Consider the following 144,179-nt stretch of genomic DNA (forward strand, 5'->3'; position numbering starts at 1 on the left):
TTTTATGCATCACCCCACCTCACCTTTCCCGTTAAGCAGCCATAGTGTGTTTTCTAAACGTGTGACTCTGTTCTGTTTTGTAATTCAGTTCAAGTGTAGCGGTTTTTACATTCCCTCTATAAGTGATATCTTATGATAAGTGTCTTTTTCTGTGTGACTTATTTCACTTAGAATCGTCGTACCTAAATCCACTCATCATGCTGCTACTAGCCTCATGACATTGATTTCATGGCTGAGGGATATTCCATTGTACATAAGGACCACAACTTCTTTATCCGTTTTTCTCTTTCCTGGGATATTTAAGGTGTAATGAAGTGGAGCTTCTTGTCAACAGAGCAGCCCTAAACCTTGGGGTGCCTGTGTCTTGCTGATTTTTAGTTTTCCCAATTTATACACCCATGAGCGGAAGTGCCCTATGCTCTCTAAGCTGTGTTTTTTAGATGTTTCAGGACACACCGTACACTTCTCCAGATTGGCTGTTGGCCATTTACAACCCGCCCATCAGCGTAGCAAGGCTCCCATTTCTCCATGGCCTGTCCTGCATTTCTGGTTTTTACACTTTTTTCAGCATGGCCCTTTTGACCGACGGGAAGCGAGCCTTCTTTGTAGCGCTGATTTGCCTTTCCAGCTTGCTTGGTTGGCCAAAAAGGGCGTATGCGTTTTTTCCTGAATATATTCAGGAAAAAACGCATACGCCCTTTTTGGCCAAGGGCATCATTGTCGACGTTTTGCCGCTTTTCATGTGCTTTCAAGGCGGTTCGAATCTACCTCCTGAAATCTGTTTCCTGCAATTCTGCCTTGCTTTCAAATCCTCTTCGTTGCCTTCCCTCAATATATTTGTGGACGAGAGTTACCATTTATAACTCTGCAGGTTTGTGAATTGCAGTGCCCCTGAGCTCCATTTGTCAACTCGCTTTTGTGGGAGCTGGCCGCAAAAGCACAGGATTGCTTCAGGCCCTATTCTGGTTCCGGGGGGCAGGCTGAGCCTGTGGTTATTTCTTCTTCCTGATGGGAAAATAGAGTGACCTGTGCCTGTCCCAACACCTAGAGCTAGGCTCTCATTGGTTCCCCCTCTTCCCGTTCATCCTCAGGACAAATTGCAACCTTTTCGGAACCGGAGGTTAAAGGTGCTGATCCTTCAAGTAGGGAGATTGCTGGTAAAGCGGCTGGAATGGCGAACCCGAGCACAAGGAGATGAGAAATGAGGTGCGTTTTAGAAACCTTTTCCGATCGCATGGTGTACCATCTTCTGGGTTTCTCATACAAGTTTTCGATGTAGGAAGGTGCCCTTGAACCTGGAGATTTGGGACCCATGGGATGGGTACCACGCAGTATTACTTGAAAGGGTCTGCGTTTGCTCACCCAACCTCACCAAACCTCTCAGCCCCAAGAGTGTCCACCCTTATGTCTCATCCAGCTGTCGGTCTAGGTATGGTCAATCCAGGTTGCATCACAGCCCCTGAACGAATTTTGTAAGCATTTCTCTCTCTTTCACTGTCTTTGTTTCACGGGTTGTTAAAAGTAATTGATTTTTATAATGGGGTTTAGCTGCTTTTCACTGCTGTGTTTATGCCGCTTTACACCCACTTGACTCACTTCCAGAGAGATATCAATACATAGGTTTTAAGATTCTTACTAGTCAGATATATTCTTGTGCGGTGAATAGGGGGTGTTGAGTCCAGTTCACTGAGCAAGGAGTAGGTCTTGTCTATTACATATTGGGTTTATGGAACGGTATCTGAGCTAATTTGAAACTCTTGTTTTATGCATCACCCCACCTCACCTTTCCCGTTAAGCAGCCATAGTGTGTTTTCTAAACGTGTGACTCTGTTCTGTTTTGTAATTCAGTTCAAGTGTAGCGGTTTTTACATTCCCTCTATAAGTGATATCTTATGATAAGTGTCTTTTTCTGTGTGACTTATTTCACTTAGAATCGTCGTACCTAAATCCACTCATCATGCTGCTACTAGCCTCATGACATTGATTTCATGGCTGAGTGATATTCCATTGTACATAAGGACCACAACTTCTTTATCCGTTTTTCTCTTTCCTGGGATATTTAAGGTGTAATGAAGTGGAGCTTCTTGTCAACAGAGCAGCCCTAAACCTTGGGGTGCCTGTGTCTTGCTGATTTTTAGTTTTCCCAATTTATACGCCCATGAGCGGAAGTGCCCTATGCTCTCTAAGCTGTGTTTTTTAGATGTTTCAGGACACACCGTACACTTCTCCAGAGTGGCTGTTGGCCATTTACAACCCGCCCATCAGCGTAGCAAGGCTCCCATTTCTCCATGGCCTGTCCTGCATTTCTGGTTTTTACACTTTTTTCAGCATGGCCCTTTTGACCGACGGGAAGCGAGCCTTCTTTGTAGCGCTGATTTGCCTTTCCAGCTTGCTTGGTTGGCCAAAAAGGGCGTATGCGTTTTTTCCTGAATATATTCAGGAAAAAACGCATACGCCCTTTTTGGCCAAGGGCATCATTGTCGACGTTTTGCCGCTTTTCATGTGCTTTCAAGGCGATTCGAATCTACCTCCTGAAATCTGTTTCCTGCAATTCTGCCTTGCTTTCAAATCCTCTTCGTTGCCTTCCCTCAATATATTTGTGGACGAGAGTTACCATTTATAACTCTGCAGGTTTGTGAATTGCAGTGCCCCTGAGCTCCATTTGTCAACTCGCTTTTGTGGGAGCTGGCCGCAAAAGCACAGGATTGCTTCAGGCCCTATTCTGGTTCCGGGGGGCAGGCTGAGCCTGTGGTTATTTCTTCTTCCTGATGGGAAAATAGAGTGACCTGTGCCTGTCCCAACACCTAGAGCTAGGCTCTCATTGGTTCCCCCTCTTCCCGTTCATCCTCAGGACAAATTGCAACCTTTTCGGAACCGGAGGTTAAAGGTGCTGATCCTTCAAGTAGGGAGATTGCTGGTAAAGCGGCTGGAATGGCGAACCCGAGCACAAGGAGATGAGAAATGAGGTGCGTTTTAGAAACCTTTTCCGATCGCATGGTGTACCATCTTCTGGGTTTCTCATACAAGTTTTCGATGTAGGAAGGTGCCCTTGAACCTGGAGATTTGGGACCCATGGGATGGGTACCACGCAGTATTACTTGAAAGGGTCTGCGTTTGCTCACCCAACCTCACCAAACCTCTCAGCCCCAAGAGTGTCCACCCTTATGTCTCATCCAGCTGTGGGTCTAGGTATGGTCAATCCAGGTTGCATCACAGCCCCTGAACGAATTTTGTAAGCATTTCTCTCTCTTTCACTGTCTTTGTTTCACGGGTTTTTAAAAGTAATTGATTTTTATAATGGGGTTTAGCTGCTTTTCACTGCTGTGTTTATGCCGCTTTACACCCACTTGACTCACTTCCAGAGAGATATCAATACATAGGTTTTAAGATTCTTACTAGTCAGATATATTCTTGTGCGGTGAATAGGGGGTGTTGAGTCCAGTTCACTGAGCAAGGAGTAGGTCTTGTCTATTACATATTGGGTTTATGGAACGGTATCTGAGCTAATTTGAAACTCTTGTTTTATGCATCACCCCACCTCACCTTTCCCGTTAAGCAGCCATAGTGTGTTTTCTAAACGTGTGACTCTGTTCTGTTTTGTAATTCAGTTCAAGTGTAGCGGTTTTTACATTCCCTCTATAAGTGATATCTTATGATAAGTGTCTTTTTCTGTGTGACTTATTTCACTTAGAATCGTCGTACCTAAATCCACTCATCATGCTGCTACTAGCCTCATGACATTGATTTCATGGCTGAGTGATATTCCATTGTACATAAGGACCACAACTTCTTTATCCGTTTTTCTCTTTCCTGGGATATTTAAGGTGTAATGAAGTGGAGCTTCTTGTCAACAGAGCAGCCCTAAACCTTGGGGTGCCTGTGTCTTGCTGATTTTTAGTTTTCCCAATTTATACGCCCATGAGCGGAAGTGCCCTATGCTCTCTAAGCTGTGTTTTTTAGATGTTTCAGGACACACCGTACACTTCTCCAGAGTGGCTGTTGGCCATTTACAACCCGCCCATCAGCGTAGCAAGGCTCCCATTTCTCCATGGCCTGTCCTGCATTTCTGGTTTTTACACTTTTTTCAGCATGGCCCTTTTGACCGACGGGAAGCGAGCCTTCTTTGTAGCGCTGATTTGCCTTTCCAGCTTGCTTGGTTGGCCAAAAAGGGCGTATGCGTTTTTTCCTGAATATATTCAGGAAAAAACGCATACGCCCTTTTTGGCCAAGGGCATCATTGTCGACGTTTTGCCGCTTTTCATGTGCTTTCAAGGCGATTCGAATCTACCTCCTGAAATCTGTTTCCTGCAATTCTGCCTTGCTTTCAAATCCTCTTCGTTGCCTTCCCTCAATATATTTGTGGACGAGAGTTACCATTTATAACTCTGCAGGTTTGTGAATTGCAGTGCCCCTGAGCTCCATTTGTCAACTCGCTTTTGTGGGAGCTGGCCGCAAAAGCACAGGATTGCTTCAGGCCCTATTCTGGTTCCGGGGGGCAGGCTGAGCCTGTGGTTATTTCTTCTTCCTGATGGGAAAATAGAGTGACCTGTGCCTGTCCCAACACCTAGAGCTAGGCTCTCATTGGTTCCCCCTCTTCCCGTTCATCCTCAGGACAAATTGCAACCTTTTCGGAACCGGAGGTTAAAGGTGCTGATCCTTCAAGTAGGGAGATTGCTGGTAAAGCGGCTGGAATGGCGAACCCGAGCACAAGGAGATGAGAAATGAGGTGCGTTTTAGAAACCTTTTCCGATCGCATGGTGTACCATCTTCTGGGTTTCTCATACAAGTTTTCGATGTAGGAAGGTGCCCTTGAACCTGGAGATTTGGGACCCATGGGATGGGTACCACGCAGTATTACTTGAAAGGGTCTGCGTTTGCTCACCCAACCTCACCAAACCTCTCAGCCCCAAGAGTGTCCACCCTTATGTCTCATCCAGCTGTGGGTCTAGGTATGGTCAATCCAGGTTGCATCACAGCCCCTGAACGAATTTTGTAAGCATTTCTCTCTCTTTCACTGTCTTTGTTTCACGGGTTGTTAAAAGTAATTGATTTTTATAATGGGGTTTAGCTGCTTTTCACTGCTGTGTTTATGCCGCTTTACACCCACTTGACTCACTTCCAGAGAGATATCAATACATAGGTTTTAAGATTCTTACTAGTCAGATATATTCTTGTGCGGTGAATAGGGGGTGTTGAGTCCAGTTCACTGAGCAAGGAGTAGGTCTTGTCTATTACATATTGGGTTTATGGAACGGTATCTGAGCTAATTTGAAACTCTTGTTTTATGCATCACCCCACCTCACCTTTCCCGTTAAGCAGCCATAGTGTGTTTTCTAAACGTGTGACTCTGTTCTGTTTTGTAATTCAGTTCAAGTGTAGCGGTTTTTACATTCCCTCTATAAGTGATATCTTATGATAAGTGTCTTTTTCTGTGTGACTTATTTCACTTAGAATCGTCGTACCTAAATCCACTCATCATGCTGCTACTAGCCTCATGACATTGATTTCATGGCTGAGGGATATTCCATTGTACATAAGGACCACAACTTCTTTATCCGTTTTTCTCTTTCCTGGGATATTTAAGGTGTAATGAAGTGGAGCTTCTTGTCAACAGAGCAGCCCTAAACCTTGGGGTGCCTGTGTCTTGCTGATTTTTAGTTTTCCCAATTTATACACCCATGAGCGGAAGTGCCCTATGCTCTCTAAGCTGTGTTTTTTAGATGTTTCAGGACACACCGTACACTTCTCCAGAGTGGCTGTTGGCCATTTACAACCCGCCCATCAGCGTAGCAAGGCTCCCATTTCTCCATGGCCTGTCCTGCATTTCTGGTTTTTACACTTTTTTCAGCATGGCCCTTTTGACCGACGGGAAGCGAGCCTTCTTTGTAGCGCTGATTTGCCTTTCCAGCTTGCTTGGTTGGCCAAAAAGGGCGTATGCGTTTTTTCCTGAATATATTCAGGAAAAAACGCATACGCCCTTTTTGGCCAAGGGCATCATTGTCGACGTTTTGCCGCTTTTCATGTGCTTTCAAGGCGGTTCGAATCTACCTCCTGAAATCTGTTTCCTGCAATTCTGCCTTGCTTTCAAATCCTCTTCGTTGCCTTCCCTCAATATATTTGTGGACGAGAGTTACCATTTATAACTCTGCAGGTTTGTGAATTGCAGTGCCCCTGAGCTCCAGTTTTCAACTCGCTTTAGTGGGAGCTGGCCGCAAAAGCGCAGGATTGCTTCAGGCGCTATTCTGATTCCGGGCGGCAGGCTGAGCCTGTGGTTATTTCTTCTTCCTGATGGGAAAATAGAGTGACCTGTGCCTGTCCCAACACCTAGAGCTAGGCTCTCATTGGTTCCCCCTCTTCCCGTTCATCCTCAGGACAAATTGCAACCTTTTCGGAACCGGAGGTTAAAGGTGCTGATCCTTCAAGTAGGGAGATTGCTGGTAAAGCGGCTGGAATGGCGAACCCGAGCACAAGGACATGAGAAACGAGGTGCGTTTTAGAAACCTTTTCCGATCGCATGGTGTACCATCTTCTGGGTTTCTCATACAAGTTTTCGATGTAGGAAGGTGCCCTTGAACCTGGAGATTTGGGACCCTTGGGATGGGTACCACGCAGTATTACTTGAAAGGGTCTGCGTTTGCTCACCCAACCTCACCAAACCTCTCAGCCCCAAGAGTGTCCACCCTTATGTCTCATCCAGCTGTGGGTCTAGGTATGGTCAATCCAGGTTGCATCACAGCCCCTGAACGAATTTTGTAAGCATTTCTCTCTCTTTCACTGTCTTTGTTTCACGGGTTTTTAAAAGTAATTGATTTTTATAATGGGGTTTAGCTGCTTTTCACTGCTGTGTTTATGCCGCTTTACACCCACTTGACTCACTTCCAGAGAGATATCAATACATAGGTTTTAAGATTCTTACTAGTCAGATATATTCTTGTGCGGTGAATAGGGGGTGTTGAGTCCAGTTCACTGAGCAAGGAGTAGGTCTTGTCTATTACATATTGGGTTTATGGAACGGTATCTGAGCTAATTTGAAACTCTTGTTTTATGCATCACCCCACCTCACCTTTCCCGTTAAGCAGCCATAGTGTGTTTTCTAAACGTGTGACTCTGTTCTGTTTTGTAATTCAGTTCAAGTGTAGCGGTTTTTACATTCCCTCTATAAGTGATATCTTATGATAAGTGTCTTTTTCTGTGTGACTTATTTCACTTAGAATCGTCGTACCTAAATCCACTCATCATGCTGCTAATAGCCTCATGACATTGATTTCATGGCTGAGTGATATTCCATTGTACATAAGGACCACAACTTCTTTATCCGTTTTTCTCTTTCCTGGGATATTTAAGGTGTAATGAAGTGGAGCTTCTTGTCAACAGAGCAGCCCTAAACCTTGGGGTGCCTGTGTCTTGCTGATTTTTAGTTTTCCCAATTTATACGCCCATGAGCGGAAGTGCCCTATGCTCTCTAAGCTGTGTTTTTTAGATGTTTCAGGACACACCGTACACTTCTCCAGAGTGGCTGTTGGCCATTTACAACCCGCCCATCAGCGTAGCAAGGCTCCCATTTCTCCATGGCCTGTCCTGCATTTCTGGTTTTTACACTTTTTTCAGCATGGCCCTTTTGACCGACGGGAAGCGAGCCTTCTTTGTAGCGCTGATTTGCCTTTCCAGCTTGCTTGGTTGGCCAAAAAGGGCGTATGCGTTTTTTCCTGAATATATTCAGGAAAAAACGCATACGCCCTTTTTGGCCAAGGGCATCATTGTCGACGTTTTGCCGCTTTTCATGTGCTTTCAAGGCGGTTCGAATCTACCTCCTGAAATCTGTTTCCTGCAATTCCGCCTTGCTTTCAAATCCTCTTCGTTGCCTTCCCTCAATATATTTGTGGACGAGAGTTACCATTTATAACTCTGCAGGTTTGTGAATTGCAGTGCCCCTGAGCTCCATTTTTCAACTCGCTTTAGTGGGAGCTGGCCGCAAAAGCGCAGGATTGCTTCAGGCGCTATTCTGGTTCCGGGCGGCAGGCTGAGCCTGTGGTTATTTCTTCTTCCTGATGGGAAAATAGAGTGACCTGTGCCTGTCCCAACACCTAGAGCTAGGCTCTCATTGGTTCCCCCTCTTCCCGTTCATCCTCAGGACAAATTGCAACCTTTTCGGAACCGGAGGTTAAAGGTGCTGATCCTTCAAGTAGGGAGATTGCTGGTAAAGCGGCTGGAATGGCGAACCCGAGCACAAGGACATGATAAACGAGGTGCGTTTTAGAAACCTTTTCCGATCGCATGGTGTACCATCTTCTGGGTTTCTCATACAAGTTTTCGATGTAGGAAGGTGCCCTTGAACCTGGAGATTTGGGACCCATGGGATGGGTACCACGCAGTATTACTTGAAAGGGTCTGCGTTTGCTCACCCAACCTCACCAAACCTCTCAGCCCCAAGAGTGTCCACCCTTATGTCTCATCCAGCTGTGGGTCTAGGTATGGTCAATCCAGGTTGCATCACAGCCCCTGAACGAATTTTGTAAGCATTTCTCTCTCTTTCACTGTCTTTGTTTCACGGGTTTTTAAAAGTAATTGATTTTTATAATGGGGTTTAGCTGCTTTTCACTGCTGTGTTTATGCCGCTTTACACCCACTTGACTCACTTCCAGAGAGATATCAATACATAGGTTTTAAGATTCTTACTAGTCAGATATATTCTTGTGCGGTGAATAGGGGGTGTTGAGTCCAGTTCACTGAGCAAGGAGTAGGTCTTGTCTATTACATATTGGGTTTATGGAACGGTATCTGAGCTAATTTGAAACTCTTGTTTTATGCATCACCCCACCTCACCTTTCCCGTTAAGCAGCCATAGTGTGTTTTCTAAACGTGTGACTCTGTTCTGTTTTGTAATTCAGTTCAAGTGTAGCGGTTTTTACATTCCCTCTATAAGTGATATCTTATGATAAGTGTCTTTTTCTGTGTGACTTATTTCACTTAGAATCGTCGTACCTAAATCCACTCATCATGCTGCTACTAGCCTCATGACATTGATTTCATGGCTGAGTGATATTCCATTGTACATAAGGACCACAACTTCTTTATCCGTTTTTCTCTTTCCTGGGATATTTAAGGTGTAATGAAGTGGAGCTTCTTGTCAACAGAGCAGCCCTAAACCTTGGGGTGCCTGTGTCTTGCTGATTTTTAGTTTTCCCAATTTATACGCCCATGAGCGGAAGTGCCCTATGCTCTCTAAGCTGTGTTTTTTAGATGTTTCAGGACACACCGTACACTTCTCCAGAGTGGCTGTTGGCCATTTACAACCCGCCCATCAGCGTAGCAAGGCTCCCATTTCTCCATGGCCTGTCCTGCATTTCTGCTTTTTACACTTTTTTCAGCATGGCCCTTTTGACCGACGGGAAGCGAGCCTTCTTTGTAGCGCTGATTTGCCTTTCCAGCTTGCTTGGTTGGCCAAAAAGGGCGTATGCGTTTTTTCCTGAATATATTCAGGAAAAAACGCATACGCCCTTTTTGGCCAAGGGCATCATTGTCGACGTTTTGCCGCTTTTCATGTGCTTTCAAGGCGATTCGAATCTACCTCCTGAAATCTGTTTCCTGCAATTCTGCCTTGCTTTCAAATCCTCTTCGTTGCCTTCCCTCAATATATTTGTGGACGAGAGTTACCATTTATAACTCTGCAGGTTTGTGAATTGCAGTGCCCCTGAGCTCCATTTGTCAACTCGCTTTTGTGGGAGCTGGCCGCAAAAGCACAGGATTGCTTCAGGCCCTATTCTGGTTCCGGGGGGCAGGCTGAGCCTGTGGTTATTTCTTCTTCCTGATGGGAAAATAGAGTGACCTGTGCCTGTCCCAACACCTAGAGCTAGGCTCTCATTGGTTCCCCCTCTTCCCGTTCATCCTCAGGACAAATTGCAACCTTTTCGGAACCGGAGGTTAAAGGTGCTGATCCTTCAAGTAGGGAGATTGCTGGTAAAGCGGCTGGAATGGCGAACCCGAGCACAAGGAGATGAGAAATGAGGTGCGTTTTAGAAACCTTTTCCGATCGCATGGTGTACCATCTTCTGGGTTTCTCATACAAGTTTTCGATGTAGGAAGGTGCCCTTGAACCTGGAGATTTGGGACCCATGGGATGGGTACCACGCAGTATTACTTGAAAGGGTCTGCGTTTGCTCACCCAACCTCACCAAACCTCTCAGCCCCAAGAGTGTCCACCCTTATGTCTCATCCAGCTGTGGGTCTAGGTATGGTCAATCCAGGTTGCATCACAGCCCCTGAACGAATTTTGTAAGCATTTCTCTCTCTTTCACTGTCTTTGTTTCACGGGTTGTTAAAAGTAATTGATTTTTATAATGGGGTTTAGCTGCTTTTCACTGCTGTGTTTATGCCGCTTTACACCCACTTGACTCACTTCCAGAGAGATATCAATACATAGGTTTTAAGATTCTTACTAGTCAGATATATTCTTGTGCGGTGAATAGGGGGTGTTGAGTCCAGTTCACTGAGCAAGGAGTAGGTCTTGTCTATTACATATTGGGTTTATGGAACGGTATCTGAGCTAATTTGAAACTCTTGTTTTATGCATCACCCCACCTCACCTTTCCCGTTAAGCAGCCATAGTGTGTTTTCTAAACGTGTGACTCTGTTCTGTTTTGTAATTCAGTTCAAGTGTAGCGGTTTTTACATTCCCTCTATAAGTGATATCTTATGATAAGTGTCTTTTTCTGTGTGACTTATTTCACTTAGAATCGTCGTACCTAAATCCACTCATCATGCTGCTACTAGCCTCATGACATTGATTTCATGGCTGAGTGATATTCCATTGTACATAAGGACCACAACTTCTTTATCCGTTTTTCTCTTTCCTGGGATATTTAAGGTGTAACGAAGTGGAGCTTCTTGTCAACAGAGCAGCCCTAAACCTTGGGGTGCCTGTGTCTTGCTGATTTTTAGTTTTCCCAATTTATACGCCCATGAGCGGAAGTGCCCTATGCTCTCTAAGCTGTGTTTTTTAGATGTTTCAGGACACACCGTACACTTCTCCAGAGTGGCTGTTGGCCATTTACAACCCGCCCATCAGCGTAGCAAGGCTCCCATTTCTCCATGGCCTGTCCTGCATTTCTGCTTTTTACACTTTTTTCAGCATGGCCCTTTTGACCGACGGGAAGCGAGCCTTCTTTGTAGCGCTGATTTGCCTTTCCAGCTTGCTTGGTTGGCCAAAAAGGGCGTATGCGTTTTTTCCTGAATATATTCAGGAAAAAACGCATACGCCCTTTTTGGCCAAGGGCATCATTGTCGACGTTTTGCCGCTTTTCATGTGCTTTCAAGGCGATTCGAATCTACCTCCTGAAATCTGTTTCCTGCAATTCTGCCTTGCTTTCAAATCCTCTTCGTTGCCTTCCCTCAATATATTTGTGGACGAGAGTTACCATTTATAACTCTGCAGGTTTGTGAATTGCAGTGCCCCTGAGCTCCATTTGTCAACTCGCTTTTGTGGGAGCTGGCCGCAAAAGCACAGGATTGCTTCAGGCCCTATTCTGGTTCCGGGGGGCAGGCTGAGCCTGTGGTTATTTCTTCTTCCTGATGGGAAAATAGAGTGACCTGTGCCTGTCCCAACACCTAGAGCTAGGCTCTCATTGGTTCCCCCTCTTCCCGTTCATCCTCAGGACAAATTGCAACCTTTTCGGAACCGGAGGTTAAAGGTGCTGATCCTTCAAGTAGGGAGATTGCTGGTAAAGCGGCTGGAATGGCGAACCCGAGCACAAGGAGATGAGAAATGAGGTGCGTTTTAGAAACCTTTTCCGATCGCATGGTGTACCATCTTCTGGGTTTCTCATACAAGTTTTCGATGTAGGAAGGTGCCCTTGAACCTGGAGATTTGGGACCCATGGGTTGGGTACCACGCAGTATTACTTGAAAGGGTCTGCGTTTGCTCACCCAACCTCACCAAACCTCTCAGCCCCAAGAGTGTCCACCCTTATGTCTCATCCAGCTGTGGGTCTAGGTATGGTCAATCCAGGTTGCATCACAGCCCCTGAACGAATTTTGTAAGCATTTCTCTCTCTTTCACTGTCTTTGTTTCACGGGTTGTTAAAAGTAATTGATTTTTATAATGGGGTTTAGCTGCTTTTCACTGCTGTGTTTATGCCGCTTTACACCCACTTGACTCACTTCCAGAGAGATATCAATACATAGGTTTTAAGATTCTTACTAGTCAGATATATTCTTGTGCGGTGAATAGGGGGTGTTGAGTCCAGTTCACTGAGCAAGGAGTAGGTCTTGTCTATTACATATTGGGTTTATGGAACGGTATCTGAGCTAATTTGAAACTCTTGTTTTATGCATCACCCCACCTCACCTTTCCCGTTAAGCAGCCATAGTGTGTTTTCTAAACGTGTGACTCTGTTCTGTTTTGTAATTCAGTTCAAGTGTAGCGGTTTTTACATTCCCTCTATAAGTGATATCTTATGATAAGTGTCTTTTTCTGTGTGACTTATTTCACTTAGAATCGTCGTACCTAAATCCACTCATCATGCTGCTACTAGCCTCATGACATTGATTTCATGGCTGAGGGATATTCCATTGTACATAAGGACCACAACTTCTTTATCCGTTTTTCTCTTTCCTGGGATATTTAAGGTGTAATGAAGTGGAGCTTCTTGTCAACAGAGCAGCCCTAAACCTTGGGGTGCCTGTGTCTTGCTGATTTTTAGTTTTCCCAATTTATACACCCATGAGCGGAAGTGCCCTATGCTCTCTAAGCTGTGTTTTTTAGATGTTTCAGGACACACCGTACACTTCTCCAGAGTGGCTGTTGGCCATTTACAACCCGCCCATCAGCGTAGCAAGGCTCCCATTTCTCCATGGCCTGTCCTGCATTTCTGGTTTTTACACTTTTTTCAGCATGGCCCTTTTGACCGACGGGAAGCGAGCCTTCTTTGTAGCGCTGATTTGCCTTTCCAGCTTGCTTGGTTGGCCAAAAAGGGCGTATGCGTTTTTTCCTGAATATATTCAGGAAAAAACGCATACGCCCTTTTTGGCCAAGGGCATCATTGTCGACGTTTTGCCGCTTTTCATGTGCTTTCAAGGCGGTTCGAATCTACCTCCTGAAATCTGTTTCCTGCAATTCTGCCTTGCTTTCAAATCCTCTTCGTTGCCTTCCCTCAATATATTTGTGGACGAGAGTTACCATTTATAACTCTGCAGGTTTGTGAATTGCAGTGCCCCTGAGCTCCAGTTTTCAACTCGCTTTAGTGGGAGCTGGCCGCAAAAGCGCAGGATTGCTTCAGGCGCTATTCTGATTCCGGGCGGCAGGCTGAGCCTGTGGTTATTTCTTCTTCCTGATGGGAAAATAGAGTGACCTGTGCCTGTCCCAACACCTAGAGCTAGGCTCTCATTGGTTCCCCCTCTTCCCGTTCATCCTCAGGACAAATTGCAACCTTTTCGGAACCGGAGGTTAAAGGTGCTGATCCTTCAAGTAGGGAGATTGCTGGTAAAGCGGCTGGAATGGCGAACCCGAGCACAAGGACATGAGAAACGAGGTGCGTTTTAGAAACCTTTTCCGATCGCATGGTGTACCATCTTCTGGGTTTCTCATACAAGTTTTCGATGTAGGAAGGTGCCCTTGAACCTGGAGATTTGGGACCCTTGGGATGGGTACCACGCAGTATTACTTGAAAGGGTCTGCGTTTGCTCACCCAACCTCACCAAACCTCTCAGCCCCAAGAGTGTCCACCCTTATGTCTCATCCAGCTGTGGGTCTAGGTATGGTCAATCCAGGTTGCATCACAGCCCCTGAACGAATTTTGTAAGCATTTCTCTCTCTTTCACTGTCTTTGTTTCACGGGTTTTTAAAAGTAATTGATTTTTATAATGGGGTTTAGCTGCTTTTCACTGCTGTGTTTATGCCGCTTTACACCCACTTGACTCACTTCCAGAGAGATATCAATACATAGGTTTTAAGATTCTTACTAGTCAGATATATTCTTGTGCGGTGAATAGGGGGTGTTGAGTCCAGTTCACTGAGCAAGGAGTAGGTCTTGTCTATTACATATTGGGTTTATGGAACGGTATCTGAGCTAATTTGAAACTCTTGTTTTATGCATCACCCCACCTCACCTTTCCCGTTAAGCAGCCATAGTGTGTTTTCTAAACGTGTGACTCTGTTCTGTTTTGTAATTCAGTTCAAGTGTAGCGGTTTTTACATTCCCTCTATAAGTGATATCTTATGATAAGTGTCTTTTTCTGTGTGACTTATTTCACTTAGAATCGTCGTACCTAAATCCACTCATCATGCTGCTACTAGCCTCATGACATTGATTTCATGGCTGAGTGATATTCCATTGTACATAAGGACCACAACTTCTTTATCCGTTTTTCTCTTTCCTGGGATATTTAAGGTGTAATGAAGTGGAGCTTCTTGTCAACAGAGCAGCCCTAAACCTTGGGGTGCCTGTGTCTTGCTGATTTTTAGTTTTCCCAATTTATACGCCCATGAGCGGAAGTGCCCTATGCTCTCTAAGCTGTGTTTTTTAGATGTTTCAGGACACACCGTACACTTCTCCAGAGTGGCTGTTGGCCATTTACAACCCGCCCATCAGCGTAGCAAGGCTCCCATTTCTCCATGGCCTGTCCTGCATTTCTGGTTTTTACACTTTTTTCAGCATGGCCCTTTTGACCGACGGGAAGCGAGCCTTCTTTGTAGCGCTGATTTGCCTTTCCAGCTTGCTTGGTTGGCCAAAAAGGGCGTATGCGTTTTTTCCTGAATATATTCAGGAAAAAACGCATACGCCCTTTTTGGCCAAGGGCATCATTGTCGACGTTTTGCCGCTTTTCATGTGCTTTCAAGGCGGTTCGAATCTACCTCCTGAAATCTGTTTCCTGCAATTCCGCCTTGCTTTCAAATCCTCTTCGTTGCCTTCCCTCAATATATTTGTGGACGAGAGTTACCATTTATAACTCTGCAGGTTTGTGAATTGCAGTGCCCCTGAGCTCCATTTTTCAACTCGCTTTAGTGGGAGCTGGCCGCAAAAGCGCAGGATTGCTTCAGGCGCTATTCTGGTTCCGGGCGGCAGGCTGAGCCTGTGGTTATTTCTTCTTCCTGATGGGAAAATAGAGTGACCTGTGCCTGTCCCAACACCTAGAGCTAGGCTCTCATTGGTTCCCCCTCTTCCCGTTCATCCTCAGGACAAATTGCAACCTTTTCGGAACCGGAGGTTAAAGGTGCTGATCCTTCAAGTAGGGAGATTGCTGGTAAAGCGGCTGGAATGGCGAACCCGAGCACAAGGACATGAGAAACGAGGTGCGTTTTAGAAACCTTTTCCGATCGCATGGTGTACCATCTTCTGGGTTTCTCATACAAGTTTTCGATGTAGGAAGGTGCCCTTGAACCTGGAGATTTGGGACCCTTGGGATGGGTACCACGCAGTATTACTTGAAAGGGTCTGCGTTTGCTCACCCAACCTCACCAAACCTCTCAGCCCCAAGAGTGTCCACCCTTATGTCTCATCCAGCTGTGGGTCTAGGTATGGTCAATCCAGGTTGCATCACAGCCCCTGAACGAATTTTGTAAGCATTTCTCTCTCTTTCACTGTCTTTGTTTCACGGGTTTTTAAAAGTAATTGATTTTTATAATGGGGTTTAGCTGCTTTTCACTGCTGTGTTTATGCCGCTTTACACCCACTTGACTCACTTCCAGAGAGATATCAATACATAGGTTTTAAGATTCTTACTAGTCAGATATATTCTTGTGCGGTGAATAGGGGGTGTTGAGTCCAGTTCACTGAGCAAGGAGTAGGTCTTGTCTATTACATATTGGGTTTATGGAACGGTATCTGAGCTAATTTGAAACTCTTGTTTTATGCATCACCCCACCTCACCTTTCCCGTTAAGCAGCCATAGTGTGTTTTCTAAACGTGTGACTCTGTTCTGTTTTGTAATTCAGTTCAAGTGTAGCGGTTTTTACATTCCCTCTATAAGTGATATCTTATGATAAGTGTCTTTTTCTGTGTGACTTATTTCACTTAGAATCGTCGTACCTAAATCCACTCATCATGCTGCTACTAGCCTCATGACATTGATTTCATGGCTGAGTGATATTCCATTGTACATAAGGACCACAACTTCTTTATCCGTTTTTCTCTTTCCTGGGATATTTAAGGTGTAATGAAGTGGAGCTTCTTGTCAACAGAGCAGCCCTAAACCTTGGGGTGCCTGTGTCTTGCTGATTTTTAGTTTTCCCAATTTATACGCCCATGAGCGGAAGTGCCCTATGCTCTCTAAGCTGTGTTTTTTAGATGTTTCAGGACACACCGTACACTTCTCCAGAGTGGCTGTTGGCCATTTACAACCCGCCCATCAGCGTAGCAAGGCTCCCATTTCTCCATGGCCTGTCCTGCATTTCTGGTTTTTACACTTTTTTCAGCATGGCCCTTTTGACCGACGGGAAGCGAGCCTTCTTTGTAGCGCTGATTTGCCTTTCCAGCTTGCTTGGTTGGCCAAAAAGGGCGTATGCGTTTTTTCCTGAATATATTCAGGAAAAAACGCATACGCCCTTTTTGGCCAAGGGCATCATTGTCGACGTTTTGCCGCTTTTCATGTGCTTTCAAGGCGGTTCGAATCTACCTCCTGAAATCTGTTTCCTGCAATTCCGCCTTGCTTTCAAATCCTCTTCGTTGCCTTCCCTCAATATATTTGTGGACGAGAGTTACCATTTATAACTCTGCAGGTTTGTGAATTGCAGTGCCCCTGAGCTCCATTTTTCAACTCGCTTTAGTGGGAGCTGGCCGCAAAAGCGCAGGATTGCTTCAGGCGCTATTCTGGTTCCGGGCGGCAGGCTGAGCCTGTGGTTATTTCTTCTTCCTGATGGGAAAATAGAGTGACCTGTGCCTGTCCCAACACCTAGAGCTAGGCTCTCATTGGTTCCCCCTCTTCCCGTTCATCCTCAGGACAAATTGCAACCTTTTCGGAACCGGAGGTTAAAGGTGCTGATCCTTCAAGTAGGGAGATTGCTGGTAAAGCGGCTGGAATGGCGAACCCGAGCACAAGGACATGATAAACGAGGTGCGTTTTAGAAACCTTTTCCGATCGCATGGTGTACCATCTTCTGGGTTTCTCATACAAGTTTTCGATGTAGGAAGGTGCCCTTGAACCTGGAGATTTGGGACCCATGGGATGGGTACCACGCAGTATTACTTGAAAGGGTCTGCGTTTGCTCACCCAACCTCACCAAACCTCTCAGCCCCAAGAGTGTCCACCCTTATGTCTCATCCAGCTGTGGGTCTAGGTATGGTCAATCCAGGTTGCATCACAGCCCCTGAACGAATTTTGTAAGCATTTCTCTCTCTTTCACTGTCTTTGTTTCACGGGTTTTTAAAAGTAATTGATTTTTATAATGGGGTTTAGCTGCTTTTCACTGCTGTGTTTATGCCGCTTTACACCCACTTGACTCACTTCCAGAGAGATATCAATACATAGGTTTTAAGATTCTTACTAGTCAGATATATTCTTGTGCGGTGAATAGGGGGTGTTGAGTCCAGTTCACTGAGCAAGGAGTAGGTCTTGTCTATTACATATTGGGTTTATGGAACGGTATCTGAGCTAATTTGAAACTCTTGTTTTATGCATCACCCCACCTCACCTTTCCCGTTAAGCAGCCATAGTGTGTTTTCTAAACGTGTGACTCTGTTCTGTTTTGTAATTCAGTTCAAGTGTAGCGGTTTTTACATTCCCTCTATAAGTGATATCTTATGATAAGTGTCTTTTTCTGTGTGACTTATTTCACTTAGAATCGTCGTACCTAAATCCACTCATCATGCTGCTACTAGCCTCATGACATTGATTTCATGGCTGAGTGATATTCCATTGTACATAAGGACCACAACTTCTTTATCCGTTTTTCTCTTTCCTGGGATATTTAAGGTGTAATGAAGTGGAGCTTCTTGTCAACAGAGCAGCCCTAAACCTTGGGGTGCCTGTGTCTTGCTGATTTTTAGTTTTCCCAATTTATACGCCCATGAGCGGAAGTGCCCTATGCTCTCTAAGCTGTGTTTTTTAGATGTTTCAGGACACACCGTACACTTCTCCAGAGTGGCTGTTGGCCATTTACAACCCGCCCATCAGCGTAGCAAGGCTCCCATTTCTCCATGGCCTGTCCTGCATTTCTGCTTTTTACACTTTTTTCAGCATGGCCCTTTTGACCGACGGGAAGCGAGCCTTCTTTGTAGCGCTGATTTGCCTTTCCAGCTTGCTTGGTTGGCCAAAAAGGGCGTATGCGTTTTTTCCTGAATATATTCAGGAAAAAACGCATACGCCCTTTTTGGCCAAGGGCATCATTGTCGACGTTTTGCCGCTTTTCATGTGCTTTCAAGGCGATTCGAATCTACCTCCTGAAATCTGTTTCCTGCAATTCTGCCTTGCTTTCAAATCCTCTTCGTTGCCTTCCCTCAATATATTTGTGGACGAGAGTTACCATTTATAACTCTGCAGGTTTGTGAATTGCAGTGCCCCTGAGCTCCATTTGTCAACTCGCTTTTGTGGGAGCTGGCCGCAAAAGCACAGGATTGCTTCAGGCCCTATTCTGGTTCCGGGGGGCAGGCTGAGCCTGTGGTTATTTCTTCTTCCTGATGGGAAAATAGAGTGACCTGTGCCTGTCCCAACACCTAGAGCTAGGCTCTCATTGGTTCCCCCTCTTCCCGTTCATCCTCAGGACAAATTGCAACCTTTTCGGAACCGGAGGTTAAAGGTGCTGATCCTTCAAGTAGGGAGATTGCTGGTAAAGCGGCTGGAATGGCGAACCCGAGCACAAGGAGATGAGAAATGAGGTGCGTTTTAGAAACCTTTTCCGATCGCATGGTGTACCATCTTCTGGGTTTCTCATACAAGTTTTCGATGTAGGAAGGTGCCCTTGAACCTGGAGATTTGGGACCCATGGGATGGGTACCACGCAGTATTACTTGAAAGGGTCTGCGTTTGCTCACCCAACCTCACCAAACCTCTCAGCCCCAAGAGTGTCCACCCTTATGTCTCATCCAGCTGTGGGTCTAGGTATGGTCAATCCAGGTTGCATCACAGCCCCTGAACGAATTTTGTAAGCATTTCTCTCTCTTTCACTGTCTTTGTTTCACGGGTTGTTAAAAGTAATTGATTTTTATAATGGGGTTTAGCTGCTTTTCACTGCTGTGTTTATGCCGCTTTACACCCACTTGACTCACTTCCAGAGAGATATCAATACATAGGTTTTAAGATTCTTACTAGTCAGATATATTCTTGTGCGGTGAATAGGGGGTGTTGAGTCCAGTTCACTGAGCAAGGAGTAGGTCTTGTCTATTACATATTGGGTTTATGGAACGGTATCTGAGCTAATTTGAAACTCTTGTTTTATGCATCACCCCACCTCACCTTTCCCGTTAAGCAGCCATAGTGTGTTTTCTAAACGTGTGACTCTGTTCTGTTTTGTAATTCAGTTCAAGTGTAGCGGTTTTTACATTCCCTCTATAAGTGATATCTTATGATAAGTGTCTTTTTCTGTGTGACTTATTTCACTTAGAATCGTCGTACCTAAATCCACTCATCATGCTGCTACTAGCCTCATGACATTGATTTCATGGCTGAGTGATATTCCATTGTACATAAGGACCACAACTTCTTTATCCGTTTTTCTCTTTCCTGGGATATTTAAGGTGTAATGAAGTGGAGCTTCTTGTCAACAGAGCAGCCCTAAACCTTGGGGTGCCTGTGTCTTGCTGATTTTTAGTTTTCCCAATTTATACGCCCATGAGCGGAAGTGCCCTATGCTCTCTAAGCTGTGTTTTTTAGATGTTTCAGGACACACCGTACACTTCTCCAGAGTGGCTGTTGGCAATTTACAACCCGCCCATCAGCGTAGCAAGGCTCCCATTTCTCCATGGCCTGTCCTGCATTTCTGCTTTTTACACTTTTTTCAGCATGGCCCTTTTGACCGACGGGAAGCGAGCCTTCTTTGTAGCGCTGATTTGCCTCTCCAGCTTGCTTGGTTGGCCAAAAAGGGCGTATGCGTTTTTTCCTGAATATATTCAGGAAAAAACGCATACGCCCTTTTTGGCCAAGGGCATCATTGTCGACGTTTTGCCGCTTTTCATGTGCTTTCAAGGCGATTCGAATCTACCTCCTGAAATCTGTTTCCTGCAATTCTGCCTTGCTTTCAAATCCTCTTCGTTGCCTTCCCTCAATATATTTGTGGACGAGAGTTACCATTTATAACTCTGCAGGTTTGTGAATTGCAGTGCCCCTGAGCTCCAGTTTTCAACTCGCTTTAGTGGGAGCTGGCCGCAAAAGCGCAGGATTGCTTCAGGCCCTATTCTGGTTCCGGGGGGCAGGCTGAGCCTGTGGTTATTTCTTCTTCCTGATGGGAAAATAGAGTGACCTGTGCCTGTCCCAACACCTAGAGCTAGTCTCTCATTGGTTCCCCCTCTTCCCGTTCATCCTCAGGACAAATTGCAACCTTTTCGGAACCGGAGGTTAAAGGTGCTGATCCTTCAAGTAGGGAGATTGCTGGTAAAGCGGCTGGAATGGCGAACCCGAGCCCAACGAGATGAGAAATGAGGTGCGTTTTAGAAACCTTTCCCGATCGCATGGTGTACCATCTTCTGGGTTTCTCATGCAAGTTTTCGATGTAGGAAGGTGCCCTTGAACCTGGCGATTTGGGACCCATGGGATGGGTACCACGCAGTATTACTTGAAAGGGTCTGCGTTTGCTCACCCAACCTCACCGAACCTCTCAGCCCTAAGAGTGTCCACCCTTATGTCTCACCCAGCTGTGGGTCTAGGTATGGTCAATCCAGGTTGCATCACAGCCCCTGAACGAATTTTGTAAGCATTTCTCTCTCTTTCACTGTCTTTGTTTCACGGGTTTCTAAAAGTAATTGATTTTTATAATGGGGTTTAGCTGCTTTTCACTGCTGTGTTTATGCCGCTTTACACCCACTTGACTCACTTCCAGAGAGATATCAATACATAGGTTTTAAGATTCTTACTAGTCAGATATATTCTTGTGCGGTGAATAGGGGGTGTTGAGTCCAGTTCACTGAGCAAGGAGTAGGTCTTGTCTATTACATATTGGGTTTATGGAACGGTATCTGAGCTAATTTGAAACCCTTGTTTTATGCATCACCCCACCTCTCCTTTCCCGTTAAGCAGCCATAGTGTGTTTTCTAAACCTGTGACCATGTTCTGTTTTGTAATTCAGTTCAAGTGTAGCGGTTTTTACATTCCCTCTATAAGTGATATCTTATGATAAGTGTCTTTTTCTGTGTGACTTATTTCACTTAGAATCGTCGTACCTAAATCCACTCATCATGCTGCTACTAGCCTCATGACATTGATTTCATGGCTGAGTGATATTCCATTGTACATAAGGACCACAACTTCTTTATCCGTTTTTCTCTTTCCTGGGATATTTAAGGTGTAATGAAGTGGAGCTTCTTGTCAACAGAGCAGCCCTAAACCTTGGGGTGCCTGTGTCTTGCTGATTTTTAGTTTTCCCAATTTATACGCCCATGAGCGGAAGTGCCCTATGCTCTCTAAGCTGTGTTTTTTAGATGTTTCAGGACACACCGTACACTTCTCCAGAGTGGCTGTTGGCCATTTACAACCCGCCCATCAGCGTAGCAAGGCTCCCATTTCTCCATGGCCTGTCCTGCATTTCTGGTTTTTACACTTTTTTCAGCATGGCCCTTTTGACCGACGGGAAGCGAGCCTTCTTTGTAGCGCTGATTTGCCTTTCCAGCTTGCTTGGTTGGCCAAAAAGGGCGTATGCGTTTTTTCATGAATATATTCAGGAAAAAACGCATACGCCCTTTTTGGCCAAGGGCATCATTGTCGACGTTTTGCCGCTTTTCATGTGCTTTCAAGGCGATTCGTATCTACCTCCTGAAATCTGTTTCCTGCAATTCTGCCTTGCTTTCAAATCCTCTTCGTTGCCTTCCCTCAATATATTTGTGGACGAGAGTTACCATTTATAACTCTGCAGGTTTGTGAATTGCAGTGCCCCTGAGCTCCATTTTTCAACTCGCTTTAGTGGGAGCTGGCCGCAAAAGCGCAGGATTGCTTCAGGCGCTATTCTGGTTCCGGGCGGCAGGCTGAGCCTGTGGTTATTTCTTCTTCCTGATGGGAAAATAGAGTGACCTGTGCCTGTCCCAACACCTAGAGCTAGGCTCTCATTGGTTCCCCCTCTTCCCGTTCATCCTCAGGACAAATTGCAACCTTTTCGGAACCGGAGGTTAAAGGTGCTGATCCTTCAAGTAGGGAGATTGCTGGTAAAGCGGCTGGAATGGCGAACCCGAGCACAAGGACATGATAAACGAGGTGCGTTTTAGAAACCTTTTCCGATCGCATGGTGTACCATCTTCTGGGTTTCTCATACAAGTTTTCGATGTAGGAAGGTGCCCTTGAACCTGGAGATTTGGGACCCATGGGATGGGTACCACGCAGTATTACTTGAAAGGGTCTGCGTTTGCTCACCCAACCTCACCAAACCTCTCAGCCCCAAGAGTGTCCACCCTTATGTCTCATCCAGCTGTGGGTCTAGGTATGGTCAATCCAGGTTGCATCACAGCCCCTGAACGAATTTTGTAAGCATTTCTCTCTCTTTCACTGTCTTTGTTTCACGGGTTGTTAAAAGTAATTGATTTTTATAATGGGGTTTAGCTGCTTTTCACTGCTGTGTTTATGCCGCTTTACACCCACTTGACTCACTTCCAGAGAGATATCAATACATAGGTTTTAAGATTCTTACTAGTCAGATATATTCTTGTGCGGTGAATAGGGGGTGTTGAGTCCAGTTCACTGAGCAAGGAGTAGGTCTTGTCTATTACATATTGGGTTTATGGAACGGTATCTGAGCTAATTTGAAACTCTTGTTTTATGCATCACCCCACCTCACCTTTCCCGTTAAGCAGCCATAGTGTGTTTTCTAAACGTGTGACTCTGTTCTGTTTTGTAATTCAGTTCAAGTGTAGCGGTTTTTACATTCCCTCTATAAGTGATATCTTATGATAAGTGTCTTTTTCTGTGTGACTTATTTCACTTAGAATCGTCGTACCTAAATCCACTCATCATGCTGCTACTAGCCTCATGACATTGATTTCATGGCTGAGTGATATTCCATTGTACATAAGGACCACAACTTCTTTATCCGTTTTTCTCTTTCCTGGGATATTTAAGGTGTAATGAAGTGGAGCTTCTTGTCAACAGAGCAGCCCTAAACCTTGGGGTGCCTGTGTCTTGCTGATTTTTAGTTTTCCCAATTTATACGCCCATGAGCGGAAGTGCCCTATGCTCTCTAAGCTGTGTTTTTTAGATGTTTCAGGACACACCGTACACTTCTCCAGAGTGGCTGTTGGCAATTTACAACCCGCCCATCAGCGTAGCAAGGCTCCCATTTCTCCATGGCCTGTCCTGCATTTCTGCTTTTTACACTTTTTTCAGCATGGCCCTTTTGACCGACGGGAAGCGAGCCTTCTTTGTAGCGCTGATTTGCCTCTCCAGCTTGCTTGGTTGGCCAAAAAGGGCGTATGCGTTTTTTCCTGAATATATTCAGGAAAAAACGCATACGCCCTTTTTGGCCAAGGGCATCATTGTCGACGTTTTGCCGCTTTTCATGTGCTTTCAAGGCGATTCGAATCTACCTCCTGAAATCTGTTTCCTGCAATTCTGCCTTGCTTTCAAATCCTCTTCGTTGCCTTCCCTCAATATATTTGTGGACGAGAGTTACCATTTATAACTCTGCAGGTTTGTGAATTGCAGTGCCCCTGAGCTCCAGTTTTCAACTCGCTTTAGTGGGAGCTGGCCGCAAAAGCGCAGGATTGCTTCAGGCCCTATTCTGGTTCCGGGGGGCAGGCTGAGCCTGTGGTTATTTCTTCTTCCTGATGGGAAAATAGAGTGACCTGTGCCTGTCCCAACACCTAGAGCTAGTCTCTCATTGGTTCCCCCTCTTCCCGTTCATCCTCAGGACAAATTGCAACCTTTTCGGAACCGGAGGTTAAAGGTGCTGATCCTTCAAGTAGGGAGATTGCTGGTAAAGCGGCTGGAATGGCGAACCCGAGCCCAACGAGATGAGAAATGAGGTGCGTTTTAGAAACCTTTCCCGATCGCATGGTGTACCATCTTCTGGGTTTCTCATGCAAGTTTTCGATGTAGGAAGGTGCCCTTGAACCTGGCGATTTGGGACCCATGGGATGGGTACCACGCAGTATTACTTGAAAGGGTCTGCGTTTGCTCACCCAACCTCACCGAACCTCTCAGCCCTAAGAGTGTCCACCCTTATGTCTCACCCAGCTGTGGGTCTAGGTATGGTCAATCCAGGTTGCATCACAGCCCCTGAACGAATTTTGTAAGCATTTCTCTCTCTTTCACTGTCTTTGTTTCACGGGTTTCTAAAAGTAATTGATTTTTATAATGGGGTTTAGCTGCTTTTCACTGCTGTGTTTATGCCGCTTTACACCCACTTGACTCACTTACAGAGAGATATCAATACATAGGTTTTAAGTTTCTTACTAGTCAGATATATTCTTGTGCGGTGAATAGGGGGTGTTGAGTCCAGTTCACTGAGCAAGGAGTAGGTCTTGTCTATTACATATTGGGTTTATGGAACGGTATCTGAGCTAATTTGAAACCCTTGTTTTATGCATCACCCCACCTCTCCTTTCCCGTTAAGCAGCCATAGTGTGTTTTCTAAACCTGTGACCATGTTCTGTTTTGTAATTGAGTTCAAGTGTAGCGGTTTTTACATTCCCTCTATAAGTGATATCTTATGATAAGTGTCTTTTTCTGTGTGACTTATTTCACTTAGAATCGTCGTACCTAAATCCACTCATCATGCTGCTACTAGCCTCATGACATTGATTTCATGGCTGAGTGATATTCCATTGTACATAAGGACCACAACTTCTTTATCCGTTTTTCTCTTTCCTGGGATATTTAAGGTGTAATGAAGTGGAGCTTCTTGTCAACAGAGCAGCCCTAAACCTTGGGGTGCCTGTGTCTTGCTGATTTTTAGTTTTCCCAATTTATACGCCCATGAGCGGAAGTGCCCTATGCTCTCTAAGCTGTGTTTTTTAGATGTTTCAGGACACACCGTACACTTCTCCAGAGTGGCTGTTGGCCATTTACAACCCGCCCATCAGCGTAGCAAGGCTCCCATTTCTCCATGGCCTGTCCTGCATTTCTGGTTTTTACACTTTTTTCAGCATGGCCCTTTTGACCGACGGGAAGCGAGCCTTCTTTGTAGCGCTGATTTGCCTTTCCAGCTTGCTTGGTTGGCCAAAAAGGGCGTATGCGTTTTTTCATGAATATATTCAGGAAAAAACACATACGCCCTTTTTGGCCAAGGGCATCATTGTCGACGTTTTGCCGCTTTTCATGTGCTTTCAAGGCGATTCGTATCTACCTCCTGAAATCTGTTTCCTGCAATTCTGCCTTGCTTTCAAATCCTCTTCGTTGCCTTCCCTCAATATATTTGTGGACGAGAGTTACCATTTATAACTCTGCAGGTTTGTGAATTGCAGTGCCCCTGAGCTCCAGTTTTCAACTCGCTTTTGTGGGAGCTGGCCGCAAAAGCGCAGGATTGCTTCAGGCCCTATTCTGGTTCCGGGGGGCAGGCTGAGCCTGTGGTTATTTCTTCTTCCTGATGGGAAAATAGAGTGACCTGTGCCTGTCCCAACACCTAGAGCTAGTCTCTCATTGGTTCCCCCTCTTCCCGTTCATCCTCAGGACAAATTGCAACCTTTTCGGAACCGGAGGTTAAAGGTGCTGATCCTTCAAGTAGGGAGATTGCTGGTAAAGCGGCTGGAATGGCGAACCCGAGCACAAGGAGATGAGAAATGAGGTGCGTTTTAGAAACCTTTTCCGATCGCATGGTGTACCATCTTCTGGGTTTCTCATACAAGTTTTCGATGTAGGAAGGTGCCCTTGAACCTGGAGATTTGGGACCCATGGGATGGGTACCACGCAGTATTACTTGAAAGGGTCTGCGTTTGCTCACCCAACCTCACCAAACCTCTCAGCCCCAAGAGTGTCCACCCTTATGTCTCATCCAGCTGTGGGTCTAGGTATGGTCAATCCAGGTTGCATCACAGCCCCTGAACGAATTTTGTAAGCATTTCTCTCTCTTTCACTGTCTTTGTTTCACGGGTTGTTAAAAGTAATTGATTTTTATAATGGGGTTTAGCTGCTTTTCACTGCTGTGTTTATGCCGCTTTACACCCACTTGACTCACTTCCAGAGAGATATCAATACATAGGTTTTAAGATTCTTACTAGTCAGATATATTCTTGTGCGGTGAATAGGGGGTGTTGAGTCCAGTTCACTGAGCAAGGAGTAGGTCTTGTCTATTACATATTGGGTTTATGGAACGGTATCTGAGCTAATTTGAAACTCTTGTTTTATGCATCACCCCACCTCACCTTTCCCGTTAAGCAGCCATAGTGTGTTTTCTAAACGTGTGACTCTGTTCTGTTTTGTAATTCAGTTCAAGTGTAGCGGTTTTTACATTCCCTCTATAAGTGATATCTTATGATAAGTGTCTTTTTCTGTGTGACTTATTTCACTTAGAATCGTCGTACCTAAATCCACTCATCATGCTGCTACTAGCCTCATGACATTGATTTCATGGCTGAGTGATATTCCATTGTACATAAGGACCACAACTTCTTTATCCGTTTTTCTCTTTCCTGGGATATTTAAGGTGTAATGAAGTGGAGCTTCTTGTCAACAGAGCAGCCCTAAACCTTGGGGTGCCTGTGTCTTGCTGATTTTTAGTTTTCCCAATTTATACGCCCATGAGCGGAAGTGCCCTATGCTCTCTAAGCTGTGTTTTTTAGATGTTTCAGGACACACCGTACACTTCTCCAGAGTGGCTGTTGGCCATTTACAACCCGCCCATCAGCGTAGCAAGGCTCCCATTTCTCCATGGCCTGTCCTGCATTTCTGGTTTTTACACTTTTTTCAGCATGGCCCTTTTGACCGACGGGAAGCGAGCCTTCTTTGTAGCGCTGATTTGCCTTTCCAGCTTGCTTGGTTGGCCAAAAAGGGCGTATGCGTTTTTTCCTGAATATATTCAGGAAAAAACGCATACGCCCTTTTTGGCCAAGGGCATCATTGTCGACGTTTTGCCGCTTTTCATGTGCTTTCAAGGCGATTCGAATCTACCTCCTGAAATCTGTTTCCTGCAATTCTGCCTTGCTTTCAAATCCTCTTCGTTGCCTTCCCTCAATATATTTGTGGACGAGAGTTACCATTTATAACTCTGCAGGTTTGTGAATTGCAGTGCCCCTGAGCTCCATTTGTCAACTCGCTTTTGTGGGAGCTGGCCGCAAAAGCACAGGATTGCTTCAGGCCCTATTCTGGTTCCGGGCGGCAGGCTGAGCCTGTGGTTATTTCTTCTTCCTGATGGGAAAATAGAGTGACCTGTGCCTGTCCCAACACCTAGAGCTAGGCTCTCATTGGTTCCCCCTCTTCCCGTTCATCCTCAGGACAAATTGCAACCTTTTCGGAACCGGAGGTTAAAGGTGCTGATCCTTCAAGTAGGGAGATTGCTGGTAAAGCGGCTGGAATGGCGAACCCGAGCACAAGGAGATGAGAAATGAGGTGCGTTTTAGAAACCTTTTCCGATCGCATGGTGTACCATCTTCTGGGTTTCTCATACAAGTTTTCGATGTAGGAAGGTGCCCTTGAACCTGGAGATTTGGGACCCATGGGATGGGTACCACGCAGTATTACTTGAAAGGGTCTGCGTTTGCTCACCCAACCTCACCAAACCTCTCAGCCCCAAGAGTGTCCACCCTTATGTCTCATCCAGCTGTGGGTCTAGGTATGGTCAATCCAGGTTGCATCACAGCCCCTGAACGAATTTTGTAAGCATTTCTCTCTCTTTCACTGTCTTTGTTTCACGGGTTGTTAAAAGTAATTGATTTTTATAATGGGGTTTAGCTGCTTTTCACTGCTGTGTTTATGCCGCTTTACACCCACTTGACTCACTTCCAGAGAGATATCAATACATAGGTTTTAAGATTCTTACTAGTCAGATATATTCTTGTGCGGTGAATAGGGGGTGTTGAGTCCAGTTCACTGAGCAAGGAGTAGGTCTTGTCTATTACATATTGGGTTTATGGAACGGTATCTGAGCTAATTTGAAACTCTTGTTTTATGCATCACCCCACCTCACCTTTCCCGTTAAGCAGCCATAGTGTGTTTTCTAAACGTGTGACTCTGTTCTGTTTTGTAATTCAGTTCAAGTGTAGCGGTTTTTACATTCCCTCTATAAGTGATATCTTATGATAAGTGTCTTTTTCTGTGTGACTTATTTCACTTAGAATCGTCGTACCTAAATCCACTCATCATGCTGCTACTAGCCTCATGACATTGATTTCATGGCTGAGTGATATTCCATTGTACATAAGGACCACAACTTCTTTATCCGTTTTTCTCTTTCCTGGGATATTTAAGGTGTAATGAAGTGGAGCTTCTTGTCAACAGAGCAGCCCTAAACCTTGGGGTGCCTGTGTCTTGCTGATTTTTAGTTTTCCCAATTTATACGCCCATGAGCGGAAGTGCCCTATGCTCTCTAAGCTGTGTTTTTTAGATGTTTCAGGACACACCGTACACTTCTCCAGAGTGGCTGTTGGCCATTTACAACCCGCCCATCAGCGTAGCAAGGCTCCCATTTCTCCATGGCCTGTCCTGCATTTCTGGTTTTTACACTTTTTTCAGCATGGCCCTTTTGACCGACGGGAAGCGAGCCTTCTTTGTAGCGCTGATTTGCCTTTCCAGCTTGCTTGGTTGGCCAAAAAGGGCGTATGCGTTTTTTCCTGAATATATTCAGGAAAAAACGCATACGCCCTTTTTGGCCAAGGGCATCATTGTCGACGTTTTGCCGCTTTTCATGTGCTTTCAAGGCGATTCGAATCTACCTCCTGAAATCTGTTTCCTGCAATTCTGCCTTGCTTTCAAATCCTCTTCGTTGCCTTCCCTCAATATATTTGTGGACGAGAGTTACCATTTATAACTCTGCAGGTTTGTGAATTGCAGTGCCCCTGAGCTCCATTTGTCAACTCGCTTTTGTGGGAGCTGGCCGCAAAAGCACAGGATTGCTTCAGGCCCTATTCTGGTTCCGGGGGGCAGGCTGAGCCTGTGGTTATTTCTTCTTCCTGATGGGAAAATAGAGTGACCTGTGCCTGTCCCAACACCTAGAGCTAGGCTCTCATTGGTTCCCCCTCTTCCCGTTCATCCTCAGGACAAATTGCAACCTTTTCGGAACCGGAGGTTAAAGGTGCTGATCCTTCAAGTAGGGAGATTGCTGGTAAAGCGGCTGGAATGGCGAACCCGAGCACAAGGAGATGAGAAATGAGGTGCGTTTTAGAAACCTTTTCCGATCGCATGGTGTACCATCTTCTGGGTTTCTCATACAAGTTTTCGATGTAGGAAGGTGCCCTTGAACCTGGAGATTTGGGACCCATGGGATGGGTACCACGCAGTATTACTTGAAAGGGTCTGCGTTTGCTCACCCAACCTCACCAAACCTCTCAGCCCCAAGAGTGTCCACCCTTATGTCTCATCCAGCTGTGGGTCTAGGTATGGTCAATCCAGGTTGCATCACAGCCCCTGAACGAATTTTGTAAGCATTTCTCTCTCTTTCACTGTCTTTGTTTCACGGGTTGTTAAAAGTAATTGATTTTTATAATGGGGTTTAGCTGCTTTTCACTGCTGTGTTTATGCCGCTTTACACCCACTTGACTCACTTCCAGAGAGATATCAATACATAGGTTTTAAGATTCTTACTAGTCAGATATATTCTTGTGCGGTGAATAGGGGGTGTTGAGTCCAGTTCACTGAGCAAGGAGTAGGTCTTGTCTATTACATATTGGGTTTATGGAACGGTATCTGAGCTAATTTGAAACTCTTGTTTTATGCATCACCCCACCTCACCTTTCCCGTTAAGCAGCCATAGTGTGTTTTCTAAACGTGTGACTCTGTTCTGTTTTGTAATTCAGTTCAAGTGTAGCGGTTTTTACATTCCCTCTATAAGTGATATCTTATGATAAGTGTCTTTTTCTGTGTGACTTATTTCACTTAGAATCGTCGTACCTAAATCCACTCATCATGCTGCTACTAGCCTCATGACATTGATTTCATGGCTGAGTGATATTCCATTGTACATAAGGACCACAACTTCTTTATCCGTTTTTCTCTTTCCTGGGATATTTAAGGTGTAATGAAGTGGAGCTTCTTGTCAACAGAGCAGCCCTAAACCTTGGGGTGCCTGTGTCTTGCTGATTTTTAGTTTTCCCAATTTATACGCCCATGAGCGGAAGTGCCCTATGCTCTCTAAGCTGTGTTTTTTAGATGTTTCAGGACACACCGTACACTTCTCCAGAGTGGCTGTTGGCCATTTACAACCCGCCCATCAGCGTAGCAAGGCTCCCATTTCTCCATGGCCTGTCCTGCATTTCTGGTTTTTACACTTTTTTCAGCATGGCCCTTTTGACTGACGGGAAGCGAGCCTTCTTTGTAGCGCTGATTTGCCTTTCCAGCTTGCTTGGTTGGCCAAAAAGGGCGTATGCGTTTTTTCCTGAATATATTCAGGAAAAAACGCATACGCCCTTTTTGGCCAAGGGCATCATTGTCGACGTTTTGCCGCTTTTCATGTGCTTTCAAGGCGGTTCGAATCTACCTCCTGAAATCTGTTTCCTGCAATTCTGCCTTGCTTTCAAATCCTCTTCGTTGCCTTCCCTCAATATATTTGTGGACGAGAGTTACCATTTATAACTCTGCAGGTTTGTGAATTGCAGTGCCCCTGAGCTCCAGTTTTCAACTCGCTTTAGTGGGAGCTGGCCGCAAAAGCGCAGGATTGCTTCAGGCGCTATTCTGATTCCGGGCGGCAGGCTGAGCCTGTGGTTATTTCTTCTTCCTGATGGGAAAATAGAGTGACCTGTGCCTGTCCCAACACCTAGTGCTAGGCTCTCATTGGTTCCCCCTCTTCCCGTTCATCCTCAGGACAAATTGCAACCTTTTCGGAACCGGAGGTTAAAGGTGCTGATCCTTCAAGTAGGGAGATTGCTGGTAAAGCGGCTGGAATGGCGAACCCGAGCACAAGGACATGAGAAACGAGGTGCGTTTTAGAAACCTTTTCCGATCGCATGGTGTACCATCTTCTGGGTTTCTCATACAAGTTTTCGATGTAGGAAGGTGCCCTTGAACCTGGAGATTTGGGACCCATGGGATGGGTACCACGCAGTATTACTTGAAAGGGTCTGCGTTTGCTCACCCAACCTCACCAAACCTCTCAGCCCCAAGAGTGTCCACCCTTATGTCTCATCCAGCTGTGGGTCTAGGTATGGTCAATCCAGGTTGCATCACAGCCCCTGAACGAATTTTGTAAGCATTTCTCTCTCTTTCACTGTCTTTGTTTCACGGGTTGTTAAAAGTAATTGATTTTTATAATGGGGTTTAGCTGCTTTTCACTGCTGTGTTTATGCCGCTTTACACCCACTTGACTCACTTCCAGAGAGATATCAATACATAGGTTTTAAGATTCTTACTAGTCAGATATATTCTTGTGCGGTGAATAGGGGGTGTTGAGTCCAGTTCACTGAGCAAGGAGTAGGTCTTGTCTATTACATATTGGGTTTATGGAACGGTATCTGAGCTAATTTGAAACTCTTGTTTTATGCATCACCCCACCTCACCTTTCCCGTTAAGCAGCCATAGTGTGTTTTCTAAACGTGTGACTCTGTTCTGTTTTGTAATTCAGTTCAAGTGTAGCGGTTTTTACATTCCCTCTATAAGTGATATCTTATGATAAGTGTCTTTTTCTGTGTGACTTATTTCACTTAGAATCGTCGTACCTAAATCCACTCATCATGCTGCTACTAGCCTCATGACATTGATTTCATGGCTGAGTGATATTCCATTGTACATAAGGACCACAACTTCTTTATCCGTTTTTCTCTTTCCTGGGATATTTAAGGTGTAATGAAGTGGAGCTTCTTGTCAACAGAGCAGCCCTAAACCTTGGGGTGCCTGTGTCTTGCTGATTTTTAGTTTTCCCAATTTATACGCCCATGAGCGGAAGTGCCCTATGCTCTCTAAGCTGTGTTTTTTAGATGTTTCAGGACACACCGTACACTTCTCCAGAGTGGCTGTTGGCCATTTACAACCCGCCCATCAGCGTAGCAAGGCTCCCATTTCTCCATGGCCTGTCCTGCATTTCTGGTTTTTACACTTTTTTCAGCATGGCCCTTTTGACCGACGGGAAGCGAGCCTTCTTTGTAGCGCTGATTTGCCTTTCCAGCTTGCTTGGTTGGCCAAAAAGGGCGTATGCGTTTTTTCCTGAATATATTCAGGAAAAAACGCATACGCCCTTTTTGGCCAAGGGCATCATTGTCGACGTTTTGCCGCTTTTCATGTGCTTTCAAGGCGGTTCGAATCTACCTCCTGAAATCTGTTTCCTGCAATTCCGCCTTGCTTTCAAATCCTCTTCGTTGCCTTCCCTCAATATATTTGTGGACGAGAGTTACCATTTATAACTCTGCAGGTTTGTGAATTGCAGTGCCCCTGAGCTCCATTTTTCAACTCGCTTTAGTGGGAGCTGGCCGCAAAAGCGCAGGATTGCTTCAGGCGCTATTCTGGTTCCGGGCGGCAGGCTGAGCCTGTGGTTATTTCTTCTTCCTGATGGGAAAATAGAGTGACCTGTGCCTGTCCCAACACCTAGAGCTAGGCTCTCATTGGTTCCCCCTCTTCCCGTTCATCCTCAGGACAAATTGCAACCTTTTCGGAACCGGAGGTTAAAGGTGCTGATCCTTCAAGTAGGGAGATTGCTGGTAAAGCGGCTGGAATGGCGAACCCGAGCACAAGGACATGATAAACGAGGTGCGTTTTAGAAACCTTTTCCGATCGCATGGTGTACCATCTTCTGGGTTTCTCATACAAGTTTTCGATGTAGGAAGGTGCCCTTGAACCTGGAGATTTGGGACCCATGGGATGGGTACCACGCAGTATTACTTGAAAGGGTCTGCGTTTGCTCACCCAACCTCACCAAACCTCTCAGCCCCAAGAGTGTCCACCCTTATGTCTCATCCAGCTGTGGGTCTAGGTATGGTCAATCCAGGTTGCATCACAGCCCCTGAACGAATTTTGTAAGCATTTCTCTCTCTTTCACTGTCTTTGTTTCACGGGTTTTTAAAAGTAATTGATTTTTATAATGGGGTTTAGCTGCTTTTCACTGCTGTGTTTATGCCGCTTTACACCCACTTGACTCACTTCCAGAGAGATATCAATACATAGGTTTTAAGATTCTTACTAGTCAGATATATTCTTGTGCGGTGAATAGGGGGTGTTGAGTCCAGTTCACTGAGCAAGGAGTAGGTCTTGTCTATTACATATTGGGTTTATGGAACGGTATCTGAGCTAATTTGAAACTCTTGTTTTATGCATCACCCCACCTCACCTTTCCCGTTAAGCAGCCATAGTGTGTTTTCTAAACGTGTGACTCTGTTCTGTTTTGTAATTCAGTTCAAGTGTAGCGGTTTTTACATTCCCTCTATAAGTGATATCTTATGATAAGTGTCTTTTTCTGTGTGACTTATTTCACTTAGAATCGTCGTACCTAAATCCACTCATCATGCTGCTACTAGCCTCATGACATTGATTTCATGGCTGAGTGATATTCCATTGTACATAAGGACCACAACTTCTTTATCCGTTTTTCTCTTTCCTGGGATATTTAAGGTGTAATGAAGTGGAGCTTCTTGTCAACAGAGCAGCCCTAAACCTTGGGGTGCCTGTGTCCTGCTGATTTTTAGTTTTCCCAATTTATACGCCCATGAGCGGAAGTGCCCTATGCTCTCTAAGCTGTGTTTTTTAGATGTTTCAGGACACACCGTACACTTCTCCAGAGTGGCTGTTGGCCATTTACAACCCGCCCATCAGCGTAGCAAGGCTCCCATTTCTCCATGGCCTGTCCTGCATTTCTGGTTTTTACACTTTTTTCAGCATGGCCCTTTTGACCGACGGGAAGCGAGCCTTCTTTGTAGCGCTGATTTGCCTTTCCAGCTTGCTTGGTTGGCCAAAAAGGGCGTATGCGTTTTTTCCTGAATATATTCAGGAAAAAACGCATACGCCCTTTTTGGCCAAGGGCATCATTGTCGACGTTTTGCCGCTTTTCATGTGCTTTCAAGGCGGTTCGAATCTACCTCCTGAAATCTGTTTCCTGCAATTCTGCCTTGCTTTCAAATCCTCTTCGTTGCCTTCCCTCAATATATTTGTGGACGAGAGTTACCATTTATAACTCTGCAGGTTTGTGAATTGCAGTGCCCCTGAGCTCCAGTTTTCAACTCGCTTTAGTGGGAGCTGGCCGCAAAAGCGCAGGATTGCTTCAGGCGCTATTCTGATTCCGGGCGGCAGGCTGAGCCTGTGGTTATTTCTTCTTCCTGATGGGAAAATAGAGTGACCTGTGCCTGTCCCAACACCTAGAGCTAGGCTCTCATTGGTTCCCCCTCTTCCCGTTCATCCTCAGGACAAATTGCAACCTTTTCGGAACCGGAGGTTAAAGGTGCTGATCCTTCAAGTAGGGAGATTGCTGGTAAAGCGGCTGGAATGGCGAACCCGAGCACAAGGACATGAGAAACGAGGTGCGTTTTAGAAACCTTTTCCGATCGCATGGTGTACCATCTTCTGGGTTTCTCATACAAGTTTTCGATGTAGGAAGGTGCCCTTGAACCTGGAGATTTGGGACCCATGGGATGGGTACCACGCAGTATTACTTGAAAGGGTCTGCGTTTGCTCACCCAACCTCACCAAACCTCTCAGCCCCAAGAGTGTCCACCCTTATGTCTCATCCAGCTGTGGGTCTAGGTATGGTCAATCCAGGTTGCATCACAGCCCCTGAACGAATTTTGTAAGCATTTCTCTCTCTTTCACTGTCTTTGTTTCACGGGTTGTTAAAAGTAATTGATTTTTATAATGGGGTTTAGCTGCTTTTCACTGCTGTGTTTATGCCGCTTTACACCCACTTGACTCACTTCCAGAGAGATATCAATACATAGGTTTTAAGATTCTTACTAGTCAGATATATTCTTGTGCGGTGAATAGGGGGTGTTGAGTCCAGTTCACTGAGCAAGGTGTAGGTCTTGTCTATTACATATTGGGTTTATGGAACGGTATCTGAGCTAATTTGAAACTCTTGTTTTATGCATCACCCCACCTCACCTTTCCCGTTAAGCAGCCATAGTGTGTTTTCTAAACGTGTGACTCTGTTCTGTTTTGTAATTCAGTTCAAGTGTAGCGGTTTTTACATTCCCTCTATAAGTGATATCTTATGATAAGTGTCTTTTTCTGTGTGACTTATTTCACTTAGAATCGTCGTACCTAAATCCACTCATCATGCTGCTACTAGCCTCATGACATTGATTTCATGGCTGAGTGATATTCCATTGTACATAAGGACCACAACTTCTTTATCCGTTTTTCTCTTTCCTGGGATATTTAAGGTGTAATGAAGTGGAGCTTCTTGTCAACAGAGCAGCCCTAAACCTTGGGGTGCCTGTGTCTTGCTGATTTTTAGTTTTCCCAATTTATACGCCCATGAGCGGAAGTGCCCTATGCTCTCTAAGCTGTGTTTTTTAGATGTTTCAGGACACACCGTACACTTCTCCAGAGTGGCTGTTGGCCATTTACAACCCGCCCATCAGCGTAGCAAGGCTCCCATTTCTCCATGGCCTGTCCTGCATTTCTGGTTTTTACACTTTTTTCAGCATGGCCCTTTTGACCGACGGGAAGCGAGCCTTCTTTGTAGCGCTGATTTGCCTTTCCAGCTTGCTTGGTTGGCCAAAAAGGGCGTATGCGTTTTTTCCTGAATATATTCAGGAAAAAACGCATACGCCCTTTTTGGCCAAGGGCATCATTGTCGACGTTTTGCCGCTTTTCATGTGCTTTCAAGGCGATTCGAATCTACCTCCTGAAATCTGTTTCCTGCAATTCTGCCTTGCTTTCAAATCCTCTTCGTTGCCTTCCCTCAATATATTTGTGGACGAGAGTTACCATTTATAACTCTGCAGGTTTGTGAATTGCAGTGCCCCTGAGCTCCATTTGTCAACTCGCTTTTGTGGGAGCTGGCCGCAAAAGCACAGGATTGCTTCAGGCCCTATTCTGGTTCCGGGGGGCAGGCTGAGCCTGTGGTTATTTCTTCTTCCTGATGGGAAAATAGAGTGACCTGTGCCTGTCCCAACACCTAGAGCTAGGCTCTCATTGGTTCCCCCTCTTCCCGTTCATCCTCAGGACAAATTGCAACCTTTTCGGAACCGGAGGTTAAAGGTGCTGATCCTTCAAGTAGGGAGATTGCTGGTAAAGCGGCTGGAATGGCGAACCCGAGCACAAGGAGATGAGAAATGAGGTGCGTTTTAGAAACCTTTTCCGATCGCATGGTGTACCATCTTCTGGGTTTCTCATACAAGTTTTCGATGTAGGAAGGTGCCCTTGAACCTGGAGATTTGGGACCCATGGGATGGGTACCACGCAGTATTACTTGAAAGGGTCTGCGTTTGCTCACCCAACCTCACCAAACCTCTCAGCCCCAAGAGTGTCCACCCTTATGTCTCATCCAGCTGTGGGTCTAGGTATGGTCAATCCAGGTTGCATCACAGCCCCTGAACGAATTTTGTAAGCATTTCTCTCTCTTTCACTGTCTTTGTTTCACGGGTTGTTAAAAGTAATTGATTTTTATAATGGGGTTTAGCTGCTTTTCACTGCTGTGTTTATGCCGCTTTACACCCACTTGACTCACTTCCAGAGAGATATCAATACATAGGTTTTAAGATTCTTACTAGTCAGATATATTCTTGTGCGGTGAATAGGGGGTGTTGAGTCCAGTTCACTGAGCAAGGAGTAGGTCTTGTCTATTACATATTGGGTTTATGGAACGGTATCTGAGCTAATTTGAAACTCTTGTTTTATGCATCACCCCACCTCACCTTTCCCGTTAAGCAGCCATAGTGTGTTTTCTAAACGTGTGACTCTGTTCTGTTTTGTAATTCAGTTCAAGTGTAGCGGTTTTTACATTCCCTCTATAAGTGATATCTTATGATAAGTGTCTTTTTCTGTGTGACTTATTTCACTTAGAATCGTCGTACCTAAATCCACTCATCATGCTGCTACTAGCCTCATGACATTGATTTCATGGCTGAGTGATATTCCATTGTACATAAGGACCACAACTTCTTTATCCGTTTTTCTCTTTCCTGGGATATTTAAGGTGTAATGAAGTGGAGCTTCTTGTCAACAGAGCAGCCCTAAACCTTGGGGTGCCTGTGTCTTGCTGATTTTTAGTTTTCCCAATTTATACGCCCATGAGCGGAAGTGCCCTATGCTCTCTAAGCTGTGTTTTTTAGATGTTTCAGGACACACCGTACACTTCTCCAGAGTGGCTGTTGGCCATTTACAACCCGCCCATCAGCGTAGCAAGGCTCCCATTTCTCCATGGCCTGTCCTGCATTTCTGGTTTTTACACTTTTTTCAGCATGGCCCTTTTGACCGACGGGAAGCGAGCCTTCTTTGTAGCGCTGATTTGCCTTTCCAGCTTGCTTGGTTGGCCAAAAAGGGCGTATGCGTTTTTTCCTGAATATATTCAGGAAAAAACGCATACGCCCTTTTTGGCCAAGGGCATCATTGTCGACGTTTTGCCGCTTTTCATGTGCTTTCAAGGCGATTCGAATCTACCTCCTGAAATCTGTTTCCTGCAATTCTGCCTTGCTTTCAAATCCTCTTCGTTGCCTTCCCTCAATATATTTGTGGACGAGAGTTACCATTTATAACTCTGCAGGTTTGTGAATTGCAGTGCCCCTGAGCTCCAGTTTTCAACTCGCTTTTGTGGGAGCTGGCCGCAAAAGCGCAGGATTGCTTCAGGCCCTATTCTGGTTCCGAGCGGCAGGCTGAGCCTGTGGTTATTTCTTCTTCCTGATGGGAAAATAGAGTGACCTGTGCCTGTCCCAACACCTAGAGCTAGTCTCTCATTGGTTCCCCCTCTTCCCGTTCATCCTCAGGACAAATTGCAACCTTTTCGGAACCGGAGGTTAAAGGTGCTGATCCTTCAAGTAGGGAGATTGCTGGTAAAGCGGCTGGAATGGCGAACCCGAGCCCAAGGAGATGAGAAATGAGGTGCGTTTTAGAAACCTTTCCCGATTGCATGGTGTACCATCTTCTGGGTTTCTCATGCAAGTTTTCGATGTAGGAAGGTGCCCTTGAACCTGGAGATTTGGGACCCTTGGGATGGGTACCACGCAGTATTACTTGAAAGGGTCTGCGTTTGCTCACCCAACCTCACCAAAACTCTCAGCCCCAAGAGTGTCCACCCTTATGTCTCACCCAGCTGTGGGTCTAGGTATGGTCAATCCAGGTTGCATCACAGCCCCTGAACGAATTTTGTAAGCATTTCTCTCTCTTTCACTGTCTTTGTTTCACGGGTTTTTAAAAGTCATTGATTTTTAAAATGGGGTTTAGCTGCTTTTCACTGCTGTGTTTATGCTGCTTTACACCCACTTGACTCACTTACAGAGAGATATCAATACATAGGTTTTAAATTTCTTACTAGTCAGATATATTCTTGTGCGGTGAATAGGGGGTGTTGAGTCCAGTTCACTGAGCAAGGAGTAGGTCTTGTCTATTACATATTGGGTTTATGGAACGGTATCTGAGCTAATTTGAAACCCTTGTTTTATGCATCACCCCACCTCTCCTTTCCCGTTAAGCAGCCATAGTGTGTTTTCTAAACGTGTGACCATGTTCTGTTTTGTAATTCAGTTCAAGTGTAGCGGTTTTTACATTCCCTCTATAAGTGATATCTTATGATAAGTGTCTTTTTCTGTGTGACTTATTTCACTTAGAATCGTCGTACCTAAATCCACTCATCATGCTGCTACTAGCCTCATGACATTGATTTCATGGCTGAGTGATATTCCATTGTACATAAGGACCACAACTTCTTTATCCGTTTTTCTCTTTCCTGGGATATTTAAGGTGTAATGAAGTGGAGCTTCTTGTCAACAGAGCAGCCCTAAACCTTGGGGTGCCTGTGTCTTGCTGATTTTTAGTTTTCCCAATTTATACGCCCATGAGCGGAAGTGCCCTATGCTCTCTAAGCTGTGTTTTTTAGATGTTTCAGGACACACCGTACACTTCTCCAGAGTGGCTGTTGGCCATTTACAACCCGCCCATCAGCGTAGCAAGGCTCCCATTTCTCCATGGCCTGTCCTGCATTTCTGCTTTTTACACTTTTTTCAGCATGGCCCTTTTGACTGACGGGAAGCGAGCCTTCTTTGTAGCGCTGATTTGCCTTTCCAGCTTGCTTGGTTGGCCAAAAAGGGCGTATGCGTTTTTTCCTGAATATATTCAGGAAAAAACGCATACGCCCTTTTTGGCCAAGGGCATCATTGTCGACGTTTTGCCGCTTTTCATGTGCTTTCAAGGCGATTCGAATCTACCTCCTGAAATCTGTTTCCTGCAATTCTGCCTTGCTTTCAAATCCTCTTCGTTGCCTTCCCTCAATATATTTGTGGACGAGAGTTACCATTTATAACTCTGCAGGTTTGTGAATTGCAGTGCCCCTGAGCTCCAGTTTTCAACTCGCTTTAGTGGGAGCTGGCCGCAAAAGCGCAGGATTGCTTCAGGCCCTATTCTGGTTCCGGGGGGCAGGCTGAGCCTGTGGTTATTTCTTCTTCCTGATGGGAAAATAGAGTGACCTGTGCCTGTCCCAACACCTAGAGCTAGTCTCTCATTGGTTCCCCCTCTTCCCGTTCATCCTCAGGACAAATTGCAACCTTTTCGGAACCGGAGGTTAAAGGTGCTGATCCTTCAAGTAGGGAGATTGCTGGTAAAGCGGCTGGAATGGCGAACCCGAGCACAAGGAGATGAGAAATGAGGTGCGTTTTAGAAACCTTTCCCGATCGCATGGTGTACCATCTTCTGGGTTTCTCATGCAAGTTTTCGATGTAGGAAGGTGCCCTTGAACCTGGAGATTTGGGACCCATGGGATGGGTACCACGCAGTATTACTTGGAAGGGTCTGCGTTTGCTCACCCAACCTCACCAAACCTCTCAGCCCCAAGAGTGTCCACCCTTATGTCTCACCCAGCTGTGGGTCTAGGTATGGTCAATCCAGGTTGCATCACAGCCCCTGAACGAATTTTGTAAGCATTTCTCTCTCTTTCACTGTCTTTGTTTCACGGGTTTTTAAAAGTAATTGATTTTTAAAATGGGGTTTAGCTGCTTTTCACTGCTGTGTTTATGCCGCTTTACACCCACTTGACTCACTTACAGAGAGATATCAATACATAGGTTTTAAGTTTCTTACTAGTCAGATATATTCTTGTGCGGTGAATAGGGGGTGTTGAGTCCAGTTCACTGAGCAAGGAGTAGGTCTTGTCTATTACATATTGGGTTTATGGAACGGTATCTGAGCTAATTTGAAACCCTTGTTTTATGCATCACCCCACCTCTCCTTTCTCGTTAAGCAGCCATAGTGTGTTTTCTAAACGTGTGACCATGTTCTGTTTTGTAATTCAGGTCAAGTGTAGCGGTTTTTACATTCCCTCTATAAGTGATATCTTATGATAAGTGTCTTTTTCTGTGTGACTTATTTCACTTAGAATCGTCGTACCTAAATCCACTCATCATGCTGCTACTAGCCTCATGACATTGATTTCATGGCTGAGTGATATTCCATTGTACATAAGGACCACAACTTCTTTATCCGTTTTTCTCTTTCCTGGGATATTTAAGGTGTAATGAAGTGGAGCTTCTTGTCAACAGAGCAGCCCTAAACCTTGGGGTGCCTGTGTCTTGCTGATTTTTAGTTTTCCCAATTTATACGCCCATGAGCGGAAGTGCCCTATGCTCTCTAAGCTGTGTTTTTTAGATGTTTCAGGACACACCGTACACTTCTCCAGAGTGGCTGTTGGCAATTTACAACCCGCCCATCAGCGTAGCAAGGCTCCCATTTCTCCATGGCCCGTCCTGCATTTCTGCTTTTTACACTTTTTTCAGCATGGCCCTTTTGACCGACGGGAAGCGAGCCTTCTTTGTAGCGCTGATTTGCCTCTCCAGCTTGCTTGGTTGGCCAAAAAGGGCGTATGCGTTTTTTCCTGAATATATTCAGGAAAAAACGCATACGCCCTTTTTGGCCAAGGGCATCATTGTCGACGTTTTGCCGCTTTTCATGTGCTTTCAAGGCGATTCGAATCTACCTCCTGAAATCTGTTTCCTGCAATTCTGCCTTGCTTTCAAATCCTCTTCGTTGCCTTCCCTCAATATATTTGTGGACGAGAGTTACCATTTATAACTCTGCAGGTTTGTGAATTGCAGTGCCCCTGAGCTCCAGTTTTCAACTCGCTTTAGTGGGAGCTGGCCGCAAAAGCGCAGGATTGCTTCAGGCCCTATTCTGGTTCCGGGGGGCAGGCTGAGCCTGTGGTTATTTCTTCTTCCTGATGGGAAAATAGAGTGACCTGTGCCTGTCCCAACACCTAGAGCTAGTCTCTCATTGGTTCCCCCTCTTCCCGTTCATCCTCAGGACAAATTGCAACCTTTTCGGAACCGGAGGTTAAAGGTGCTGATCCTTCAAGTAGGGAGATTGCTGGTAAAGCGGCTGGAATGGCGAACCCGAGCCCAACGAGATGAGAAATGAGGTGCGTTTTAGAAACCTTTCCCGATCGCATGGTGTACCATCTTCTGGGTTTCTCATGCAAGTTTTCGATGTAGGAAGGTGCCCTTGAACCTGGCGATTTGGGACCCATGGGATGGGTACCACGCAGTATTACTTGAAAGGGTCTGCGTTTGCTCACCCAACCTCACCGAACCTCTCAGCCCTAAGAGTGTCCACCCTTATGTCTCACCCAGCTGTGGGTCTAGGTATGGTCAATCCAGGTTGCATCACAGCCCCTGAACGAATTTTGTAAGCATTTCTCTCTCTTTCACTGTCTTTGTTTCACGGGTTTCTAAAAGTAATTGATTTTTATAATGGGGTTTAGCTGCTTTTCACTGCTGTGTTTATGCCGCTTTACACCCACTTGACTCACTTACAGAGAGATATCAATACATAGGTTTTAAGTTTCTTACTAGTCAGATATATTCTTGTGCGGTGAATAGGGGGTGTTGAGTCCAGTTCACTGAGCAAGGAGTAGGTCTTGTCTATTACATATTGGGTTTATGGAACGGTATCTGAGCTAATTTGAAACCCTTGTTTTATGCATCACCCCACCTCTCCTTTCCCGTTAAGCAGCCATAGTGTGTTTTCTAAACCTGTGACCATGTTCTGTTTTGTAATTCAGTTCAAGTGTAGCGGTTTTTACATTCCCTCTATAAGTGATATTTTATGATAAGTGTCTATTTCTGTGTGACTTATTTCACTTAGAATCGTCGTACCTAAATCCACTCATCATGCTGCTACTAGCCTCATGACATTGATTTCATGGCTGAGTGATATTCCATTGTACATAAGGACCACAACTTCTTTATCCGTTTTTCTCTTTCCTGGGATATTTAAGGTGTAATGAAGTGGAGGTTCTTGTCAACAGAGCAGCCCTAAACCTTGGGGTGCCTGTGTCTTGCTGATTTTTAGTTTTCCCAATTTATACGCCCATGAGCGGAAGTGCCCTATGCTCTCTAAGCTGTGTTTTTTAGATGTTTCAGGACACACCGTACACTTCTCCAGAGTGGCTGTTGGCCATTTACAACCCGCCCATCAGCGTAGCAAGGCTCCCATTTCTCCATGGCCTGTCCTGCATTTCTGGTTTTTACACTTTTTTCAGCATGGCCCTTTTGACCGACGGGAAGCGAGCCTTCTTTGTAGCGCTGATTTGCCTTTCCAGCTTGCTTGGTTGGCCAAAAAGGGCGTATGCGTTTTTTCATGAATATATTCAGGAAAAAACGCATACGCCCTTTTTGGCCAAGGGCATCATTGTCGACGTTTTGCCGCTTTTCATGTGCTTTCAAGGCGGTTCGAATCTACCTCCTGAAATCTGTTTCCTGCAATTCCGCCTTGCTTTCAAATCCTCTTCGTTGCCTTCCCTCAATATATTTGTGGACGAGAGTTACCATTTATAACTCTGCAGGTTTGTGAATTGCAGTGCCCCTGAGCTCCATTTTTCAACTCGCTTTAGTGGGAGCTGGCCGCAAAAGCGCAGGATTGCTTCAGGCGCTATTCTGGTTCCGGGCGGCAGGCTGAGCCTGTGGTTATTTCTTCTTCCTGATGGGAAAATAGAGTGACCTGTGCCTGTCCCAACACCTAGAGCTAGGCTCTCATTGGTTCCCCCTCTTCCCGTTCATCCTCAGGACAAATTGCAACCTTTTCGGAACCGGAGGTTAAAGGTGCTGATCCTTCAAGTAGGGAGATTGCTGGTAAAGCGGCTGGAATGGCGAACCCGAGCACAAGGACATGATAAACGAGGTGCGTTTTAGAAACCTTTTCCGATCGCATGGTGTACCATCTTCTGGGTTTCTCATACAAGTTTTCGATGTAGGAAGGTGCCCTTGAACCTGGAGATTTGGGACCCATGGGATGGGTACCACGCAGTATTACTTGAAAGGGTCTGCGTTTGCTCACCCAACCTCACCAAACCTCTCAGCCCCAAGAGTGTCCACCCTTATGTCTCATCCAGCTGTGGGTCTAGGTATGGTCAATCCAGGTTGCATCACAGCCCCTGAACGAATTTTGTAAGCATTTCTCTCTCTTTCACTGTCTTTGTTTCACGGGTTTTTAAAAGTAATTGATTTTTATAATGGGGTTTAGCTGCTTTTCACTGCTGTGTTTATGCCGCTTTACACCCACTTGACTCACTTCCAGAGAGATATCAATACATAGGTTTTAAGATTCTTACTAGTCAGATATATTCTTGTGCGGTGAATAGGGGGTGTTGAGTCCAGTTCACTGAGCAAGGAGTAGGTCTTGTCTATTACATATTGGGTTTATGGAACGGTATCTGAGCTAATTTGAAACTCTTGTTTTATGCATCACCCCACCTCACCTTTCCCGTTAAGCAGCCATAGTGTGTTTTCTAAACGTGTGACTCTGTTCTGTTTTGTAATTCAGTTCAAGTGTAGCGGTTTTTACATTCCCTCTATAAGTGATATCTTATGATAAGTGTCTTTTTCTGTGTGACTTATTTCACTTAGAATCGTCGTACCTAAATCCACTCATCATGCTGCTACTAGCCTCATGACATTGATTTCATGGCTGAGTGATATTCCATTGTACATAAGGACCACAACTTCTTTATCCGTTTTTCTCTTTCCTGGGATATTTAAGGTGTAATGAAGTGGAGCTTCTTGTCAACAGAGCAGCCCTAAACCTTGGGGTGCCTGTGTCCTGCTGATTTTTAGTTTTCCCAATTTATACGCCCATGAGCGGAAGTGCCCTATGCTCTCTAAGCTGTGTTTTTTAGATGTTTCAGGACACACCGTACACTTCTCCAGAGTGGCTGTTGGCCATTTACAACCCGCCCATCAGCGTAGCAAGGCTCCCATTTCTCCATGGCCTGTCCTGCATTTCTGGTTTTTACACTTTTTTCAGCATGGCCCTTTTGACCGACGGGAAGCGAGCCTTCTTTGTAGCGCTGATTTGCCTTTCCAGCTTGCTTGGTTGGCCAAAAAGGGCGTATGCGTTTTTTCCTGAATATATTCAGGAAAAAACGCATACGCCCTTTTTGGCCAAGGGCATCATTGTCGACGTTTTGCCGCTTTTCATGTGCTTTCAAGGCGGTTCGAATCTACCTCCTGAAATCTGTTTCCTGCAATTCTGCCTTGCTTTCAAATCCTCTTCGTTGCCTTCCCTCAATATATTTGTGGACGAGAGTTACCATTTATAACTCTGCAGGTTTGTGAATTGCAGTGCCCCTGAGCTCCAGTTTTCAACTCGCTTTAGTGGGAGCTGGCCGCAAAAGCGCAGGATTGCTTCAGGCGCTATTCTGATTCCGGGCGGCAGGCTGAGCCTGTGGTTATTTCTTCTTCCTGATGGGAAAATAGAGTGACCTGTGCCTGTCCCAACACCTAGAGCTAGGCTCTCATTGGTTCCCCCTCTTCCCGTTCATCCTCAGGACAAATTGCAACCTTTTCGGAACCGGAGGTTAAAGGTGCTGATCCTTCAAGTAGGGAGATTGCTGGTAAAGCGGCTGGAATGGCGAACCCGAGCACAAGGACATGAGAAACGAGGTGCGTTTTAGAAACCTTTTCCGATCGCATGGTGTACCATCTTCTGGGTTTCTCATACAAGTTTTCGATGTAGGAAGGTGCCCTTGAACCTGGAGATTTGGGACCCATGGGATGGGTACCACGCAGTATTACTTGAAAGGGTCTGCGTTTGCTCACCCAACCTCACCAAACCTCTCAGCCCCAAGAGTGTCCACCCTTATGTCTCATCCAGCTGTGGGTCTAGGTATGGTCAATCCAGGTTGCATCACAGCCCCTGAACGAATTTTGTAAGCATTTCTCTCTCTTTCACTGTCTTTGTTTCACGGGTTTTTAAAAGTAATTGATTTTTATAATGGGGTTTAGCTGCTTTTCACTGCTGTGTTTATGCCGCTTTACACCCACTTGACTCACTTCCAGAGAGATATCAATACATAGGTTTTAAGATTCTTACTAGTCAGATATATTCTTGTGCGGTGAATAGGGGGTGTTGAGTCCAGTTCACTGAGCAAGGAGTAGGTCTTGTCTATTACATATTGGGTTTATGGAACGGTATCTGAGCTAATTTGAAACTCTTGTTTTATGCATCACCCCACCTCACCTTTCCCGTTAAGCAGCCATAGTGTGTTTTCTAAACGTGTGACTCTGTTCTGTTTTGTAATTCAGTTCAAGTGTAGCGGTTTTTACATTCCCTCTATAAGTGATATCTTATGATAAGTGTCTTTTTCTGTGTGACTTATTTCACTTAGAATCGTCGTACCTAAATCCACTCATCATGCTGCTACTAGCCTCATGACATTGATTTCATGGCTGAGTGATATTCCATTGTACATAAGGACCACAACTTCTTTATCCGTTTTTCTCTTTCCTGGGATATTTAAGGTGTAATGAAGTGGAGCTTCTTGTCAACAGAGCAGCCCTAAACCTTGGGGTGCCTGTGTCTTGCTGATTTTTAGTTTTCCCAATTTATACGCCCATGAGCGGAAGTGCCCTATGCTCTCTAAGCTGTGTTTTTTAGATGTTTCAGGACACACCGTACACTTCTCCAGAGTGGCTGTTGGCCATTTACAACCCGCCCATCAGCGTAGCAAGGCTCCCATTTCTCCATGGCCTGTCCTGCATTTCTGGTTTTTACACTTTTTTCAGCATGGCCCTTTTGACCGACGGGAAGCGAGCCTTCTTTGTAGCGCTGATTTGCCTTTCCAGCTTGCTTGGTTGGCCAAAAAGGGCGTATGCGTTTTTTCCTGAATATATTCAGGAAAAAACGCATACGCCCTTTTTGGCCAAGGGCATCATTGTCGACGTTTTGCCGCTTTTCATGTGCTTTCAAGGCGATTCGAATCTACCTCCTGAAATCTGTTTCCTGCAATTCTGCCTTGCTTTCAAATCCTCTTCGTTGCCTTCCCTCAATATATTTGTGGACGAGAGTTACCATTTATAACTCTGCAGGTTTGTGAATTGCAGTGCCCCTGAGCTCCATTTGTCAACTCGCTTTTGTGGGAGCTGGCCGCAAAAGCACAGGATTGCTTCAGGCCCTATTCTGGTTCCGGGGGGCAGGCTGAGCCTGTGGTTATTTCTTCTTCCTGATGGGAAAATAGAGTGACCTGTGCCTGTCCCAACACCTAGAGCTAGGCTCTCATTGGTTCCCCCTCTTCCCGTTCATCCTCAGGACAAATTGCAACCTTTTCGGAACCGGAGGTTAAAGGTGCTGATCCTTCAAGTAGGGAGATTGCTGGTAAAGCGGCTGGAATGGCGAACCCGAGCACAAGGAGATGAGAAATGAGGTGCGTTTTAGAAACCTTTTCCGATCGCATGGTGTACCATCTTCTGGGTTTCTCATACAAGTTTTCGATGTAGGAAGGTGCCCTTGAACCTGGAGATTTGGGACCCATGGGATGGGTACCACGCAGTATTACTTGAAAGGGTCTGCGTTTGCTCACCCAACCTCACCAAACCTCTCAGCCCCAAGAGTGTCCACCCTTATGTCTCATCCAGCTGTGGGTCTAGGTATGGTCAATCCAGGTTGCATCACAGCCCCTGAACGAATTTTGTAAGCATTTCTCTCTCTTTCACTGTCTTTGTTTCACGGGTTTTTAAAAGTAATTGATTTTTATAATGGGGTTTAGCTGCTTTTCACTGCTGTGTTTATGCCGCTTTACACCCACTTGACTCACTTCCAGAGAGATATCAATACATAGGTTTTAAGATTCTTACTAGTCAGATATATTCTTGTGCGGTGAATAGGGGGTGTTGAGTCCAGTTCACTGAGCAAGGAGTAGGTCTTGTCTATTACATATTGGGTTTATGGAACGGTATCTGAGCTAATTTGAAACTCTTGTTTTATGCATCACCCCACCTCACCTTTCCCGTTAAGCAGCCATAGTGTGTTTTCTAAACGTGTGACTCTGTTCTGTTTTGTAATTCAGTTCAAGTGTAGCGGTTTTTACATTCCCTCTATAAGTGATATCTTATGATAAGTGTCTTTTTCTGTGTGACTTATTTCACTTAGAATCGTCGTACCTAAATCCACTCATCATGCTGCTACTAGCCTCATGACATTGATTTCATGGCTGAGTGATATTCCATTGTACATAAGGACCACAACTTCTTTATCCGTTTTTCTCTTTCCTGGGATATTTAAGGTGTAATGAAGTGGAGCTTCTTGTCAACAGAGCAGCCCTAAACCTTGGGGTGCCTGTGTCTTGCTGATTTTTAGTTTTCCCAATTTATACGCCCATGAGCGGAAGTGCCCTATGCTCTCTAAGCTGTGTTTTTTAGATGTTTCAGGACACACCGTACACTTCTCCAGAGTGGCTGTTGGCCATTTACAACCCGCCCATCAGCGTAGCAAGGCTCCCATTTCTCCATGGCCTGTCCTGCATTTCTGGTTTTTACACTTTTTTCAGCATGGCCCTTTTGACCGACGGGAAGCGAGCCTTCTTTGTAGCGCTGATTTGCCTTTCCAGCTTGCTTGGTTGGCCAAAAAGGGCGTATGCGTTTTTTCCTGAATATATTCAGGAAAAAACGCATACGCCCTTTTTGGCCAAGGGCATCATTGTCGACGTTTTGCCGCTTTTCATGTGCTTTCAAGGCGATTCGAATCTACCTCCTGAAATCTGTTTCCTGCAATTCTGCCTTGCTTTCAAATCCTCTTCGTTGCCTTCCCTCAATATATTTGTGGACGAGAGTTACCATTTATAACTCTGCAGGTTTGTGAATTGCAGTGCCCCTGAGCTCCAGTTTTCAACTCGCTTTTGTGGGAGCTGGCCGCAAAAGCGCAGGATTGCTTCAGGCCCTATTCTGGTTCCGAGCGGCAGGCTGAGCCTGTGGTTATTTCTTCTTCCTGATGGGAAAATAGAGTGACCTGTGCCTGTCCCAACACCTAGAGCTAGTCTCTCATTGGTTCCCCCTCTTCCCGTTCATCCTCAGGACAAATTGCAACCTTTTCGGAACCGGAGGTTAAAGGTGCTGATCCTTCAAGTAGGGAGATTGCTGGTAAAGCGGCTGGAATGGCGAACCCGAGCCCAAGGAGATGAGAAATGAGGTGCGTTTTAGAAACCTTTCCCGATTGCATGGTGTACCATCTTCTGGGTTTCTCATGCAAGTTTTCGATGTAGGAAGGTGCCCTTGAACCTGGAGATTTGGGACCCTTGGGATGGGTACCACGCAGTATTACTTGAAAGGGTCTGCGTTTGCTCACCCAACCTCACCAAAACTCTCAGCCCCAAGAGTGTCCACCCTTATGTCTCACCCAGCTGTGGGTCTAGGTATGGTCAATCCAGGTTGCATCACAGCCCCTGAACGAATTTTGTAAGCATTTCTCTCTCTTTCACTGTCTTTGTTTCACGGGTTTTTAAAAGTCATTGATTTTTAAAATGGGGTTTAGCTGCTTTTCACTGCTGTGTTTATGCCGCTTTACACCCACTTGACTCACTTACAGAGAGATATCAATACATAGGTTTTAAATTTCTTACTAGTCAGATATATTCTTGTGCGGTGAATAGGGGGTGTTGAGTCCAGTTCACTGAGCAAGGAGTAGGTCTTGTCTATTACATATTGGGTTTATGGAACGGTATCTGAGCTAATTTGAAACCCTTGTTTTATGCATCACCCCACCTCTCCTTTCCCGTTAAGCAGCCATAGTGTGTTTTCTAAACGTGTGACCATGTTCTGTTTTGTAATTCAGTTCAAGTGTAGCGGTTTTTACATTCCCTCTATAAGTGATATCTTATGATAAGTGTCTTTTTCTGTGTGACTTATTTCACTTAGAATCGTCGTACCTAAATCCACTCATCATGCTGCTACTAGCCTCATGACATTGATTTCATGGCTGAGTGATATTCCATTGTACATAAGGACCACAACTTCTTTATCCGTTTTTCTCTTTCCTGGGATATTTAAGGTGTAATGAAGTGGAGCTTCTTGTCAACAGAGCAGCCCTAAACCTTGGGGTGCCTGTGTCTTGCTGATTTTTAGTTTTCCCAATTTATACGCCCATGAGCGGAAGTGCCCTATGCTCTCTAAGCTGTGTTTTTTAGATGTTTCAGGACACACCGTACACTTCTCCAGAGTGGCTGTTGGCCATTTACAACCCGCCCATCAGCGTAGCAAGGCTCCCATTTCTCCATGGCCTGTCCTGCATTTCTGCTTTTTACACTTTTTTCAGCATGGCCCTTTTGACTGACGGGAAGCGAGCCTTCTTTGTAGCGCTGATTTGCCTTTCCAGCTTGCTTGGTTGGCCAAAAAGGGCGTATGCGTTTTTTCCTGAATATATTCAGGAAAAAACGCATACGCCCTTTTTGGCCAAGGGCATCATTGTCGACGTTTTGCCGCTTTTCATGTGCTTTCAAGGCGATTCGAATCTACCTCCTGAAATCTGTTTCCTGCAATTCTGCCTTGCTTTCAAATCCTCTTCGTTGCCTTCCCTCAATATATTTGTGGACGAGAGTTACCATTTATAACTCTGCAGGTTTGTGAATTGCAGTGCCCCTGAGCTCCAGTTTTCAACTCGCTTTAGTGGGAGCTGGCCGCAAAAGCGCAGGATTGCTTCAGGCCCTATTCTGGTTCCGGGGGGCAGGCTGAGCCTGTGGTTATTTCTTCTTCCTGATGGGAAAATAGAGTGACCTGTGCCTGTCCCAACACCTAGAGCTAGTCTCTCATTGGTTCCCCCTCTTCCCGTTCATCCTCAGGACAAATTGCAACCTTTTCGGAACCGGAGGTTAAAGGTGCTGATCCTTCAAGTAGGGAGATTGCTGGTAAAGCGGCTGGAATGGCGAACCCGAGCACAAGGAGATGAGAAATGAGGTGCGTTTTAGAAACCTTTCCCGATCGCATGGTGTACCATCTTCTGGGTTTCTCATGCAAGTTTTCGATGTAGGAAGGTGCCCTTGAACCTGGAGATTTGGGACCCATGGGATGGGTACCACGCAGTATTACTTGGAAGGGTCTGCGTTTGCTCACCCAACCTCACCAAACCTCTCAGCCCCAAGAGTGTCCACCCTTATGTCTCACCCAGCTGTGGGTCTAGGTATGGTCAATCCAGGTTGCATCACAGCCCCTGAACGAATTTTGTAAGCATTTCTCTCTCTTTCACTGTCTTTGTTTCACGGGTTTTTAAAAGTAATTGATTTTTAAAATGGGGTTTAGCTGCTTTTCACTGCTGTGTTTATGCCGCTTTACACCCACTTGACTCACTTACAGAGAGATATCAATACATAGGTTTTAAGTTTCTTACTAGTCAGATATATTCTTGTGCGGTGAATAGGGGGTGTTGAGTCCAGTTCACTGAGCAAGGAGTAGGTCTTGTCTATTACATATTGGGTTTATGGAACGGTATCTGAGCTAATTTGAAACCCTTGTTTTATGCATCACCCCACCTCTCCTTTCTCGTTAAGCAGCCATAGTGTGTTTTCTAAACGTGTGACCATGTTCTGTTTTGTAATTCAGGTCAAGTGTAGCGGTTTTTACATTCCCTCTATAAGTGATATCTTATGATAAGTGTCTTTTTCTGTGTGACTTATTTCACTTAGAATCGTCGTACCTAAATCCACTCATCATGCTGCTACTAGCCTCATGACATTGATTTCATGGCTGAGTGATATTCCATTGTACATAAGGACCACAACTTCTTTATCCGTTTTTCTCTTTCCTGGGATATTTAAGGTGTAATGAAGTGGAGCTTCTTGTCAACAGAGCAGCCCTAAACCTTGGGGTGCCTGTGTCTTGCTGATTTTTAGTTTTCCCAATTTATACGCCCATGAGCGGAAGTGCCCTATGCTCTCTAAGCTATGTTTTTTAGATGTTTCAGGACACACCGTACACTTCTCCAGAGTGGCTGTTGGCAATTTACAACCCGCCCATCAGCGTAGCAAGGCTCCCATTTCTCCATGGCCCGTCCTGCATTTCTGCTTTTTACACTTTTTTCAGCATGGCCCTTTTGACCGACGGGAAGCGAGCCTTCTTTGTAGCGCTGATTTGCCTCTCCAGCTTGCTTGGTTGGCCAAAAAGGGCGTATGCATTTTTTCCTGAATATATTCAGGAAAAAACGCATACGCCCTTTTTGGCCAAGGGCATCATTGTCGACGTTTTGCCGCTTTTCATGTGCTTTCAAGGCGATTCGAATCTACCTCCTGAAATCTGTTTCCTGCAATTCTGCCTTGCTTTCAAATCCTCTTCGTTGCCTTCCCTCAATATATTTGTGGACGAGAGTTACCATTTATAACTCTGCAGGTTTGTGAATTGCAGTGCCCCTGAGCTCCAGTTTTCAACTCGCTTTAGTGGGAGCTGGCCGCAAAAGCGCAGGATTGCTTCAGGCCCTATTCTGGTTCCGGGGGGCAGGCTGAGCCTGTGGTTATTTCTTCTTCCTGATGGGAAAATAGAGTGACCTGTGCCTGTCCCAACACCTAGAGCTAGTCTCTCATTGGTTCCCCCTCTTCCCGTTCATCCTCAGGACAAATTGCAACCTTTTCGGAACCGGAGGTTACAGGTGCTGATCCTTCAAGTAGGGAGATTGCTGGTAAAGTGGCTGGAATGGCGAACCCGAGCCCAAGGAGATGAGAAATGAGGTGCGTTTTAGAAACCTTTCCCGATCGCATGGTGTACCATCTTCTGGGTTTCTCATGCAAGGTTTCGATGTAGGAAGGTGCCCTTGAACCTGGAGATTTGGGACCCATGGGATGGGTACCACGCAGTATTACTTGAAAGGGTCTGCGTTTGCTCACCCAACCTCACCAAACCTCTCAGCCCCAAGAGTGTCCACCCTTATGTCTCACCCAGCTGTGGGTCTAGGTATGGTCAATCCAGGTTGCATCACAGCCCCTGAACGAATTTTGTAAGCATTTCTCTCTCTTTCACTGTCTTTGTTTCACGGGTTTCTAAAAGTAATTGATTTTTATAATGGGGTTTAGCTGCTTTTCACTGCTGTGTTTATGCCGCTTTACACCCACTTGACTCACTTACAGAGAGATATCAATACATAGGTTTTAAGTTTCTTACTAGTCAGATATATTCTTGTGCGGTGAATAGGGGGTGTTGAGTCCAGTTCACTGAGCAAGGTGTAGGTCTTGTCTATTACATATTGGGTTTATGGAACGGTATCTGAGCTAATTTGAAACCCTTGTTTTATGCATCACCCCACCTCTCCTTTCCCGTTAAGCAGCCATAGTGTGTTTTCTAAACGTGTGACTCTGTTCTGTGTTGTAATTCAGTTCAAGTGTAGCGGTTTTTACATTCCCTCTATAAGTGATATCTTATGATAAGTGTCTTTTTCTGTGTGACTTATTTCACTTAGAATCGTCGTACCTAAATCCACTCATCATGCTGCTACTAGCCTCATGACATTGATTTCATGGCTGAGTGATATTCCATTGTACATAAGGACCACAACTTCTTTATCCGTTTTTCTCTTTCCTGGGATATTTAAGGTGTAATGAAGTGGAGCTTCTTGTCAACAGAGCAGCCCTAAACCTTGGGGTGCCTGTGTCTTGCTGATTTTTAGTTTTCCCAATTTATACGCCCATGAGCGGAAGTGCCCTATGCTCTCTAAGCTGTGTTTTTTAGATGTTTCAGGACACACCGTACACTTCTCCAGAGTGGCTGTTGGCAATTTACAACCCGCCCATCAGCGTAGCAAGGCTCCCATTTCTCCATGGCCTGTCCTGCATTTCTGCTTTTTACACTTTTTTCAGCATGGCCCTTTTGACCGACGGGAAGCGAGCCTTCTTTGTAGCGCTGATTTGCCTCTCCAGCTTGCTTGGTTGGCCAAAAAGGGCGTATGCGTTTTTTCCTGAATATATTCAGGAAAAAACGCATACGCCCTTTTTGGCCAAGGGCATCATTGTCGACGTTTTGCCGCTTTTCATGTGCTTTCAAGGCGATTCGAATCTACCTCCTGAAATCTGTTTCCTGCAATTCTGCCTTGCTTTCAAATCCTCTTCGTTGCCTTCCCTCAATATATTTGTGGACGAGAGTTACCATTTATAACTCTGCAGGTTTGTGAATTGCAGTGCCCCTGAGCTCCAGTTTTCAACTCGCTTTAGTGGGAGCTGGCCGCAAAAGCGCAGGATTGCTTCAGGCCCTATTCTGGTTCCGGGGGGCAGGCTGAGCCTGTGGTTATTTCTTCTTCCTGATGGGAAAATAGAGTGACCTGTGCCTGTCCCAACACCTAGAGCTAGTCTCTCATTGGTTCCCCCTCTTCCCGTTCATCCTCAGGACAAATTGCAACCTTTTCGGAACCGGAGGTTAAAGGTGCTGATCCTTCAAGTAGGGAGATTGCTGGTAAAGCGGCTGGAATGGCGAACCCGAGCCCAAGGAGATGAGAAATGAGGTGCGTTTTAGAAACCTTTCCCGATCGCATGGTGTACCATCTTCTGGGTTTCTCATGCAAGTTTTCGATGTAGGAAGGTGCCCTTGAACCTGGCGATTTGGGACCCATGGGATGGGTACCACGCAGTATTACTTGAAAGGGTCTGCGTTTGCTCACCCAACCTCACCGAACCTCTCAGCCCTAAGAGTGTCCACCCTTATGTCTCACCCAGCTGTGGGTCTAGGTATGGTCAATCCAGGTTGCATCACAGCCCCTGAACGAATTTTGTAAGCATTTCTCTCTCTTTCACTGTCTTTGTTTCACGGGTTTCTAAAAGTAATTGATTTTTATAATGGGGTTTAGCTGCTTTTCACTGCTGTGTTTATGCCGCTTTACACCCACTTGACTCACTTACAGAGAGATATCAATACATAGGTTTTAAGTTTCTTACTAGTCAGATATATTCTTGTGCGGTGAATAGGGGGTGTTGAGTCCAGTTCACTGAGCAAGGAGTAGGTCTTGTCTATTACATATTGGGTTTATGGAACGGTATCTGAGCTAATTTGAAACCCTTGTTTTATGCATCACCCCACCTCTCCTTTCCCGTTAAGCAGCCATAGTGTGTTTTCTAAACCTGTGACAATGTTCTGTTTCGTAATTCAGTTCAAGTGTAGCGGTTTTTACATTCCCTCTATAAGTGATATCTTATGATAAGTGTCTTTTTCTGTGTGACTTATTTCACTTAGAATCGTCGTACCTAAATCCACTCATCATGCTGCTACTAGCCTCATGACATTGATTTCATGGCTGAGTGATATTCCATTGTACATAAGGACCACAACTTCTTTATCCGTTTTTCTCTTTCCTGGGATATTTAAGGTGTAATGAAGTGGAGGTTCTTGTCAACAGAGCAGCCCTAAACCTTGGGGTGCCTGTGTCTTGCTGATTTTTAGTTTTCCCAATTTATACGCCCATGAGCGGAAGTGCCCTATGCTCTCTAAGCTATGTTTTTTAGATGTTTCAGGACACACCGTACACTTCTCCAGAGTGGCTGTTGGCAATTTACAACCCGCCCATCAGCGTAGCAAGGCTCCCATTTCTCCATGGCCCGTCCTGCATTTCTGCTTTTTACACTTTTTTCAGCATGGCCCTTTTGACCGACGGGAAGCGAGCCTTCTTTGTAGCGCTGATTTGCCTCTCCAGCTTGCTTGGTTGGCCAAAAAGGGCGTATGCGTTTTTTCCTGAATATATTCAGGAAAAAACGCATACGCCCTTTTTGGCCAAGGGCATCATTGTCGACGTTTTGCCGCTTTTCATGTGCTTTCAAGGCGATTCGAATCTACCTCCTGAAATCTGTTTCCTGCAATTCTGCCTTGCTTTCAAATCCTCTTCGTTGCCTTCCCTCAATATATTTGTGGACGAGAGTTACCATTTATAACTCTGCAGGTTTGTGAATTGCAGTGCCCCTGAGCTCCAGTTTTCAACTCGCTTTAGTGGGAGCTGGCCGCAAAAGCGCAGGATTGCTTCAGGCCCTATTCTGGTTCCGGGGGGCAGGCTGAGCCTGTGGTTATTTCTTCTTCCTGATGGGAAAATAGAGTGACCTGTGCCTGTCCCAACACCTAGAGCTAGTCTCTCATTGGTTCCCCCTCTTCCCGTTCATCCTCAGGACAAATTGCAACCTTTTCGGAACCGGAGGTTAAAGGTGCTGATCCTTCAAGTAGGGAGATTGCTGGTAAAGCGGCTGGAATGGCGAACCCGAGCACAAGGAGATGAGAAATGAGGTGCGTTTTAGAAACCTTTCCCGATCGCATGGTGTACCATCTTCTGGGTTTCTCATGCAAGTTTTCGATGTAGGAAGGTGCCCTTGAACCTGGAGATTTGGGACCCATGGGATGGGTACCACGCAGTATTACTTGAAAGGGTCTGCGTTTGCTCACCCAACCTCACCAAACCTCTCAGCCCCAAGAGTGTCCACCCTTATGTCTCACCCAGCTGTGGGTCTAGGTATGGTCAATCCAGGTTGCATCACAGCCCCTGAACGAATTTTGTAAGCATTTCTCTCTCTTTCACTGTCTTTGTTTCACGGGTTTTTAAAAGTCATTGATTTTTAAAATGGGGTTTAGCTGCTTTTCACTGCTGTGTTTATGCCGCTTTACACCCACTTGACTCACTTACAGAGAGATATCAATACATAGGTTTTAAGTTTCTTACTAGTCAGATATATTCTTGTGCGGTGAATAGGGGGTGTTGAGTCCAGTTCACTGAGCAAGGAGTAGGTCTTGTCTATTACATATTGGGTTTATGGAACGGTATCTGAGCTAATTTGAAACCCTTGTTTTATGCATCACCCCACCTCTCCTTTCCCGTTAAGCAGCCATAGTGTGTTTTCTAAACGTGTGACCATGTTCTGTTTTGTAATTCAGTTCAAGTGTAGCGGTTTTTACATTCCCTCTATAAGTGATATCTTATGATAAGTGTCTTTTTCTGTGTGACTTATTTCACTTAGAATCGTCGTACCTAAATCCACTCATCATGCTGCTACTAGCCTCATGACATTGATTTCATGGCTGAGTGATATTCCATTGTACATAAGGACCACAACTTCTTTATCCGTTTTTCTCTTTCCTGGGATATTTAAGGTGTAATGAAGTGGAGCTTCTTGTCAACAGAGCAGCCCTAAACCTTGGGGTGCCTGTGTCTTGCTGATTTTTAGTTTTCCCAATTTATACGCCCATGAGCGGAAGTGCCCTATGCTCTCTAAGCTGTGTTTTTTAGATGTTTCAGGACACACCGTACACTTCTCCAGAGTGGCTGTTGGCAATTTACAACCCGCCCATCAGCGTAGCAAGGCTCCCATTTCTCCATGGCCTGTCCTGCATTTCTGCTTTTTACACTTTTTTCAGCATGGCCCTTTTGACCGATGGGAAGCGAGCCTTCTTTGTAGCGCTGATTTGCCTTTCCAGCTTGCTTGGTTGGCCAAAAAGGGCGTATGCGTTTTTTCCTGAATATATTCAGGAAAAAACGCATACGCCCTTTTTGGCCAAGGGCATCATTGTCGACGTTTTGCCGCTTTTCATGTGCTTTCAAGGCGATTCGAATCTACCTCCTGAAATCTGTTTCCTGCAATTCTGCCTTGCTTTCAAATCCTCTTCGTTGCCTTCCCTCAATATATTTGTGGACGAGAGTTACCATTTATAACTCTGCAGGTTTGTGAATTGCAGTGCCCCTGAGCTCCAGTTTTCAACTCGCTTTAGTGGGAGCTGGCCGCAAAAGCACAGGATTGCTTCAGGCCCTATTCTGGTTCCGGGGGGCAGGCTGAGCCTGTGGTTATTTCTTCTTCCTGATGGGAAAATAGAGTGACCTGTGCCTGTCCCAACACCTAGAGCTAGTCTCTCATTGGTTCCCCCTCTTCCCGTTCATCCTCAGGACAAATTGCAACCTTTTCGGAACCGGAGGTTAAAGGTGCTGATCCTTCAAGTAGGGAGATTGCTGGTAAAGCGGCTGGAATGGCGAACCCGAGCACAAGGAGATGAGAAATGAGGTGCATTTTAGAAACCTTTCCCGATCGCATGGTGTACCATCTTCTGGGTTTCTCATGCAAGTTTTCGATGTAGGAAGGTGCCCTTGAACCTGGAGATTTGGGACCCATGGGATGGGTACCACGCAGTATTACTTGAAAGGGTCTGCGTTTGCTCACCCAACCTCACCAAACCTCTCAGCCCCAAGAGTGTCCACCCTTATGTCTCACCCAGCTGTGGGTCTAGGTATGGTCAATCCAGGTTGCATCACAGCCCCTGAACGAATTTTGTAAGCATTTCTCTCTCTTTCACTGTCTTTGTTTCATGGGTTTTTAAAAGTAATTGATTTTTATAATAGGGTTTAGCTGCTTCTCACTGCTGTGTTTATGCCGCTTTACACCCACTTGACTCACTTATAGAGAGATATCAATACATAGGTTTTAAGTTTCTTACTAGTCAGATATATTCTTGTGCGGTGAATAGGGGGTGTTGAGTCCAGTTCACTGAGCAAGGAGTAGGTCTTGTCTATTACATATTGGGTTTATGGAACGGTATCTGAGCTAATTTGAAACCCTTGTTTTATGCATCACCCCACCTCTCCTTTCCCGTTAAGCAGCCATAGTGTGTTTTCTAAACGTGTGACTCTGTTCTGTTTTGTAATTCAGTTCAAGTGTAGCGGTTTTTACATTCCCTCTATAAGTGATATCTTATGATAAGTGTCTTTTTTTGTGTGACTTATTTCACTTAGAATCGTCATACCTAAATCCACTCATCATGCTGCTACTAGCCTCATGACATTGATTTCATGGCTGAGTGATATTCCATTGTACATAAGGACCACAACTTCTTTATCCGTTTTTCTCTTTCCTGGGATATTTAAGGTGTAATGAAGTGGAGGTTCTTGTCAACAGAGCAGCCCTAAACCTTGGGGTGCCTGTGTCTTGCTGATTTTTAGTTTTCCCAATTTATACGCCCATGAGCGGAAGTGCCCTATGCTCTCTAAGCTGTGTTTTTTAGATGTTTCAGGACACACCGTACACTTCTCCAGAGTGGCTGTTGGCAATTTACAACCCGCCCATCAGCGTAGCAAGGCTCCCATTTCTCCATGGCCCGTCCTGCATTTCTGCTTTTTACACTTTTTTCAGCATGGCCCTTTTGACCGACGGGAAGCGAGCCTTCTTTGTAGCGCTGATTTGCCTCTCCAGCTTGCTTGGTTGGCCAAAAAGGGCGTATGCGTTTTTTCCTGAATATATTCAGGAAAAAACGCATACGCCCTTTTTGGCCAAGGGCATCATTGTCGACGTTTTGCCGCTTTTCATGTGCTTTCAAGGCGATTCGAATCTACCTCCTGAAATCTGTTTCCTGCAATTCTGCCTTGCTTTCAAATCCTCTTCGTTGCCTTCCCTCAATATATTTGTGGACGAGAGTTACCATTTATAACTCTGCAGGTTTGTGAATTGCAGTGCCCCTGAGCTCCAGTTTTCAACTCGCTTTAGTGGGAGCTGGCCGCAAAAGCGCAGGATTGCTTCAGGCCCTATTCTGGTTCCGGGGGGCAGGCTGAGCCTGTGGTTATTTCTTCTTCCTGATGGGAAAATAGAGTGACCTGTGCCTGTCCCAACACCTAGAGCTAGTCTCTCATTGGTTCCCCCTCTTCCCGTTCATCCTCAGGACAAATTGCAACCTTTTCGGAACCGGAGGTTAAAGGTGCTGATCCTTCAAGTAGGGAGATTGCTGGTAAAGCGGCTGGAATGGCGAACCCGAGCACAAGGAGATGAGAAATGAGGTGCGTTTTAGAAACCTTTCCCGATCGCATGGTGTACCATCTTCTGGGTTTCTCATGCAAGTTTTCGATGTAGGAAGGTGCCCTTGAACCTGGAGATTTGGGACCCATGGGATGGGTACCACGCAGTATTACTTGAAAGGGTCTGCGTTTGCTCACCCAACCTCACCAAACCTCTCAGCCCCAAGAGTGTCCACCCTTATGTCTCACCCAGCTGTGGGTCTAGGTATGGTCAATCCAGGTTGCATCACAGCCCCTGAACGAATTTTGTAAGCATTTCTCTCTCTTTCACTGTCTTTGTTTCACGGGTTTTTAAAAGTCATTGATTTTTAAAATGGGGTTTAGCTGCTTTTCACTGCTGTGTTTATGCCGCTTTACACCCACTTGACTCACTTACAGAGAGATATCAATACATAGGTTTTAAGTTTCTTACTAGTCAGATATATTCTTGTGCGGTGAATAGGGGGTGTTGAGTCCAGTTCACTGAGCAAGGAGTAGGTCTTGTCTATTACATATTGGGTTTATGGAACGGTATCTGAGCTAATTTGAAACCCTTGTTTTATGCATCACCCCACCTCTCCTTTCCCGTTAAGCAGCCATAGTGTGTTTTCTAAACGTGTGACCATGTTCTGTTTTGTAATTCAGTTCAAGTGTAGCGGTTTTTACATTCCCTCTATAAGTGATATCTTATGATAAGTGTCTTTTTCTGTGTGACTTATTTCACTTAGAATCGTCGTACCTAAATCCACTCATCATGCTGCTACTAGCCTCATGACATTGATTTCATGGCTGAGTGATATTCCATTGTACATAAGGACCACAACTTCTTTATCCGTTTTTCTCTTTCCTGGGATATTTAAGGTGTAATGAAGTGGAGCTTCTTGTCAACAGAGCAGCCCTAAACCTTGGGGTGCCTGTGTCTTGCTGATTTTTAGTTTTCCCAATTTATACGCCCATGAGCGGAAGTGCCCTATGCTCTCTAAGCTGTGTTTTTTAGATGTTTCAGGACACACCGTACACTTCTCCAGAGTGGCTGTTGGCAATTTACAACCCGCCCATCAGCGTAGCAAGGCTCCCATTTCTCCATGGCCTGTCCTGCATTTCTGCTTTTTACACTTTTTTCAGCATGGCCCTTTTGACCGATGGGAAGCGAGCCTTCTTTGTAGCGCTGATTTGCCTTTCCAGCTTGCTTGGTTGGCCAAAAAGGGCGTATGCGTTTTTTCCTGAATATATTCAGGAAAAAACGCATACGCCCTTTTTGGCCAAGGGCATCATTGTCGACGTTTTGCCGCTTTTCATGTGCTTTCAAGGCGATTCGAATCTACCTCCTGAAATCTGTTTCCTGCAATTCTGCCTTGCTTTCAAATCCTCTTCGTTGCCTTCCCTCAATATATTTGTGGACGAGAGTTACCATTTATAACTCTGCAGGTTTGTGAATTGCAGTGCCCCTGAGCTCCAGTTTTCAACTCGCTTTAGTGGGAGCTGGCCGCAAAAGCACAGGATTGCTTCAGGCCCTATTCTGGTTCCGGGGGGCAGGCTGAGCCTGTGGTTATTTCTTCTTCCTGATGGGAAAATAGAGTGACCTGTGCCTGTCCCAACACCTAGAGCTAGTCTCTCATTGGTTCCCCCTCTTCCCGTTCATCCTCAGGACAAATTGCAACCTTTTCGGAACCGGAGGTTAAAGGTGCTGATCCTTCAAGTAGGGAGATTGCTGGTAAAGCGGCTGGAATGGCGAACCCGAGCACAAGGAGATGAGAAATGAGGTGCATTTTAGAAACCTTTCCCGATCGCATGGTGTACCATCTTCTGGGTTTCTCATGCAAGTTTTCGATGTAGGAAGGTGCCCTTGAACCTGGAGATTTGGGACCCATGGGATGGGTACCACGCAGTATTACTTGAAAGGGTCTGCGTTTGCTCACCCAACCTCACCAAACCTCTCAGCCCCAAGAGTGTCCACCCTTATGTCTCACCCAGCTGTGGGTCTAGGTATGGTCAATCCAGGTTGCATCACAGCCCCTGAACGAATTTTGTAAGCATTTCTCTCTCTTTCACTGTCTTTGTTTCATGGGTTTTTAAAAGTAATTGATTTTTATAATAGGGTTTAGCTGCTTCTCACTGCTGTGTTTATGCCGCTTTACACCCACTTGACTCACTTATAGAGAGATATCAATACATAGGTTTTAAGTTTCTTACTAGTCAGATATATTCTTGTGCGGTGAATAGGGGGTGTTGAGTCCAGTTCACTGAGCAAGGAGTAGGTCTTGTCTATTACATATTGGGTTTATGGAACGGTATCTGAGCTAATTTGAAACCCTTGTTTTATGCATCACCCCACCTCTCCTTTCCCGTTAAGCAGCCATAGTGTGTTTTCTAAACGTGTGACTCTGTTCTGTTTTGTAATTCAGTTCAAGTGTAGCGGTTTTTACATTCCCTCTATAAGTGATATCTTATGATAAGTGTCTTTTTTTGTGTGACTTATTTCACTTAGAATCGTCATACCTAAATCCACTCATCATGCTGCTACTAGCCTCATGACATTGATTTCATGGCTGAGTGATATTCCATTGTACATAAGGACCACAACTTCTTTATCCGTTTTTCTCTTTCCTGGGATATTTAAGGTGTAATGAAGTGGAGGTTCTTGTCAACAGAGCAGCCCTAAACCTTGGGGTGCCTGTGTCTTGCTGATTTTTAGTTTTCCCAATTTATACGCCCATGAGCGGAAGTGCCCTATGCTCTCTAAGCTGTGTTTTTTAGATGTTTCAGGACACACCGTACACTTCTCCAGAGTGGCTGTTGGCAATTTACAACCCGCCCATCAGTGTAGCAAGGCTCCCATTTCTCCATGGCCTGTCCTGCTTTTCTGCTTTTTACACTTTTTTCAGCATGGCCCTTTTGACCGACGGGAAGCGAGCCTTCTTTGTAGCGCTGATTTGTCTTTCCAGCTTGCTTGGTTGGCCAAAAAGGGCGTATGCGTTTTTTCCTGAATATATTCAGGAAAAAACGCATACGCCCTTTTTGGCCAAGGGCATCATTGTCGACGTTTTGCCGCTTTTCATGTGCTTTCAAGGCGATTCGAATCTACCTCCTGAAATCTGTTTCCTGCAATTCTGCCTTGCTTTCAAATCCTCTTCATTGCCTTCCCTCAATATATTTGTGGACGAGAGTTACCATTTATAACTCTGCAGGTTTGTGAATTGCAGTGCCCCTGAGCTCCAGTTTTCAACTCGCTTTAGTGGGAGCTGGCCACAAAAGCGCAGGATTGCTTCAGGCCCTATTCTGGTTCCGGGGGGCAGGCTGAGCCTGTGGTTATTTCTTCTTCCTGATGGGAAAATAGAGTGACCTGTGCCTGTCCCAACACCTAGAGCTAGGCTCTCATTGGTTCCCCCTCTTCCCGTTCATCCTCAGGACAAATTGCAACCTTTTCGGAACCGGAGGTTAAAGGTGCTGATCCTTCAAGTAGGGAGATTGCTGGTAAAGCGGCTGGAATGGCGAACCCGAGCACAAGGAGATGAGAAATGAGGTGCGTTTTAGAAACCTTTCCCGATCGCATGGTGTACCATCTTCTGGGTTTCTCATGCAAGTTTTCGATGTAGGAAGGTGCCCTTGAACCTGGAGATTTCGGACCCATGGGATGGGTACCACGCAGTATTACTTGAAAGGGTCTGCGTTTGCTCACCCAACCTCACCAAACCTCTCAGCCCCAAGAGTGTCCACCCTTATGTCTCATCCAGCTGTGGGTCTAGGTATGGTCAATCCAGGTTGCATCACAGCCCCTGAACGAATTTTGTAAGCATTTCTCTCTCTTTCACTGTCTTTGTTTCACGGGTTTTTAAAAGTAATTGATTTTTATAATGGGGTTTAGCTGCTTTTCACTGCTGTGTTTATGCCGCTTTACACCCACTTGACTCACTTCCAGAGAGATATCAATACATAGGTTTTAAGATTCTTACTAGTCAGATATATTCTTGTGCGGTGAATAGGGGGTGTTGAGTCCAGTTCACTGAGCAAGGAGTAGGTCTTGTCTATTACATATTGGGTTTATGGAACGGTATCTGAGCTAATTTGAAACTCTTGTTTTATGCATCACCCCACCTCACCTTTCCCGTTAAGCAGCCATAGTGTGTTTTCTAAACGTGTGACTCTGTTCTGTTTTGTAATTCAGTTCAAGTGTAGCGGTTTTTACATTCCCTCTATAAGTGATATCTTATGATAAGTGTCTTTTTCTGTGTGACTTATTTCACTTAGAATCGTCGTACCTAAATCCACTCATCATGCTGCTACTAGCCTCATGACATTGATTTCATGGCTGAGTGATATTCCATTGTACATAAGGACCACAACTTCTTTATCCGTTTTTCTCTTTCCTGGGATATTTAAGGTGTAATGAAGTGGAGCTTCTTGTCAACAGAGCAGCCCTAAACCTTGGGGTGCCTGTGTCTTGCTGATTTTTAGTTTTCCCAATTTATACGCCCATGAGCGGAAGTGCCCTATGCTCTCTAAGCTGTGTTTTTTAGATGTTTCAGGACACACCGTACACTTCTCCAGAGTGGCTGTTGGCCATTTACAACCCGCCCATCAGCGTAGCAAGGCTCCCATTTCTCCATGGCCTGTCCTGCATTTCTGGTTTTTACACTTTTTTCAGCATGGCCCTTTTGACCGACGGGAAGCGAGCCTTCTTTGTAGCGCTGATTTGCCTTTCCAGCTTGCTTGGTTGGCCAAAAAGGGCGTATGCGTTTTTTCCTGAATATATTCAGGAAAAAACGCATACGCCCTTTTTGGCCAAGGGCATCATTGTCGACGTTTTGCCGCTTTTCATGTGCTTTCAAGGCGATTCGAATCTACCTCCTGAAATCTGTTTCCTGCAATTCTGCCTTGCTTTCAAATCCTCTTCGTTGCCTTCCCTCAATATATTTGTGGACGAGAGTTACCATTTATAACTCTGCAGGTTTGTGAATTGCAGTGCCCCTGAGCTCCATTTGTCAACTCGCTTTTGTGGGAGCTGGCCGCAAAAGCACAGGATTGCTTCAGGCCCTATTCTGGTTCCGGGGGGCAGGCTGAGCCTGTGGTTATTTCTTCTTCCTGATGGGAAAATAGAGTGACCTGTGCCTGTCCCAACACCTAGAGCTAGGCTCTCATTGGTTCCCCCTCTTCCCGTTCATCCTCAGGACAAATTGCAACCTTTTCGGAACCGGAGGTTAAAGGTGCTGATCCTTCAAGTAGGGAGATTGCTGGTAAAGCGGCTGGAATGGCGAACCCGAGCACAAGGAGATGAGAAATGAGGTGCGTTTTAGAAACCTTTTCCGATCGCATGGTGTACCATCTTCTGGGTTTCTCATACAAGTTTTCGATGTAGGAAGGTGCCCTTGAACCTGGAGATTTGGGACCCATGGGATGGGTACCACGCAGTATTACTTGAAAGGGTCTGCGTTTGCTCACCCAACCTCACCAAACCTCTCAGCCCCAAGAGTGTCCACCCTTATGTCTCATCCAGCTGTGGGTCTAGGTATGGTCAATCCAGGTTGCATCACAGCCCCTGAACGAATTTTGTAAGCATTTCTCTCTCTTTCACTGTCTTTGTTTCACGGGTTGTTAAAAGTAATTGATTTTTATAATGGGGTTTAGCTGCTTTTCACTGCTGTGTTTATGCCGCTTTACACCCACTTGACTCACTTCCAGAGAGATATCAATACATAGGTTTTAAGATTCTTACTAGTCAGATATATTCTTGTGCGGTGAATAGGGGGTGTTGAGTCCAGTTCACTGAGCAAGGAGTAGGTCTTGTCTATTACATATTGGGTTTATGGAACGGTATCTGAGCTAATTTGAAACTCTTGTTTTATGCATCACCCCACCTCACCTTTCCCGTTAAGCAGCCATAGTGTGTTTTCTAAACGTGTGACTCTGTTCTGTTTTGTAATTCAGTTCAAGTGTAGCGGTTTTTACATTCCCTCTATAAGTGATATCTTATGATAAGTGTCTTTTTCTGTGTGACTTATTTCACTTAGAATCGTCGTACCTAAATCCACTCATCATGCTGCTACTAGCCTCATGACATTGATTTCATGGCTGAGTGATATTCCATTGTACATAAGGACCACAACTTCTTTATCCGTTTTTCTCTTTCCTGGGATATTTAAGGTGTAATGAAGTGGAGCTTCTTGTCAACAGAGCAGCCCTAAACCTTGGGGTGCCTGTGTCTTGCTGATTTTTAGTTTTCCCAATTTATACGCCCATGAGCGGAAGTGCCCTATGCTCTCTAAGCTGTGTTTTTTAGATGTTTCAGGACACACCGTACACTTCTCCAGAGTGGCTGTTGGCCATTTACAACCCGCCCATCAGCGTAGCAAGGCTCCCATTTCTCCATGGCCTGTCCTGCATTTCTGGTTTTTACACTTTTTTCAGCATGGCCCTTTTGACTGACGGGAAGCGAGCCTTCTTTGTAGCGCTGATTTGCCTTTCCAGCTTGCTTGGTTGGCCAAAAAGGGCGTATGCGTTTTTTCCTGAATATATTCAGGAAAAAACGCATACGCCCTTTTTGGCCAAGGGCATCATTGTCGACGTTTTGCCGCTTTTCATGTGCTTTCAAGGCGGTTCGAATCTACCTCCTGAAATCTGTTTCCTGCAATTCTGCCTTGCTTTCAAATCCTCTTCGTTGCCTTCCCTCAATATATTTGTGGACGAGAGTTACCATTTATAACTCTGCAGGTTTGTGAATTGCAGTGCCCCTGAGCTCCAGTTTTCAACTCGCTTTAGTGGGAGCTGGCCGCAAAAGCGCAGGATTGCTTCAGGCGCTATTCTGATTCCGGGCGGCAGGCTGAGCCTGTGGTTATTTCTTCTTCCTGATGGGAAAATAGAGTGACCTGTGCCTGTCCCAACACCTAGTGCTAGGCTCTCATTGGTTCCCCCTCTTCCCGTTCATCCTCAGGACAAATTGCAACCTTTTCGGAACCGGAGGTTAAAGGTGCTGATCCTTCAAGTAGGGAGATTGCTGGTAAAGCGGCTGGAATGGCGAACCCGAGCACAAGGACATGAGAAACGAGGTGCGTTTTAGAAACCTTTTCCGATCGCATGGTGTACCATCTTCTGGGTTTCTCATACAAGTTTTCGATGTAGGAAGGTGCCCTTGAACCTGGAGATTTGGGACCCATGGGATGGGTACCACGCAGTATTACTTGAAAGGGTCTGCGTTTGCTCACCCAACCTCACCAAACCTCTCAGCCCCAAGAGTGTCCACCCTTATGTCTCATCCAGCTGTGGGTCTAGGTATGGTCAATCCAGGTTGCATCACAGCCCCTGAACGAATTTTGTAAGCATTTCTCTCTCTTTCACTGTCTTTGTTTCACGGGTTTTTAAAAGTAATTGATTTTTATAATGGGGTTTAGCTGCTTTTCACTGCTGTGTTTATGCCGCTTTACACCCACTTGACTCACTTCCAGAGAGATATCAATACATAGGTTTTAAGATTCTTACTAGTCAGATATATTCTTGTGCGGTGAATAGGGGGTGTTGAGTCCAGTTCACTGAGCAAGGAGTAGGTCTTGTCTATTACATATTGGGTTTATGGAACGGTATCTGAGCTAATTTGAAACTCTTGTTTTATGCATCACCCCACCTCACCTTTCCCGTTAAGCAGCCATAGTGTGTTTTCTAAACGTGTGACTCTGTTCTGTTTTGTAATTCAGTTCAAGTGTAGCGGTTTTTACATTCCCTCTATAAGTGATATCTTATGATAAGTGTCTTTTTCTGTGTGACTTATTTCACTTAGAATCGTCGTACCTAAATCCACTCATCATGCTGCTACTAGCCTCATGACATTGATTTCATGGCTGAGTGATATTCCATTGTACATAAGGACCACAACTTCTTTATCCGTTTTTCTCTTTCCTGGGATATTTAAGGTGTAATGAAGTGGAGCTTCTTGTCAACAGAGCAGCCCTAAACCTTGGGGTGCCTGTGTCTTGCTGATTTTTAGTTTTCCCAATTTATACGCCCATGAGCGGAAGTGCCCTATGCTCTCTAAGCTGTGTTTTTTAGATGTTTCAGGACACACCGTACACTTCTCCAGAGTGGCTGTTGGCCATTTACAACCCGCCCATCAGCGTAGCAAGGCTCCCATTTCTCCATGGCCTGTCCTGCATTTCTGGTTTTTACACTTTTTTCAGCATGGCCCTTTTGACCGACGGGAAGCGAGCCTTCTTTGTAGCGCTGATTTGCCTTTCCAGCTTGCTTGGTTGGCCAAAAAGGGCGTATGCGTTTTTTCCTGAATATATTCAGGAAAAAACGCATACGCCCTTTTTGGCCAAGGGCATCATTGTCGACGTTTTGCCGCTTTTCATGTGCTTTCAAGGCGGTTCGAATCTACCTCCTGAAATCTGTTTCCTGCAATTCCGCCTTGCTTTCAAATCCTCTTCGTTGCCTTCCCTCAATATATTTGTGGACGAGAGTTACCATTTATAACTCTGCAGGTTTGTGAATTGCAGTGCCCCTGAGCTCCATTTTTCAACTCGCTTTAGTGGGAGCTGGCCGCAAAAGCGCAGGATTGCTTCAGGCGCTATTCTGGTTCCGGGCGGCAGGCTGAGCCTGTGGTTATTTCTTCTTCCTGATGGGAAAATAGAGTGACCTGTGCCTGTCCCAACACCTAGAGCTAGGCTCTCATTGGTTCCCCCTCTTCCCGTTCATCCTCAGGACAAATTGCAACCTTTTCGGAACCGGAGGTTAAAGGTGCTGATCCTTCAAGTAGGGAGATTGCTGGTAAAGCGGCTGGAATGGCGAACCCGAGCACAAGGACATGATAAACGAGGTGCGTTTTAGAAACCTTTTCCGATCGCATGGTGTACCATCTTCTGGGTTTCTCATACAAGTTTTCGATGTAGGAAGGTGCCCTTGAACCTGGAGATTTGGGACCCATGGGATGGGTACCACGCAGTATTACTTGAAAGGGTCTGCGTTTGCTCACCCAACCTCACCAAACCTCTCAGCCCCAAGAGTGTCCACCCTTATGTCTCATCCAGCTGTGGGTCTAGGTATGGTCAATCCAGGTTGCATCACAGCCCCTGAACGAATTTTGTAAGCATTTCTCTCTCTTTCACTGTCTTTGTTTCACGGGTTTTTAAAAGTAATTGATTTTTATAATGGGGTTTAGCTGCTTTTCACTGCTGTGTTTATGCCGCTTTACACCCACTTGACTCACTTCCAGAGAGATATCAATACATAGGTTTTAAGATTCTTACTAGTCAGATATATTCTTGTGCGGTGAATAGGGGGTGTTGAGTCCAGTTCACTGAGCAAGGAGTAGGTCTTGTCTATTACATATTGGGTTTATGGAACGGTATCTGAGCTAATTTGAAACTCTTGTTTTATGCATCACCCCACCTCACCTTTCCCGTTAAGCAGCCATAGTGTGTTTTCTAAACGTGTGACTCTGTTCTGTTTTGTAATTCAGTTCAAGTGTAGCGGTTTTTACATTCCCTCTATAAGTGATATCTTATGATAAGTGTCTTTTTCTGTGTGACTTATTTCACTTAGAATCGTCGTACCTAAATCCACTCATCATGCTGCTACTAGCCTCATGACATTGATTTCATGGCTGAGTGATATTCCATTGTACATAAGGACCACAACTTCTTTATCCGTTTTTCTCTTTCCTGGGATATTTAAGGTGTAATGAAGTGGAGCTTCTTGTCAACAGAGCAGCCCTAAACCTTGGGGTGCCTGTGTCCTGCTGATTTTTAGTTTTCCCAATTTATACGCCCATGAGCGGAAGTGCCCTATGCTCTCTAAGCTGTGTTTTTTAGATGTTTCAGGACACACCGTACACTTCTCCAGAGTGGCTGTTGGCCATTTACAACCCGCCCATCAGCGTAGCAAGGCTCCCATTTCTCCATGGCCTGTCCTGCATTTCTGGTTTTTACACTTTTTTCAGCATGGCCCTTTTGACCGACGGGAAGCGAGCCTTCTTTGTAGCGCTGATTTGCCTTTCCAGCTTGCTTGGTTGGCCAAAAAGGGCGTATGCGTTTTTTCCTGAATATATTCAGGAAAAAACGCATACGCCCTTTTTGGCCAAGGGCATCATTGTCGACGTTTTGCCGCTTTTCATGTGCTTTCAAGGCGGTTCGAATCTACCTCCTGAAATCTGTTTCCTGCAATTCTGCCTTGCTTTCAAATCCTCTTCGTTGCCTTCCCTCAATATATTTGTGGACGAGAGTTACCATTTATAACTCTGCAGGTTTGTGAATTGCAGTGCCCCTGAGCTCCAGTTTTCAACTCGCTTTAGTGGGAGCTGGCCGCAAAAGCGCAGGATTGCTTCAGGCGCTATTCTGATTCCGGGCGGCAGGCTGAGCCTGTGGTTATTTCTTCTTCCTGATGGGAAAATAGAGTGACCTGTGCCTGTCCCAACACCTAGAGCTAGGCTCTCATTGGTTCCCCCTCTTCCCGTTCATCCTCAGGACAAATTGCAACCTTTTCGGAACCGGAGGTTAAAGGTGCTGATCCTTCAAGTAGGGAGATTGCTGGTAAAGCGGCTGGAATGGCGAACCCGAGCACAAGGACATGAGAAACGAGGTGCGTTTTAGAAACCTTTTCCGATCGCATGGTGTACCATCTTCTGGGTTTCTCATACAAGTTTTCGATGTAGGAAGGTGCCCTTGAACCTGGAGATTTGGGACCCATGGGATGGGTACCACGCAGTATTACTTGAAAGGGTCTGCGTTTGCTCACCCAACCTCACCAAACCTCTCAGCCCCAAGAGTGTCCACCCTTATGTCTCATCCAGCTGTGGGTCTAGGTATGGTCAATCCAGGTTGCATCACAGCCCCTGAACGAATTTTGTAAGCATTTCTCTCTCTTTCACTGTCTTTGTTTCACGGGTTTTTAAAAGTAATTGATTTTTATAATGGGGTTTAGCTGCTTTTCACTGCTGTGTTTATGCCGCTTTACACCCACTTGACTCACTTCCAGAGAGATATCAATACATAGGTTTTAAGATTCTTACTAGTCAGATATATTCTTGTGCGGTGAATAGGGGGTGTTGAGTCCAGTTCACTGAGCAAGGTGTAGGTCTTGTCTATTACATATTGGGTTTATGGAACGGTATCTGAGCTAATTTGAAACTCTTGTTTTATGCATCACCCCACCTCACCTTTCCCGTTAAGCAGCCATAGTGTGTTTTCTAAACGTGTGACTCTGTTCTGTTTTGTAATTCAGTTCAAGTGTAGCGGTTTTTACATTCCCTCTATAAGTGATATCTTATGATAAGTGTCTTTTTCTGTGTGACTTATTTCACTTAGAATCGTCGTACCTAAATCCACTCATCATGCTGCTACTAGCCTCATGACATTGATTTCATGGCTGAGTGATATTCCATTGTACATAAGGACCACAACTTCTTTATCCGTTTTTCTCTTTCCTGGGATATTTAAGGTGTAATGAAGTGGAGCTTCTTGTCAACAGAGCAGCCCTAAACCTTGGGGTGCCTGTGTCTTGCTGATTTTTAGTTTTCCCAATTTATACGCCCATGAGCGGAAGTGCCCTATGCTCTCTAAGCTGTGTTTTTTAGATGTTTCAGGACACACCGTACACTTCTCCAGAGTGGCTGTTGGCCATTTACAACCCGCCCATCAGCGTAGCAAGGCTCCCATTTCTCCATGGCCTGTCCTGCATTTCTGGTTTTTACACTTTTTTCAGCATGGCCCTTTTGACCGACGGGAAGCGAGCCTTCTTTGTAGCGCTGATTTGCCTTTCCAGCTTGCTTGGTTGGCCAAAAAGGGCGTATGCGTTTTTTCCTGAATATATTCAGGAAAAAACGCATACGCCCTTTTTGGCCAAGGGCATCATTGTCGACGTTTTGCCGCTTTTCATGTGCTTTCAAGGCGATTCGAATCTACCTCCTGAAATCTGTTTCCTGCAATTCTGCCTTGCTTTCAAATCCTCTTCGTTGCCTTCCCTCAATATATTTGTGGACGAGAGTTACCATTTATAACTCTGCAGGTTTGTGAATTGCAGTGCCCCTGAGCTCCATTTGTCAACTCGCTTTTGTGGGAGCTGGCCGCAAAAGCACAGGATTGCTTCAGGCCCTATTCTGGTTCCGGGGGGCAGGCTGAGCCTGTGGTTATTTCTTCTTCCTGATGGGAAAATAGAGTGACCTGTGCCTGTCCCAACACCTAGAGCTAGGCTCTCATTGGTTCCCCCTCTTCCCGTTCATCCTCAGGACAAATTGCAACCTTTTCGGAACCGGAGGTTAAAGGTGCTGATCCTTCAAGTAGGGAGATTGCTGGTAAAGCGGCTGGAATGGCGAACCCGAGCACAAGGAGATGAGAAATGAGGTGCGTTTTAGAAACCTTTTCCGATCGCATGGTGTACCATCTTCTGGGTTTCTCATACAAGTTTTCGATGTAGGAAGGTGCCCTTGAACCTGGAGATTTGGGACCCATGGGATGGGTACCACGCAGTATTACTTGAAAGGGTCTGCGTTTGCTCACCCAACCTCACCAAACCTCTCAGCCCCAAGAGTGTCCACCCTTATGTCTCATCCAGCTGTGGGTCTAGGTATGGTCAATCCAGGTTGCATCACAGCCCCTGAACGAATTTTGTAAGCATTTCTCTCTCTTTCACTGTCTTTGTTTCACGGGTTGTTAAAAGTAATTGATTTTTATAATGGGGTTTAGCTGCTTTTCACTGCTGTGTTTATGCCGCTTTACACCCACTTGACTCACTTCCAGAGAGATATCAATACATAGGTTTTAAGATTCTTACTAGTCAGATATATTCTTGTGCGGTGAATAGGGGGTGTTGAGTCCAGTTCACTGAGCAAGGAGTAGGTCTTGTCTATTACATATTGGGTTTATGGAACGGTATCTGAGCTAATTTGAAACTCTTGTTTTATGCATCACCCCACCTCACCTTTCCCGTTAAGCAGCCATAGTGTGTTTTCTAAACGTGTGACTCTGTTCTGTTTTGTAATTCAGTTCAAGTGTAGCGGTTTTTACATTCCCTCTATAAGTGATATCTTATGATAAGTGTCTTTTTCTGTGTGACTTATTTCACTTAGAATCGTCGTACCTAAATCCACTCATCATGCTGCTACTAGCCTCATGACATTGATTTCATGGCTGAGTGATATTCCATTGTACATAAGGACCACAACTTCTTTATCCGTTTTTCTCTTTCCTGGGATATTTAAGGTGTAATGAAGTGGAGCTTCTTGTCAACAGAGCAGCCCTAAACCTTGGGGTGCCTGTGTCTTGCTGATTTTTAGTTTTCCCAATTTATACGCCCATGAGCGGAAGTGCCCTATGCTCTCTAAGCTGTGTTTTTTAGATGTTTCAGGACACACCGTACACTTCTCCAGAGTGGCTGTTGGCCATTTACAACCCGCCCATCAGCGTAGCAAGGCTCCCATTTCTCCATGGCCTGTCCTGCATTTCTGGTTTTTACACTTTTTTCAGCATGGCCCTTTTGACCGACGGGAAGCGAGCCTTCTTTGTAGCGCTGATTTGCCTTTCCAGCTTGCTTGGTTGGCCAAAAAGGGCGTATGCGTTTTTTCCTGAATATATTCAGGAAAAAACGCATACGCCCTTTTTGGCCAAGGGCATCATTGTCGACGTTTTGCCGCTTTTCATGTGCTTTCAAGGCGATTCGAATCTACCTCCTGAAATCTGTTTCCTGCAATTCTGCCTTGCTTTCAAATCCTCTTCGTTGCCTTCCCTCAATATATTTGTGGACGAGAGTTACCATTTATAACTCTGCAGGTTTGTGAATTGCAGTGCCCCTGAGCTCCAGTTTTCAACTCGCTTTTGTGGGAGCTGGCCGCAAAAGCGCAGGATTGCTTCAGGCCCTATTCTGGTTCCGAGCGGCAGGCTGAGCCTGTGGTTATTTCTTCTTCCTGATGGGAAAATAGAGTGACCTGTGCCTGTCCCAACACCTAGAGCTAGTCTCTCATTGGTTCCCCCTCTTCCCGTTCATCCTCAGGACAAATTGCAACCTTTTCGGAACCGGAGGTTAAAGGTGCTGATCCTTCAAGTAGGGAGATTGCTGGTAAAGCGGCTGGAATGGCGAACCCGAGCCCAAGGAGATGAGAAATGAGGTGCGTTTTAGAAACCTTTCCCGATTGCATGGTGTACCATCTTCTGGGTTTCTCATGCAAGTTTTCGATGTAGGAAGGTGCCCTTGAACCTGGAGATTTGGGACCCTTGGGATGGGTACCACGCAGTATTACTTGAAAGGGTCTGCGTTTGCTCACCCAACCTCACCAAAACTCTCAGCCCCAAGAGTGTCCACCCTTATGTCTCACCCAGCTGTGGGTCTAGGTATGGTCAATCCAGGTTGCATCACAGCCCCTGAACGAATTTTGTAAGCATTTCTCTCTCTTTCACTGTCTTTGTTTCACGGGTTTTTAAAAGTCATTGATTTTTAAAATGGGGTTTAGCTGCTTTTCACTGCTGTGTTTATGCCGCTTTACACCCACTTGACTCACTTACAGAGAGATATCAATACATAGGTTTTAAATTTCTTACTAGTCAGATATATTCTTGTGCGGTGAATAGGGGGTGTTGAGTCCAGTTCACTGAGCAAGGAGTAGGTCTTGTCTATTACATATTGGGTTTATGGAACGGTATCTGAGCTAATTTGAAACCCTTGTTTTATGCATCACCCCACCTCTCCTTTCCCGTTAAGCAGCCATAGTGTGTTTTCTAAACGTGTGACCATGTTCTGTTTTGTAATTCAGTTCAAGTGTAGCGGTTTTTACATTCCCTCTATAAGTGATATCTTATGATAAGTGTCTTTTTCTGTGTGACTTATTTCACTTAGAATCGTCGTACCTAAATCCACTCATCATGCTGCTACTAGCCTCATGACATTGATTTCATGGCTGAGTGATATTCCATTGTACATAAGGACCACAACTTCTTTATCCGTTTTTCTCTTTCCTGGGATATTTAAGGTGTAATGAAGTGGAGCTTCTTGTCAACAGAGCAGCCCTAAACCTTGGGGTGCCTGTGTCTTGCTGATTTTTAGTTTTCCCAATTTATACGCCCATGAGCGGAAGTGCCCTATGCTCTCTAAGCTGTGTTTTTTAGATGTTTCAGGACACACCGTACACTTCTCCAGAGTGGCTGTTGGCCATTTACAACCCGCCCATCAGCGTAGCAAGGCTCCCATTTCTCCATGGCCCGTCCTGCATTTCTGCTTTTTACACTTTTTTCAGCATGGCCCTTTTGACCGACGGGAAGCGAGCCTTCTTTGTAGCGCTGATTTGCCTCTCCAGCTTGCTTGGTTGGCCAAAAAGGGCGTATGCATTTTTTCCTGAATATATTCAGGAAAAAACGCATACGCCCTTTTTGGCCAAGGGCATCATTGTCGACGTTTTGCCGCTTTTCATGTGCTTTCAAGGCGATTCGAATCTACCTCCTGAAATCTGTTTCCTGCAATTCTGCCTTGCTTTCAAATCCTCTTCGTTGCCTTCCCTCAATATATTTGTGGACGAGAGTTACCATTTATAACTCTGCAGGTTTGTGAATTGCAGTGCCCCTGAGCTCCAGTTTTCAACTCGCTTTAGTGGGAGCTGGCCGCAAAAGCGCAGGATTGCTTCAGGCCCTATTCTGGTTCCGGGGGGCAGGCTGAGCCTGTGGTTATTTCTTCTTCCTGATGGGAAAATAGAGTGACCTGTGCCTGTCCCAACACCTAGAGCTAGTCTCTCATTGGTTCCCCCTCTTCCCGTTCATCCTCAGGACAAATTGCAACCTTTTCGGAACCGGAGGTTAAAGGTGCTGATCCTTCAAGTAGGGAGATTGCTGGTAAAGCGGCTGGAATGGCGAACCCGAGCACAAGGAGATGAGAAATGAGGTGCGTTTTAGAAACCTTTCCCGATCGCATGGTGTACCATCTTCTGGGTTTCTCATGCAAGTTTTCGATGTAGGAAGGTGCCCTTGAACCTGGAGATTTGGGACCCATGGGATGGGTACCACGCAGTATTACTTGGAAGGGTCTGCGTTTGCTCACCCAACCTCACCAAACCTCTCAGCCCCAAGAGTGTCCACCCTTATGTCTCACCCAGCTGTGGGTCTAGGTATGGTCAATCCAGGTTGCATCACAGCCCCTGAACGAATTTTGTAAGCATTTCTCTCTCTTTCACTGTCTTTGTTTCACGGGTTTTTAAAAGTAATTGATTTTTAAAATGGGGTTTAGCTGCTTTTCACTGCTGTGTTTATGCCGCTTTACACCCACTTGACTCACTTACAGAGAGATATCAATACATAGGTTTTAAGTTTCTTACTAGTCAGATATATTCTTGTGCGGTGAATAGGGGGTGTTGAGTCCAGTTCACTGAGCAAGGAGTAGGTCTTGTCTATTACATATTGGGTTTATGGAACGGTATCTGAGCTAATTTGAAACCCTTGTTTTATGCATCACCCCACCTCTCCTTTCTCGTTAAGCAGCCATAGTGTGTTTTCTAAACGTGTGACCATGTTCTGTTTTGTAATTCAGGTCAAGTGTAGCGGTTTTTACATTCCCTCTATAAGTGATATCTTATGATAAGTGTCTTTTTCTGTGTGACTTATTTCACTTAGAATCGTCGTACCTAAATCCACTCATCATGCTGCTACTAGCCTCATGACATTGATTTCATGGCTGAGTGATATTCCATTGTACATAAGGACCACAACTTCTTTATCCGTTTTTCTCTTTCCTGGGATATTTAAGGTGTAATGAAGTGGAGCTTCTTGTCAACAGAGCAGCCCTAAACCTTGGGGTGCCTGTGTCTTGCTGATTTTTAGTTTTCCCAATTTATACGCCCATGAGCGGAAGTGCCCTATGCTCTCTAAGCTGTGTTTTTTAGATGTTTCAGGACACACCGTACACTTCTCCAGAGTGGCTGTTGGCAATTTACAACCCGCCCATCAGCGTAGCAAGGCTCCCATTTCTCCATGGCCCGTCCTGCATTTCTGCTTTTTACACTTTTTTCAGCATGGCCCTTTTGACCGACGGGAAGCGAGCCTTCTTTGTAGCGCTGATTTGCCTCTCCAGCTTGCTTGGTTGGCCAAAAAGGGCGTATGCGTTTTTTCCTGAATATATTCAGGAAAAAACGCATACGCCCTTTTTGGCCAAGGGCATCATTGTCGACGTTTTGCCGCTTTTCATGTGCTTTCAAGGCGATTCGAATCTACCTCCTGAAATCTGTTTCCTGCAATTCTGCCTTGCTTTCAAATCCTCTTCGTTGCCTTCCCTCAATATATTTGTGGACGAGAGTTACCATTTATAACTCTGCAGGTTTGTGAATTGCAGTGCCCCTGAGCTCCAGTTTTCAACTCGCTTTAGTGGGAGCTGGCCGCAAAAGCGCAGGATTGCTTCAGGCCCTATTCTGGTTCCGGGGGGCAGGCTGAGCCTGTGGTTATTTCTTCTTCCTGATGGGAAAATAGAGTGACCTGTGCCTGTCCCAACACCTAGAGCTAGTCTCTCATTGGTTCCCCCTCTTCCCGTTCATCCTCAGGACAAATTGCAACCTTTTCGGAACCGGAGGTTAAAGGTGCTGATCCTTCAAGTAGGGAGATTGCTGGTAAAGCGGCTGGAATGGCGAACCCGAGCCCAACGAGATGAGAAATGAGGTGCGTTTTAGAAACCTTTCCCGATCGCATGGTGTACCATCTTCTGGGTTTCTCATGCAAGTTTTCGATGTAGGAAGGTGCCCTTGAACCTGGCGATTTGGGACCCATGGGATGGGTACCACGCAGTATTACTTGAAAGGGTCTGCGTTTGCTCACCCAACCTCACCGAACCTCTCAGCCCTAAGAGTGTCCACCCTTATGTCTCACCCAGCTGTGGGTCTAGGTATGGTCAATCCAGGTTGCATCACAGCCCCTGAACGAATTTTGTAAGCATTTCTCTCTCTTTCACTGTCTTTGTTTCACGGGTTTCTAAAAGTAATTGATTTTTATAATGGGGTTTAGCTGCTTTTCACTGCTGTGTTTATGCCGCTTTACACCCACTTGACTCACTTACAGAGAGATATCAATACATAGGTTTTAAGTTTCTTACTAGTCAGATATATTCTTGTGCGGTGAATAGGGGGTGTTGAGTCCAGTTCACTGAGCAAGGAGTAGGTCTTGTCTATTACATATTGGGTTTATGGAACGGTATCTGAGCTAATTTGAAACCCTTGTTTTATGCATCACCCCACCTCTCCTTTCCCGTTAAGCAGCCATAGTGTGTTTTCTAAACCTGTGACCATGTTCTGTTTTGTAATTCAGTTCAAGTGTAGCGGTTTTTACATTCCCTCTATAAGTGATATCTTATGATAAGTGTCTATTTCTGTGTGACTTATTTCACTTAGAATCGTCGTACCTAAATCCACTCATCATGCTGCTACTAGCCTCATGACATTGATTTCATGGCTGAGTGATATTCCATTGTACATAAGGACCACAACTTCTTTATCCGTTTTTCTCTTTCCTGGGATATTTAAGGTGTAATGAAGTGGAGGTTCTTGTCAACAGAGCAGCCCTAAACCTTGGGGTGCCTGTGTCTTGCTGATTTTTAGTTTTCCCAATTTATACGCCCATGAGCGGAAGTGCCCTATGCTCTCTAAGCTGTGTTTTTTAGATGTTTCAGGACACACCGTACACTTCTCCAGAGTGGCTGTTGGCCATTTACAACCCGCCCATCAGCGTAGCAAGGCTCCCATTTCTCCATGGCCTGTCCTGCATTTCTGGTTTTTACACTTTTTTCAGCATGGCCCTTTTGACCGACGGGAAGCGAGCCTTCTTTGTAGCGCTGATTTGCCTTTCCAGCTTGCTTGGTTGGCCAAAAAGGGCGTATGCGTTTTTTCATGAATATATTCAGGAAAAAACGCATACGCCCTTTTTGGCCAAGGGCATCATTGTCGACGTTTTGCCGCTTTTCATGTGCTTTCAAGGCGGTTCGAATCTACCTCCTGAAATCTGTTTCCTGCAATTCCGCCTTGCTTTCAAATCCTCTTCGTTGCCTTCCCTCAATATATTTGTGGACGAGAGTTACCATTTATAACTCTGCAGGTTTGTGAATTGCAGTGCCCCTGAGCTCCATTTTTCAACTCGCTTTAGTGGGAGCTGGCCGCAAAAGCGCAGGATTGCTTCAGGCGCTATTCTGGTTCCGGGCGGCAGGCTGAGCCTGTGGTTATTTCTTCTTCCTGATGGGAAAATAGAGTGACCTGTGCCTGTCCCAACACCTAGAGCTAGGCTCTCATTGGTTCCCCCTCTTCCCGTTCATCCTCAGGACAAATTGCAACCTTTTCGGAACCGGAGGTTAAAGGTGCTGATCCTTCAAGTAGGGAGATTGCTGGTAAAGCGGCTGGAATGGCGAACCCGAGCACAAGGACATGATAAACGAGGTGCGTTTTAGAAACCTTTTCCGATCGCATGGTGTACCATCTTCTGGGTTTCTCATACAAGTTTTCGATGTAGGAAGGTGCCCTTGAACCTGGAGATTTGGGACCCATGGGATGGGTACCACGCAGTATTACTTGAAAGGGTCTGCGTTTGCTCACCCAACCTCACCAAACCTCTCAGCCCCAAGAGTGTCCACCCTTATGTCTCATCCAGCTGTGGGTCTAGGTATGGTCAATCCAGGTTGCATCACAGCCCCTGAACGAATTTTGTAAGCATTTCTCTCTCTTTCACTGTCTTTGTTTCACGGGTTTTTAAAAGTAATTGATTTTTATAATGGGGTTTAGCTGCTTTTCACTGCTGTGTTTATGCCGCTTTACACCCACTTGACTCACTTCCAGAGAGATATCAATACATAGGTTTTAAGATTCTTACTAGTCAGATATATTCTTGTGCGGTGAATAGGGGGTGTTGAGTCCAGTTCACTGAGCAAGGAGTAGGTCTTGTCTATTACATATTGGGTTTATGGAACGGTATCTGAGCTAATTTGAAACTCTTGTTTTATGCATCACCCCACCTCACCTTTCCCGTTAAGCAGCCATAGTGTGTTTTCTAAACGTGTGACTCTGTTCTGTTTTGTAATTCAGTTCAAGTGTAGCGGTTTTTACATTCCCTCTATAAGTGATATCTTATGATAAGTGTCTTTTTCTGTGTGACTTATTTCACTTAGAATCGTCGTACCTAAATCCACTCATCATGCTGCTACTAGCCTCATGACATTGATTTCATGGCTGAGTGATATTCCATTGTACATAAGGACCACAACTTCTTTATCCGTTTTTCTCTTTCCTGGGATATTTAAGGTGTAATGAAGTGGAGCTTCTTGTCAACAGAGCAGCCCTAAACCTTGGGGTGCCTGTGTCCTGCTGATTTTTAGTTTTCCCAATTTATACGCCCATGAGCGGAAGTGCCCTATGCTCTCTAAGCTGTGTTTTTTAGATGTTTCAGGACACACCGTACACTTCTCCAGAGTGGCTGTTGGCCATTTACAACCCGCCCATCAGCGTAGCAAGGCTCCCATTTCTCCATGGCCTGTCCTGCATTTCTGGTTTTTACACTTTTTTCAGCATGGCCCTTTTGACCGACGGGAAGCGAGCCTTCTTTGTAGCGCTGATTTGCCTTTCCAGCTTGCTTGGTTGGCCAAAAAGGGCGTATGCGTTTTTTCCTGAATATATTCAGGAAAAAACGCATACGCCCTTTTTGGCCAAGGGCATCATTGTCGACGTTTTGCCGCTTTTCATGTGCTTTCAAGGCGGTTCGAATCTACCTCCTGAAATCTGTTTCCTGCAATTCTGCCTTGCTTTCAAATCCTCTTCGTTGCCTTCCCTCAATATATTTGTGGACGAGAGTTACCATTTATAACTCTGCAGGTTTGTGAATTGCAGTGCCCCTGAGCTCCAGTTTTCAACTCGCTTTAGTGGGAGCTGGCCGCAAAAGCGCAGGATTGCTTCAGGCGCTATTCTGATTCCGGGCGGCAGGCTGAGCCTGTGGTTATTTCTTCTTCCTGATGGGAAAATAGAGTGACCTGTGCCTGTCCCAACACCTAGAGCTAGGCTCTCATTGGTTCCCCCTCTTCCCGTTCATCCTCAGGACAAATTGCAACCTTTTCGGAACCGGAGGTTAAAGGTGCTGATCCTTCAAGTAGGGAGATTGCTGGTAAAGCGGCTGGAATGGCGAACCCGAGCACAAGGACATGAGAAACGAGGTGCGTTTTAGAAACCTTTTCCGATCGCATGGTGTACCATCTTCTGGGTTTCTCATACAAGTTTTCGATGTAGGAAGGTGCCCTTGAACCTGGAGATTTGGGACCCATGGGATGGGTACCACGCAGTATTACTTGAAAGGGTCTGCGTTTGCTCACCCAACCTCACCAAACCTCTCAGCCCCAAGAGTGTCCACCCTTATGTCCCACCCAGCTGTGGGTCTAGGTATGGTCAATCCAGGTTGCATCACAGCCCCTGAACGAATTTTGTAAGCATTTCTCTCTCTTTCACTGTCTTTGTTTCACGGGTTTTTAAAAGTAATTGATTTTTATAATGGGGTTTAGCTGCTTTTCACTGCTGTGTTTATGCCGCTTTACACCCACTTGACTCACTTCCAGAGAGATATCAATACATAGGTTTTAAGATTCTTACTAGTCAGATATATTCTTGTGCGGTGAATAGGGGGTGTTGAGTCCAGTTCACTGAGCAAGGAGTAGGTCTTGTCTATTACATATTGGGTTTATGGAACGGTATCTGAGCTAATTTGAAACTCTTGTTTTATGCATCACCCCACCTCACCTTTCCCGTTAAGCAGCCATAGTGTGTTTTCTAAACGTGTGACTCTGTTCTGTTTTGTAATTCAGTTCAAGTGTAGCGGTTTTTACATTCCCTCTATAAGTGATATCTTATGATAAGTGTCTTTTTCTGTGTGACTTATTTCACTTAGAATCGTCGTACCTAAATCCACTCATCATGCTGCTACTAGCCTCATGACATTGATTTCATGGCTGAGTGATATTCCATTGTACATAAGGACCACAACTTCTTTATCCGTTTTTCTCTTTCCTGGGATATTTAAGGTGTAATGAAGTGGAGCTTCTTGTCAACAGAGCAGCCCTAAACCTTGGGGTGCCTGTGTCTTGCTGATTTTTAGTTTTCCCAATTTATACGCCCATGAGCGGAAGTGCCCTATGCTCTCTAAGCTGTGTTTTTTAGATGTTTCAGGACACACCGTACACTTCTCCAGAGTGGCTGTTGGCCATTTACAACCCGCCCATCAGCGTAGCAAGGCTCCCATTTCTCCATGGCCTGTCCTGCATTTCTGGTTTTTACACTTTTTTCAGCATGGCCCTTTTGACCGACGGGAAGCGAGCCTTCTTTGTAGCGCTGATTTGCCTTTCCAGCTTGCTTGGTTGGCCAAAAAGGGCGTATGCGTTTTTTCCTGAATATATTCAGGAAAAAACGCATACGCCCTTTTTGGCCAAGGGCATCATTGTCGACGTTTTGCCGCTTTTCATGTGCTTTCAAGGCGATTCGAATCTACCTCCTGAAATCTGTTTCCTGCAATTCTGCCTTGCTTTCAAATCCTCTTCGTTGCCTTCCCTCAATATATTTGTGGACGAGAGTTACCATTTATAACTCTGCAGGTTTGTGAATTGCAGTGCCCCTGAGCTCCATTTGTCAACTCGCTTTTGTGGGAGCTGGCCGCAAAAGCACAGGATTGCTTCAGGCCCTATTCTGGTTCCGGGGGGCAGGCTGAGCCTGTGGTTATTTCTTCTTCCTGATGGGAAAATAGAGTGACCTGTGCCTGTCCCAACACCTAGAGCTAGGCTCTCATTGGTTCCCCCTCTTCCCGTTCATCCTCAGGACAAATTGCAACCTTTTCGGAACCGGAGGTTAAAGGTGCTGATCCTTCAAGTAGGGAGATTGCTGGTAAAGCGGCTGGAATGGCGAACCCGAGCCCAACGAGATGAGAAATGAGGTGCGTTTTAGAAACCTTTTCCGATCGCATGGTGTACCATCTTCTGGGTTTCTCATACAAGTTTTCGATGTAGGAAGGTGCCCTTGAACCTGGAGATTTGGGACCCATGGGATGGGTACCACGCAGTATTACTTGAAAGGGTCTGCGTTTGCTCACCCAACCTCACCAAACCTCTCAGCCCCAAGAGTGTCCACCCTTATGTCTCATCCAGCTGTGGGTCTAGGTATGGTCAATCCAGGTTGCATCACAGCCCCTGAACGAATTTTGTAAGCATTTCTCTCTCTTTCACTGTCTTTGTTTCACGGGTTTTTAAAAGTAATTGATTTTTATAATGGGGTTTAGCTGCTTTTCACTGCTGTGTTTATGCCGCTTTACACCCACTTGACTCACTTCCAGAGAGATATCAATACATAGGTTTTAAGATTCTTACTAGTCAGATATATTCTTGTGCGGTGAATAGGGGGTGTTGAGTCCAGTTCACTGAGCAAGGAGTAGGTCTTGTCTATTACATATTGGGTTTATGGAACGGTATCTGAGCTAATTTGAAACTCTTGTTTTATGCATCACCCCACCTCACCTTTCCCGTTAAGCAGCCATAGTGTGTTTTCTAAACGTGTGACTCTGTTCTGTTTTGTAATTCAGTTCAAGTGTAGCGGTTTTTACATTCCCTCTATAAGTGATATCTTATGATAAGTGTCTTTTTCTGTGTGACTTATTTCACTTAGAATCGTCGTACCTAAATCCACTCATCATGCTGCTACTAGCCTCATGACATTGATTTCATGGCTGAGTGATATTCCATTGTACATAAGGACCACAACTTCTTTATCCGTTTTTCTCTTTCCTGGGATATTTAAGGTGTAATGAAGTGGAGCTTCTTGTCAACAGAGCAGCCCTAAACCTTGGGGTGCCTGTGTCTTGCTGATTTTTAGTTTTCCCAATTTATACGCCCATGAGCGGAAGTGCCCTATGCTCTCTAAGCTGTGTTTTTTAGATGTTTCAGGACACACCGTACACTTCTCCAGAGTGGCTGTTGGCCATTTACAACCCGCCCATCAGCGTAGCAAGGCTCCCATTTCTCCATGGCCTGTCCTGCATTTCTGGTTTTTACACTTTTTTCAGCATGGCCCTTTTGACCGACGGGAAGCGAGCCTTCTTTGTAGCGCTGATTTGCCTTTCCAGCTTGCTTGGTTGGCCAAAAAGGGCGTATGCGTTTTTTCCTGAATATATTCAGGAAAAAACGCATACGCCCTTTTTGGCCAAGGGCATCATTGTCGACGTTTTGCCGCTTTTCATGTGCTTTCAAGGCGATTCGAATCTACCTCCTGAAATCTGTTTCCTGCAATTCTGCCTTGCTTTCAAATCCTCTTCGTTGCCTTCCCTCAATATATTTGTGGACGAGAGTTACCATTTATAACTCTGCAGGTTTGTGAATTGCAGTGCCCCTGAGCTCCATTTGTCAACTCGCTTTTGTGGGAGCTGGCCGCAAAAGCACAGGATTGCTTCAGGCCCTATTCTGGTTCCGGGGGGCAGGCTGAGCCTGTGGTTATTTCTTCTTCCTGATGGGAAAATAGAGTGACCTGTGCCTGTCCCAACACCTAGAGCTAGGCTCTCATTGGTTCCCCCTCTTCCCGTTCATCCTCAGGACAAATTGCAACCTTTTCGGAACCGGAGGTTAAAGGTGCTGATCCTTCAAGTAGGGAGATTGCTGGTAAAGCGGCTGGAATGGCGAACCCGAGCACAAGGAGATGAGAAATGAGGTGCGTTTTAGAAACCTTTTCCGATCGCATGGTGTACCATCTTCTGGGTTTCTCATACAAGTTTTCGATGTAGGAAGGTGCCCTTGAACCTGGAGATTTGGGACCCATGGGATGGGTACCACGCAGTATTACTTGAAAGGGTCTGCGTTTGCTCACCCAACCTCACCAAACCTCTCAGCCCCAAGAGTGTCCACCCTTATGTCTCATCCAGCTGTGGGTCTAGGTATGGTCAATCCAGGTTGCATCACAGCCCCTGAACGAATTTTGTAAGCATTTCTCTCTCTTTCACTGTCTTTGTTTCACGGGTTTTTAAAAGTAATTGATTTTTATAATGGGGTTTAGCTGCTTTTCACTGCTGTGTTTATGCCGCTTTACACCCACTTGACTCACTTCCAGAGAGATATCAATACATAGGTTTTAAGATTCTTACTAGTCAGATATATTCTTGTGCGGTGAATAGGGGGTGTTGAGTCCAGTTCACTGAGCAAGGAGTAGGTCTTGTCTATTACATATTGGGTTTATGGAACGGTATCTGAGCTAATTTGAAACTCTTGTTTTATGCATCACCCCACCTCACCTTTCCCGTTAAGCAGCCATAGTGTGTTTTCTAAACGTGTGACTCTGTTCTGTTTTGTAATTCAGTTCAAGTGTAGCGGTTTTTACATTCCCTCTATAAGTGATATCTTATGATAAGTGTCTTTTTCTGTGTGACTTATTTCACTTAGAATCGTCGTACCTAAATCCACTCATCATGCTGCTACTAGCCTCATGACATTGATTTCATGGCTGAGTGATATTCCATTGTACATAAGGACCACAACTTCTTTATCCGTTTTTCTCTTTCCTGGGATATTTAAGGTGTAATGAAGTGGAGCTTCTTGTCAACAGAGCAGCCCTAAACCTTGGGGTGCCTGTGTCTTGCTGATTTTTAGTTTTCCCAATTTATACGCCCATGAGCGGAAGTGCCCTATGCTCTCTAAGCTGTGTTTTTTAGATGTTTCAGGACACACCGTACACTTCTCCAGAGTGGCTGTTGGCCATTTACAACCCGCCCATCAGCGTAGCAAGGCTCCCATTTCTCCATGGCCTGTCCTGCATTTCTGGTTTTTACACTTTTTTCAGCATGGCCCTTTTGACCGACGGGAAGCGAGCCTTCTTTGTAGCGCTGATTTGCCTTTCCAGCTTGCTTGGTTGGCCAAAAAGGGCGTATGCGTTTTTTCCTGAATATATTCAGGAAAAAACGCATACGCCCTTTTTGGCCAAGGGCATCATTGTCGACGTTTTGCCGCTTTTCATGTGCTTTCAAGGCGATTCGAATCTACCTCCTGAAATCTGTTTCCTGCAATTCTGCCTTGCTTTCAAATCCTCTTCGTTGCCTTCCCTCAATATATTTGTGGACGAGAGTTACCATTTATAACTCTGCAGGTTTGTGAATTGCAGTGCCCCTGAGCTCCATTTGTCAACTCGCTTTTGTGGGAGCTGGCCGCAAAAGCACAGGATTGCTTCAGGCCCTATTCTGGTTCCGGGGGGCAGGCTGAGCCTGTGGTTATTTCTTCTTCCTGATGGGAAAATAGAGTGACCTGTGCCTGTCCCAACACCTAGAGCTAGGCTCTCATTGGTTCCCCCTCTTCCCGTTCATCCTCAGGACAAATTGCAACCTTTTCGGAACCGGAGGTTAAAGGTGCTGATCCTTCAAGTAGGGAGATTGCTGGTAAAGCGGCTGGAATGGCGAACCCGAGCACAAGGAGATGAGAAATGAGGTGCGTTTTAGAAACCTTTTCCGATCGCATGGTGTACCATCTTCTGGGTTTCTCATACAAGTTTTCGATGTAGGAAGGTGCCCTTGAACCTGGAGATTTGGGACCCATGGGATGGGTACCACGCAGTATTACTTGAAAGGGTCTGCGTTTGCTCACCCAACCTCACCAAACCTCTCAGCCCCAAGAGTGTCCACCCTTATGTCTCATCCAGCTGTGGGTCTAGGTATGGTCAATCCAGGTTGCATCACAGCCCCTGAACGAATTTTGTAAGCATTTCTCTCTCTTTCACTGTCTTTGTTTCACGGGTTTTTAAAAGTAATTGATTTTTATAATGGGGTTTAGCTGCTTTTCACTGCTGTGTTTATGCCGCTTTACACCCACTTGACTCACTTCCAGAGAGATATCAATACATAGGTTTTAAGATTCTTACTAGTCAGATATATTCTTGTGCGGTGAATAGGGGGTGTTGAGTCCAGTTCACTGAGCAAGGAGTAGGTCTTGTCTATTACATATTGGGTTTATGGAACGGTATCTGAGCTAATTTGAAACTCTTGTTTTATGCATCACCCCACCTCACCTTTCCCGTTAAGCAGCCATAGTGTGTTTTCTAAACGTGTGACTCTGTTCTGTTTTGTAATTCAGTTCAAGTGTAGCGGTTTTTACATTCCCTCTATAAGTGATATCTTATGATAAGTGTCTTTTTCTGTGTGACTTATTTCACTTAGAATCGTCGTACCTAAATCCACTCATCATGCTGCTACTAGCCTCATGACATTGATTTCATGGCTGAGTGATATTCCATTGTACATAAGGACCACAACTTCTTTATCCGTTTTTCTCTTTCCTGGGATATTTAAGGTGTAATGAAGTGGAGCTTCTTGTCAACAGAGCAGCCCTAAACCTTGGGGTGCCTGTGTCTTGCTGATTTTTAGTTTTCCCAATTTATACGCCCATGAGCGGAAGTGCCCTATGCTCTCTAAGCTGTGTTTTTTAGATGTTTCAGGACACACCGTACACTTCTCCAGAGTGGCTGTTGGCCATTTACAACCCGCCCATCAGCGTAGCAAGGCTCCCATTTCTCCATGGCCTGTCCTGCATTTCTGGTTTTTACACTTTTTTCAGCATGGCCCTTTTGACCGACGGGAAGCGAGCCTTCTTTGTAGCGCTGATTTGCCTTTCCAGCTTGCTTGGTTGGCCAAAAAGGGCGTATGCGTTTTTTCCTGAATATATTCAGGAAAAAACGCATACGCCCTTTTTGGCCAAGGGCATCATTGTCGACGTTTTGCCGCTTTTCATGTGCTTTCAAGGCGATTCGAATCTACCTCCTGAAATCTGTTTCCTGCAATTCTGCCTTGCTTTCAAATCCTCTTCGTTGCCTTCCCTCAATATATTTGTGGACGAGAGTTACCATTTATAACTCTGCAGGTTTGTGAATTGCAGTGCCCCTGAGCTCCATTTGTCAACTCGCTTTTGTGGGAGCTGGCCGCAAAAGCACAGGATTGCTTCAGGCCCTATTCTGGTTCCGGGGGGCAGGCTGAGCCTGTGGTTATTTCTTCTTCCTGATGGGAAAATAGAGTGACCTGTGCCTGTCCCAACACCTAGAGCTAGGCTCTCATTGGTTCCCCCTCTTCCCGTTCATCCTCAGGACAAATTGCAACCTTTTCGGAACCGGAGGTTAAAGGTGCTGATCCTTCAAGTAGGGAGATTGCTGGTAAAGCGGCTGGAATGGCGAACCCGAGCACAAGGAGATGAGAAATGAGGTGCGTTTTAGAAACCTTTTCCGATCGCATGGTGTACCATCTTCTGGGTTTCTCATACAAGTTTTCGATGTAGGAAGGTGCCCTTGAACCTGGAGATTTGGGACCCATGGGATGGGTACCACGCAGTATTACTTGAAAGGGTCTGCGTTTGCTCACCCAACCTCACCAAACCTCTCAGCCCCAAGAGTGTCCACCCTTATGTCTCATCCAGCTGTGGGTCTAGGTATGGTCAATCCAGGTTGCATCACAGCCCCTGAACGAATTTTGTAAGCATTTCTCTCTCTTTCACTGTCTTTGTTTCACGGGTTTTTAAAAGTAATTGATTTTTATAATGGGGTTTAGCTGCTTTTCACTGCTGTGTTTATGCCGCTTTACACCCACTTGACTCACTTCCAGAGAGATATCAATACATAGGTTTTAAGATTCTTACTAGTCAGATATATTCTTGTGCGGTGAATAGGGGGTGTTGAGTCCAGTTCACTGAGCAAGGAGTAGGTCTTGTCTATTACATATTGGGTTTATGGAACGGTATCTGAGCTAATTTGAAACTCTTGTTTTATGCATCACCCCACCTCACCTTTCCCGTTAAGCAGCCATAGTGTGTTTTCTAAACGTGTGACTCTGTTCTGTTTTGTAATTCAGTTCAAGTGTAGCGGTTTTTACATTCCCTCTATAAGTGATATCTTATGATAAGTGTCTTTTTCTGTGTGACTTATTTCACTTAGAATCGTCGTACCTAAATCCACTCATCATGCTGCTACTAGCCTCATGACATTGATTTCATGGCTGAGTGATATTCCATTGTACATAAGGACCACAACTTCTTTATCCGTTTTTCTCTTTCCTGGGATATTTAAGGTGTAATGAAGTGGAGCTTCTTGTCAACAGAGCAGCCCTAAACCTTGGGGTGCCTGTGTCTTGCTGATTTTTAGTTTTCCCAATTTATACGCCCATGAGCGGAAGTGCCCTATGCTCTCTAAGCTGTGTTTTTTAGATGTTTCAGGACACACCGTACACTTCTCCAGAGTGGCTGTTGGCCATTTACAACCCGCCCATCAGCGTAGCAAGGCTCCCATTTCTCCATGGCCTGTCCTGCATTTCTGGTTTTTACACTTTTTTCAGCATGGCCCTTTTGACCGACGGGAAGCGAGCCTTCTTTGTAGCGCTGATTTGCCTTTCCAGCTTGCTTGGTTGGCCAAAAAGGGCGTATGCGTTTTTTCCTGAATATATTCAGGAAAAAACGCATACGCCCTTTTTGGCCAAGGGCATCATTGTCGACGTTTTGCCGCTTTTCATGTGCTTTCAAGGCGATTCGAATCTACCTCCTGAAATCTGTTTCCTGCAATTCTGCCTTGCTTTCAAATCCTCTTCGTTGCCTTCCCTCAATATATTTGTGGACGAGAGTTACCATTTATAACTCTGCAGGTTTGTGAATTGCAGTGCCCCTGAGCTCCAGTTTTCAACTCGCTTTTGTGGGAGCTGGCCGCAAAAGCGCAGGATTGCTTCAGGCCCTATTCTGGTTCCGAGCGGCAGGCTGAGCCTGTGGTTATTTCTTCTTCCTGATGGGAAAATAGAGTGACCTGTGCCTGTCCCAACACCTAGAGCTAGTCTCTCATTGGTTCCCCCTCTTCCCGTTCATCCTCAGGACAAATTGCAACCTTTTCGGAACCGGAGGTTAAAGGTGCTGATCCTTCAAGTAGGGAGATTGCTGGTAAAGCGGCTGGAATGGCGAACCCGAGCCCAAGGAGATGAGAAATGAGGTGCGTTTTAGAAACCTTTCCCGATTGCATGGTGTACCATCTTCTGGGTTTCTCATGCAAGTTTTCGATGTAGGAAGGTGCCCTTGAACCTGGAGATTTGGGACCCTTGGGATGGGTACCACGCAGTATTACTTGAAAGGGTCTGCGTTTGCTCACCCAACCTCACCAAAACTCTCAGCCCCAAGAGTGTCCACCCTTATGTCTCACCCAGCTGTGGGTCTAGGTATGGTCAATCCAGGTTGCATCACAGCCCCTGAACGAATTTTGTAAGCATTTCTCTCTCTTTCACTGTCTTTGTTTCACGGGTTTTTAAAAGTCATTGATTTTTAAAATGGGGTTTAGCTGCTTTTCACTGCTGTGTTTATGCCGCTTTACACCCACTTGACTCACTTACAGAGAGATATCAATACATAGGTTTTAAATTTCTTACTAGTCAGATATATTCTTGTGCGGTGAATAGGGGGTGTTGAGTCCAGTTCACTGAGCAAGGAGTAGGTCTTGTCTATTACATATTGGGTTTATGGAACGGTATCTGAGCTAATTTGAAACCCTTGTTTTATGCATCACCCCACCTCTCCTTTCCCGTTAAGCAGCCATAGTGTGTTTTCTAAACGTGTGACCATGTTCTGTTTTGTAATTCAGTTCAAGTGTAGCGGTTTTTACATTCCCTCTATAAGTGATATCTTATGATAAGTGTCTTTTTCTGTGTGACTTATTTCACTTAGAATCGTCGTACCTAAATCCACTCATCATGCTGCTACTAGCCTCATGACATTGATTTCATGGCTGAGTGATATTCCATTGTACATAAGGACCACAACTTCTTTATCCGTTTTTCTCTTTCCTGGGATATTTAAGGTGTAATGAAGTGGAGGTTCTTGTCAACAGAGCAGCCCTAAACCTTGGGGTGCCTGTGTCTTGCTGATTTTTAGTTTTCCCAATTTATACGCCCATGAGCGGAAGTGCCCTATGCTCTCTAAGCTGTGTTTTTTAGATGTTTCAGGACACACCGTACACTTCTCCAGAGTGGCTGTTGGCCATTTACAACCCGCCCATCAGCGTAGCAAGGCTCCCATTTCTCCATGGCCTGTCCTGCATTTCTGCTTTTTACACTTTTTTCAGCATGGCCCTTTTGACTGACGGGAAGCGAGCCTTCTTTGTAGCGCTGATTTGCCTTTCCAGCTTGCTTGGTTGGCCAAAAAGGGCGTATGCGTTTTTTCCTGAATATATTCAGGAAAAAACGCATACGCCCTTTTTGGCCAAGGGCATCATTGTCGACGTTTTGCCGCTTTTCATGTGCTTTCAAGGCGATTCGAATCTACCTCCTGAAATCTGTTTCCTGCAATTCTGCCTTGCTTTCAAATCCTCTTCGTTGCCTTCCCTCAATATATTTGTGGACGAGAGTTACCATTTATAACTCTGCAGGTTTGTGAATTGCAGTGCCCCTGAGCTCCAGTTTTCAACTCGCTTTAGTGGGAGCTGGCCGCAAAAGCGCAGGATTGCTTCAGGCCCTATTCTGGTTCCGGGGGGCAGGCTGAGCCTGTGGTTATTTCTTCTTCCTGATGGGAAAATAGAGTGACCTGTGCCTGTCCCAACACCTAGAGCTAGTCTCTCATTGGTTCCCCCTCTTCCCGTTCATCCTCAGGACAAATTGCAACCTTTTCGGAACCGGAGGTTAAAGGTGCTGATCCTTCAAGTAGGGAGATTGCTGGTAAAGCGGCTGGAATGGCGAACCCGAGCACAAGGAGATGAGAAATGAGGTGCGTTTTAGAAACCTTTCCCGATCGCATGGTGTACCATCTTCTGGGTTTCTCATGCAAGTTTTCGATGTAGGAAGGTGCCCTTGAACCTGGAGATTTGGGACCCATGGGATGGGTACCACGCAGTATTACTTGGAAGGGTCTGCGTTTGCTCACCCAACCTCACCAAACCTCTCAGCCCCAAGAGTGTCCACCCTTATGTCTCACCCAGCTGTGGGTCTAGGTATGGTCAATCCAGGTTGCATCACAGCCCCTGAACGAATTTTGTAAGCATTTCTCTCTCTTTCACTGTCTTTGTTTCACGGGTTTTTAAAAGTAATTGATTTTTAAAATGGGGTTTAGCTGCTTTTCACTGCTGTGTTTATGCCGCTTTACACCCACTTGACTCACTTACAGAGAGATATCAATACATAGGTTTTAAGTTTCTTACTAGTCAGATATATTCTTGTGCGGTGAATAGGGGGTGTTGAGTCCAGTTCACTGAGCAAGGAGTAGGTCTTGTCTATTACATATTGGGTTTATGGAACGGTATCTGAGCTAATTTGAAACCCTTGTTTTATGCATCACCCCACCTCTCCTTTCTCGTTAAGCAGCCATAGTGTGTTTTCTAAACGTGTGACCATGTTCTGTTTTGTAATTCAGGTCAAGTGTAGCGGTTTTTACATTCCCTCTATAAGTGATATCTTATGATAAGTGTCTTTTTCTGTGTGACTTATTTCACTTAGAATCGTCGTACCTAAATCCACTCATCATGCTGCTACTAGCCTCATGACATTGATTTCATGGCTGAGTGATATTCCATTGTACATAAGGACCACAACTTCTTTATCCGTTTTTCTCTTTCCTGGGATATTTAAGGTGTAATGAAGTGGAGCTTCTTGTCAACAGAGCAGCCCTAAACCTTGGGGTGCCTGTGTCTTGCTGATTTTTAGTTTTCCCAATTTATACGCCCATGAGCGGAAGTGCCCTATGCTCTCTAAGCTATGTTTTTTAGATGTTTCAGGACACACCGTACACTTCTCCAGAGTGGCTGTTGGCAATTTACAACCCGCCCATCAGCGTAGCAAGGCTCCCATTTCTCCATGGCCCGTCCTGCATTTCTGCTTTTTACACTTTTTTCAGCATGGCCCTTTTGACCGACGGGAAGCGAGCCTTCTTTGTAGCGCTGATTTGCCTCTCCAGCTTGCTTGGTTGGCCAAAAAGGGCGTATGCATTTTTTCCTGAATATATTCAGGAAAAAACGCATACGCCCTTTTTGGCCAAGGGCATCATTGTCGACGTTTTGCCGCTTTTCATGTGCTTTCAAGGCGATTCGAATCTACCTCCTGAAATCTGTTTCCTGCAATTCTGCCTTGCTTTCAAATCCTCTTCGTTGCCTTCCCTCAATATATTTGTGGACGAGAGTTACCATTTATAACTCTGCAGGTTTGTGAATTGCAGTGCCCCTGAGCTCCAGTTTTCAACTCGCTTTAGTGGGAGCTGGCCGCAAAAGCGCAGGATTGCTTCAGGCCCTATTCTGGTTCCGGGGGGCAGGCTGAGCCTGTGGTTATTTCTTCTTCCTGATGGGAAAATAGAGTGACCTGTGCCTGTCCCAACACCTAGAGCTAGTCTCTCATTGGTTCCCCCTCTTCCCGTTCATCCTCAGGACAAATTGCAACCTTTTCGGAACCGGAGGTTACAGGTGCTGATCCTTCAAGTAGGGAGATTGCTGGTAAAGCGGCTGGAATGGCGAACCCGAGCCCAAGGAGATGAGAAATGAGGTGCGTTTTAGAAACCTTTCCCGATCGCATGGTGTACCATCTTCTGGGTTTCTCATGCAAGTTTTCGATGTAGGAAGGTGCCCTTGAACCTGGAGATTTGGGACCCATGGGATGGGTACCACGCAGTATTACTTGAAAGGGTCTGCGTTTGCTCACCCAACCTCACCAAACCTCTCAGCCCCAAGAGTGTCCACCCTTATGTCTCACCCAGCTGTGGGTCTAGGTATGGTCAATCCAGGTTGCATCACAGCCCCTGAACGAATTTTGTAAGCATTTCTCTCTCTTTCACTGTCTTTGTTTCACGGGTTTCTAAAAGTAATTGATTTTTATAATGGGGTTTAGCTGCTTTTCACTGCTGTGTTTATGCCGCTTTACACCCACTTGACTCACTTACAGAGAGATATCAATACATAGGTTTTAAGTTTCTTACTAGTCAGATATATTCTTGTGCGGTGAATAGGGGGTGTTGAGTCCAGTTCACTGAGCAAGGAGTAGGTCTTGTCTATTACATATTGGGTTTATGGAACGGTATCTGAGCTAATTTGAAACCCTTGTTTTATGCATCACCCCACCTCTCCTTTCCCGTTAAGCAGCCATAGTGTGTTTTCTAAACGTGTGACTCTGTTCTGTGTTGTAATTCAGTTCAAGTGTAGCGGTTTTTACATTCCCTCTATAAGTGATATCTTATGATAAGTGTCTTTTTCTGTGTGACTTATTTCACTTAGAATCGTCGTACCTAAATCCACTCATCATGCTGCTACTAGCCTCATGACATTGATTTCATGGCTGAGTGATATTCCATTGTACATAAGGACCACAACTTCTTTATCCGTTTTTCTCTTTCCTGGGATATTTAAGGTGTAATGAAGTGGAGCTTCTTGTCAACAGAGCAGCCCTAAACCTTGGGGTGCCTGTGTCTTGCTGATTTTTAGTTTTCCCAATTTATACGCCCATGAGCGGAAGTGCCCTATGCTCTCTAAGCTGTGTTTTTTAGATGTTTCAGGACACACCGTACACTTCTCCAGAGTGGCTGTTGGCAATTTACAACCCGCCCATCAGCGTAGCAAGGCTCCCATTTCTCCATGGCCTGTCCTGCATTTCTGCTTTTTACACTTTTTTCAGCATGGCCCTTTTGACCGACGGGAAGCGAGCCTTCTTTGTAGCGCTGATTTGCCTCTCCAGCTTGCTTGGTTGGCCAAAAAGGGCGTATGCGTTTTTTCCTGAATATATTCAGGAAAAAACGCATACGCCCTTTTTGGCCAAGGGCATCATTGTCGACGTTTTGCCGCTTTTCATGTGCTTTCAAGGCGATTCGAATCTACCTCCTGAAATCTGTTTCCTGCAATTCTGCCTTGCTTTCAAATCCTCTTCGTTGCCTTCCCTCAATATATTTGTGGACGAGAGTTACCATTTATAACTCTGCAGGTTTGTGAATTGCAGTGCCCCTGAGCTCCAGTTTTCAACTCGCTTTAGTGGGAGCTGGCCGCAAAAGCGCAGGATTGCTTCAGGCCCTATTCTGGTTCCGGGGGGCAGGCTGAGCCTGTGGTTATTTCTTCTTCCTGATGGGAAAATAGAGTGACCTGTGCCTGTCCCAACACCTAGAGCTAGTCTCTCATTGGTTCCCCCTCTTCCCGTTCATCCTCAGGACAAATTGCAACCTTTTCGGAACCGGAGGTTAAAGGTGCTGATCCTTCAAGTAGGGAGATTGCTGGTAAAGCGGCTGGAATGGCGAACCCGAGCCCAAGGAGATGAGAAATGAGGTGCGTTTTAGAAACCTTTCCCGATCGCATGGTGTACCATCTTCTGGGTTTCTCATGCAAGTTTTCGATGTAGGAAGGTGCCCTTGAACCTGGCGATTTGGGACCCATGGGATGGGTACCACGCAGTATTACTTGAAAGGGTCTGCGTTTGCTCACCCAACCTCACCGAACCTCTCAGCCCTAAGAGTGTCCACCCTTATGTCTCACCCAGCTGTGGGTCTAGGTATGGTCAATCCAGGTTGCATCACAGCCCCTGAACGAATTTTGTAAGCATTTCTCTCTCTTTCACTGTCTTTGTTTCACGGGTTTCTAAAAGTAATTGATTTTTATAATGGGGTTTAGCTGCTTTTCACTGCTGTGTTTATGCCGCTTTACACCCACTTGACTCACTTACAGAGAGATATCAATACATAGGTTTTAAGTTTCTTACTAGTCAGATATATTCTTGTGCGGTGAATAGGGGGTGTTGAGTCCAGTTCACTGAGCAAGGAGTAGGTCTTGTCTATTACATATTGGGTTTATGGAACGGTATCTGAGCTAATTTGAAACCCTTGTTTTATGCATCACCCCACCTCTCCTTTCCCGTTAAGCAGCCATAGTGTGTTTTCTAAACCTGTGACCATGTTCTGTTTCGTAATTCAGTTCAAGTGTAGCGGTTTTTACATTCCCTCTATAAGTGATATCTTATGATAAGTGTCTTTTTCTGTGTGACTTATTTCACTTAGAATCGTCGTACCTAAATCCACTCATCATGCTGCTACTAGCCTCATGACATTGATTTCATGGCTGAGTGATATTCCATTGTACATAAGGACCACAACTTCTTTATCCGTTTTTCTCTTTCCTGGGATATTTAAGGTGTAATGAAGTGGAGGTTCTTGTCAACAGAGCAGCCCTAAACCTTGGGGTGCCTGTGTCTTGCTGATTTTTAGTTTTCCCAATTTATACGCCCATGAGCGGAAGTGCCCTATGCTCTCTAAGCTATGTTTTTTAGATGTTTCAGGACACACCGTACACTTCTCCAGAGTGGCTGTTGGCAATTTACAACCCGCCCATCAGCGTAGCAAGGCTCCCATTTCTCCATGGCCCGTCCTGCATTTCTGCTTTTTACACTTTTTTCAGCATGGCCCTTTTGACCGACGGGAAGCGAGCCTTCTTTGTAGCGCTGATTTGCCTCTCCAGCTTGCTTGGTTGGCCAAAAAGGGCGTATGCGTTTTTTCCTGAATATATTCAGGAAAAAACGCATACGCCCTTTTTGGCCAAGGGCATCATTGTCGACGTTTTGCCGCTTTTCATGTGCTTTCAAGGCGATTCGAATCTACCTCCTGAAATCTGTTTCCTGCAATTCTGCCTTGCTTTCAAATCCTCTTCGTTGCCTTCCCTCAATATATTTGTGGACGAGAGTTACCATTTATAACTCTGCAGGTTTGTGAATTGCAGTGCCCCTGAGCTCCAGTTTTCAACTCGCTTTAGTGGGAGCTGGCCGCAAAAGCGCAGGATTGCTTCAGGCCCTATTCTGGTTCCGGGGGGCAGGCTGAGCCTGTGGTTATTTCTTCTTCCTGATGGGAAAATAGAGTGACCTGTGCCTGTCCCAACACCTAGAGCTAGTCTCTCATTGGTTCCCCCTCTTCCCGTTCATCCTCAGGACAAATTGCAACCTTTTCGGAACCGGAGGTTAAAGGTGCTGATCCTTCAAGTAGGGAGATTGCTGGTAAAGCGGCTGGAATGGCGAACCCGAGCACAAGGAGATGAGAAATGAGGTGCGTTTTAGAAACCTTTCCCGATCGCATGGTGTACCATCTTCTGGGTTTCTCATGCAAGTTTTCGATGTAGGAAGGTGCCCTTGAACCTGGAGATTTGGGACCCATGGGATGGGTACCACGCAGTATTACTTGAAAGGGTCTGCGTTTGCTCACCCAACCTCACCAAACCTCTCAGCCCCAAGAGTGTCCACCCTTATGTCTCACCCAGCTGTGGGTCTAGGTATGGTCAATCCAGGTTGCATCACAGCCCCTGAACGAATTTTGTAAGCATTTCTCTCTCTTTCACTGTCTTTGTTTCACGGGTTTTTAAAAGTCATTGATTTTTAAAATGGGGTTTAGCTGCTTTTCACTGCTGTGTTTATGCCGCTTTACACCCACTTGACTCACTTACAGAGAGATATCAATACATAGGTTTTAAGTTTCTTACTAGTCAGATATATTCTTGTGCGGTGAATAGGGGGTGTTGAGTCCAGTTCACTGAGCAAGGAGTAGGTCTTGTCTATTACATATTGGGTTTATGGAACGGTATCTGAGCTAATTTGAAACCCTTGTTTTATGCATCACCCCACCTCTCCTTTCCCGTTAAGCAGCCATAGTGTGTTTTCTAAACGTGTGACCATGTTCTGTTTTGTAATTCAGTTCAAGTGTAGCGGTTTTTACATTCCCTCTATAAGTGATATCTTATGATAAGTGTCTTTTTCTGTGTGACTTATTTCACTTAGAATCGTCGTACCTAAATCCACTCATCATGCTGCTACTAGCCTCATGACATTGATTTCATGGCTGAGTGATATTCCATTGTACATAAGGACCACAACTTCTTTATCCGTTTTTCTCTTTCCTGGGATATTTAAGGTGTAATGAAGTGGAGCTTCTTGTCAACAGAGCAGCCCTAAACCTTGGGGTGCCTGTGTCTTGCTGATTTTTAGTTTTCCCAATTTATACGCCCATGAGCGGAAGTGCCCTATGCTCTCTAAGCTGTGTTTTTTAGATGTTTCAGGACACACCGTACACTTCTCCAGAGTGGCTGTTGGCCATTTACAACCCGCCCATCAGCGTAGCAAGGCTCCCATTTCTCCATGGCCTGTCCTGCATTTCTGCTTTTTACACTTTTTTCAGCATGGCCCTTTTGACTGACGGGAAGCGAGCCTTCTTTGTAGCGCTGATTTGCCTTTCCAGCTTGCTTGGTTGGCCAAAAAGGGCGTATGCGTTTTTTCCTGAATATATTCAGGAAAAAACGCATACGCCCTTTTTGGCCAAGGGCATCATTGTCGACGTTTTGCCGCTTTTCATGTGCTTTCAAGGCGATTCGAATCTACCTCCTGAAATCTGTTTCCTGCAATTCTGCCTTGCTTTCAAATCCTCTTCGTTGCCTTCCCTCAATATATTTGTGGACGAGAGTTACCATTTATAACTCTGCAGGTTTGTGAATTGCAGTGCCCCTGAGCTCCAGTTTTCAACTCGCTTTAGTGGGAGCTGGCCGCAAAAGCGCAGGATTGCTTCAGGCCCTATTCTGGTTCCGGGGGGCAGGCTGAGCCTGTGGTTATTTCTTCTTCCTGATGGGAAAATAGAGTGACCTGTGCCTGTCCCAACACCTAGAGCTAGTCTCTCATTGGTTCCCCCTCTTCCCGTTCATCCTCAGGACAAATTGCAACCTTTTCGGAACCGGAGGTTAAAGGTGCTGATCCTTCAAGTAGGGAGATTGCTGGTAAAGCGGCTGGAATGGCGAACCCGAGCACAAGGAGATGAGAAATGAGGTGCGTTTTAGAAACCTTTCCCGATCGCATGGTGTACCATCTTCTGGGTTTCTCATGCAAGTTTTCGATGTAGGAAGGTGCCCTTGAACCTGGAGATTTGGGACCCATGGGATGGGTACCACGCAGTATTACTTGGAAGGGTCTGCGTTTGCTCACCCAACCTCACCAAACCTCTCAGCCCCAAGAGTGTCCACCCTTATGTCTCACCCAGCTGTGGGTCTAGGTATGGTCAATCCAGGTTGCATCACAGCCCCTGAACGAATTTTGTAAGCATTTCTCTCTCTTTCACTGTCTTTGTTTCACGGGTTTTTAAAAGTAATTGATTTTTAAAATGGGGTTTAGCTGCTTTTCACTGCTGTGTTTATGCCGCTTTACACCCACTTGACTCACTTACAGAGAGATATCAATACATAGGTTTTAAGTTTCTTACTAGTCAGATATATTCTTGTGCGGTGAATAGGGGGTGTTGAGTCCAGTTCACTGAGCAAGGAGTAGGTCTTGTCTATTACATATTGGGTTTATGGAACGGTATCTGAGCTAATTTGAAACCCTTGTTTTATGCATCACCCCACCTCTCCTTTCTCGTTAAGCAGCCATAGTGTGTTTTCTAAACGTGTGACCATGTTCTGTTTTGTAATTCAGGTCAAGTGTAGCGGTTTTTACATTCCCTCTATAAGTGATATCTTATGATAAGTGTCTTTTTCTGTGTGACTTATTTCACTTAGAATCGTCGTACCTAAATCCACTCATCATGCTGCTACTAGCCTCATGACATTGATTTCATGGCTGAGTGATATTCCATTGTACATAAGGACCACAACTTCTTTATCCGTTTTTCTCTTTCCTGGGATATTTAAGGTGTAATGAAGTGGAGCTTCTTGTCAACAGAGCAGCCCTAAACCTTGGGGTGCCTGTGTCTTGCTGATTTTTAGTTTTCCCAATTTATACGCCCATGAGCGGAAGTGCCCTATGCTCTCTAAGCTATGTTTTTTAGATGTTTCAGGACACACCGTACACTTCTCCAGAGTGGCTGTTGGCAATTTACAACCCGCCCATCAGCGTAGCAAGGCTCCCATTTCTCCATGGCCCGTCCTGCATTTCTGCTTTTTACACTTTTTTCAGCATGGCCCTTTTGACCGACGGGAAGCGAGCCTTCTTTGTAGCGCTGATTTGCCTCTCCAGCTTGCTTGGTTGGCCAAAAAGGGCGTATGCATTTTTTCCTGAATATATTCAGGAAAAAACGCATACGCCCTTTTTGGCCAAGGGCATCATTGTCGACGTTTTGCCGCTTTTCATGTGCTTTCAAGGCGATTCGAATCTACCTCCTGAAATCTGTTTCCTGCAATTCTGCCTTGCTTTCAAATCCTCTTCGTTGCCTTCCCTCAATATATTTGTGGACGAGAGTTACCATTTATAACTCTGCAGGTTTGTGAATTGCAGTGCCCCTGAGCTCCAGTTTTCAACTCGCTTTAGTGGGAGCTGGCCGCAAAAGCGCAGGATTGCTTCAGGCCCTATTCTGGTTCCGGGGGGCAGGCTGAGCCTGTGGTTATTTCTTCTTCCTGATGGGAAAATAGAGTGACCTGTGCCTGTCCCAACACCTAGAGCTAGTCTCTCATTGGTTCCCCCTCTTCCCGTTCATCCTCAGGACAAATTGCAACCTTTTCGGAACCGGAGGTTACAGGTGCTGATCCTTCAAGTAGGGAGATTGCTGGTAAAGCGGCTGGAATGGCGAACCCGAGCCCAAGGAGATGAGAAATGAGGTGCGTTTTAGAAACCTTTCCCGATCGCATGGTGTACCATCTTCTGGGTTTCTCATGCAAGTTTTCGATGTAGGAAGGTGCCCTTGAACCTGGAGATTTGGGACCCATGGGATGGGTACCACGCAGTATTACTTGAAAGGGTCTGCGTTTGCTCACCCAACCTCACCAAACCTCTCAGCCCCAAGAGTGTCCACCCTTATGTCTCACCCAGCTGTGGGTCTAGGTATGGTCAATCCAGGTTGCATCACAGCCCCTGAACGAATTTTGTAAGCATTTCTCTCTCTTTCACTGTCTTTGTTTCACGGGTTTCTAAAAGTAATTGATTTTTATAATGGGGTTTAGCTGCTTTTCACTGCTGTGTTTATGCCGCTTTACACCCACTTGACTCACTTACAGAGAGATATCAATACATAGGTTTTAAGTTTCTTACTAGTCAGATATATTCTTGTGCGGTGAATAGGGGGTGTTGAGTCCAGTTCACTGAGCAAGGAGTAGGTCTTGTCTATTACATATTGGGTTTATGGAACGGTATCTGAGCTAATTTGAAACCCTTGTTTTATGCATCACCCCACCTCTCCTTTCCCGTTAAGCAGCCATAGTGTGTTTTCTAAACGTGTGACTCTGTTCTGTGTTGTAATTCAGTTCAAGTGTAGCGGTTTTTACATTCCCTCTATAAGTGATATCTTATGATAAGTGTCTTTTTCTGTGTGACTTATTTCACTTAGAATCGTCGTACCTAAATCCACTCATCATGCTGCTACTAGCCTCATGACATTGATTTCATGGCTGAGTGATATTCCATTGTACATAAGGACCACAACTTCTTTATCCGTTTTTCTCTTTCCTGGGATATTTAAGGTGTAATGAAGTGGAGCTTCTTGTCAACAGAGCAGCCCTAAACCTTGGGGTGCCTGTGTCTTGCTGATTTTTAGTTTTCCCAATTTATACGCCCATGAGCGGAAGTGCCCTATGCTCTCTAAGCTGTGTTTTTTAGATGTTTCAGGACACACCGTACACTTCTCCAGAGTGGCTGTTGGCAATTTACAACCCGCCCATCAGCGTAGCAAGGCTCCCATTTCTCCATGGCCTGTCCTGCATTTCTGCTTTTTACACTTTTTTCAGCATGGCCCTTTTGACCGACGGGAAGCGAGCCTTCTTTGTAGCGCTGATTTGCCTCTCCAGCTTGCTTGGTTGGCCAAAAAGGGCGTATGCGTTTTTTCCTGAATATATTCAGGAAAAAACGCATACGCCCTTTTTGGCCAAGGGCATCATTGTCGACGTTTTGCCGCTTTTCATGTGCTTTCAAGGCGATTCGAATCTACCTCCTGAAATCTGTTTCCTGCAATTCTGCCTTGCTTTCAAATCCTCTTCGTTGCCTTCCCTCAATATATTTGTGGACGAGAGTTACCATTTATAACTCTGCAGGTTTGTGAATTGCAGTGCCCCTGAGCTCCAGTTTTCAACTCGCTTTAGTGGGAGCTGGCCGCAAAAGCGCAGGATTGCTTCAGGCCCTATTCTGGTTCGGGGGGCAGGCTGAGCCTGTGGTTATTTCTTCTTCCTGATGGGAAAATAGAGTGACCTGTGCCTGTCCCAACACCTAGAGCTAGTCTCTCATTGGTTCCCCCTCTTCCCGTTCATCCTCAGGACAAATTGCAACCTTTTCGGAACCGGAGGTTAAAGGTGCTGATCCTTCAAGTAGGGAGATTGCTGGTAAAGCGGCTGGAATGGCGAACCCGAGCCCAAGGAGATGAGAAATGAGGTGCGTTTTAGAAACCTTTCCCGATCGCATGGTGTACCATCTTCTGGGTTTCTCATGCAAGTTTTCGATGTAGGAAGGTGCCCTTGAACCTGGCGATTTGGGACCCATGGGATGGGTACCACGCAGTATTACTTGAAAGGGTCTGCGTTTGCTCACCCAACCTCACCGAACCTCTCAGCCCTAAGAGTGTCCACCCTTATGTCTCACCCAGCTGTGGGTCTAGGTATGGTCAATCCAGGTTGCATCACAGCCCCTGAACGAATTTTGTAAGCATTTCTCTCTCTTTCACTGTCTTTGTTTCACGGGTTTCTAAAAGTAATTGATTTTTATAATGGGGTTTAGCTGCTTTTCACTGCTGTGTTTATGCCGCTTTACACCCACTTGACTCACTTACAGAGAGATATCAATACATAGGTTTTAAGTTTCTTACTAGTCAGATATATTCTTGTGCGGTGAATAGGGGGTGTTGAGTCCAGTTCACTGAGCAAGGAGTAGGTCTTGTCTATTACATATTGGGTTTATGGAACGGTATCTGAGCTAATTTGAAACCCTTGTTTTATGCATCACCCCACCTCTCCTTTCCCGTTAAGCAGCCATAGTGTGTTTTCTAAACCTGTGACCATGTTCTGTTTCGTAATTCAGTTCAAGTGTAGCGGTTTTTACATTCCCTCTATAAGTGATATCTTATGATAAGTGTCTTTTTCTGTGTGACTTATTTCACTTAGAATCGTCGTACCTAAATCCACTCATCATGCTGCTACTAGCCTCATGACATTGATTTCATGGCTGAGTGATATTCCATTGTACATAAGGACCACAACTTCTTTATCCGTTTTTCTCTTTCCTGGGATATTTAAGGTGTAATGAAGTGGAGGTTCTTGTCAACAGAGCAGCCCTAAACCTTGGGGTGCCTGTGTCTTGCTGATTTTTAGTTTTCCCAATTTATACGCCCATGAGCGGAAGTGCCCTATGCTCTCTAAGCTATGTTTTTTAGATGTTTCAGGACACACCGTACACTTCTCCAGAGTGGCTGTTGGCAATTTACAACCCGCCCATCAGCGTAGCAAGGCTCCCATTTCTCCATGGCCCGTCCTGCATTTCTGCTTTTTACACTTTTTTCAGCATGGCCCTTTTGACCGACGGGAAGCGAGCCTTCTTTGTAGCGCTGATTTGCCTCTCCAGCTTGCTTGGTTGGCCAAAAAGGGCGTATGCGTTTTTTCCTGAATATATTCAGGAAAAAACGCATACGCCCTTTTTGGCCAAGGGCATCATTGTCGACGTTTTGCCGCTTTTCATGTGCTTTCAAGGCGATTCGAATCTACCTCCTGAAATCTGTTTCCTGCAATTCTGCCTTGCTTTCAAATCCTCTTCGTTGCCTTCCCTCAATATATTTGTGGACGAGAGTTACCATTTATAACTCTGCAGGTTTGTGAATTGCAGTGCCCCTGAGCTCCAGTTTTCAACTCGCTTTAGTGGGAGCTGGCCGCAAAAGCGCAGGATTGCTTCAGGCCCTATTCTGGTTCCGGGGGGCAGGCTGAGCCTGTGGTTATTTCTTCTTCCTGATGGGAAAATAGAGTGACCTGTGCCTGTCCCAACACCTAGAGCTAGTCTCTCATTGGTTCCCCCTCTTCCCGTTCATCCTCAGGACAAATTGCAACCTTTTCGGAACCGGAGGTTAAAGGTGCTGATCCTTCAAGTAGGGAGATTGCTGGTAAAGCGGCTGGAATGGCGAACCCGAGCACAAGGAGATGAGAAATGAGGTGCGTTTTAGAAACCTTTCCCGATCGCATGGTGTACCATCTTCTGGGTTTCTCATGCAAGTTTTCGATGTAGGAAGGTGCCCTTGAACCTGGAGATTTGGGACCCATGGGATGGGTACCACGCAGTATTACTTGAAAGGGTCTGCGTTTGCTCACCCAACCTCACCAAACCTCTCAGCCCCAAGAGTGTCCACCCTTATGTCTCACCCAGCTGTGGGTCTAGGTATGGTCAATCCAGGTTGCATCACAGCCCCTGAACGAATTTTGTAAGCATTTCTCTCTCTTTCACTGTCTTTGTTTCACGGGTTTTTAAAAGTCATTGATTTTTAAAATGGGGTTTAGCTGCTTTTCACTGCTGTGTTTATGCCGCTTTACACCCACTTGACTCACTTACAGAGAGATATCAATACATAGGTTTTAAGTTTCTTACTAGTCAGATATATTCTTGTGCGGTGAATAGGGGGTGTTGAGTCCAGTTCACTGAGCAAGGAGTAGGTCTTGTCTATTACATATTGGGTTTATGGAACGGTATCTGAGCTAATTTGAAACCCTTGTTTTATGCATCACCCCACCTCTCCTTTCCCGTTAAGCAGCCATAGTGTGTTTTCTAAACGTGTGACCATGTTCTGTTTTGTAATTCAGTTCAAGTGTAGCGGTTTTTACATTCCCTCTATAAGTGATATCTTATGATAAGTGTCTTTTTCTGTGTGACTTATTTCACTTAGAATCGTCGTACCTAAATCCACTCATCATGCTGCTACTAGCCTCATGACATTGATTTCATGGCTGAGTGATATTCCATTGTACATAAGGACCACAACTTCTTTATCCGTTTTTCTCTTTCCTGGGATATTTAAGGTGTAATGAAGTGGAGCTTCTTGTCAACAGAGCAGCCCTAAACCTTGGGGTGCCTGTGTCTTGCTGATTTTTAGTTTTCCCAATTTATACGCCCATGAGCGGAAGTGCCCTATGCTCTCTAAGCTGTGTTTTTTAGATGTTTCAGGACACACCGTACACTTCTCCAGAGTGGCTGTTGGCAATTTACAACCCGCCCATCAGCGTAGCAAGGCTCCCATTTCTCCATGGCCTGTCCTGCATTTCTGCTTTTTACACTTTTTTCAGCATGGCCCTTTTGACCGATGGGAAGCGAGCCTTCTTTGTAGCGCTGATTTGCCTTTCCAGCTTGCTTGGTTGGCCAAAAAGGGCGTATGCGTTTTTTCCTGAATATATTCAGGAAAAAACGCATACGCCCTTTTTGGCCAAGGGCATCATTGTCGACGTTTTGCCGCTTTTCATGTGCTTTCAAGGCGATTCGAATCTACCTCCTGAAATCTGTTTCCTGCAATTCTGCCTTGCTTTCAAATCCTCTTCATTGCCTTCCCTCAATATATTTGTGGACGAGAGTTACCATTTATAACTCTGCAGGTTTGTGAATTGCAGTGCCCCTGAGCTCCAGTTTTCAACTCGCTTTAGTGGGAGCTGGCCACAAAAGCGCAGGATTGCTTCAGGCCCTATTCTGGTTCCGGGGGGCAGGCTGAGCCTGTGGTTATTTCTTCTTCCTGATGGGAAAATAGAGTGACCTGTGCCTGTCCCAACACCTAGAGCTAGGCTCTCATTGGTTCCCCCTCTTCCCGTTCATCCTCAGGACAAATTGCAACCTTTTCGGAACCGGAGGTTAAAGGTGCTGATCCTTCAAGTAGGGAGATTGCTGGTAAAGCGGCTGGAATGGCGAACCCGAGCACAAGGAGATGAGAAATGAGGTGCGTTTTAGAAACCTTTCCCGATCGCATGGTGTACCATCTTCTGGGTTTCTCATGCAAGTTTTCGATGTAGGAAGGTGCCCTTGAACCTGGAGATTTGGGACCCATGGGATGGGTACCACGCAGTATTACTTGAAAGGGTCTGCGTTTGCTCACCCAACCTCACCAAACCTCTCAGCCCCAAGAGTGTCCACCCTTATGTCTCACCCAGCTGTGGGTCTAGGTATGGTCAATCCAGGTTGCATCACAGCCCCTGAACGAATTTTGTAAGCATTTCTCTCTCTTTCACTGTCTTTGTTTCATGGGTTTTTAAAAGTAATTGATTTTTATAATAGGGTTTAGCTGCTTCTCACTGCTGTGTTTATGCCGCTTTACACCCACTTGACTCACTTATAGAGAGATATCAATACATAGGTTTTAAGTTTCTTACTAGTCAGATATATTCTTGTGCGGTGAATAGGGGGTGTTGAGTCCAGTTCACTGAGCAAGGAGTAGGTCTTGTCTATTACATATTGGGTTTATGGAACGGTATCTGAGCTAATTTGAAACCCTTGTTTTATGCATCACCCCACCTCTCCTTTCCCGTTAAGCAGCCATAGTGTGTTTTCTAAACGTGTGACTCTGTTCTGTGTTGTAATTCAGTTCAAGTGTAGCGGTTTTTACATTCCCTCTATAAGTGATATCTTATGATAAGTGTCTTTTTTTGTGTGACTTATTTCACTTAGAATCGTCGTACCTAAATCCACTCATCATGCTGCTACTAGCCTCATGACATTGATTTCATGGCTGAGTGATATTCCATTGTACATAAGGACCACAACTTCTTTATCCGTTTTTCTCTTTCCTGGGATATTTAAGGTGTAATGAAGTGGAGGTTCTTGTCAACAGAGCAGCCCTAAACCTTGGGGTGCCTGTGTCTTGCTGATTTTTAGTTTTCCCAATTTATACGCCCATGAGCGGAAGTGCCCTATGCTCTCTAAGCTGTGTTTTTTAGATGTTTCAGGACACACCGTACACTTCTCCAGAGTGGCTGTTGGCAATTTACAACCCGCCCATCAGTGTAGCAAGGCTCCCATTTCTCCATGGCCTGTCCTGCTTTTCTGCTTTTTACACTTTTTTCAGCATGGCCCTTTTGACCGACGGGAAGCGAGCCTTCTTTGTAGCGCTGATTTGTCTTTCCAGCTTGCTTGGTTGGCCAAAAAGGGCGTATGCGTTTTTTCCTGAATATATTCAGGAAAAAACGCATACGCCCTTTTTGGCCAAGGGCATCATTGTCGACGTTTTGCCGCTTTTCATGTGCTTTCAAGGCGATTCGAATCTACCTCCTGAAATCTGTTTCCTGCAATTCTGCCTTGCTTTCAAATCCTCTTCATTGCCTTCCCTCAATATATTTGTGGACGAGAGTTACCATTTATAACTCTGCAGGTTTGTGAATTGCAGTGCCCCTGAGCTCCAGTTTTCAACTCGCTTTAGTGGGAGCTGGCCGCAAAAGCGCAGGATTGCTTCAGGCCCTATTCTGGTTCCGGGGGGCAGGCTGAGCCTGTGGTTATTTCTTCTTCCTGATGGGAAAATAGAGTGACCTGTGCCTGTCCCAACACCTAGAGCTAGGCTCTCATTGGTTCCCCCTCTTCCCGTTCATCCTCAGGACAAATTGCAACCTTTTCGGAACCGGAGGTTAAAGGTGCTGATCCTTCAAGTAGGGAGATTGCTGGTAAAGCGGCTGGAATGGCGAACCCGAGCACAAGGAGATGAGAAATGAGGTGCGTTTTAGAAACCTTTCCCGATCGCATGGTGTACCATCTTCTGGGTTTCTCATGCAAGTTTTCGATGTAGGAAGGTGCCCTTGAACCTGGAGATTTGGGACCCATGGGATGGGTACCACGCAGTATTACTTGAAAGGGTCTGCGTTTGCTCACCCAACCTCACCAAACCTCTCAGCCCCAAGAGTGTCCACCCTTATGTCTCACCCAGCTGTGGGTCTAGGTATGGTCAATCCAGGTTGCATCACAGCCCCTGAACGAATTTTGTAAGCATTTCTCTCTCTTTCACTGTCTTTGTTTCATGGGTTTTTAAAAGTAATTGATTTTTATAATAGGGTTTAGCTGCTTTTCACTGCTGTGTTTATGCCGCTTTACACCCACTTGACTCACTTACAGAGAGATATCAATACATAGGTTTTAAGTTTCTTACTAGTCAGATATATTCTTGTGCGGTGAATAGGGGGTGTTGAGTCCAGTTCACTGAGCAAGGAGTAGGTCTTGTCTATTACATATTGGGTTTATGGAACGGTATCTGAGCTAATTTGAAACCCTTGTTTTATGCATCACCCCACCTCTCCTTTCCCGTTAAGCAGCCATAGTGTGTTTTCTAAACGTGTGACCCTGTTCTGTTTTGTAATTCAGTTCAAGTGTAGCGGTTTTTACATTCCCTCTATAAGTGATATCTTATGATAAGTGTCTTTTTTTGTGTGACTTATTTCACTTAGAATCGTCGTACCTAAATCCACTCATCATGCTGCTACTAGCCTCATGACATTGATTTCATGGCTGAGTGATATTCCATTGTACATAAGGACCACAACTTCTTTATCCGTTTTTCTCTTTCCTGGGATATTTAAGGTGTAATGAAGTGGAGGTTCTTGTCAACAGAGCAGCCCTAAACCTTGGGGTGCCTGTGTCTTGCTGATTTTTAGTTTTCCCAATTTATACGCCCATGAGCGGAAGTGCCCTATGCTCTCTAAGCTGTGTTTTTTAGATGTTTCAGGACACACCGTACACTTCTCCAGAGTGGCTGTTGGCAATTTACAACCCGCCCATCAGCGTAGCAAGGCTCCCATTTCTCCATGGCCTGTCCTGCAATTCTGCTTTTTACACTTTTTTCAGCATGGCCCTTTTGACCGACGGGAAGCGAGCCTTCTTTGTAGCGCTGATTTGCCTTTCCAGCTTGCTTGGTTGGCCAAAGAGGGCGTATGCGTTTTTTCCTGAATATATTCAGGAAAAAACGCATACGCCCTCTTTGGCCAAGGGCATCATTGTCGACGTTTTGCCGCTTTTCATGTGCTTTCAAGGCGATTCGAATCTACCTCCTGAAATCTGTTTCCTGCAATTCTGCCTTGCTTTCAAATCCTCTTCGTTGCCTTCCCTCAATATATTTGTGGACGAGAGTTACCATTTATAACTCTGCAGGTTTGTGAATTGCAGTGCCCGTGAGCTCCATTTTTCAACTCGCTTTAGTGGGAGCTGGCCGCAAAAGCGCAGGATTGCTTCAGGCCCTATACTGGTTCCGGGGGGCAGGCTGAGCCTGTGGTTATTTCTTCTTCCTGATGGGAAAATAGAGTGACCTGTGCCTGTCCCAACACCTAGAGCTAGTCTCTCATTGGTTCCCCCTCTTCCCGTTCATCCTCAGGACAAATTGCAACCTTTTCGGAACCGGAGGTTAAAGGTGCTGATCCTTCAAGTAGGGAGATTGCTGGTAAAGCGGCTGGAATGGCGAACCCGAGCACCAGGAGATGAGAAATGAGGTGCGTTTTAGCAAACTTTCCCGATCACACGGTGTACCAGCCTCTTGGTTACCCATGCATGTTTTCGCTGTAGGACGATTCCCTTGATCCTGGAGATTTGGGACCCATGGAATGGGCACCACGCAGTTTTACTTTAAACGGTCTTCGTTTGCTGACCCAACCTTACCAAACCTCTCAGCCCCAAGAATGTCGAGCCTTATGTCTCATCCACTTGTGGGTCTAGATATGGTTAATCCAGGTTGCTTCAAAGCCCCTGAACGATGTTTTTAAGAATTTCTCTCTCTTTCAATGTCTTTGTTGTTGTTGTCGTTGTTTTTGAAATTTATTTTTATAACGGGGTTTAGCTGATTTTCACTCCTGGGTTTATGCCGCTTTACACCCACTTGATTCACTTACAGACAGATATCAATACATAGGTTTTCAGATTCTTACTAGTCAGATATATTTTTGTGCCTTGAATAGGTGGTGTGGAGTCCAGTTCACTGAGCAAGGAGTAGGGCTTGTCTGTTACATATGTGGTTTATGGAAGGCTATCTGTGCTAATATCAAACCCTTTTTTTATGCCTCACCCCACCTCACCTTTCCCGTTAAGCAGCCATAGTGTGTTTTCTAAATGTGTGAATCTGTTCTGTTTTGTAATTCAGGTTATGTGTAGCGATTTTAACATTCCCTCTATAAGTGATATCTTACGATAAGTGTCTTTTTCTCTGTGACTTCTTTCACTTAGAAACATCGTACGTAAATCCACTCAGCATGCTGCTACTAGCCTCATGACATTCATTTCATGGGTGATTGATATTCCATTGTACATAAGTACCACAACTTCTTTATCCATTTTTCTCTTTCCTGGCCTATTTAAGGTGTACCAAAGTGGATGTTCTTGTAAACAGAGCAGCTCTAAACTTTGGGGTGCCTGTGTCTTGTTGATTTTTAATTTTCCCAATTTATACGCCCATGAGAGGAAGTGCCCTATGCTCTCTAGTTGTGTTTTTTAGATGGTTTAGGAAACACCATACACTTCTACAGAGTGGCCGTTGGCAGTTTACATCCCGCCAAGCAGCCTAACAAGGCTCCCTTTTCTCCCTGGCCTGTCCTGCACTTCTGGCTTTTACACTTTTTTAGGATGGCCCTTTTGACCCAAGGGAAGTGAGACTTCTTTGTCGTGCTGATTTGCCTTTCTTTCTTGCTAGGTTGGCCAAAAAGGGCGTATGCGTTTTTTCCTGAATATATTCAGGAAAAAACGCATACGCCCTTTTTGGCCAAGTGCATCATTATCGACGTTTTGCCCCTTTTCATCTGCTTTAAAGGCGACTCGTATCTACCTCCTGATATCTGTTTCCTGCAATTCTGCCTTGCTTTCAAATCCTTTTCGTTGCCTCCCCTCAATATATTTTTGGATGAGAGTTATCATTTATAACTCTGCAAGTTTGTGAATTACAGTGCCCCTGATCTCCATTGTTCAACTGGCTTTTTTGGGAGAAGGCCGCAAAACCGCAGGAGTGCTTCAGGCCCTATTCTGTTTCCGTGGAGCAGGCTGAGCCTGTGCTTAATTCTTCTTTGTGATGTGAAATTAGAGTGGTCTGTGCCTGCCTAACGCCTAGAGCTAATCTCTCATGGGTTCACCCTGTTCCCGTTCATCCTCAGGACAAATTGCAACCTGTACAAACAGGAGGTTAATGGTGCTGATTCTCCAAGTGAGGAGATTGTTAGTAAAGCGGCTGGAATGGTGAACCCAAGCACTAGGAGATGTGAAATGAGGTTCATTTTAGAAACCTACCCAGATCACATGGTGTACCATCATCTGGGTTACCCATGCATGTTTTAGCTGTAGGAGGATTCCCTAGAACCTGGAGATTTAAGACCCATGGAATGGTACCACGCAGTATTACTTTAAAGGGTGTTCCTTTGCTCACCCAACCTCACCAATCCTCTCAGCCCCAACAATGTCCAGCCTTATGTCTCATCCCGCTGTTGGTCTAGATAATGTCAATCCAGGTTGCTTCAAACCCCTGAACGATATCGGTAAGAATTTCTCTCTCTTTCAGTGTCTTTGTTGTATTTTTTTGAGATTTATTTTTATAATGGGGTTTATCTGGTTTTCACTCCTGTGTTTATGCCGCTTTACACCCACTTGATTCACTTACAGAGAGATATCAATACATAGGTTTTAAGATTCGTATTAGTCAGATATATTTTTGTGCATTGAATAGGGTTTGTGGAGTCCAGTTCACTGAGCAAGGAGTAGCGCTTGTGTGTTACATATGTGGTTTATGGAACGGCATCTGTACTAATTTCAAACCCTTGTTTTATGCCTCACCCCACCTCACCTTTCCCGATAAGCAGCCATAGTGTGTTTTCTAAATGTGTGATTCTGTTCTGTTTGGTAATTCAGGTCATGTGTAGCGATTTTGACATTCCCTCTATAAGTGATATCTTATGATAAGTGTCCTTTTCTCTGTGACTTATTTCACTTAGAAACATCGTACGTAAACCCACTCAGCATGCTGCTACTAGCCTTATGACATTGATTTCATGGCTGAGTGATATTCCATTGTACATAAGGACCACAACTTCTTTATCCATTTTTCTCTTTCCTGGCATATTTAAGGTGTACCAAACTGGAGGTTCTTGTAAACAGAGCTGCCCTGAACTTTGGGGTGCTCGTGTCTTGTTGATTTTTAATTTTCCCAAATTATACGCCCATGAGTGGAAGTTCCCTATGCTCTATAGCTCTGTTTTTTAGATGTTTTAGAAAACACCATACACTTCTACAGAGTGGCCATTGGCAGTTTACATCTCGCCAATCAGCCTAACAAGGCTACCTTTTCTCCCTGGTCTGTCCTGCACTTCTGGTTTTTACACTTTTTTAGAATGGCCCTTTTGACCTATGGGAAGTGAGACTTCTTTGTCGTGCTGATTTTCCTTTCCGGCTTGCTTGGTTGGCCAAAAAGGGCGTATGCGTAATTTCCTGAATATATTCAGGAAAATACGCACACGCCCTTTTTGACCAAGTGCATCATTGTCAACGTTTTGCCGCTTTTCATGAGCTGTCAAGGCGATTCGTATCTATGTCCTGAAATCTGTTTCCTGCAATTCTGCCTTGCTTTCAAATCCTCTTCGTTGCCTTCGCTCAATATATTTTTGGACGAGAGTTATCATTTATAACTCTGCAGGTTTGTGAATTGCAGTGCCCCTGTGCTCCAGTTTTCAACTGGCTTTTTTGGGAGCAGGCCGCAAAACCGCATGCTTGCTTCAGGCCCTATTCTGGTTCCGTGGGGAAGTCTGAGCCTGTGGTTAATTCTTCTTCCTGATGGGAAATTAGAGTGACCTGTGCCTGTCCCAACACCTAGAGCTAGTCTCTCATGGGTTCCCCCTCTTCCCGTTCATCGACAGGACAAATTGCAAACTGTACGAAACAGGAGGTTAAACATGCTGATTCTCCAAGTGGGGAGATTGTTAGTAAAGCGGCTGGAATGGCGAACCCGAGCACCAGGAGATGAGAAATGAGGTGCGTTTTAGCAAACTTTCCCGATCACACGGTGTACCAGCCTCTTGGTTACACATGCATGTTTTCGCTGTAGGACGATTCCCTTGATCCTGGAGATTTGGGACCCATGGAATGGGCACCACGCAGTTTTACTTTAAACGGTCTTCGTTTGCTGACCCAACCTTACCAAACCTCTCAGCCCCAAGAATGTCGAGCCTTATGTCTCATCCACTTGTGGGTCTAGATATGGTTAATCCAGGTTGCTTCAAAGCCCCTGAATGATGTTTTTAAGAATTTCTCTCTCTTTCAATGTCTTTGTTGTTGTTGTCGTTGTTTTTGAAATTTATTTTTATAACGGGGTTTAGCTGATTTTCACTCCTGGGTTTATGCCGCTTTACACCCACTTGATTCACTTACAGACAGATATCAATACATAGGTTTTCAGATTCTTACTAGTCAGATATATTTTTGTGCCTTGAATAGGTGGTGTGGAGTCCAGTTCACTGAGCAAGGAGTAGGGCTTGTCTGTTACATATGTGGTTTATGGAAGGCTATCTGTGCTAATATCAAACCCTTTTTTTATGCCTCACCCCACCTCACCTTTCCCATTAAGCAGCCATAGTGTGTTTTCTAAATGCGTGAATCTGTTCTGTTTGGTAATTCAGGTTATGTGTAGCGATTTTAACATTCCCTCTATAAGTGATATCTTACGATAAGTGTCTTTTTCTCTGTGACTTCTTTCACTTAGAAACATCGTATGTAAATCCACTCAGCATGCTGCTACTAGCCTCATGACATTGATTTCATGGGTGATTGATATTCCATTGTACATAAGTACCACAACTTCTTTATCCATTTTTCTCTTTCCTGGCCAATTTAAGGTGTACCAAAGTGGATCTTCTTGTAAACAGAGCAGCTCTAAACTTTGGGGTGCCTGTATCTTGTTGATTTTTAATTTTCCCAATTTATACGCCCATGAGAGGAAGTGCCCTATGCTCTCTAGCTGTGTTTTTTAGATGTTTTAGGAAACACCATACACTTCTACAGAGTGGCCTTTGGCAGTTTACATCCCGCCAAGCAGCCTAACAAGGCTCCCTTTTCTCCCTGGCCTGTCCTGCACTTCTGGCTTTTACACTTTTTTAGGATGGCCCTTTTGACCGAAGGGAAGTGAGACTTCTTTGTCGTGCTGATTTGCCTTTCTGGCTTGCTAGGTTGGCCAAAAAGGGCGTATGCGTTTTTTCCTGAATATATTCAGGAAAAAACGCATACGCCCTTTTTGGCCAAGTGCATCATTGTCGACGTTTTGCCCCTTTTCATTTGCTTTAAAGGCGATTCGTATCTACCTCCTGATATCTGTTTCCTGCAATTCTGCCTTGCTTTCAAATCCTGTTCGTTGCCTCCCCTCAATATATTTTTGAGGAGAGTTATCATTTATAACTCTGCAAGTTTGTGAATTACAGTGCCCCTGATCTCCATTGTTCAACTGGCTTTTTTGGGAGAAGGCCGCAAAACCGCAGGAGTGCTTCAGGCCCTATTCTGTTTCCATGGAGCAGGCTGAGCCTGTGATTAATTCTTCTTCGTGATGTGAAATTAGAGTGATCTGTGCCTGTCCCAACGCCTAGAGCTAATCTCTCATGGGTTCACCCTCTTCCCGTTCATCCTCAGGACAAATTGCAACCTGTACAAACAGGAGGTTAATGGTGTTGATTCTCCAAGTCAGGAGATTGTTAGTAAAGCGGCTGGAATGGTGAACCCAAGCACTAGGAGATGTGAAATGAGGTTCATTTTAGAAACCTTCCCAGATCACACGGTGTACCATCATCTGGGTTACCCATGCATGTTTTAGCTGTAGGAGGATTCCCTTGAACCTGGAGATTTAGGACCCATGGAATGGTACCACGCAGTATTACTTTAAAGGGTGTTCCTTTGCTCACCCAACCTCACCAATCCTCTCAGCCCCAACAATGTCCAGCCTTATGTCTCATCCCGCTGTTGGTCTAGATAAAGTAAATCCAGGTTTCTTCAAAGCCCCTGAACGATCTCGGTAAGAATTTCTCTCTCTCTCAATGTCTTTGTTGTATTTTTTTTTGAGATTTATTTTCATAATGGGGTTTATCTGATTTTCACTCCTGTGTTTATGCCGCTTTACACCCACTTGATTCACTTACAAAGAGATATCAATACATAGGTTTTAAGATTCGTACTAGTCAGATATATTTTTGTGCGTTGAATAGGGGGTGTGGAGTCCAGTTCACTGAGCAAGGAGTAGCGCTTTTGTGTTACATATGTAGTTTATGGAACGGCATCTGTGCTAATTTCAAACCCTTGTTTTATGCCTCACCCCACCTCACCTTTCCCGATAAGCAGCCATAGTGTGTTTTCTAAATGTGTGATTCTGTTCTGTTTGGTAATTCAGGTCATGTGTAGCGATTTTGACATTCCCTCTATAAGTGATATCTTATGATAAGTGTCCTTTTCTCTGTGACTTATTTCACTTAGAAACATCGTACATAAACCCACTCACCATGCTGCTACTAGCCTTATGACATTGATTTCATGGCTGACTGATATTCCATTGTACATAAGGACCACAACTTCTTTATCCATTTTTCTCTTTCCTGGCATATTTAAGGTGTACCGAACTGGATGTTCTTGTAAACAGAGCTGCCCTGAACTTTGGGGTGCTCGTGTCTTGTTGATTTTTAAGTTTCCCAAATTATACGCCCATGAGTGGAAGTTCCCTATGCTCTATAGCTCTGTTTTTTATATGTTTTAGAAAACACCATACACTTCTACAGAGTGGCCATTGGCAGTTTACATCTCGCCAATCAGGCTAACAAGGCTGCCTTTTCTCCCTGGTCTGTCCTGCACTTCTGGTTTTTACACTTTTTTAGAATGGCCCTTTTGACCTATGGGAAGTGAGACTTCTTTGTCGTGCTGATTTTCCTTTCCCGCTTGCTTGGTTGGCCAAAACGGGCGTATGCGTATTTTCCTGAATATATTCAGGAAAATACGCACACGCCCTTTTTGACCAAGTGCATCATTGTCAACGTTTTGCCGCTTTTCATGAGCTGTCAAGGCGATTCGTATCTATGTCCTGAAATCTGTTTCCTGCAATTCTGCCTTGCTTTCAAATCCTCTTCGTTGCCTTCACTCAATATATTTTTGGACGAGAGTTATCATTTATAACTCTGCAGGTTTGTGAATTGCAGTGCCCCTGTGCTCCAGTTTTCAACTGGCTTTTTTGGGAGCAGGCCGCAAAACCGCATGCTTGCTTCAGGCCCTATTCTGGTTCCGTGGGGAAGTCTGAGCCTGTGGTTAATTCTTCTTCCTGATGGGAAATTAGAGTGACCTGTGCCTGTCCCAACACCTAGAGCTAGTCTCTCATGGGTTCCCCCTCTTCCCGTTCATCGACAGGACAAATTGCAAACTGTACGAAACAGGAGGTTAAAGATGCTGATTCTCCAAGTGGGGAGATTGTTAGTAAAGCGGCTGGAATGGCGAACCCGAGCACCAGGAGATGAGAAATGAGGTTCCTTTTTAGCAAACTTTCCCGATCACACGGTGTACCAGCCTCTTGGTTACCCATGCATGTTTTCGCTGTAGGACGATTCCCTTGATCCTGGAGATTTGGGACCCATGGAATGGGCACCACGCAGTTTTACTTTAAACGGTCTTCGTTTGCTGACCCAACCTTACCAAACCTCTCAGCCCCAAGAATGTCGAGCCTTATGTCTCATCCACTTGTGGGTCTAGATATGGTTAATCCAGGTTGCTTCAAAGCCCCTGAACGATGTTTTTAAGAATTTCTCTCTCTTTCAATGTCTTTGTTGTTGTTGTCGTTGTTTTTGAAATTTATTTTTATAACGGGGTTTAGCTGATTTTCACTCCTGGGTTTATGCCGCTTTACACCCACTTGATTCACTTACAGACAGATATCAATACATAGGTTTTCAGATTCTTACTAGTCAGATATATTTTTGTGCCTTGAATAGGTGGTGTGGAGTCCAGTTCACTGAGCAAGGAGTAGGGCTTGTCTGTTACATATGTGGTTTATGGAAGGCTATCTGTGCTAATATCAAACCCTTTTTTTATGCCTCACCCCACCTCACCTTTCCCGTTAAGCAGCCATAGTGTGTTTTCTAAATGTGTGAATCTGTTCTGTTTTGTAATTCAGGTTATGTGTAGCGATTTTAACATTCCCTCTATAAGTGATATCTTACGATAAGTGTCTTTTTCTCTGTGACTTCTTTCACTTAGAAACATCGTACGTAAATCCACTCAGCATGCTGCTACTAGCCTCATGACATTGATTTCATGGGTGATTGATATTCCATTGTACATAAGTACCACAACTTCTTTATCCATTTTTCTCTTTCCTGGCCTATTTAAGGTGTACCAAAGTGGATGTTCTTGTAAACAGAGCAGCTCTAAACTTTGGGGTGCCTGTGTCTTGTTGATTTTTAATTTTCCCAATTTATACGCCCATGAGAGGAAGTGCCCTATGCTCTCTAGTTGTGTTTTTTAGATGGTTTAGGAAACACCATACACTTCTACAGAGTGGCCGTTGGCAGTTTACATCCCGCCAAGCAGCCTAACAAGGCTCCCTTTTCTCCCTGGCCTGTCCTGCACTTCTGGCTTTTACACTTTTTTAGGATGGCCCTTTTGACCCAAGGGAAGTGAGACTTCTTTGTCGTGCTGATTTGCCTTTCTTGCTTGCTAGGTTGGCCAAAAAGGGCGTATGCGTTTTTTCCTGAATATATTCAGGAAAAAACGCATACGCCCTTTTTGGCCAAGTGCATCATTATCGACGTTTTGCCCCTTTTCATCTGCTTTAAAGGCGACTCGTATCTACCTCCTGATATCTGTTTCCTGCAATTCTGCCTTGCTTTCAAATCCTTTTCGTTGCCTCCCCTCAATATATTTTTGGATGAGAGTTATCATTTATAACTCTGCAAGTTTGTGAATTACAGTGCCCCTGATCTCCATTGTTCAACTGGCTTTTTTGGGAGAAGGCCGCAAAACCGCAGGAGTGCTTCAGGCCCTATTCTGTTTCCGTGGAGCAGGCTGAGCCTGTGCTTAATTCTTCTTCGTGATGTGAAATTAGAGTGATCTCTGCCTGTCCCAACGCCTAGAGCTAATCTCTCATGGGTTCACCCTCTTCCCGTTCATCCTCAGGACAAATTGCAACCTGTACAAACAGGAGGTTAATGGTGCTGATTCTCCGAGTGGGTAGATTGTTATTAAAGCGGCTGGAATGGTGAACCCAAGCACTAGGAGATGTGAAATGAGGTTGAGTTTAGAAACCTTCCCAGATCATATGGGGCACCATCATCTGCGTTACCCATGCATGTTTTAGCTGTAGGAGGATTCCCTTGAACATGGAGATTGGGCACCCATGGAATGGGTACCACGCAGTTTTACTTTAAACGGTCTTCGTTTGCTGACCCAACCTTACCAAACCTCTCAGCCCCAAAAAGGTCGAGCCTTATGTCTCATCCACTTGTGGGTCTAGATATGGTTAATCCAGTTTGCTTCAATGTCCCTGAATGAACTCTGTAAAAATTTCTCTCTATTTCAATGTCTTTTTTGGCTTTTTTTCGAAATTTATTTTTATCATGGGGTTTAGCTGATTTTCACTGCTGTGTTTATTCCGCTTTATACCCACTTGATTCACTTACAGAGAGATATCAATACATAGGTTTAAAGATTCTTACTAGTCAGATATATTTTTATGCCTTGAATAGGGGGTGTGGAGTCCAGTTCACTGAGCAAGGAGTAGGGTTTCTCTGTTACATATGTGGTTTATGGAACGGTATCTGTGCTAATTTCAATCCCTTGTTTTATGCCTCACCCCACCTCACCTTTAACGATAAGCAGCCATAGTTTGTTTTCTAAATGTGTGATTCCGTTCTGTTTTGTAATCCAGGTCATGTGTAGCGATTTTTACATTCCCTCTATAAGTGGTATCTTATGATAAGTGTCTTTTTCTGTGTCACTTATTTCACTTAGAAACATCGTACGTAAATCCACTCAGCATGCTGCCACTAGCCTTATGACATTGACTTCATGGCTGAGTGATATTCCATTCTACATAAGTACCACAAGTTCTTTATCCATTTTTCTGTTTCCTGGCTTATTTAAGGTGTACTGAGGTGGAGGTTGTTGTAAACAGAGCAGCCCTGAACTTTGGGGTGACGATGTCTTGTTGATTTTTAAATTTCCCATTTTATACACCCATGAGACGAAGTGCCCTATGCTCTCTAGCTGTGTTTTTCAGATGTTTTCAGAAACACAATACAGTTCTCCTGAGTGGCCTTTGGCAATGTACATTCCTCCCATCAGCCTAACAAGGCTCGCTTTTCTCCCTGGCTTGTCCTGCATTTCTGGTTTTTACACTTTTTTAGGATGGCCCTTTTGACCTATGGGAAGTGAGACTTCTTTGTCGTGCTGATTTGCCTTTCAGAGTTGCTTGGTTGACCAAAAAGTGCTTATGCGTTTTTTCCTGAATATAATCAGGAAAAAACGCATACGCCCTTTTTGGCCAAGGGCATCATTGTTGATGTTTTGCCGCTTTTCATGTGCTTTACAGGAGATTCGAATCTACCTCCTGAAATCTGTTTCCTGCAATTCTGCCTTGCTTTCAAATCCTCTTCGTTGCCTTCCCTTAATATATTTTTGGCGAGAGTGGTCATTTATAACTCTGCATCTTTGTGAATTGCAGTGCCCCTGAGCTCCAATTTTCAACTCGCTTTTTTGGGACCTGGCCGCAAAACTGCTGCATTGCTTCAGGCCCTATTCTGGTTCCCTGGGGCAGGCTGAACCTGTGGTTCATTCTTCTTCCTGATGGGAAATTAGAGTGACCTGTTCCTGTCCCAACACCTAGAGTTAGTCTCTCTTGAGTTCCCCCTCTTCCCATTCATCCTCAGGACAAATTTCAACCTGTACAAAACAGGACGTTAAAGATGCTGATTCTCCATGTTGGGAGATTGATAATAAAGTGGCTGGAATGGTGAACCCGAGCACCAGCAGAAGAGAAATGAGGTGCATTTTACAAACTTTTCCCTATCACTCGGTGTACCATCCTCTGGCTTTCCCTTGCATGTTTTCACTGTAGGAAGATTCCCTTGAACCTGGAGATTAGGGACGCCTGGAATGGGTACCAGGCTTTAATACTGTAAAGGGTCTGCTTTTGCTCACCCAACCTCACCAATCCTCTAAGCGCCAAGAGTGTCCAGCCTTGTGTCTCATCCAGCTGTGGGTCTAGATATGGTCAATCCAGGTTGTTTCACTGCCCCTGAAAGAACTTTATACGAATTTCTCTCTCTTTCACTGTCTTTGTTGTTATTTTTTTTTGTAATTTATTTTTATAATGGGGTTTAGCTGATTTTCACTGCTGTGTTTATGTCGCTTTACAACCTCTTGTTTCACTTACAGAGAGATATCAATACATAGGTTTTAAGATTCTTACTACTCAGATATATTCTTGTGCCGTGAATAGGGGGTGTTGAGTCCAGTTCATTGAGCAAGGAGTAGGTCTTTTCTGTTACAAATTTGGTTTATGGAACGGTATCTGTGCTAATTTTAAACACGTGTTTTATGCCTCACCCCACCTCACCTTTCCCGTTAAGCAGCCATAATGTGTTTTCTAAATGTGTGACTCTGTTCTGTTTTGTAATTCAGGTCATGTGTAGCGATTTGTACATTCCCTCTCTACGTGATATCTTATGATAACTGTCTTTTTCTGTGTGACTTATTTCACTTGGAAACATCGTACCTAAGTCCCCTCATCATGCTGCTACTAGCCTTATGACATTGATTTCATGGCTGAGTGATATTCCATTGTACAGAAGTACCACAACTTCTTTAACCATTTTTCTCTTTCCTGGGATATTTAAGGTGTACCGAAGTGGAAGGTCTTGTACACAGAGCAGACCTAAACTCTGGGGTGCCTGTGTCTTCTTGATTTTTAGTTTTCCCATTTAATACGCCCATGAGTTGCAGTGCCCTATGCGTTCTAGCTGTGTTTTTTAGATGTTTTAGGAAACACCATACACTTCTACAGAGTGGCCGTTTGCAGTTTACATCCCACCCATCAGCCTAACAAGGCTCCATTTTCTCCCTGGCCTGTCCTGCATTTCTGGTTTTCACACTTTTTTAGGATTGCCCTTTTGACCCATGAGAAGTGAGATTTCTTTGTAGTGCTGATTTGTATTTCCAGCTTGCTTGGTTGGCCAAAAAGGGCGTATGCGTTTTTCCTTGAATATAGTCAGGGAAAAACGCATATGCCCTTTTTGGCCAACTGCATCATTGTCAACGTTTTGCTGCTTTTCATGTGCTTTAAAGGGGATTCGAATCTACCTCCTGAAATCTGTTTCCTGCAATTCTGCCTTGCTTTCCTATCCTCTTCGTTGCCTTCCCTCAATATATTTTTGGACGATAGTTTTAATTTATAATTCTGCAGTTTTGTGAATTGAAGTTTCCTGACCTCCATTTGTGAACTCACTTTTTTGTTAGCTGTCCGCAAAACCACTGGTTTGCTTCTGGCCCTGGTTTCGTTCCAGGTGGCAGGCTACGCCTTTGCTTTTTTCTTCTTCCTGATTGGAAATTAGAGTGGCATGTGCCTGTCCGAACATCTAGGGCTTGTCTCTCATTGTTTCCCCTCCTTCCCCTTCATCCTCTAGACAAATTCCAAACTCTGTGCAACAGGATGTTGAAGGTGGTGACATCCTCAAGTGTGAAGATTGTTAGGAAAGAGGCTGGAGGGGTTAACCCGACAACCAGGAGATTAGGAGATGAGGTGCCTTTTCCAAAATCTTCCTGATCCAACCGTGTACCATCTTCTGGGTGTCACAGGCATGTTTCAGCTGTATGAAAGGTCCCATGTATGTAAGGAGAACACCAGGGATTTTTCCAAATCAGTGTCTCCCCAAACGCCAATCTGGGGAATTTTTAAGCTACTGGTCCTTGTATGTTCATTAAGGGACTTGGGCCGTAGGCAGAGTCCGAACTCTAGATGATTGAAGTCTTCAGGGTCAGAAACGCTCACCATCGGCCTCCTTTAGCTTCCATTTTATCTGTAGTTGATAGATGATGTCGATATAGATATCTATTGTTTTTCAAATTATTTCCTCTTAGGGGTTATTACAAAATATTGAGTATAGTTCCCTGTGCTATACAGTAGTTCCTTGTTGATGATATATTTTATACATAGCAGTGTGTATATGTTAATCTGAAACTGTTAATTTATCCCTCCTCCCACCTTTCCCCTTTGGTAATAAAAAAATATAAGATTTTATACTTCTCAGAAATCTAAGAGCTGAAAGAGAGGTATCATTTTCAATGGAAAATCATTCAAAACAAGATTGAAACTTCAGCCAAGATTATTAGCTGTACATCCTTGGAAAGAAATCACTGCATTTCTCTAATGTTGACCTGACAAATAAGACAAAGCCCTCCACTGAACGTGCTTATAATAAAGTGATGGAAATATCAACTGGAAGTGTTAGAAACATCTTATTTTACACGAGCCATATACACTGCTCTATGTTAATTACAGTTTGGCTCACACATCTGTTCATTGAAGTTACAATGTTCTCAAATTCTGTTACTGATCCTGCAGAGTGGGTCCCAACAAGGGTCCCCCTGCCCAGTGTCATTGGAGCCAACAGATCTAGACTGACTTTGGTTCAGAAGCAAAGGAAAACTTTATATTTTGATCAGAGAATGGAGAGGTGAGAGCGTGCGCTCCCCCGTGGGCTGTGGGCCGGGCTGCTGTGTAGGGATCCCGTCAGCGTCAGCGGGAGGGATGGGGCAGAGCTCTCGAGGGCCGAGTTGGCTGGAGCTCAGGCTCTGTGTCGTGGAGTCTGCTCTGCACGGGGCCCCGCGAGCTGAGGTGTCGGCAAAGCCATTTTGCACTAGGAGATCGGGTCTGAAGTGCCAGGTGTGGGACCTCTGCCTGTGGAAACCTAGGAACAAGTGAAATTAGACAAAGCACAAAGGAAAAAATGGTTAGACTTTATTATATTGCCCAGAATCTATTTTTATCTCCCAGGAATTTTTAATGGGCTTTGCCAGTGACAAACCCCTCCTCTGCCTTTTGTCCCATTCCTCATTCTTGGGGCGCTGAGGGTGCAGACACCTCTTCTGTAAATGCTTCGTGCTGAGTTGGGTGTCCTCATACCTGGGGGGAGGGGCAGGATTTCTCCACAGCAGCCTCCAGGTGAGGTTGATTGTCCCCAGCCCTCCTCCCTCACTGCTCATCTGCTTGAGCACCAGCATTGGAAGTTTTATAGATTCTAATGACCTTTAAGAGTCCAGGAATGAGACAACTGGCTGCTGGACAATAATCGACAGGAAGACACTGGAACTCACCAAGGAGGATACCCCACGTCCAAGGACAGAGGAGAAGCAACAGTGAGACGGTAGGAGGGGCGCAATCAGAGTAAAATCAAATCCCATAGCTGCTGGGTGGGTGACTAACAGACTGGCGAACACTTATACCACAGAAGTCCAGCCACTGGAGTGAAGCTTCTGAACCCCATGTCAGGCTTCCCAACCTGGGGGTCCGGCAACGGGAGGAGGAATTCCTAGAGAATCAGACTTTGAAGCCTAGTGGGAATTGATTGCAGGACTTCGACAGGACTGGGGGAAACAGAGACCCCACTCTTGGAGGGCACACACAAAGTAGTGTGCACATTGGGACCCAGGGGAAGGAGCAGTGACCCTGGGAGAGACTGAACCAGACCTACCTGCTGGTGTTGGGGGGTCTCCTGCAGAGGTGGGGTGTGGCTCTGTTTCATCGTGGGGACAAGGACCCTGGCAGCAGAGGTTCTGGGAAGTGCTCCTTGGCATGAGCCCTCCCAGAGTCTGCCATTAACCCCATCAAAGAGCCCAGGTAGGCTCCAGTGTGGGGTTGCCTCAGGCAAAACAACCAACAGGGAGGGAACCCAGCCCCACCCATCAACAGTCAAGTGGATTAAAGTTTTACAGAGCTCTGACTGCCACAGCAACAGTCAGCTCTACCCACCACCAGAGCCTCCCATCAAGCCTCTTAGATAGCCTCAACCACCAGAAGGCAGACAGCAGAAGCAAGAAAAACTACAATCCTGCAGCCTGTGGACCAATAATCACAGTTACAGGAAGATAGACAAGATGAAAAGGCAGAGGGCTATATACCAGATGAAGGAACAAGAAAAAACCCCAGAAAAACAACTAAATGAAGTGGAGATACGCAACCTTCCAGAAAAAGAATTCAGAATAATGATAGTGAAGATGATCCAGGACCTCGGAATAAGAATGGAGGCAAAGATTAAGAAGATGCAAGAAATGATTAACAAAGACCTAGAATAATTAAAGAACAAACAAACAGAGATGACCAATACAATAACTGAAATGAAAACTACACTAGAAGGAATCAATAGCAGAATACCTGAGGCAGAAGAACGGATAAGTGACCTGGAGGACAGAATGGTGGAATTCACTGCTGCAGAACAGACTAAAGAAAAAAGAATGAAAAGAAATGAAGACAGCCTAAGAGACCTCTGGGACAATATTAAATGCAACAACATTCGCATAATAGGGGTCCCAGAAGGAGAAGAGAGAGAGGAAGGACCAGAGAAAATATTTGAAGAGATTATAGCTGAAAACTTCCCTAACATGGGAAAGGAAATAGCCACCCAAGCCCAGGAAGCGCAGAGAGTCCCATACAGGATAAACCCAAGGAGAAACACGCCAAGACACATAGTAATCAAAATGGAAAAAATTAAAGACAAAGAAAAATTATTGAAAGCAGCAAGGGAAAAATGACAAATAACATACAAGGGAACTCCCATAAGGTTAACAGCTGATTTCTCAGCAGAAACTCTGCAAGCCAGAAGGGAGTGGCATGATATACTTAAAGTGATGAAAGGGAAGAACCTACAACCAAGATTACTCTACCTGGCAAGGATCTCATTTACATTTAATGGAGAAATCAAAAGCTTTACAGACAAGCAAAAGCTAAGAGAATTCAGCACCACCAAACAAGCTCTACAACAAATGCTATAGGAAATTCTCTAAGTGGGAAACACAAGAGAAGAAAAGGACCTACAAAAACAAACCAAAACAATTAAGAAAATGGTCATAGGAACATACATATCGATAATTACCTTAAACGTGAATGGATTAAATGCTCCAACCAAAAGACACAGGCTTGCTGAATGGATACAAAAACAAGACCCATATATATGCTGTCTACAAGAGACCCACTTTACACCTAGGGACACATACAGACTGAAAGTGAGGGGATGGAAAAAGATATTCCATGCAAATGGAAATCAAAAGAAAGCTGGAGTAGCTATACTCATATCAGATAAAATAGACTTTAAGATAAAGAATGTTACAAGAGACAAAGAAGGACACTACATAATGATCAAGGGCTCAATCCAAGAAGAAGATATAACAGTTATAAATATATATGCACCCAACATAGGAGCACCTCAATACATAAGGCAACTGCTAACAGCCATAAAAGAGGAAATTGACAGTAACACAATAATAGTGGGGGACTTTAACACCTCACTTACACCAATGGACAGATCATCCAAAATGAAAATAAATAAGGAAACAGAAGCTTTAAATGACACAATAGACCAGATAGATTTAATTGATATTTATAGGACTTCCATCCAAAAACAGCAGATTACACATTCTTCTCAAGTGCGCACGGAACATTCTCCAGGATAGATCACATCTTGGGTCACAAATCAAGCCTCAGTAAATTTAAGAAAATTGAAATCATATCAAGCATCTTTTCTGACCATAATGCTATGAGATTAGAAATGAATTACAGGGAAAAAAACGTAAAAAACACAAACACATGGAGGCTAAACAATACGTTACTAAATAACCAAGAGATCACTGAAGAAATCAAAGAGGAAATCATAAAATACCTAGAGACAAATGACAATGAAAACACGACGACCCAAAACCTATGGGATGCAGCAAAAGCAGTTCTAAGAGGGAAGTTTATAGCTATACAAGCCTACCTAAAGAAACAAGAAAAATCTCAAGTAAACAGTCTAACCTTACACCTAAAGAAACTAGAGAAAGAGGAACAAACAAAACCCAAAGTTAGCAGAAAGAAAGAAATCATAAAGATCAGAGCAGAAATAAATGAAATAGAAACAAAGAAAACAATAGCAAAGATCAATACAACTAAAAGCTGGTTCTTTGAGAAGATAAACAAAATTGATAAGCCATTAGCCAGACTCATCAAGAAAAAGAGGGAGAGGATTCAAATCAATAAAATCAGAAATGAAAAAGGAGAAGTTACAACAGACACTGCAGAAATACAAAGCATCCTAAGAGACTACTACAGGCAACTTTATGCCAATAAAATGGACAACCTGGAAGAAATGGACAAATTCTTAGAAAGGTATAACCTTCCAAGACTGAACCAGGAAGAAACAGAAAATATGAACAGACCAATCACAAGTAATGAAATTGAAACTGTGATTAAAAATCTTCCAACAAACAAAAGTCCAGGACCAGATGGCTTCACAGGTGAATTCTATCAAACATTTAGAGAAGAGCTAACACCTATCCTTCTCAAACTCTTCCAAAAAATTGCAGAGGAAGGAACATTCCCAAACTCATTCTATGAGGCCACCATCACCCTGATACTAAAACCAGACAAAAACACTACAAAAAAAGAAAATTACAGACCAATATCACTGATGAATATAGATGCAAAAATCCTCAACAAAATACTAGCAAACAGAATCCAACAACACATTAAAAGGATCATACACCACGATCAAGTGGGATCTATCCCAGGGATGCAAGGATTCTTCAATATACGCAAATCAATCAATGTGATACACCATATTAACAAATTGAAGAATAAAAACCATATGATCATCTCAATAGATGCAGAAAAAGCTTTTGACAAAATTCAACACCCATTTATGATAAAAACTCTCCAGAAAGTGGGCATAGAGGGAAACTACCTCAATATAATAAAGGCCATATATGACAAACCCACAGCAAACATCATTCTCAATGGTGAAAAACTGAAAGCATTTCCTCTAAGATCAGGAACGAGACAAGGATGTCCACTCTCATCACTATTATTCAACATAGTTCTGGAAGTCCTAGCCATGGCAATCAGAGAAGAAAAAGAAATAAAAGGAATACAAATTGGAAAAGAAGAAGTAAAACTGTCACTGTTTGCGGATGACATGATATTATACATAGAGAATCCTAAAACTGCCACCAGAAAACTGCTAGAGCTAATTAATGAATATGGTAAAGTTGCAGGATACAAAATTAATGCCCAGAAATCTCTTGCATTCCTATACACTAATGATGAAAAATCTGAAAGAGAAATTATGGAAACACTCCCATTTAACATTGCAACAAAAAGAATAAAATACCTGGGAATAAACCTACCTAGGGAGACAACAGACCTGCATGCAGAAAACTATAAGACACTGATGAAAGAAATTAAAGATGATACCAACAGATGGAGAGATATACCATGTTCTTGGATTGAAAGAATCAACATTGTGAAAATGACTATACTACCCAAGGCAATCTACGGATTCAATGCAATCCCTATCAAATTACCAATGGCATTTTTTACGGAACTAGAACAAATCATCTTAAAATTTGTATGGAGACACAAAAGACCCCGAATAGCCACAGCAGTCTTGAGGGAAAAAAACGGAACTGGAGGAATCAGACTCCCTGACTTCAGACTATACTACAAAGCTACAGTAATCAAGACAATATGGTACCAGCACAAAAACAGAAACATAGATCAATGGAACAAGGTAGAAAGCCCAGAGATAAACCCACGCACCTATGGTCAACTAATCTATGACAAAGGAGGCAAAGATATACAATGGAGAAAAGACAGTCTCTTCAATAAATGGTGCTGGGAAAACTGGACAGCTACATGTAAAAGAATGAAATTAGAATACTCCCTAACAACATACACAAAAATAAACTCAAAATGGATTAGAGACCTAAATGTAAGACTGGACACTATAAAACTCTTAGAGGAAAATATAGGAAGAACACTCTTTGACATAAATCACAGCAAGATCTTTTTTGATCCACCTCCTAGAGTAATGGAAATAAAAACAAAAATAAACAAATGGGACCTAATGAAACTTCAAAGTTTTGCACAGCAAAGGAAACCATAAACAAGACGAAAAGACAACCCTCAGAATGGGAGAAAATATTTGCAAACGAATCAACGGACAAAGGATTAATCTCCAAAATATATAAACAGCTCATTCAGCTCAATATTAAAGAAACAAACAACCCAATCCAAAAATGGGCAAAAGACCTAAATAGACATTTCTCCAAAGAAGACATACAGACGGCCACGAAGCACATGAAAAGATGCTCAACATCACTAATTATTAGAGAAATGCAAATCAAAACTACAATGAGGTATCACCTCACACCAGTTAGAATGGGCATCATCAGAAAATCTACAAACAACAAATGCTGGAGAGGGTGTGGAGAAAGGGGAACCCTCTTGCACTGTTGGTGGGAATGTAAATTGATTCAGCCACTATGGAGAACAATATGGAGGTTCCTTAAAAAACTAAAAATAGAATTACCATATGACCCAGCAATCCCACTACTGGGCATATACCCAGAGAAAACCGTAATTCAAAAAGACACATGCACCCCAATGTTCACTGTAGCACTATTTACAATAGCCAGGTCATGGAAGCAACCTAAATGCCCATCAACAGAGGAATGGATAAAGAAGAAGTGGTACATATATACAATGGAATACTACTCAGCCATAAAAAGGAACGAAATTGGGTCATTTGTAGAGACATGGATGGATCTAGAAACTATCATACAGAGTGAAATAAGTCAGAAGGAGAAAAACAAATATCGTATATTAACGCATATATGTGGAACCTATAAAAATGGTACAGATGAACCGGTTTGCAGGGCAGAAATTGAGACACAGATGTAGAGAACAAACGTATGGACACCAAGGGGGGAAAGCGGTGGTGGGGGGGGGTGGTGGTGTGATGAACTGGGAGATTGGGATTGACGTGTATACACTGATGTGTATAAAATTGATGCCTAATAAGAACATGCAGTATAAACAAACAAAACAACTAATACTAAACTTTCATTGGGTTATTTGTATGGAAATATGTTAATATAAATGTTTCAGATATTACGTGAAATTTCCAAAAATCTTATATGTTCTGGTATAATGTTATATGTCATAATCCTAGTTATTACCTTAAAATGTATATCTCAGAAATAACTAATTTTCTTGTCAACTGCATTATTATGAACTTTCATCAAATCTTTAACTGTGGTCATTTTTAAGTCTTTTGTCATTTACAGACAGTTCTGGGTGTACTCTGATGCTCTTGCAAATATGTTCCTATAAAAGGGTTTCATCTTTAAGAAATTCATGGAAAAGACTCTGACAAGTACAGGTTTCTGGTAACTGACTGTACTGCTGAACTGAATGAATAAGCATTTTCAGAACTCTAATGAAAAACTGATGAACTCATAAAAGTGCTAACAAAAGACCAAGATGAAAAAAAAATTAATTACATGGGACTGAGTGAAGTGATGTGGATGAGTATAATTTTTGTGACTTTCTATCTGAATTAAAAAAAAATCCCACAAGGACTCAGAGGCAAAGAATATACAAATCAATTTTCACTGCAAAGTAAAGGAGCTGTTACAGTGGAGGATTACTGGTCTGAATGTCAATATTATGACATAGTATGAGTGTGTTTCATGTTTGGTCATTGCAATTGTTGCTTTTGTTGTGGTCATCCATGTACAATGCTTGGTGTCAGTCTATTTATCGCTTGTAAAAATAAAATACAGTGTGTGTGTGTGGGAAAAAAAAAGAGTCCAGGAAAGAGATGTGCAGGGACGCTGGGGGGGCCGGTTTTACCCTGCTCCACATTGGTTCGGCCCCCTTAGGCTGACGGTTTCTGCCAGCCTAGATGCTCTGACCAGTAGTCTGCGCTTTCTTCAGTTAGGCCACTGAATTAACGTATAAACAGCACCAGGTGTCAGAGCCCTGCTTGCTCAACTCCCAGACAGTCCAGGGCCAGTGGTGATCCAGGACCATGACGGCCACTCAGTCAACAGCCTTTTGAAGTAATCAGGAGTACAACTGGTCTCATTGGCCGCCGTCACTGTGGTGTCTGTAGGCTTTTCTATGGTGGCAGCGTTATTTACGGGTCCCCTGCCAAGTTTATTAGCTCCGCTCTGGGTGCAGTAAGTCCTGCAAGCAATATTCTGCTCTTTTGGGGCACACTTTTGTGGTTTTTGGAGAGAAGCTCCAGGTCAAGTGATGGTCACACGAGTCGTCATGGGGGCCTGTTGCCCCAGGTTGACTCTCTGGAGGTTGGAGTTGGAGGGCCTCGTCACTCGAGGTCATTGTGCCCACGGAGCGATCCCTGCAACTTCAGGGCATGGTGGATGGTTAGGATCACCAAGTGGCATCCTTTTCCCTTAGGAGGGAGCTGGCTTGCGGGCTGCTCATTTCCATGTTTTTAGATACCCCAAGTATCCTCGTCGGATGGGGTGCCTGGCCAATGCCTGGAGGGCATTCTTGTGTTGTTCCATTTCAAGTGGTCCCAGTTTTTGCACTAAAACTCCAAGGGCGATTCGCCTTCGACCAGGAATGTAAAGGTCAAAGGGTTTAGCTAAATTAGGGAGGTCCAGGGCAAGGGTCTGAATTGACTGCTCTTTCCATTCTTGAAAGGCCGCTTCTGGATTCTATTCAAAAGGATCATAATATTTTCCTTTCAGTGTTTCATATAGAGGCCCAGCTATTAGTCTGTAGTTAGGGATCCAGATGCAGCAAACCCCGGTCTCCCCCGGAACCCCTAAGCTGTCTTCTAGTTTCAGGAAGGGTGAGGCTGCAAATGGCTTCTTCCCTTTCCTGGGATGGGCTTCTCCGATTTTCTGTGAGAATGAAGCCCAGGCAGGTCACCTTAGTCTGTGATATTTGAACCTTTTTCTTGGACACCTTCTATCTTTTATTGGCTAGGTAGTTCAGAGGCCTCCTTAGTAGGGCTGGCGATCAGAATGTTGTCTGCATATTGAAGGAGGGTTCCCTTCTCCAGAGATAGATCTTTTAGGGCTTTAGCTAACGTTTCCCCAAAGATGGTGTGGGAATTTTTGAAGACCTGGGGCAGGACGGCCCAGCAGTATTGTTTTTGTTGTATGTTGAGTCCTGCCACTCACAGCCAAAATTTCTTGTGACTCTGGGACTAATGGAATACAGAAGAAGGCATCATTGAAGTCTAATACAGAATAGCATGTCCTGGTGGACGGTAGAATGACCAGCAGGGTGTAGGAATTAGGAACTACTGGATGTATATCCTCTGTGGCTTCACTGTCTGTCCTGGCATCCTTTACCAGGTCCCCAGCAGCCCACGGGGCTCTCGTGGTCAGGCCCCTCCCAGGATATGGAGCTCACCTGTGCAGGTAGCCAGCAGCCCACGGGGCTCTCGTGGTTAGGCCCCTCCCAGGATATGGAGCTCACCTGGGCAGGTACCCAGCAGCCCATGGGGCTCTCGTGGGCAGGCCCCTCCCTGGATATGGAGCTCCCCTGGACAGGTACCCCGGCAGGGCTGGGCACACAGGAACCGTGCACATAGCCCTCATTGAAGAGCACCCCCAGCACACCTGTCGCTCAGTGCTAACACAGAGCACCACAGAGCAGGGCTTGAACTAACAAACAGCAGCTCCGACAGGTCTGTGACCCTAGGCTTCACTCTGTGAGGCCTCCCTCCACCTGGTCTTCCAGGGGCTTCCACTGCAGCCGGGGCACCAGGCCTCTCTCCACCCACCACCCCTCCTCTCCCTGACTTCTGGGTTCCTCCCATTAGGAGAGGATCTTCTTGAAGTTGTCTCCCACTCATGGACCATATAAAATGATTAGAAAACAAGCCAGGGTTGCTGCCCCTTGTCTATCCTGACTCTCGGGACCCTACACCTGTTCCTTGGATCTGGCCGGTGCAGCAAGGCCCGTTTTCTACAACTCTGAGCCCCTGAGGGGCGAGGATTGGCTGACCTGGGCAGCCTGACCCGGCCGGCCAGCCCTTCCCAGGTGTGCCTGGGTTGAGGTCAGTATAAACACCCCTCCAGGCAGCAAGAGTACCTGCAGCTGTGCCTGACGCCATATTCTCTGCCCCATCAGCAGTCTCGGGATTGGGCTGGTGGGAGGGAGTAGGGCCCACGGCTCTATGAGTGGCCCCGTGTGAGTGGGGCTCTGCTGGACTTTCTGCAGTAGTTGCCGGGCTGCCACCTGCTAAAGAAGACGATGTGTCACCCATACCTGCGGCTGGAATTTCTCCCCGGGCAGAGGTGAGGAGGGAAAAAAGCAGTGGGGGCTGGGACAGGAGGGGTACCTCAGGCAGGGAAATGGAAAGCTTCCAGAAGAGTGCCCGGGGCCAGGACCATCCTGGCTGGCCTGCAGGCACCAAGTCGGCCTGCATGCTGTCGCTGGTGTGACTCCAAGCCCTTTCCTCTAGGCTTTAAAGTCTTTGCACACATTCAGGTGTTTTACCTGGGAAGGGTGGGAAAAGTTCAGCAGAGGTGGCCTGGGGCTCAGCTCACGTTTACTCAGAGACGCCTCCTCACGGTCCCCCAGCTTTGCAATGAGGACGCTCCTTGTGAGGGTGCTGCTGGCTGCATGGGAGACGATTCCCCAGCTGTGACCAACTTCAGAATTGTTTACCACTGGAGCAAGTGCCCTGATAGGGTTTTCCTCTCTATGGCCAGTGGGTTCTGTTTTATTTTTTCTTTTTTGGTTCAAGGTAGGTTTTATTCCTCTTTTTGTATTTATAGATATAAGCATGGAAATAATTCATTCATATAAATACGTCTATGGGAAGGACAGAACTTTCTTTTCTGTTTTATTTTTTTAATATTATTTATTTTTAATTTTTGAATTTTATTTTATTCATTTTTTTATACAGCAGGTTCTTATTGGTTATCTATTTTATACATATAAGTGTATATATGTCAATCCCAGGCTCACAATTCATCCCACCACCACCACCCTGCCACTTTTCCCCCTTGGTGTCCATACACTTGTTCTCTACATCCGTGTCTCTATTTCTGCCTTGAAAACAAGTTCATCTGTACCATTTTTCTAGGTTCCACATGTATGCGTTAATATACGATATTTGTTTTTCTCTTTCTGACTTACTTCACTCTGTATGACAGTCTCTAGATCTATCCACATCTCTACAAATGACCCAATTTCATTCCTTTTATGGCTGAGTAATATTCCATTTTATATATGTACCACATCTTTTCCATTTGTCTGCCTATGGGCATTTAGGTTGCTTCTATTACCTGGCTATTGTAAATAGTGCTGCAATGAACATTGTGGTGAATGTGTCTTTTTGAATTATGGTTTTCTCTGGGTATATGCCCAGAAGTGGGATTGCTGGGTCATATGGTAATTCTATTTTTAGTTTTTTAAGGAACCTCCATACTGTTCTCCATAGTGACTGTATCAATTTACATTCCCACAAATAGTGTAAGAGGGTTCCCTTTTCTCCACACCCTCTCCAGCATTTGTAGTTTGTAGATTTTCTGATGATGCCCATTCTAACTTGTGTGAGGTGATACCTCATTGTAGTATTGGTTTATATTTCTCTAATAATTAGTGATGTTGAGCATCTTTTCATGTGCTTCTTGGCCATCTGTATGTCTTCTTGGGACAAATGTCTATTTACGTCATCTGCCCATTTTTGGATTGGGTTGTATGTTTTTTTACTGTTGAGCTGCATGAGCTGTTTATATATATTGGAGATTAATCCTTTGTCCATTGATTCGTTTGCAAATACTTTCTCCCATTCTGAGGGTTGTCTTTTCGTCTTGTTTGTAGTTTCCTTTGCTTTCCAAAAACTTTTAGGTTTCATTTGCTCCCAATTGTTTATTTTTGTTTTTTATTCCATTACTCTAGGAGGTGGATCAAAAAAGGTCTTGCTGTGATTTATGTCAAAGAGTATTCTTCCTATGTTTTCCTCTAAGAGTTTTATAGTGTCCGGTCTTACATTTCGGTCTCTAATCCATTTTGAGTTTATTTTTTGTATATGGTGTTAGGGAGTGTTCTAATTTTATTCTTTTATATGTAGCTGTCCATTTTTCCCAGCACCACTTATTGAAGAGACTGTCTTTTCTCCATTGTATATCCTTGCCTCCTTTGTCATAGATTAGTGGACCATAGGTGTGTAGGTTTATCTCTGGGCTTTCTTTTTTTTTTTTCTTTTACATCTTTATTAGAGTATAATTGCTTTACAACTGTGTGTTAGTTTCTGCTGTATAAAAAAGTGAATCAGCTATACGTATACATATAACACCATATCCCCTCCCTCTTGCACCTCCCTCTCACTCCCTTATCCCACCCCCTTAGGTGGTCACAAAGCACCGAGCTGATCTCCCTGTGCTATGTGGCTGCTTCCCAGTAGCTATCAATTTTACATTTGGTAGTGTATATATGTCCATACCACTCTCTCACTTTGTCCCAGCTTACACTTCCCCCTCCCCGTGTCCTCAAGTCCTTTCTCTACGTCTGTGTCCTTAATCCTTTCCTGTCCCTAGGTTCTTCATAAACATTTTTCTTATAGATTCCATATATATGTGTTAGCATACAGTATTTGTTTTTCTCTTTCTGACTTACTTCACTCTGTAGGACAGACTCTAGATCCATTCACCTCACTACAAATAACTCAATTTCGTTTCTTTTTATGGCTGAATAATGTTCCATTGTATATATGTGCCACATCTTCTTTATCCAGTTATCTGTTGATGGACACTTAGGTTGCTTCCATGTCCTGGCTATTGTAAATAGAGCTACAATGAACATTGTGGTACATGACTCTTTTTGAAATATGGTTTTCTCAGGGTAAATGTCCAGTAGTGGGATTGCTGGGTTGTACGGTAGTTCTATTTTTAGTTTTTAAGGAACCCCCATACCAGTCTCCCTAGTGGCTATATCAATTTACATTCCCACCAACAGTACAAGAGGGTTACCTTTTCTCCAATAAATGCCTCTCCAGCATTTATTGTTTGTAGATTTTTTGATGATGGCCATTCTGATTGGTGTGAGGTGATGCCTCACTGTAGTTTTGATTTGCATTTCTCTAATGATTAGTGATGTTCAGCATCCTTTCATGTGTTTGTTGGCAAACTGTATATCTTCTTTGGAGAAATGTCTATTTAGGTGTTCTGCCCATTTTTGGATTGGGTTGTTTGGTTTTGTGATATTGAGCTACATGAGCTGCTTTTTGGAGATTAATCCTTTGCCATTTGCTTCATTTGAAAATAACTTCTCCCATTCTTATGGTTGTCTTTTCGTCTTGCTTATGTTTTCCTTTGCTGTGCAAAAGATTTTAAGTTTCATTAGGTCTCATTTTTTAATTTTTGTTTTTATTTCCATTTATCTAGGAGGTGGGTCAAAAAAGGATCTTGCTGTGATTTATGTCATAGACTGTTCTGCTTATATTTTCCTCTAAGAGTGTTATAGTGGCTGGTCTTACATTTAGGTCTCTAATCCATTTTGAGTTTATTTTTGTGTATGGTGTTAAGGAGTGTTCTAATTTCATTCTTTTACATGTAGCTGTCCAGTTTTCCCAGCACCACTTACTGAAGACACTGTCTTTTCTCCATTGTATACCCTTTCCTCCTTTGTCATAGATTAGTTAACCATAGGTACGTGGGTTTATCTCTGTGCTTTCTATCCTGTTCTATTGATCTCTATTTCTCTTTTTGTGTCAGTACCATATTATCTTGATTACTGTAGCTTTGTAATATAGTCTGAAGTCTGGAAGTCTGATTCCTCCAGCTCTTTTTTTTCCCCCTCAAGACTGCTTTGGCTATCCAGGGTCTTTTGTGTCTCCCTACAAATTTTAAGATTTTTTTTCTAGTTCTGTAGAAAATACCAAAGGTATTTTGATAGGTATTGCATTGAATCTGTAGATTGCTTTGGGTAGTATAGTCTTTTTCACAATATTGATTCTTCTAATCCAAGAACATGGTATATGTCTCCATCTGTTTATATCATCTTTGATTTCTTTCATCAGTGTCTTATAGTTTTCTGAGTACAGGTCTTTTACTTCCTTAGGTAGGTTTATTCCTAGGTATTTTATTCTTTTTGTTGCAGTGGTAATGGGATTGTTTCCTTAATTTCTCTTTCTGTTCTTTCATTGTTAGTGTATAGGAATGCAAGCAATTTCTGTGCATTAATTTTGTATCCTGCAACTTTACCAAATTCATTGATTAGCTCTAGTGGTTTTCTGGTGACATCTTTAGGATTCTCTGTCTATGATATGATGTCATCTGCAAACAGTGACAATTTTACTTCTTCTTTTCCTTTTTGTATTCCTTTTATTTCTTTTTCTTCTCTGATTGCCATGGCTAGGACTTCCAAAGCTATGTTGAATAGTAGTGGTGAGAGTGGACATCCTCGTCTTGTTCCTGATCTTAGAGGAAACGCTTTCAGTTTTTCACCATTGAGAATGCTGTTTGCTGTGGGTTTGTCATATATGGCCTTTATTATGTTGAGGTAGTTTCCCTCTATGCCCACTTTCTGGAGAGTTTTTATCATAAATGGGTGTTGAATTTTCTCAAAATCTTTTCCTGCATCTATTGAGATGATCATATGGTTTTATTCTACAATTTGTTAATATGGTGTATCACATTGGTTAGTGTATATTGAAGAACCCTTACATTCCTGAGATAAACCCCAATTGATCATGGTGTATGATCCTTTTAATGTGTTGTTTGATTCTGTTTGCTAGTATTTTGTTGAGGATTTTTACATCTATATTCATCAGTGATATTGGTCTATAATTTTCTTTCCTTGTAGTATCTTTGTCTGGTTTTCGTATCAGGGTGATGGTGGTCTCATAGAATGAGTTTGGGAGTGTTCCTTCCCCTGCAATTGTTTTAAAGAATTTGAGAAGGTTGGTTGTTAGCTCTTCTCTAAATATTTGATAGAATTCACCTGTGATGCCATCTGGTTCTGGACTTTTGTTTGTTGGAAGATTTTTAATCACAGTTTCAATTTCATTGCTTGTGATAGGTTTGTTCATATTTTCTATTTCTTCCTGATTCAGTCCTGGAAGGTTATCCCTTTCTAAGAATTTGTCGATTTCTTCCAGGTTGTCCATTTTATTGGCATAGAGTTGCTTGTAGTAGTCTCTTAGGATGCTTTGTATTCCTGTGGTGTCTGTTGTAACTTCTCCGTTTTCACTTCTAATTTTGTTGATTTGAGTCCTCTCCCTCTTTTTCTTGAGTCTGGCTAAAGGCTTATCATTTTTGTTTATCTTCTCAAAGAACCAGCTTTTAGTTTTATTGATCTTTGCTTTTGTTTTCTTTGTTTCTATTTCATTTATTTCTGCTCTGATCTTTATGCTTCCTTTCCTTCTACTAACTTTGGGTTTTGTTCTTCTTTCTCTAGTTCCTCTAGGTGTAAGGTTAGATTGTTTATTTGAGATTTTTCTTGTTTCTTGAGGTAGGCTTGTATTGCTATAAACTTCCCTCTTAGAACTGCTTTTGCTGCATCCCATAGGTTTTGGATCATCGTGTTTTTGTTGTCATTTGTCTCTAGGTAGTTTTTGATTTCCTCTTTGATTTCTACAGTGATCTCTTGGTTATTTAGTAACGTATTGTTTAGCCTCCATGTGTTTGTGTTTTTTACGGTTTTTTCCCTGTAATTGATTTCTAATCTCATAGCATTGTGGTCAGAACAGCTGCTTGATATGATTTCAGTTTTCTTAAATTTACTGAGCCTTTATTTGTGACCCAAGATGTGATCTATCCTGGAGAATGTTCCGTGTGCAGTTGAGAAGAACGTGTAATCTGCTGTTTTTGGATGGAATGTCCTATAAATATCAATTAACTCTATCTGGTCTATTGTGTCATTTAAAGCTTGTGCTTCCTTATTAATTTTCTGTCTGGATGACCTCCACTGGTGTAAGTGAGCTGTTAAAGTCCCCCGCTATTATTGTGTTACTGTCAATTTCCTCTTTTATAGCTGTTAGCAGTTGCCTTATATATTGAGGTGCTCCTCTGTTGGGTACATATATATTTATAATTGTTATACCTTCTTCTTGTATTGATCCCTTGACCATTATGTAGTGTCTTTCCTTGTCTCTTGTAACATTCTTTATTTTATAGTCTATTTTATATGATATGAGTATTGCTACTCCAGCTTTCTTTTGATTTTAATTTGCATAGAATATATTTTTCCATCACCTCACTTTCAGTCTGTATGTGTCCCTAGGTCTGAAATGGGTCTCTTGTAGACAGCATATATATGGGTCTTGTTTTTGTAGCCATTCAGCGAGCCTGTGTCTTTTGGTTGGAACATTTAGTCCATTCACGTTTAAGGTAATTATCGATATGTATGTTCCTATTACTATTTTCTTAATTTTTATGTGTTTGTCTTGGTGGGTCCTTTTCTTCTCTTGTGTTTCCCACTTAGAGAAGTTCCTTTAGCATTTGGTGTAGAGCTGGTTTCATGGTGCTGAATTCTCTTAGCTTTTGCTTGTCTGTAGGACTTTTGATTTCTCTGTCAAATCTGAATGAGATCCTTGCTGGGTGGAGTACTCTTGGTTGTAGGTTCTTCCCTTTCATCACTTTAAATTTATCATGCCACTCCCTTCTGGCTTGTAAATTTTCTGCTGAGAAATCAGCTGTTATGGGAGTTCCCTTGTATGTTATTTGTCATTTTTCCCTTGTTGCTTTCAATAATTTTTCTTTGTCTTTAACTTTTGTTAATTTGATTACTATGTTTCTTTGCATTTTTCTCCTTTGGTTTATCCTGCCTGGGACTCTCTGTGCTTCCTGGACTTGGGTGGCTATTTCTTTTCCCATGCTAGGGAAGTTTTTGACTATAATCTCTTCAAATATATTCTTGGGTCTTTTCTCTCTCTCTTCTCCTTCTGGGACCCCTATAATGTGAATGTTGTTGCGTTTAATGTTGTCCCAGAGGACTCTTAGGGTGTCTTCATTTATTTTCATTCTTTTTCTTTTTTCTGTTCCATGGCAGTGATTTCCACCTTTCTGTCTTCCAGGTCACTTATCCGTTCTTCTGCCACAGTTATTCTGCTACTGATTCCTTCTAGTGTATTTTTCATGTCAGTTATTATATTATTCACTTCTGTTTGTTTGTTCTTTAATTCTTCTAGGTGTTTTTTCCTTAATTCTTCTAGGTCTTTGTTAAGCATTTCTTGCATCTTCTTGATCTTTGCCTCCATTCTTTATCCAAGGTCTTGGATCATCTTCACTATCATTATTCTGAATTCTTTTTCTGGAAGGTTCCCTATCTCCACCTCATTTCGTTTTTTTTCTGGGGTTTTATCTTGTTCCTTGATCTGGTATATAGTCCTCTGCCTTTTCATTTGTCTATCTTTCTGTGAATGTGGTTTTCCTTCCACAGGCTTCAGAATTGTAGTTCTTCTTGTTTCTGCTGTCTGCTCTCCGGTGGATGAGTCTATCTTAGAGGCTTGTGCAAGCTTCCTGATGGGAGGGACTGGTGGTTGGCAGAGCTGGGTGTTGCTTTGGTGGGCAGAGCTTTAATCCGCTTGTATGCGGATTAAATAAAACTTTAATAAAAAGTTTAATCCACTTGTCTGCTGATGCATGGGGCTGGGTTCCCTCCCTGTTGGTTGTTTGGCCTGAGGTAACCCAGCACTGGAGCCTACCTTGCTCTTGGTGGGGCTAATGGCAGACTCTGGGAGGGCTCACACCAAGGAGTATTTCCCAGAACTTCTGCTGCCAGTGTCGTTGTCCTCACGGTGAGCCACAGACACAGCCACGACCTGCCTCTGCAGGAGACCCTCTAAAACTAGCAGGTAGTTCTGGTCATTCTCCTACGGGGTCACTGCTCCTTCCTCTGGGTCCTGATGTGCACACTACTTTGTGTGTGACTTCCAAGAGTGGAGTATCTGAGTGGAGTTGAGACTCTGAGATTCTGCGTGGAGTCGCACAGACTCTGGGTCCTGTGAAGCTTCAATGTTTTGTGGTTCTAGAAATCTTATAGGAGACGGTCCACAGCAGGTGAAGCTAATGCTGTCAGTAGAGGTGATGAAGCCAAAGATCTGCAGTTCTGACTAGAGGTGCCGATGTACATACAGGACAAAATCATCTCCTGTGAATGTAGTTCAGGCATGTTTAAGATGAATGCAGCCATGTTAATGCCTACCGTATTCTATCTTGAGCCTCTCTTCAGGGACCCCCTCCTCAGTTCCTGAGGCTCCTGTAAGTCATGTACAGGGGACTGGAGAGTGGGATCTGTCCAGTCTGAGCCCTGAGTTACGCTGTGTGTATCTTAGCATACTTTGTATTTCTGTGGTGTCTGTTGTAACATCATCTCTTTCATTTCAGATTTATTTGGGCCCTCTCTTTTTAAAAAACATACTACTGTTGTCTTTTATTCTTTACAGAAGTTTAATAAGTGTTTAATCTACTATCCTTACTCTATGTATACTTTTGGTAGTGAGATTTTTACTTTACTTTGTTTTCTTGTTACAATCAATAATTAGTGAGACTTCTTTTAAGCTATCTTCAACATTGCTTATAAAGCTGCTTTATTAGTGATGACAGAGCTGTAATGGAAGTCATGTTCTGGTTGTAAATTAGAATGCAATGTGCCATCAAAAAGCCCCTTAAGTTTATGTCTCATTACTTCTTGTTCTTTTTTTAATTTAATTTTTATTTTTAATCAGAGCAAATTTGATTAAAATGTTTTGTTTCTTCTAGGTGTGAAAGATGTGGTTCTTTTAAACATATACATATATCTATTCTCCTTTGGATCATTTTCCCATGTAGGTTATGACACACTGATGTGTAATCTTCTCTTGGTATTACATAGGTTTTTGGTGATTACATAGGTATTTGGTGATTACATATTTCACATGCGTCTCTATATCTATCTTAATCCTAATATCCTAATGTATCCAATCCTGACACCTTTCCATTTGGTGAATCATAAGTTTGTTTAATGAATCTGTGATTACATTTCTCTGTGGAAATATCTTCATTGGTATCAATTTTTAGCTAAGACCTATAAGTGATATTATAGGATATGTGTCTTTTGCTTTCTGACTTAGTACAATTTGCCTGATTACCTCAAGAATCATACATGGTGCTGCAAATGGCATTGTTTCATTTTTTCCCTGTCTAATATTCCATCTGTACGTGTACCAGTTCTTCTTTGGCCACACACCTCTTGATGGACTTTTTGGTTGCATCCATGTCTTGGCTATTGTAATACTGCTGCAATGCACATTTGCTTGCCTGTGTCTTTCCAGTTCTGTCTTCTTATGTTATAGGCCAAGGAGTGGGCTTGCTGTATCATATGGTAGCTCAGTGTGTACGTTTTAAAGGCACCACCATTCAGTTCTCATTAGTGGCTCTTACCAGGTTACGTCCCACTTAAAGTTGAGGGTATGCATTTCTCCAAAACACCTTCAGTATTTATTGTTTGTAGTTTTCCTGCTGATGGTTATTCTGACAGGTGCAAGCTGAGACCTCTTTGTGGCTGAATTTGCATGTGTCCCATAATGTGTTGAAATTGAGCTTTAAAGCAAGTCCTTTTTATTTATCAAACTGTGATTACAGCTTAGTTCTTCAAAGTGTTTTCTTAAGTATGTGTCACATTTTGAAAGTTTTTGGCCATTACCTCCCTCAAGACATTTTGAGGGCAGGTTTCATTTACAGCCCTGCAGTACTTGTTCATATGAAATGACCATTAGCTCAGGCTTTAAACCTGCTTTTGCAGGTAACGGCCAGAGGGCAGCAGCCTTTCTACGTTCCCCATGCTGCTACTAGGGAAACAGACCTTCCGGCCAGTGGTGTTCCTCGATTATAAATTAGAGTGCAATGTGCTCGGATAAACCCACAAATGCTGATGTCTCCTTACTTTTGTTTGGTTTTTAAATTTAATTTATGTTTATTATTGGAGTAATATTCAGTTGTGTACATGGACAACTTCTTCATGGTGCATTCCTCGGTTGATGGATATTTTCATTTCTTCCAAATGTTGGCTATGGTAAATATTGCTGGAGTGTGGAATTGCCAGCCTGTGACTTTATGATTTTCATTTTCTCAGGTGATAGGCCCAGCAGTGGTTGTGATTGATTGACTGGTAGCTCAATGTTTCCCTTTTCAAAGCACCTACATTGTGTTTTCATTAGTGGCTCTTTACATGCCCCCCCTTACAACCGAGGGTACGCATTTCTCCACAATCCCTTCAGCATTTATTTTTTGCAGCATTTTTCCTAATGACCTTTCTGACTGCTGTGAGCTGATAGGTTTTTGTAATATGGGTATGCATGTCATTAAAATTTCTAAAATTCATCATTTTTCCACTCCTTTTTCTTTCTTGTATAAAAAAAAAGTGTGAGTACAATATACCTCTTGAAAGTGTCTTCTTGGAACGTTGCCCTCTTTTGAATTTTTTGGTCAGTTTTCAACCCCAGGATTGTTTTGGAGGGTAGGTGTCATTTACAGGCCGGCAAGTTTTGTGAATATTTAGTGACCTTAAGCAATGGGTTTAAAGCACCTCTTGCGGGAATCGGCCACAAGGCGGCAGCATTTCTCCATTACCAAATCTGGTTACTAGGGCAACAGAACCTTACTGTAAGTGGTATTCTAGGTTGTAAATTACAATAGAATGTGACAGGAAAAAGCCTTTTAAATTTATGTCTCATTACTTCTTGTTCGTATTTTTAATTTAATTTTTAGTTTTTCATCACAGCAAATTTGATTACAAAGTTTTGTTTGTTCTAGGTGTGCAAAATGTGGTTATTTTATACATATACATATATCTATACTTCTTCGGATCCTTTTCCCATGTACGTAAGGACACAATGTTGAGTAGTCTTCTCTTGGTATTGCGTACGTCTTTGGTGATTATATATTTCACATGTGTTTTTATATGTCTGTTAACCCCAGTATAGTAATGTGTCCAATCCTCACACCTTTCCATTTGGTGAACCATAAGTTTTTGTACTGAATCTGTGATTGCCTTTCTCTGTGGAAATATCTTCGTTTGTATCAATTTTTAGGTAACACCTGTATGTGATATGATAGGATATGTGTCTTTCGCTTTGTCACTTACTCCAAGTTGTGTGATTACTTCTAGACTCATCTATGGTGCTTCAAATGGCATTGTTTCATTTTTTCGCTAGCTCATATTCCATCTGTACATGTAGCAGTTCTTCTTTGTCCACCCATCTGTCGGTGGACTTTTTGGTTACTTCCATATCTTGGCTACTGTAATACTATGCAATGCAGATTTGCCTGCCTGTGTCTTTCCAATTCTGTCTTCTTAGGTTATAGGTCCAGGTATAGGTGTACTGGATCATATGGTAGCTCAGCGTTAACCTTTTAAAGGCACCTCCATTCTGTTCTCTTTAGTGGCTCTTTCCAGATTACGTCCCACTTAAAGTTGAGGGTATGCATTTCTCCACAGCACCTTTAGCATTTATTCTATGTGGTTTTTTGCTGATGGTTATTCTGACTGGTGTGAGCTGATACCTCTTCGTGGTTGAATTTGCATGTGTCTCATAATCCGTTGAAATTGAACTTTAAGGCATGTCCTTTTCATTTTTCCAGCTGTGATTATGGCTTAGCTCTTCAAAGTGTTTTCTTAAAGTATGTGTCACATTTTGAAATATTTTAACCATTACCTTCTTCAAGACATTTTGAGAGCAGGTTTCATTTATAGCCCAGCAGTACTTGTTCATATGAAGTGACCATTAGCCCAGGCTTTAAAGCTGCTTTTGCAGGTAACGGCCAGAGGGTGGCAGCCTTTCTATGTTCCCCACGCTGGTACTTGCGAAACAGACCTACCCGCCAGTGGTGTTCTTCGGTTGTAAATTAGAGTGGAATGTGCTCGGATAAACCCACAAATGCTGATGTCTCCTTACATTTGTTTGTTTTTTAAAGTTAATTTATATTTTTTACTGGAGTAATATTCCATTGTATACAAGGACCACTTCTTCTTGGTGCATTCCTCTGTTGATGGACATTTTTGTTGCTTCCAAGTGTTGACTATGGTAAACATTGCTGGCGTACAGGTTTGCCAGCCTGTGACTTTTTGAATCTCATTTTCTCAGGTGATAAGCCCAGCAGATGGTATGCTTGATTCACTCGTAGCTCAATGTTTACCTTTTCAAAGCACCTCCATTGTGTTTTCATTAGTGGCTCTTCCCACGTCCCCCTTACAGCTGAGGGTACACATTTCTCCACAATCCCTTCAGCATGTATTGTTTGCAGCATTTTTGCTGATGGACAGTCTGCCTGGAGTGAGCTGATAGGTTTTTGTAAATTGGGTTTGCATGTCTTTAAAAATTCCTAAAATTTATCATTTTTCCAGGCGTTTTTCTATTCTGGTATTAGAAAAAAGTGTGAGTTCAATATACCTCTTGAAATTATCTTGTTGAAAGATTGCCCTCTTTTTAATATTCTGGTGGATTTTCGTCCCCAGGACATTTTTTTGAAGGCAGGTGTCATTTACAGGCCTGCAATGTGTGTGAATATTTAGTAACCATTAGCACTGGGAGTAAGCTGCTGTTGTACTAAACGGCCACAAGGCAGGAGCACTTCTCCATTATCAAATCTGGTTACTAGGGCAGCAGAGCCGTTCTGGAAGTGGTTTTCCTAGCTTGTAAATTTGAATGGAATGTGCCAGGAAACCCCCCCATAAGTTTATGTTTGATTAATTCTTGTTTGTTGTTTTAATTTTTAAAATTGGGGTAATGTTTAGAATGTTGTCTGTCCAAGGTGTACACACTCTGGTTCATTTACACATTATATATATCTATATATTTCGAGATCCTCTTCCCATGTCAATTATTACAGAGTGTTCCGTAGACCTCCCTTGCTATATGGTGGGTCTTTTTGATATATGTATATAATATGTATTTGTATCCATATGGTAACGCTAATCTTCATTTATCCAATCCCCCCACCTTCCCTTTTAGATAAGCATAGTTTTTTTTTCTAAGTCTGTGAGTGCCTTTCTCTGTGGAAATATGTTCATTTGTGTCAGTTATTAGATAACGCCTATAAGTGATATCATAGAATATAGGTCTT

The sequence above is a fragment of the Balaenoptera borealis genome, assembly GCF_965194805.1.
Source record: "Balaenoptera borealis genome assembly, chromosome: 5".
NCBI lineage: Eukaryota > Metazoa > Chordata > Mammalia > Artiodactyla > Balaenopteridae > Balaenoptera > Balaenoptera borealis.